Genomic DNA, 144,179 nt, shown 5'->3' with positions numbered 1-144,179 from the left:
TATTTGGCAGAGTTTTTCGCTGTTCGATTGCAAATTAACGTTTTCTGCTTTTTAGCGTCCCCAAGGGGCTGCTCAGACATGCGCGCATTGGTGGCCCTGGTCAGCAGATCAACAGCATTCAATAAGCTCAGGCATTACTGCAGAGCCGGCCGGGGTGGCCAAGCGGTTAAAGGCGCTACAGTCTGGAGCCGCGTGACCGCTACGTTCGCAGGTTCGAATCCTGCGTCGGGCATGGATGTGTGTGATGTCCTTAGGTTAGTTAGGTTTAAGTAGTTCTAAGTTCTAGGGGACTGATGACCTTAGAAGTTAAATCCCATAGTGCTCAGAGCCATTTGAACCATTACTGCAAAACGTTTAGCAGTGACTACGTTTTCATTTCCCACGCCTGCTGAAGTAGCTGCTGGACCATCTGGCTCTGCTGGTAGACTGTGGGGTGAGGCGCTGTGGCTGGGTGTGAGAACGGCAGTGACACCAGCTCACGAGGTGCAGGGAAACCACAGCCATTCTGGTGCGAGGCAAGTAATTTTGTTTAACAAATATTTACTAATAAAAGCCTCTTTTACCGCTACAGATATTACTAGAGGCCTAACGGTCACACACTGCGACAATTGCATTACAACGTAAGAAAGCTGTCATTTAAATTAACTTCATGACTGAGATAACGAAATTTACGAGCAGCTGCGATGTTCCACGATTATAAGTACATGATCTAGATTGCGCGCCATAGTCGCCTGATGCTGATAGGATGCTTTTCGATTTATTCTGACGTTAAGACCTTGGTCTCAAGAGATTGCTGGCTTTCAGTTCATATATAACATATTGTTTCATTTGTTATCAGACTACGGTGTTTCCGTAAGTAAAAACATTTTACTGGCATCGACGAGTAATACATCCACAAGAAATATAGCTTCCCACTTCATCACTTAGAAATTGCAGGACACTGACCTGCACTTCTCAGGGAATCCGATGGAACTGATACTGCAACTGCGAGGAATGTCAACTAGGAGAGCTTTGCGGCAAAACAAGTAGGAAGAAATCCTATACGAAGATTCAGTAAGATAATCCATGTAGGGGCTGTCTTAATCGCTGTAAGTCTCGGATGGAGAATTATGGTTAATCGTACTGTACGCCTCTTATGCCATCTTCCATGGACTTCCTAACTGAACTGAGGCACTTTCGGAGACTTTGTAAAAAAGAAAAAGGCGTAGGGAGGAATATTACAAATCACAGTCGTGCAATGTTCTTTCAAATACCCGTCTGGCCATGCAGAATTACGTTTCCTGGATATTATATAAATTTTATAAAGCAGAAATCAGGAGGGTTACTTTGAATAGGTCCCTATACCATCCAAGTCCATACTTCATGGCCTAGGTGTATTCGGGATGATTCTCAATCTTCTCTCCCGCCATCCTTCTCTCTCCCTCCCTCTCTCTCTCTCTCTCTCTCTCTGTGTGTGTGTTTGAGTGTGCGTGCGTTTAGGTAGTTGTCAATACTCGTATTGCACATCTAAATACTCCATATAAACAGCTACTTACACAGATGGACTAAACATTATGACCACTGGCCTCTGCGAGTCTCAATGCCACCTCGTACCTGGTTGCTAGGAAGGCACCTGAAGCGTTAAAAAAAATATACACAAGTGGAGCAGATACGAACGGGGAGTCATTCTAACCACTATACAGAATGCGAATGCGGTAATATATTGGTATAAGCGACGTCGACAAAGGGCAGATTACTGTGGCACGGCGCCTGCGATGAGACTTACGGAAACTGGGAAGCTGGTCGTCTGTTCGCGTGCCACTGTCCTAAACTTCTGTGGATGGTGGTTAAAGGAGGGTGAAAGCACGAGCGTTGTAGAAGGTATTCAACGCCCACACACCATCATACGAAACTAATAGCTCGCAGACTTGCCTGATCTGAAAAGCAGGGTAGGTGGCGATCTGTGGCATACCTGACGACAAACAGCAATGCTGAAACAGGTACTGTCAATTCAAAGTACATCCTTCATCGTACTTCGTTAAGCATGGGGCTTAGCAGCAAACGACCCCTACGTTTACCCACGATGATTCTAGGAACTCGTGGATTGGGACACTAGTGACACAGAACCGTCACGATTGGAGTGGATCAATGAAAACATGCCGGCCTGTGGGATCAATCACGTTTCTTGTTACACCAGGTCGATAGTCACGTCGAGTCACGGCGTTACCTGAGCGAACAGCTGCTCGACACCCGTTTACTATTTACGCTGTGGGGAGGTGGTGGCTACCGTCGCTTCTCTGTTAAAAGAAAGAGCTTGGTGATAGAAGTGGTAGAAACTGAAGTGGAAGCCTGACTTCTGATCCCAAATTGACAGGTACATTTGACCTTACCTGCTACTCTTCTGCTGTCATCACCGCGAGCAGCATTGGACCTGATCTCTTCTAACAAGGTTTTCTATATATTAATTTAAACAGTTGTCGTCGGAGGGATCTGATGAAATCTTGACCACACACACACACACACACACACACACACATACACACACACACACACCCACACACACACACACCCACACACACACACACACACACACACACACACACACACACACAGAGAGAGAGAGAGAGAGAGAGAGAGAGAGAGAGAGAGAGAGAGAGAAATGCAAGGCAGCCTGTAACAACAAACATCAGTTACTACGCACATAGGAAGATAACAAAGCTGACACAAGACACGTCTTGCTGCAGGTAAAGACAAAGGAACAAATTGCAGTATAAACGAGAGTTGTCATCTCGTAAAGCCCTTAATTAAATAGAGAGTGTTTGTATACACTAAGAGATAAATTGTAATAGTTGTTGTCGACGACAAATAGTAAACTGAACTCCAGGCAGGGGATGCACAAATGCTATTGCGCTGGCATGGTTAGCTTCGTCGCTGTTACCGATCGATATGCAGAGTGTTGCATTCCTGATGGTTCACGGCCGAAATGGTAGCGGTTGCAGTATCTTTAATGCGAAACATACTAACCGGAGTTTTAAGGTCCATGGCTGCTACCGACAGTACAGTCATATAAATGGCGACAGCCTCTGCGCTCCTGAACTCCACGGACCTGCTCCCACGAGCAACTGCAGGCAACTGAAGAGGAGAGGACCTCTCCCTACAGTTTTGTTACCGAGAGCATCGCAATCCTGAAACCGTCTGCCGCCCAGTTACCACCGTAACCATAGTGACGGTTATGCTTTTTGCTGGCCTGAAAAGCCTCGTTTCACGGTTCCGATATTGGATTCACTGTGTAACGTACCCTCTCTGTTATGTTATTGATGTTTTGTATTGTTGTAGTTGTAGAGATATGAAGTTATAGTAGCGGTTAGCTTAGTGAGCCGTACCTCGGAGTTTTTTACATTAAATGGAGCCTGAAACTTGCGTAATAAATACTTCGCGTGAAGTGCGATTTGCGGCATCAACGAAAATTAATTGCTGAGATGCAATCCACTGAACATTAACAGAAAAGCTTTAGAACAACGCGCACGACTGATTAGACACATTCTGAAGGTACGTACATTCGCGCGCGAGTGGTTGCGATCTGATGAGAAAGATCTATCTTAATTTTTTTGGGTAAAATAATTACCTCGTAACACACTCGGAGATTGCGAATGTACATTCCGGGTAGAGGCACGTACGTTCTATCATTCCCCATGGCCTGGGTAAAAGAATTGCAATTATTTATATTTAAGAATATTTCTTTATCTATGGGACTCCTATTTTTATACCAAAAGGAAGATTGCAGGTTTTGAATGTCTCGGCAAAAACACATCGGAGTTAATCTTAGCGGCCACCAAAGGGAGGCAGTGAGCACAATCACGTACCTCTATTGTTGAGCAGCACCGTCGTAAAGATCGTCGCCTCCATCTAAAATTCGCCTTCTCGATTTAACAGAATAATTTGTACTCCATTGGTATGGGATTTAGGCTTGATCTTGACAGAAATTATAAAACACATTTTTCATCATTTAACCCCTTCTTTTAACACACACATACACATGAAATTATACAGTACGTCTTTACGCCAGCACATCAAAACAAAAAGGTAGTAAATACTAAAAGTAATAAAAGAGTCTCGAAATGAGTCCTTTGTCTATCAAGGATAAAAAAGTTTTTCAGAGTATTCCTCTGGTATGACAGTCGAACAAATTTTCTTCTTGTATCTTTGAGATTAAATTACATTTCTTTGGTCCTTTTCAACTGGAGTAGCGGTAAGTCGTCGAAAGGGGAGAAGGGATAGACTGGAGAAGACGAAGAAGACGTGGTCTAGAATTCAAAATAACGACCCGAAAAGCATTAGCGGCTGTACGCACTATTGCCGGCCGGTGTGGCCGAGCGGTTCTAGGCGCTACAGTCTGGAGCCGCGCGACTTGTACGGTTGCAGGTTCGAATCCTGCCTCGGGCATGGATGTGTGTGATGTCCTTAGGTTAGTTAGGTTTAAGTAGTTCTACGTTCTAGGGAACTGATGACCACAGCAGTTAAGTCCTATAGTGCTCAGAGCCATTTGAACCATTTTTGTACGCACTATTGGAGATTATGGGGAATATTTGAATCAAGACTGGAAAATTACTCTGCTCCCACGAGACATCTTTCCTCTAGTTAAACAAGCCCACGGTGATATTAAAGTTTTAAACATGGTTGCGTGGTTAGTGACCATTTACTGACTAAAATTACGTCAATAACAGCCCTTGTTCGCAAAAATTAAGTCTTTTTACCTGGATTCGGCACTATTATGAATGCCTTCATCATAAGTAAAACATTCAAATTGGCCTATAACATAAGTACAAATATTATGGGAAATTGTTTTATACAAGTGTAAGTACTGACTAACAGTACAAGAAAGAAACAGCACTTACATGTCAAGCATAAAACAAATATCAAGCGATAAAGCTATAGTCACAAAATTATGAAGTAGAATACGTGGAAAGTGTGCCGCTATGGGTTCCACGCATTCTACTTCATGATTTTGTGACTAAACCCATATCGCTTGATATTTATATTACACGTGATATGTAAGTACTGATTCTTTCTTGTTCTGTTAGTCAGTTTCAGCCTTTAAACTGTACTTCTAAACTCTTAAGTAGACAAAAAGTTACCATGTCTGCCGCTGTAAAATAAAATATTGCCTTTTCTTTCATGTACTAAATAATGTTCATCATAGTATTCATCTGTCTATATTTTGAATGCTAAGTAGCCTGTTTGTATCTGCGGCTACTAGATGGCACTCTTGGTGTAATGTTCACCTGCTTGCAATTGCTAACGCGGGCGCCTCAGTCTGTTCAAAAAATGTTCAAATGTGTGTGAAATCTTATGGGACTTAAACTGCTAAGATCATCAGTCCCTAAGCTTACACACTACTTAACCTACATTATCCTAAGGACACCCATGTCCGAGGGAGGACTCGAACCTCCGCCGGGACCAGTCGCACAGTCCATGGCTGTAGCGCCTGAGACCGCTCGGCTAGTCCCGCGCGGAGCTCAGTATGTTTCTTTCTGTGGCTTGACATGTGTGAGCAGCCCATAGTGGCTTTCCGTCCACGTATTATTTTTTAAAATTTGTGACTCAAGTTTTATCGTTTCATATTTATTTTGTAAATGACATTTAAGTACTCTTTATTTCTTGTACTGTTAATCAGTACTTACACTTACATTAAAAAAATTTTCCATAATTTTTGTACTTATGTTATTGGCCAATTCGAATGTTTTACTTCTGATGAAGGAATTTTTGCGACCGAGGGTTGTTATTGGTTTAAGTCTACAGTTATGTCTCACTGCCGCACGCAGATGAACGACAATAACCGGTGTGCCAAGCAACCTGAGTGTGGCTTTTAGGTGTTTTCCCTCATCTGACTGGGTGAATACTGCGCTGATACCAACTTCAATCACTGACATTGCCCAATCCTGATTAACGTGCTGACACCTTGAAGAAACGCGATCAGGCCAGCAAAAAGGAGAAAAAAAGATACAGGTTGAACTAGAGTTCGCGCCCTCTGCCGCCACAGCACGTTTCCCTGTATAGCAAAAGAAAAAAGAAAAAATATTTGTGCAGAGCACATTCACAACAGAAAATCGATATCATGGAAAGTTAGTTTGGAAAAGTTGTATGCACCCACTCGACAAGTACGCTCATTTTGGCAGCGGTGTGCCAGTAGTAACGCGAGTAGAGTATTGCGCTAGAATACTCGAAATCGAGAGTACGATTCCTGGTCTAGGTGTAACACATTTGAGCCATTGTAAAATTTGTTGTTTTGAAGAGCGCGCCGCAGCGCATTGTGTGAAACAGTCGCCCTCCGTTTCTGGCGGTGGCGCCACTGTGGCAATTGCAGCTTAGGTGTCTCCCTCTGGTGGGGAATGGGAAAGGTTGCCTGTTCACGTGCATTTAAGGGGCGCTATGAGCTCACTACGCCCCCCCCCCCCTCACCAAATCAAATTCTATAAGTCCCACCAGATCCTTGAGCGTCAAGCACTCCGCCTCGCCTTCCATATACATCTCCCGTACCCCATGCGGATCCTCTACGACCTCATTCCTTTCCCCCATCTTCTCCTGTTCCTCGAACATATCCGCATACTCTACACCTCCAACTGCCTTGATCCCCCTCATCCCCTGGTTGCTCCTCTCCTCTCCCGTCCCCACCCCCTGTCATGCCTTCACTCTGTTGTGTACCCCCTACCCTCCATCTCTACACCCTTCATCTCCTTTCCCGAGGTGGCTTCCATCAACTCCCCCTCCCGGATGATGCCCTCTCTCCCTCCATCTATCCCTCCTATCAACTCTGATCCTCACTCCCCCCTCCTTCCCTCCGTCCTTTCCCTGAGCTCCCTCTTCCCCCCTTCCATACTGTTTTCTCCCCACCTAACCTCTCCCTACCTCACTTCTCCCCCCCCCCCCCAAGGCCTTTTGTATTCTCTTCATTCCCCACTCCCGGTTGCGTCTGCCCAGCACCCCCCACAACTCTTATGGGTCCTCATCCTCCATTGCAACCTTTAACCCATCCCCCACCCCCCTCGCTTTTCCTCTCCTTCCACCCCTTTTTTATTTTCCCATCATCTGTGCTGTTTCCCCCCACCTGCTCTCGGCAGTGATATGTCACATTTGCCAACTTTTTAGTGCAGTGTTCCAGTGAATGTTCAGTGTGTCCTTCTAGTGTTGTGAACAGAAACCATGCTGTCGCTGGGTGTGAATTTAATGTCTTTTGAGAACAGAAACCAGACTGTGGCCGTGTTTTTTAATTATCTATCTATTATTTTACCTGTCTGCTTCGTATGTATTTTATTAGCATCATCATCCCTTTGCTCTATGTTTTAAGTTCCACGGTGTTTTCGCCATGTTACTATTTAAGTCTCCGATTTTATCGCCTGTTTTATTATTTATTCTCTTCATCTTCTTAAAACAGTTTGTAGGCTGAACAGCGGCTGCCAGACCACCCGCTCCGGTGGGTATCGAAATTCAATAAAAAAAAAAACTCGCTAGGCGGCGAGTCTGGTCAATTGGTCTGCCGGGTCAGTGTGGGGCAGTCAGTGTCTGTCTGTCGTCCGGAGTGCCAGTATGAGTTAGGCCGCCAGTCTCCTCGAGTTCGTACAGGCAATGGTCAGTGTCGGTTGGATCGATCGGTTGGTCGGTCGCGCACTGAGACACAAGATGACTTGTCCATCTTGAGGGTCGGCGCATGAGAGGTCGCCACGTCAGTCCAGTGGGCCGCGCCGTATAGCGAGGGGTAGTGGCTTCGCGACCGACACGAGAGCAACATTGGTCTGGCCGGTCGAGCTGCGACGCCGTGAGACTGGAGACCGGCGCGACTTCCCGCGTCCGTTGAAGCGGTGAGCAGCGGACGGTTCGGGAGAGCGATTTGGGGGTGCTGCGCCAGGTCTTCTCGAGAAATCGCCATTTATTAGAAGTTAAGTGATTGGTGATATGTTGTTCCTTTTGTTTGGCAGAAGAGCCAACACCGTATTACGAGTGGAGGCCGAAATGCACGCGTTTTAGCTCACGCAGGCTGGCGTGAAGAGGGAAGAACTATACTGACGTGAGGTCTGGAACATGACAAGGAATGAGAATTCAGGAAGCGGACGTAATTAGTTTCATACTTAACTTTAATCCATTAATGATGAACGCCGCTCTTGACGGTACATGATTCAAAATATTATCTGTTCAGAATACATTCTTGAAGTAATTATAGTAACTGAATATGGCGCCTTGCTAGGTCGTAGCAAATGACGTAGCTGAAGGCTATGCTGAACTGTCGTCTCTGAAAATGAGAGCGTATGTAGACAGCAAAGTCGGCAGTACAACTGGGCGAGAGATAGGGAGTCTCTCTAGACTAGACCTGCCGTGCAGCGGCGCTCGGTCTGCAATCACTGATAGTGGCGATACACGGGTCCGACGTATACTAACGGACAGTGGCCGATTTAAAGACTACCACCTAGCAAGTGTGGCGTCCGGCGGTGACACCACAGATTCATTTACTTGTTAAATTCTACTTGTTTTCTTGGTCAGTCTCTCGTCCCCAGCTTGCTCGTCTGTCTCTCGTCCTCAATTATTAGGCAGTTAGTGTCTGTCTGTCTGTCTGTCTGTCGGTCTGCCGTACATTAATAGCTGCCTCTGTCATGTTTGTCGGATTCGGTGGTAACGAATTTATTGCTTGAAGTGTAACGGCCGAATTCCTGATATACGTTTTCATCTTCCCTATCATCTTGAGAGGCGGTGTATGTGTAATGAATGTAGAGCATGTTTGGCCAACCTTGTATATTTTATGTAAGACTGCATTTCACCGGTTTTTATTTAAATGGCCATTTAAGTATATACTGTTGCCACCCTGCCACCGTAAGACCTTTCTTTTAAAAATCAAGTTGCACCCTCAGTGGCAAGTTAATGTTTTAATGTTAGTGTTTTGTACCATATCCATCCCTCCTACGGGGTGCATAGTTTATGTGCTTGTGCGAGTTGTTAAAATTTTTAGTTTTAAGTAATCTGGTGAGTTGCAGACTGCACCAGCGTAGTCTATCAGAGGTTGTTGTGAGCGGTCGTGACTACGGTCGTGTCAAAAGGGAGTGGCTAGGTTCTCACCCCGAAAGCTCTTACTGTCAAGAATTTGTTCTTTCTGCCTCTGAATAAATTGTAACTTGATATTTAGAGGGTGCTTTCTGATTATAATTTTAAAACAGTTTCTAAAAAATAGAAAAAAAGGCCTTTTAGGAAAAAAATTTCCATTTCAAAATGTTCAAATGTGTGTGAAATCTTACGGGACTTAACTGCTAAGGTCATCAGTCCCTAAGCTTACACACTACTTAACCAAAATTATCCTAAGGACAAAGGCCGGCCGCGGTGGTCTCGCGGTTCTAGGCGCGCAGTCCGGAACCGTGCGACTGCTACGGTCGCACGTTCGAATCCTGCCTCGGGCATGGATGAGTGTGATGTCCTTAGGTTAGTTAGGTTTAAGTAGTTCTAAGTTCTAGGGGACTGATGACCACAGCAGTTGAGTCCCATAGTGCTCAGAGCCATTTGAACCATTTGAACCTAAGGACAAACACACAGACCCATGCCCGAGGGAGGACTCGAACCTCTGCCGGGGCCAACCACACAGTCCATGAATGCAGCGCCCTAGACCGATTGGCTAATCCCGCGCGGCAAAATTTCCATTTGTTGATAGATATTTGATTTGTTTTCATCAGTTACCCACTGGCAACTACTTCCACACTCACATAATGTTATTAAATGTGTTAATGTTCATGATGAATCGCTAGTAAATAAAGTAAAGTTCTGCACTATATGTTCGAGTATGGAATTTAACGCACATTTATCTCCCACTCCATATTAAATGTCTACATATTACCTAAGCTATGTACTGCAAAAATGTTATCAAACTTAAAATTGTATGCTAATCTTTGACTACACAGAAACTAATTTGAACTGAACTTTAACTGGTCTGAATACAGCTTGTCTTCACATTTAAATGTACAACTGAAGTAAAACAGTTATCCGGCCCTAAAAATATTTTCAACTTTCCTCGCGTCTTGATGACATTGAAGCAGACTACGAGAAAGTACAACAGCAAACAGAAAGCAAGCAGCGGCTAAGCTAGGTTTCTGTTGTTAAGTAAAATTTCCAAACAGTATTCAAACAATTGCATTACCACAACTTTACACTGGGTAATATGGTAAATGGAAATGCCTTGTGGCTAAGGCCTCCCATCGGGTAGACCGTTTGCCTGGTGCAAGTCTTTCGAGTTGACGCCACTTCCGCGACTTGGGTGTCGATGGGCTTGAAATGTTGATGATAAGGAAACGCAACACCTAGACTCTGAGCAGAAAAAAATCTCCGACCCAGCCGGGAACTGAAGCCGGGCCATTAGGTATGCATTCGGTCGCGCTGACCACTGAGCTAACAGGGGCGGACGGTAATAGGGCTATTTGCGTCGTATTCGTTATACAGCAGGTCTTATACAAACCACGTCCACAGGAATGACAGTAGAATGAAAGACGTGTTGTTACTGATGTTGTTGTTGTTGTGGTCTTCAGTCCTGAGATTGGTTTGATGCAGCTCTCCATGCTACCCTATCCTGTGCAAGCTTCTTCATCTCCCAGTACATACTGCAGCCTTCATCCTTCTGAATCTGCTTAGTGTATTCATCTCTTGGTCTCCCACTACGATTTTTACCCTCCACGCTGCCCTCCAGTGCTAAATTTGTGATCCCTTGATGCCTCAGAACATGTCCAACCAACCGATCCCCTCTCCCCAATTCTATTCAATACCTCCTCATTAGTTATGTGATCTACCCACCTAATCTTCAGCATTCTTCTGTAGCACTACATTTCGAATGCGTCTATTCTCTTCCTGTCCAAACTATTTATCGTCCATGTTTCACTTCCATACATGGCTACATACTCCATTCTACATACTGCATACTACATACTACATACTATACTCCATAATCCATACAAACATACATACAACATACAAAACACACATACAACATACAAACAAACATCAATACATACAACATACTCCATACAAATACTTTCAGAAACGACGTCCTGACACATATATCTATACTCGATGATAACAAATTTCTGTTCTTCAGAAACGCTTTCCTTGTCATTGCCAGTCTACATTTTATATCCTCTCTTCTTCGACCATCATCAGTTATTTTGCTACCCAAACAGCAAAACTACTTTACTACTTTAAGCGTCTCGTTTCTTAATCTAATTCCCTCAGCATTACCTGACTTAATTCGACTACATTCCATTATCCTCGTTTTGCTTTTGTTGATGTTCATCTTAGACCATCCTTTCAAGACACTGTCCATTCCGTTCAACTGTTCTTCCAAGTCCTTTGTTGTCTCTGACAGAATTACAATGTCATCGGCGAACCTCAAAGTTTTTATTTCTTCTCCATGGATTTTAATACCTACTCCAGATTTTTCATTTGTTTCCTTTACTGCTTGCTCAATATACAGATTGAACAACATCGGGGAGAGGCTACAACCCTGTCTCTCGCCCTTCCCAATGACTGCTTCCCTTTCATGTCCCTCGACTCTTATAACTGCCATTTGGTTTCTATACAAGTTGTAAATAGCCTTTCGCTCCTTGTATTTTACCCCTGCCACCTTCAGAATTTGAACGAGAGTATTCCGGTCAACATTGTCAAAAGCTTTCTCTAAGTCTACAAATGCTAGAAACGTAGGTTTGCCTTTCCTTAATCTTTCTTCTAAGATAAGTCGTAAGGTCAGTATTGTCTCACGTGTTCCAATATTTCTACGGAATCCAAACTGATCTTCCCCGAGGTCGGCTTCTACCAGGTTTTCCATTCGTCTGTAAAGAATTCGTGTTAGTATTTAGCAGCAGTGACTCATTAAACTGATAGTTCGGTAATTTTCACACCTGTCGACACCTGCTTTCTTTGGGATTGGAATTATTATATTCTTCTTGAAGTCTGAGGGTATTTCGCCTGTCTCATACATCTTGCTCACCAGATGGTAGAGTTTTGTCAGGCCTGGCTCTCCCACGGCCGTCAGTAGTTCCAATGGAATATTGTTTGCTCCGGGGGCCTTGTTTCGACTCAGGTCTTTCAGTGCTCTGTCAAACTCTTCACGCAGTATCGTATCTCCCGTTTCATCTTCATCTACATCCTCATTCATTTCCATAATATTGTCCTCAAGTACATCGCCCTTGTATAGACCCTCTATATACTCCTTCCACCTTTCTGCTTTCCCTTCTTTGGTTAGAACTGGGTTTCCATCTGAGCTCTTGATATTCATACAAGTCGTTCTCTTATCTCCAAAGGTCTCTTTAATTTTCCTGTAGGCAGTATCTATCTTACCCCTAGTGAGATAGGCCTCTACATCCTTACATTTGTCCTCTAGCCATCCCTGCTTAGCTATTTTGCACTTGCTGTCGATACCATTTTTGAGACGTTTGTATTCCTTTTTGCCTGTTTCACTTACTGCATTTTTATATTTTCTCCTTTCATCAATTAAATTGAATATTTCTTCTGTTACCCAAGGATTTCTACTAGCCCTCGTCTTTTTACCTACTTGATCCTCTGCTGCCTTCACTACTTCATCCCTCAAAGCTACCCATTCTTCTTCTACTGTATTTATTTCCCCGATTCCTGTCAATTGCTCCCTTATGCTCTCTCTGAATCTCTGTACAACCTCTGGTTCTTTTAGTTTATCCAGGTCCCATCTCCTTAAATTCCCACCTTTTTGCAGTTTCTTCAGTTTTAATCTACAGGTCATAACCAATAGATTGTGGTCAGATTCCACATCTGCCCCTGGAAATGTCTTACAATTTAAAACCTGGTTCCTAAATCTCTGTCTTACCATTATACACTCCTGGAAATGGAAAAAAGAACACATTGACACCGGTGTGTCAGACCCACCATACTTGCTCCGAACACTGCGAGAGGGCTGTACAAGCAATGATCACACGCACGGCACAGCGGACACACCAGGAACCGCGGTATTGGCCGTCGAATGGCGCTAGCTGCGCAGCATTTGTGCACCGCCGCCGTCAGTGTCAGCCAGTTTGTCGTGGCATACGGAGCTCCATCGCAGTCTTTAACACTGGTAGCATGCCGCGACAGCGTGGACGTGAACCGTATGTGCAGTTGACGGACTTTGAGCGAGGGCGTATAGTGGGCATGCGGGAGGCCGGGTGGACGTACCGCCGAATTGCTCAACACGTGGGGCGTCAGGTCTCCACAGTACAACGATGTTGTCGCCAGTGGTCGGCGGAAGGTGCACGTGCCCGTCGACCTGGGACCGGACCGCAGCGACGCACGGATGCACGCCAAGACCGTAGGATCCTACGCAGTGCCGTAGGGGACCGCACCGCCACTTCCCAGCAAATTAGGGACACTGTTGCTCCTGGGGTATCGGCGAGGACCATTCGCAACCGTCTCCATGAAGCTGGGCTACGGTCCCGCACACCGTTAGGCCGTCTTCCGCTCACGCCCCAACATCGTGCAGCCCGCCTCCAGTGGTGTCGCGACAGGCGTGAACGGAGGGACGAATGGAGACGTGTCGTCTTCAGCGATGAGAGTCGCTTCTGCCTTGGTGCCAATGATGGTCGTATGCGTGTTTGGCGCCGTGCAGGTGAGCGCCACAATCAGGACTGCATACGACCGAGGCACACAGGGCCAACACCTGGCATCATGGTGTGGGGAGCGATCTCCTACACCGGCCGTACACCACTGGTGATCGTCGAGGGGACACTGAATAGTGCATGGTACATCCAAACCGTCATCGAACCCATCGTTCTACCATTCCTAGACCAGCAAGGGAACTTGCTGTTCCAACAGGACAATGCACGTCCGCATGTATCCCGTGCCACCCAACGTGCTCTAGAAGGTGTAAGTCAACTACCCTGGCCAGCAAGATCTCCGGATCTGTCCCCCATTGAGCATGGGACTGGATGAAGCGTCGTCTCACGCGGTCTGCACGTCCAGCACGAACGCTGGTCCAACTGAGGCGCCAGGTGGAAATGGCATGGCAAGCCGTTCCACAGGACTACATCCAGCATCTCTACGATCGTCTCCATGGGAGAATAGCAGCCTGCATTGCTGCGAAAGGTGGATATACAATGTACTAGTGTTGACATTGTGCATGCTCTGTTGCCTGTGTCTATGTGCCTGTGGTTCTGTCAGTGTGATCATGTGATGTATCTGACCCCAGGAATGTGTCAAAAAAGTTTCCCCTTCCTGGGACAATGAATTCACGGTGTTCTTATTTCAATTTCCAGGAGTGTATAATCTATCTGATACCTTTTAGTATCCCCAGGGTTCTTCCATGTATACAACCTTCATTCATGACTCTTAAACCAAGTGTTAGTTATGATTATGTTGTGCTCTGTGCAAAATTCTACCAGGCGGCTTCCTCTTTCATTTCTGTCCCCCAATCCATATTCACCTACTATATTTCCTTCTCTCCCTTTTCCTACACTCGAATTCCAGTCGCCCATGACTATTAAATTTTCGTCTCCCTTCACAATCTGAATAATTTCTTTTATTTCATCATACATTTCTTCAATTTCTTCGTCATCTGGAGAGCTAGTGGGCATATAAACTTGTACTACTGTAGTAGGTGTGGGCTTCGTGTCTATCTTGGCCACAATAATGCGTTCACTATGCTGTTTGTAGTAGCTTACCCGCATTCCTATTTACCTATTCATTATTAAACCTACTCCTGCATTACCCCTATATGATTTTGTGTTTATAACCCTGTAGTCACCTGACCAGAAGTCTTGTTCCTCCTGCCACCGAACTTCACTAATTCCCACTATATCTAACTTCAACCTATCCATTTCCCTTTTTAAATTTTCTAACCTACCTGCCCGATTAGGGGATCTGACATTCCACGCTCCGATCCGTAGAACGCCAGTTTTCTTTCTCCTGATAACGACATCCTCTTGAGTAGTCCCCGCCCGGAGATCCGAATGGGGGACTATTTTACCTCCGGAATATTTTACCCAAGAGGACGCCATCATCATTTAATCATACAGTAAAGCTGCATGCCCTCGGGAAAAATTACGGCTGTAGTTTCTCCTTGCTTTCATCCGTTCGCAGTACCAGCACAGCAAGGCCGTTTTGGTTATTGTTACAAGGCCAGATCAGTCAATCTTCCAGACTGTTGCCCTTGCAACTACTGAAACGGCTGCTGCCCCTCTTCAGGAACCACACGTTTGTCTGGCCTCTCAACAGATACTCCTCCGTTGTGGTTGCACCTACGGTACGGCTATCTGTATCGCTGAGGCACGCAAGCGTCCCCACCAACGGCAAGGTCCATGGTTCATGGGGGGAGGCGCCCTTGTATAGACCCTTCATATACTCCTTCCACCTTTCCGCTTTCCCTTCTTTGCTTAGAACTGGGTCTCTGTCCGAGCTCTTGATATTCATACAAGTGGTTCTCCTTTCTCCAAAGGTCTCTTTAATTTTCCTGTAGGCAGTATCTATCTTACCTCTAGTGAGATAAGCATACACATCCTTACATTTGTTACCGATATTGTGCATATAAAATTACAAATAGCCGCTCTTAGTATGGTAAATATATTTGACTTTCACACATTGATAAGTTTAGTAGTTACTTCTCTCCTATTCGATTTCAGCTTATTATTGCCATGGGTATTTTTGACGTAGTTCGCCAAAAAATGCTATTTTCAAAGTTTAAAAAGCAATTACTGTAGTACATGCGGGCCCTAACATTTAACAAGCAGTGTACGTACGTCGGAGTATTATTCGGCATATAAAAATTAGAAAATTAAGAAGTTACTCCTATATCTTTCATCTAATTCTCGATCTCTCCTATTCTAACACAGAACTGTTCTGACTGTCCTAAGTGGCCAGAACAGCTATATATTACAGAACGAACGTACTTGTTTGATATGTGATCACCATGTTACCAAAATGTCTTTGTTTGACATCAGCCTATAGTGAAAATACGCAAAGAACTATTCATTTACTGACATTGCGCTCTTAGTATCCATGGAATCACGCTTTGCTGTTCGAACATGGCCTTTAGGTTTCATCATGCTGTAGAGGTTGCGTTATCGGCCGTTATCCAGTCGGCCGCACTCTCAAATACATGCGCAGCCAGTTAGGACGCCGCGTTTGCTACAGTGTGTGTGTGTGTGTGTGTGTGTGTGTGTGTGTGTGTGTATTGAATTGAAATACGAGGGTCACTCCAAATGAAATGCACACTATTTTTGTAAAAATACAGTTTTAATTCTGCATGTGTGAAAGTTTTACAGCGTGTACATACGTCCTTCCATTTTGTTTTCAAACTTAGTTCAACCAGTTCCCACGAGTGGCGCCGTCACAGCATGTCTTCGAGACGGCGGCTACACTTGACGTTCGTCAGAAGCAACGTGCTGTCATGGAATTCCTGCGCTGTGAAAACGAGACAGTGGGAAACACCAAGAGGTTGAAAAAGGTGTATGAAGATTCTGTTGTCGATCGCAGTAGTCAGTGGGCAAGCAGGTTACGTGATGAAAGCAGGCACGGCAATATTGAGGATTGTCGTCGCAGCTACAGGCCTCGTACTGCACACACTCGAGACAATATGCAGGGAGTAAAAGAATTGGTGACTGCTGAAAGAGGCATCACACTGAACGAATTGTCACACTACGTTGGCATAGGGGAAGGAAGTGTTTGCAGAATACCGAAAGTGCTGGCGTTGAGAAATGTTTGTGCCAGGTGGGTTCCCAGGATGTTGACAGTGGATCACAAAGAAACAAGAAAAACGGCATGCAGCGAACTTTTGGAACAGTACGAGAATGGTTGAGATGAATTTCTTGATAGAATTGTGGTAGGTGATGAAACATTGCCCCATCATTTCTCACCAGAGACGAAGAGGCAATCAATGGAGAGGCATCATGCAAATTCACCCGAGAAAAGAAAATTCAAAACCACACGTTCTGCTGGAAAACTTACGGCTACGATGTTTTTCGATTCCGAAGGAGTCTCGCTTGTGGACATCGCGCCAAGTAGAACCACCATAAATCCTGATGCATATGTGACGACACTGAAGAAACTTCAAGCTCGATTGAGTCGTGTTCGACCACATCGGCAAAAGCAGCACTTTTTGCTGTTGTACGACAATGAACGGCCACATATCACTCAAAAAACCATGGAAGCGATCACAAAACTCGGATGGACAACACTGAAACACCTGCCTTACAGTCCTGACCTGGCTCCATGTGATTATCATCCCTTTGGGAAACTGAAAGACTCTCTTCGTGGAACAAAGTTTGAAGATGACGACTCCCTTGTGCAACAGGTTGGTCCAGAATTTTACCTTGCGGGTATACAGGTGCTGGTTCCAAGATGGCGTAAGGCAGTTGAACGGGATGGAAATTATGTGGAGAAATGAAAATATTGTTCCTAAAGGATCTATCTACACACTGTAAAATTTTCAAACATGTAGAATAAAAGATGGATTTTAAAAAAATGGTGTGCATTTGATTTGGAGTAACCCTCGTACATTGAAATATTTAAGCGGAGACATTTAAGGAATCACGGCAAACCAGGGACAGCAACATCTGAGTGCAGAGCTGCACGTGACATATCTTGTTCTGCTACAGAACCAACAAATAACGGAACTGCTGTCAGGCATTAGTTGCCTCGCACAAGTGCAAGCGCCCCTGGGGAGAAAGCGCCAGAAGCTAAAGAAGGAATTCAGCTGTCCTCTCCGTCCTTTCGACAGTACAATGAGACGAAAGGAAACATGGAAAGAATACATAACACAGCAGCATCTACATTTCGACGTCTACAAAACAACAGGTGAATAACGTTATACATTTTTCATTTCATGTATAGAAGAGAATGTACACCTGCCGCCTCATAGAAAAACTGTTTCTCCTCAGCGAGCCCCAGACGAGGTCACAATTGCAAGATTAGACGAGTTTTTGGGAGTCAAATGCACATTCCTGCAGCACATTATGAATTTTTCCGCATGCAACGACGCTTTAAAGAATGGATTGCGGACTTGCAGTAGGTGACTATAGACTGTAAAATGGTGTCTGTGGCGCAACATATCAGAATGAAATGCTTCACGATGCAGTTATTCAGAATCTATCAGATTAGAGATTGAGGGTCAAAATTGGGAATATCACAACCCTAGCGTCAGTGAAGTGCTTGAAGTACTCGATGCACATGAAGCTCAAGATTTAGCAAACCAGGATTTTTGTCTACCAGCTACCGCTTCATCTGACGCAAACGACCTGTGCACCAACTATAACCACGGCCCCAGCACTCTTAAGTCAGCTCCACCTAAACTAGGCCGGACACATTACGTACAACGTTTCCCGCGATGGCGTAACGCTAATTACACTGTCAAAGCTCCGCGCAATGCGAAGCCATGTGTGTAATGCTATATCACCCATGATCGGAAGTATTGCTTCTTCAAACCAGCAGAATGCAATTTTTGTCATCGCGCGAGACATTCAAAATCGGTCTGCCGGCAAAAGACTAGACGGCCATCCTCTGCTTCACGCGGGAATAATACAAAGCAGGGACGGTTAAAAATCTGTGTCATTCCATGTTCCGAAACTGCACCTTCTTCTGCCCAAAAGTCAGACAAGTGGAGACGCAGAAAAGACACACACATGGATTTAATGTGAATACCACATACTTCAAAGAGGCTCTCCCAACCTCGAAATTCACGAAAGCGCTCTAGTGCTCACGTAAAAATAGAACCGTTTTTCACAACATGGAACGGACAGTAGTACTCAGAGAACATAAGACAAACGGTGGATTACGCTGCAAACTTATGCCTTTTCAACTAGATGCTGGAGCTACTGTCACATTGCTTAACCTAGATACATACGAAAATATTGGCTTCATCGCCTATAACGGTAACATCATTTCAGTGCTTGGAACGTGCCGCTTACTTGCAAAATACAGAAACATGACTGAGGAATTCCCTTTCACTCACTCATGAGCCCAAATATTTTCGTCATGGATGCGTTTGATCCCTTCGGATTAGACACACAGGACAGTGTCTGCATGCCATTGACGCAAAAGTTTCCCATGCCACAGTTCACCAACTCTGTGAAAGGTGTCAACATTTGTTCGATGATACTCTAGGCTGGGCAAAAGATTTTCACGCACACTTTACGTTGAAAGCTTAAGCGTAACTCAAATTTTGCCTCACAGGAGTGTGTCGCATGAGATACTTGTCGACGTGGCTACAGAAATTCGTGGACTGGAATCCTCTGGGATCTTAAAACCTATTTCAGTAGGTCAGTGGGAATCGCCTTTCGTCGTCATTCTTAAGCCAAATGGAAACATTCATCTTTGTGTGAATTTCAAACGCACGCTAAACTCACACAGTCCTGAGGGTATTTTCGTTCTCTCATTGTAACGAAATTACCATCAGGAAGTGTAAAGCAGCTACGTCTAATACGACCATACAAACGCAGAATTCACAGACTGTCATTGATGCCTACCCGCTCCCAAATACAGAGGAAATTTTGGATCGCCACCAGCGGGAAGGTTCTTCACAAAAATTTATCTTGTAAAAGCCTGTCTCCAACGAAAATTGGATGAAGAGACAAACAAAGTTTTAGTTATAAATACTCACGTCGGCTTGTCTGAATATCATCGCCTACCGTCCGGAAGTGCTTCCACGGCTGCGTTGTTTCAAAAATTTCTAGAACAAGTAACAATCAAAATGCTTATCTTTTTCGTATCCTTGACGACATAATCGTCTCCAGGTAAACACAGGAATTATCATCATCATCTCAGCCTTTTCCAACGTCCTGTGGTGTCGGCATTGCTTTGCTGGATCCTTCTCTTCCATAAATGCTGGATTAATAACACCTTCTAAATTTGGACTGCCTTTTTCACGTTTAACTGAGACGGGCCTCAGCGCTAACTTGCAGGAATGTTCTTTTCTCAGCATGACTGAATCCTTAGGACATATCATCAAGACCAATGGTGATCGTCCTTCGACGAAAAGCCGAAACATGGCAAAGGTTGACCGCGCTCTCAAAAATCTATTCTCGATCTCTTGGTGTGAAGATGCTTTGTGCACGCAACAGTTTATCTCTTCAAAATGATGTGATTCTACTTCACAAGCCTAGTGAACAGACGAGAGTATTAATACCCGCCTCGATGCAAGAGCGAGTGTTAAGTCATCAGAAACAGTTAGCACGAAGCAGCTGGCGTGCTAACATTGTACGTGGCTTGGTTAAGATAAGCAAAGACATTCAAGAGCCAAATAAACAGGTACACCTGCTTAATATCATGTAGTGCCTCCGCGAGCACGCAGAAGTGCCACTACTTGATGTGGCATGGACTCGACTAGTGTCTGACGTAGTGCTCTAGGGAATTGACACCATGAATCCAGCAGGGTTGTCCATAAATACGTAAGAGTACGAGGGGATGTACATCACTCCTGAACACCACATTGCGAGACATCCCACATATACTCAGTAAAGTGACAAAAAATAATAGCACCTACAGCCGTCCTTATGATTTTATTTTATTTTGTCGCTACCAGTTTCAACGCTTCAATCCGTAAAAATCGTAAGGACGGCTGTAGGTGTTAATCTGTGTCACGATAGTAAACGGCCGTCGTCCCAGAGACCTCCTGCTAAAAGCATGGGCATACAAAAAGATAAAAATACTCAGTAATGGTCATGTCTGGGGAGTTTGTTGGCCAGGGGAAGTGTTTAAACTCGGAAGAGTGTTCCTGGAGCCACTCTGTAGCAATTCTGGAAGCTTGGGGCGTCTCATTGACAAGGTGATATTGCCCAAGTCCGTCAGATTACACAATGGACATGAGTGGATGGACGTGGTCAGACAGGATGCTTACGTACGTGTCACGTGTTACAGTCGTATCTAGACGTATTAGGGGTTCCATATCACTCCAACTTCACACCTGCGACGGCATTACAGAGCGTCCACCACCTTGAACAATTCCCTGCTGACATATAGGGTCCATGGATTCATGAGGTCGTCTCCATACGCAAACACTTCCATCCGCTCGTTACAACTAGAAACCAGACTCGTCCGACAAGCCAGTGTCTTTCCTGTCATCAATAGTTCAGTGTCGGTGTTGACGGGCCTAAGTGCGATGTAAAGCTTTGCGTCATGCAGCCTTCGAAAGCCCTTATCTATGATGTTTCATTGGATGGTTCGCCCGCTGCCACTTGTTGATGGCCCAGAATAGAAATGTGCAACAATTTGCGGAAGGGTTGCACTTCTGTCACGCTGAACGATTCTCTACACTCGTCGTCGGTCTCGTTCTTGGAGGATCTCTTTCCGTCCACAACGATGTCGGAGATTTGATATTTTGCCGGATTCCCGATATTCACGGCACATTCTTGAAATGGCAGTACGGAAAAGTCTCTACTTCATAGCTACCTTGGAGATGCTGTGCCCCGTCGCTGGTGCGCCGACTATAACACGACGTTCAAGCTCACTTAAATCTTGATAACCTACCACTGTAGCAGCAGTAACCGAGTAACAATTGCGCCAGACACTTGTTGTCTTTTAGGGGCGTTGCCGAGAGCAGCGACTTTTTCTGTCTGTTTACATACCTCTGTGACTGAATACGCTCGCCTATATCAGTTTCTTTAGTGTTTCAGTGTGACGTAGCGAAGCATAAGAAATTTTACAACGTAACGGCCGACTCCCGCTGGCTTACCCTTCGGATTCTTTTGGGAAGAGTTTCTACCTCAAAAACAACAATCATTGTATCACTCTGCAAGCCTTTCAAACGCTTTCAAATGCCGTTAAAAATCTGTTTGAATAAATCATACTTGATTCGATATATGAGTTGAGCCACTGTATCTCACAGCAAACTACGTGACTTATGGAGTAGTACCATTTGCCAGAAACCTCATTTCGATACTTGGAAGCGTTTCCGGAAAGAAAGTGTTAGTCTTCTGTGCCTCCCTCCTAAGAATCATCAGGTGTATTTCCTCTGACGTTTCGGCAGATATTTACAAATCCGATTTTGCCATGTGCAGCTGTAATCAGTCGAAACAAATGCTGGTCATTGGCGGCCGCTGTGGTCGAGCGGTTGTATGCGCTTCAGTCCGGGACCACGCTGCTGCTACGGTAGCAGGTTCGACTCCTACCTCGATCATGGATTTGTGTGATGTCCTTATGTTAGTTAGGTTTAAGCAGTTCTAAGTTAGGTGCTGATAACCTCAGATGTTAGGTCCCATAGTGCTTAGAGCCATTTGAACCATTTTTTTTTGCTGGTCATTAAGTGCGTCTCGCGTATCCCAATGTCGTAATGGTAGTGTCAGTTTCTTCTCCTTACGAACAGAATGATATCTAAGGACGACCGAGCGGTTCCAAATTAGTTTTTAGGTGTATTTCATCAGGCGGTATGTATTAACGGAGAAGGTAAGACACCTTCAAACATTACCCCAGCAGCAACAGCACCGCCTTAACCTGTGCTGAGTGCTGTCACCGTGCAGCTGCGCTGCTCAGTTGCCACTGGAGTTCCGGTTACTCCGTGTGTTTCTGTCCCTGTCAATATACGAGTCTGGTCAAGAAATTCCGGAATATTCGTAATTTCGCGCCAATGGTGTTCTGGACCGAAATGCGGTTGGCATCATTACACACGTAAGTGATAATTTGTAAGTCCTTGAAGTTTCATTGTTGTATGTCTGTTCGTTATTGTTCAGTGCTGTATTGAGTAGAACCTTCTGCCCCACAGTTTGCGAATATCGAGATGGCAGAGTTAGAGGAGCAACGCGTCTGCATAAAATTTTGGGTGAAACTCAAGAAAACCTTTACAGAGACACACCAAATCAAGCAGGAAGCATTCGGTGACGAGTTCTTAAGCCGTACTCGGTGTTAGGTATGATTCACACTCTTTGCAAATTGGGCGGACGCAAGTTAAAGATGAGCAGTGTTCAGGACGCCCTTAGACGTCTACCACCGACTCTCATGTAAAGAACGTTAACGAAACTCTGCGTCCCAATCGAAGAATAACTGTCCTAGAGATTGCAGAGGAATGTAACATTTCAGTTGTATCAAGTCGTGAAAGCCTGACACAGCGTCTTGGAATACATTGTGTTACCGCCAAGATCATCCCACGGCTGATGAGTCGACACCAAAAAGACCTTCGCCTCGTAATTTGTGAAGAGCTTTTGGATCATACAAATGAGAACGAGATATTCTCTAAGAGAATCAATACTGATGATGAGACATGGGTCTACGTTTATGATGTTGAGGCCAAGTTTCAGTCTTCTCAATGGGTCAGGAAAGGATCTCCAAGACCAAAAAAAGCTCGTCAGGTCAGGTCATACGTCAAAGCCAACCTTATTTTTTTCTTTGGCTTTGAAGGGTTAGTTTATCACTAATTTGTGTCAGACGGACAAACTATTAATCGATTTTACCATTGGGAGAAGGAGATAGGCTAAAATGTGATGAGACAATTCATGGGACGTGCATCACGGTAACGTACGCGCACATTCATCCCTGTTGGTGCACGACTGTTGCACAAAAATTGAATCACTGTGTGCCTCATTCTCCATACTCTCCAGCCCTTGCCACTGTGGGACTTTTTTTTTATTTCAAGAGTTGAAGATTTGCAACGAAACATGAGATAAATAGTAGACGGCGGTTCACGCGATCTAGCAAGAAGCATACCAAGACTGCTTCCGGGGGTGGAAAGGGCTTTGTGAGCGGTTTATCAATTGTGCAGGTGAGTATTTCGAAGTAGACCATGCTCAACTAATAAGAGGTAAAGGTAGAAAAAAATTTTTGAACTGACCTCGTACAGTGATCACACGAATATCACACTACCAAAATTGTGGGCCTTTCTATACAATTTTCACGCAAAATTCCGCTTTAAAAATCATATTGTTCCTGACGGAAACAAACCGGTGCTTTTCTTCAACATAAGACGACCCGTGAAAGATGTGATGAACAGTATTTCTTTAGGATGACTGGAGCTACACACAGCAAAAGTGAAACTTCGGACATCTGCTGAATGCAAAATATGCGCTTGGCTATTCTTAGCTGGAACACCATATATGCAGGGCGTATCACCTAAAATTTGCACCGCAAATATTGCGTAAATGGAAAGTGCTATTGATGTGCGGTTTTCACAGAATGGTATGGTATTCAGGGACTCGTACCGTTAGCCAATAAACAGTTTGTAACTATATTTACAAAGCGTATTTTTTGTGTAAAACTACGCTTTAATAATTGGAACAATGCCTGTTGACATTGACGAACTAGAAGCAGGGTAAATTAGAATGTCATTGGTGTTAGTTGCAGGATTCTAGTGCGAGACGTTTATGGTATATTGTATTTTGAAAAGTTCCCACACTGACACTTGCACAATACCTAGGGTAGCACACATTAAAGAACAACACAAGCGCATGCACCAGTTTTGTGAATTCAGACCAGCAACGAGCCACAGGACCATTACAGTTTGTGTTCAAACTGGCCACAGGCGGAACCTACACACGCTTCCAGTCTGGTATGGAACGACTGCTGCACGCGTGCTATAATTTGGCGGAGATGTAAGAGGAGGCTGCAATGATACATCGTTGCGTATCATCGGGTGTAGTTGGTTTGTCCTTATGGTGGGGTCTTTCAGTTTTCCCCACGGAATAAAACGCTACGGGCGTCAAATCACGGGAACGGCCAGCCAAGGTGCAGGTCCTCTGCGTCCAATCCATCGACTTGGAAGCAATTCCTGAAGACGTGCTGCAGTACCTCGTGCACTACAGGCTAGACAACCATGGTGTTGGTACCACAGATTCCTCCTAGTCTGCTGGGGAACGTCTTCTAGCATCCGTGGAAGACGGGGTATTAGAAGGATGCAGTACTTGTGTGCGTCCAGTGTTCCGTCAATGAAAGACGGACCTATGCTGGTGGTTCACTAACGCCCCACCATACTCTTTCACTCTATGGACGCTGACGTTCCACCTGACGAAGCCAACAGGGATTGTAAATAGACCAATAGCGCGTGTTTCGACGATTTACTCGTTCATTATTGGTAAATGTGGTTTCATCACTAAACAACATATGTAATACATCTGGAGTATCCAGTCTGAATGCCTGCGTACTGAAGTTGACACGGTTCTCATAATCGTTTCCATGCAGCTCTTCAGCGAGAAAGATGTGATAGGAATGAAACCTATCTCGATCGAGAATGTGTTTCACACTTGCCTCCCGTAGCTGACATATGGATCAGCTGCAACATGAGCAAGAACATTAACTTCCCCGTCTTCTTTTGTCACTTGTTTCTGTGGTGTCACCGCCAGACACCACACTTGCTAGGTGGTAGCTTAAATCGGCCGCGGTCCATTTAGTACATGTCGGACCCGCGTGTCGCCACTGTGTGATCGCAGACCGAGCGCCACCACAAGGCAGGTCTCGAGATACGATAGAGCACTCGACCCCAGTTGTACGACGACTTTGCTAGCGACTACACTGACGAAGCTTTCCTCTCATTTGCCGAGAGACAGTTAGAATAGCCTCCAGCTGAGTCCATGGCTACGACCTAGCAAGGCGCCATTAGCCTTGCATAGTTTGATAGTTATCGTATGAAATGTCTCATCAAGAACGTTGTAAACCAACAAAGAATAAAAGTTAAGTATTCGAGGAGCTGCATACTTTTCTTATTAGAATTCACTACTTATCCTGTTCCAGAAATCACGCCAGTCGGCGTGTGTGTATGCGTGCCTTTCTTTCGGCTACCCATCACTGTGGACTGGCTGCCTTGTCAGTCCACAACAGTTTCCTACTGTAACGTTGTCTTCTTGTTACACTACCACTCTCACGTAGCTGGCTGAAGAGATTAATGACTACCGAGAGAGTCATTCGGGATATCTTGCCGCATACGCCGTACAAGAAAGAACTTCAATCTTCCCACAATCTCCATACACCATTACCATGTCAGCTTTTTGTGCATTGTTAAGTCCTATCATGCTTGGACTGGCGTACGCTATCTGACTACCAAGTCGCAGTGCACTCAAGGTAAACACAAGCACACTTCAAGCACACAAAAGAACATCGCACCTAGCAACTAAGCAGACTGAATGGCACAAGCAAGTGTCGGTGTGGATACGTTTCGAAATACTATATCTCGTAAATAATGCGCACTAGAATCCTGCGTCCGCAACTCGTGGTCGTGCGGTAGCGTTCTCGCTTCCCGCGCCCGGGTTCCCGGGTTCGATTCCCGGCGGGGTCAGGAATTTTCTCTGCCTCGTGATGACTGGGTGTTGTGTGATGTCCTTAGGTTAGTTAGGTTTAAGTATTTCTAAGTTCTAGGGGACTGTTGACCATAGATGTTAAGTCCCATAGTGCTCAGAGCCATTTGAACCATTTGAATCCTGCAAGAAGGATCACTGACATTCTCACTTACCCTAAATATACTCTGTTAATGGCGTTAGGCATTGCTCCATATAAGAAAGTGTATATTTGTACGAAAAGAACACTTTATAATCATTATTAGAGTCTGTTCATTGGCTAACAATACGAGCTCCTGATTACGTTCCTTACACGAGTATCAAGCATGTTTAGAAAAGATACAGAAACAGTTATTAAAGCCTTATGTGTGTTCTTCTTATATGAAAACTGAGAGTCAGCTGAATGTTCTGCAGAATAAAATACTAAATTTGCTAAAGAGAATATTTTTTCTGTGAAATAACGTGATTAGTAAGTAAGGCAGTTTACAGAACATTCTCTGATATTAAAAGGCAGTTTAAATTCTGAAGGTGCTAAGAAATTTTTTTTTTTTGCGTGCAATAATCACTGACAAAGGAAGTCTCATTAATTAAACCATTGCGTCACAACCTAAATGGATCAGTATGTAGAAGACAAAATTAATTCATCTCACGGCGAGGTATGAAGAACTGGGTGATTTATTCATATAGAAATGGGAAACGGCGTTTAATTAAAACCTTTGGTGGGACGTATGTGTACCATTTCTCGATCGCTCTCTGCCGTTAACAGCGTCGGTTCGCGGCGTGTCGATTCCACAGAAGGATATTGGAAACCAGTCTGCGGCGTATTCCAGTCAGCAGGGGGTAATTAATTCCTCCTGCCGTCTGCGTACGTACGATATTTCGCATTTTTTCGATAATATCTGTGGAAAATAAGAGGGAACCCAGTGCTAGCGGTTAGCAACGATAGCTCTAAAAATGGAGAACAATTTTCCTACCTTGTGTAGGAGTAAAGTCTCTTCAGTTGTGAAGACTGCCCTAAATTGTAAAATTATCGTTTCGTCTGTATGTTATTGTTGCCAAATTATGTAACGGTACCTGGAATATAACGGATACCACCTGAAAAGAAGTGAATTTCTCTCCCTTTTCAACGACTCTGACAAGAAAGTTACGCATTTCTCTGGCAGAGTCATTTAATGAGGAACGTATTTGCCTCTTTTTGTTATCCTACGGGAGCATTTTTCAGGTGGTTCCCTTCTTTTCCCTATTACACGACTTATATAATACAAATTCTGTGGATCAGTGCAGTTTTGACAATTTTTATATGTATTTCTACAATTTACATACTCTGACACATAAAGACTACAAATAAGTACAGAAAATACAAAGTTAATACAAACTCGTATCGCATCCAGCGGGAGTTCACTAGCTTACCTAAAAATGCGTATACAAAACCATTCGCTGTTTCATTTGAAAGTACAAAGAACGTCATATGACAACATAATTTTTGAAAGTGCTTACGAAGCCATGGGGCCCCGTGGAAAAATTTCCAAACCTAGACGGCCAGTAAAAGATTGAAGTGCCCAGATGTATAGAGACAGTGCCTCATACAGTTATACTGGTGAAAAAAATAGCAACTAGTTTTGTTACCTCAGAACAATTGTAGTGACCCAAGAACCATTGACACGTGTTCACTACGTCATTCAAAATACATTTATGCTTCAGACTATATACCAAGTGCGTAAGTGCGGTAATTTTGAACCTCTGGATCTCGGAAACTGATAAAATTCACATTGTTTAACGAGAACATCATCTTAATAACATATAAAAAAAAATTAGAAGTGACAATTGATGCTCTTGGTACTCAAAAATCATGGCTTTTCGGAGTTTCTTAGCAACAGGCCATGAACAAATGGTGCTTTTATGAGTGCTCTAAGGACCATCCTAGACCACACCTAATGCAAAAGAACGAACCAATTTGCTCAGCCGGCCGGAGTGGCCGTGCGGTTCTAGGCGCTCCAGTCTGGAACAGAGCGACCGCTACGATCGCAGGTTCGAATCCTGCCTCGGGCATGGATGTGTGTGATGTCCTTAGGTTAGTTGGATTTAATTAGTTCTAAGTTCAGGGCGACTGATGACCTCAGAAGTTAAGTCGCATAGTGCTCAGAGCCATTTGAATTTGCTCAATTTGCCTGGACTGCAAGAAGTGTGTAATGTCCTAATTTTGGCCCTTTACTGTAGGATAGGTATTCCATTGAATAGTCCGATTCAACATGTGAAATCACTTCTGCAATTGTTCACACAGCAACAGTGTTCTGTTAAAGTTCGGCAGCGGAGGAATGAACGTAAAGTTTGCAAGAGAGGTGGACCAGTCCAAGAGATCTGTGGCGAGTCCTGTGACTGGAGATTAGAGAGTAAATCAATAAACTTCGAGGCGTTGGCATGGAGTTTTACTTACTACCTCAAAAAACGTATTGTCAAACGATTAGTGACTTGGCGGACACCCTAGCTGAACAAGTATTAAGTTATGCTGCTCACAAAACGGCACAACTGAGGGTGCGTTTACACCTTTGCCATTTTCCGTGAGCACCCGGCGCAAGCTGCCTTTGCACGAAGAGGCATGGAGGCGCATGCACTGGTGTAAAGTCACGCGAGCCTCTGAACTGTGCGCACGTCCTATCATGCGCAGTCGCAGGAGTCCATTCACACCATAAGAGGAGAACGTGCCTTCACTTGCGTATGTGTCAAGCACAACCGCATGGCGACTAGCTAGCCACAAGGCGCACGTGTGTTAACGCACTTTAAGAATCGCTTTATCGCGATTTAGGAATTGTATCTCAGTTTGCCACCTGAAGGTTTCTTAAACCTAACAAAGGGATTTTTCTTTCGTAATTGGGTGGCTAAAGAATTCGTCATTGTTGTCCTGACAGCTGCCACCTTTTCGCTGCTATCACGGTCCAGCGACCTTTTTGAACATTTGTCAGCAATGGCGGTATCCAGCGGACGGCCGCTGTGGTGTTGTTCAGACTGTGGCACAAGATGCTGACAGCTGACCCTTGAATGAATATCGCAGATACTGTCACCTCACTAATGCCATGCCGGTCTTCCAGCAGCAGGGCACCCACTTTGTTTGTTATTTAAATGGCTATAGTTATGTTGATACTACTTTAAAAAAAAATCAGTTCGAATAAAACGGTTTGTTGTGAGAGATGAGGAGCCATATTTTGGGCAAGGAGATGTACCTCGAAAACTCTTCGGTACTTCGGGGTACGACATGTAGATACAAATATATCATTTTAACAGCATGTCAGTGAGTCAATGTATTAACCAGCAAACCAAGTTAACCAATGTAGTGTTACAATAAATTAAATAACGATATAGTTATTTGAGTTTGGAAAACAGAATAAAAAAGTGCTATTAATGCAATATTTTTAGTTTCTGTATTGAGTAAAATTTGTTTTAAATAAGATAAACTTTGTTTCTTATTCTCACAGATCCAAAACATGTTTTTACATATACTTATCCACAACAAAGCCATCGCTGTTTCTGTTAACTCCTGTCTGTGGGGTAAATAGAAATACTAAGGTATATTATACTATAAAAGCAAGAGAGATATTTAATTTTTCTTTTGAATTTGGAAACAGTATGTATTAACATCATTTTGTAGTAACATTATAAACCTTAATGTTCCGTAAGAAGCATTGCACAGAACAAATAAAAGGCCTTAGCAATGTTGACAGACGCCCAAGATTCATAACTCACTAAACACCTGATGAATTCTTAATAAACATACCATTCAATATGATTTATCTATTTATGTGCATGCGTCACAAGCCAGACGGCTTGTGTATCTGCTATTTATCCTGCACTCACTGAGGCGATGTCACTGACTGCTAATCACCATTTGCAGCTTTTCCACCCCCCTCCTTCATTCAGAAATACTATATGCTTACATGTTACTGTGAAGTTACATCCACACGGCAGCACGAGACCGCCTGAGTATACCTGCCTACATTAATCGAGTACAACTTTTGATGTTGGACACGCGGAACGTGACCGACAAACCTAAAGCAGTATAACCAGTAATTAGGTTAATACGTGAAAACTTTAGCGGGGAAGACAGTGGCGGAAATGTACTGCCTAGTAAGGTCGTAATAAAAACGAACATCTAAGACACGACTTACGAAACACCTTTGCTATGGTTGTTATAATGCACCTATAGCACCGCACTAATCTATCATAATTCCACAAGCACATCTTAATTTCTTTCCTTTGGTACCTGACAACACTGTTCACCTTTCTTTGGGAAGTGTAGCATGTTACCATTTGTGATCTTTCCATTTGCCTTCGATGTAAGGGGTAAAGCTTGATGTAAGAGGTAAATCTGTATTAATAACCATTGTTATCATTTTTCACAGACTTAATATTAGAAATTCTCCGTGTGGGCAAATTGTAAACCTCTGTTCTGTACAAGTTGCATATCAGTGTTCGTCATTAGCACTTAATCAATGAGGTGGTTTTAAAGGCACATTTTCATTATGGTCGTGGATATATAACAAAAACGTAGATTTTAGTTCACAATATAAATACAGAATTGCATGAGATATTAATTAGTATGAGCGGTTGTATCGATTGTGGCTTGCAACCGCTCAAACATTAAAATAATCACGCTGTTCAGTTGTCCCGCCGAGAAGACGGCACTTTTTCGTTCTGGAAGCCGTCCTGATCGGACGCATATCTGCCATCACTGCAGATAATTATTTGGCACACCGACATTATTATATACACGCAACCTCACTAGGCATACTCACAGTTGCACACAGAAACAGAATTTATCTCAGTGTCTATATGGTTAATTTAGTATAATTCACTCCTGGAAATGTAAAAAAGAACACATTGACACCGGTGTGTCAGACCCACCAAACTTGCTCCGGACACTGCGAGAGGGCTGTACAAGCAATGATCACACGCACGGCACAGCGGACACACCAGGAACCGCGGTGTTGGCCGTGGAATGGCGCTTGCTGCGCAGCATTTGTGCACCGCCGCCGTCAGTGTCAGCCAGTTTGCCGTGGCATACGGAGCTCCATCGCAGTCTTTAACACTGGTAGCATGCCGCGACAGCGTGGACGTGAACCGTATGTGCAGTTGACGGACTTTGAGCGAGGGCGTATAGTGGGCATGCGGGAGGCCGGGTGGACGTACCGCCGAATTGCTCAAAACGTGGGGCGTGAGGTCCCCACAGTACATCGATGTTGTCGCCAGTGGTCGGCGGAAGGTGCACGTGCCCGCCGACCTGGGCCCGGACCGCAGCGACGCACGGATGCACGCCAAGACCGTAGGATCCTACGCAGTGCCGTAGGGGACCGCACCGCCACCTCCCAGCAAATTAGGGGCACTGTTGCTCCTGGGGTATCGGCGAGGACCATTCGCAACCGTCTCCATGAAGCTGGGCTACGGTCCCGCACACCGTTAGGCCGTCTTCCGCTCACGCCCCAACATCGTGCAGCCCGCCTCTAGTGGTGTCGCGACAGGCGTGAATGGAGGGACGAATGGAGACGTGTCGTCTTCAGCGATGAGAGTCGCTTCTGCCTTGGTGCCAATGATGGTCGTACGCGTGTTTGGCGCCGTGCAGGTGAGCGCCACAATCAGGACTGCATACGACCGAGGCACACAGGGCCAACACCCGGCATCATGGTGTGGGGAGCGATCTCCTACACTGGCCGTACCCCACTGGTGATCGTCGAGGGGACACTGAATAGTGCATGGTACATCCAAACCGTCATCGAACCCATCGTTCTACCATTCCTAGACCGGCAAGGGAACTTGCTGTTCCAACAGGACAATGCACGTCCGCATGTATCCCGTGCCACTCAACGTGCTCTAGAAGGTGTAAGTCAACTACCCTGGCCAGCAAGATCTCCGGATCTGTCCCCCATTGAGCATGTTTGGGACTGGATGAAGCGTCGTCTCACGCGGTCTGCACGTCCAGCACGAACGCTGGTCCAACTGAGGCGCCAGGTGGAAATGGCATGGCAAGCCGTTCCACAGGACTACATCCAGCATCTCTACGATCGTCTCCATGGGAGAATAGCAGCCTGCATTGCTGCGAAAGGTGGATATGCACTTTACTAGTGCCGATATTGTGCATGCTCTGTTGCCTGTGTCTATGTGCCTGTGGTTCTGTCAGTGTGATCATGTGATGTATCTGACCCCAGGAATGTGTCAATTAAGTTTCCCCATCCTGGGACAATGAATTCACGGTGTTCTTATTTCAATTTCCAGGAGTGTAGTTTGTGAATACAGTGCTGTCACTTAATTTTGTGTTTTATTTATGTTGCAAGCTATTGTTCCAATTAAACGGCGTCTTGGCAAGGTTAAAGGTTCCGTGTTGAAAATTATATCGAACTACGAATATTTTCAACAAAGTCAAGATCAATTTATAATGAACGGACCATATGCAAAAAGCCATTGTCAAGCTCGCAAAGTTTGTATAAACTGATCGCATACTATTACCATTAATTATTTGTATTTTCTTTTTCTTCCATATACTCAATCCAGATAGGTAAAGCCACTGCGGTAGAAATCAAATGGTGAAGTGCTTACGGCGCCTGAAGGCTCTTTAGATCCCTGTCCAGGCATAGAGATTTAATTTATCTACAGTTTCATAAACCGCTGAACACAAAGCTGGGATGGCCTAAATCCTACCCCGTCCTTCTCTAATTCGAAATTTATTTTCTCTCTGACGCCGTCTTCGTCGATGCGACACTCAAATCTAATCTTCTTTCTTTTCTATCAAACTAGCTGAAGTTGAAATGAATAATGAGGTGGAAGCTAGGAACTACTAATACACTTTAACACTTATAATAGGGTTTAAATTAGTTGCTATTTCCCGGGATATTCAAAATAATCATAATTGTATTCGCTACAAATTTCTTAAAAGATCATAAGAAGTATGAAATCAGAATAATTTTTCCAAGATTCCAATCTTGGTGGCCGACCGTGATGGCCGCTGCGGTCGCAGGTTCGAATCCTGTCTCGGGCATGGATGTGTGTGATGTCCTTAGGTTAGATAGGTTTAAGTAGTGTTAAGTTCTAGGGGACTGATGACCTCAGAAATTAAGTCCCATGGCGCTCAGAGCCATTTGAACCATTTGGCCCAATCTTGGTCTGGCATAGCGTTTCAGTGTGCCATAATTTTTCAATTGAAAATAATTCCGTGGTGGTTTGCGAGGAAAATTGTGTAGATTTACAGCCTTAAGAAACGATACCTCTGTGTAGCACAGAATAGAGAGTAAAGAGGTGCTGGAAAGTAAACACCGGGGAAAAATCACTCAGGTATTCAGTTATCTTTATCAGAACGTGAAATGAGCAATCATAATGATAACTATGTGAAAGATGTGAACTGCGTTCAGCTGATTTGCGTGCAGTCAGCGTTACGAAGTTTTCTTTCAGATTCTGTGTAACTTTGCGCTGTAGTCGTTTGCTTATACGAAATTTATGGAAGTAACAGTACTCTACAGATTACAAATTTACCGACCTGATGCGTTACGAAATTCTAGATCTCGTGTACCTTGCAGTTACCGAATGTTACAATGTGAAGTCACACCTTTGCTTAAACATATACAAGAACTGGAAAAAATCGCTACACGATTGATATTTCATTTAGGTGGCATGAAAAGATAATAACCGGAATCATCTTCTGTACAATCGTGGAGGGAAAGAAATGTAAAATCGTAATGGAAGAAGCACCTCACAGTCGTTGAGCCTGTTCCTCGATGTTATACTTCAGTGCGGGGATCGCATCGGCTTCTGTTAATGTAAGAGAGAGTGATCTGTCGACGGACAGCGCTTTTCGTTACGGGGTCGTTCACTAATTGTAAGGCGTATTCTTACGTGAACAAACAACGAACGCGACGCGACTAAAGCGATCGAGCGAAATAAACAACCGCTAGCGGTGAAATTGTGCCACCTGACCGCACACGAACAGACAGCCGTGCGACTCGCTGTGCAGCGAAGCGGTCGAGGTCAGATTGTCTGGTATTTTCAAGCGATGTTGACGTGGTTTGGCGCTCGTCTTTTTAGTTACAATATCCGATATTTTGATCAGTGCTCTTCAGGAATGTTGGGTGTATCTACAGCTACACACTACAAACCACTTCGAAGTGCATGGCAGAGGCTACGTCACATTTTACCAATTATTAACGTTTTTTCCCGTTCCACTAACGTATTTTATGTACTGGAATATTTTCCGTTGGCTGTGAATGTCATGCAACCATATGCAGGCGATCAAAGAGGGTACTGATCGTCGTATCATTACAGTTGACGTGGGCACGTTAAAGCTAATTGTGGCTCTACAAAACTAATACTCACCTTCCGATCAGTGGAGACCCTCATACTGTACAGCTCATATGATGTACTGTTTTATAGGACGTCTAAATTCTGAAGCTACAGCCAGGCAATTGAACCTCGTATTTGGTATCACAAGATAAAAGAAACTGAAGTAATTAAAAGCCTCATAATAAATACTATTTCCGTAGCACTGGAGGAGAGATTAGTTGGCAAGCTGATGTCATTTGACTACATGTTGCTATAAAGCATGTAAAATTTGCAAATACACAGAAGTTCGTGTAACATAAAAACAAACAAATTTCGATTAAAGGCGAGTTACCCACATAAGGTATCATAAATATTAACGTAATAGGGTCCATTGGATTGTATGTTAACTGGGAGCCTAGAAACGACGGACAGCCTCCGTCCCCGAAGCAGCCGCAGTGGTCCACAACCCCACGACGGCCACCACAGTCCACTTCACCCCTCTGCCGCCCCATACCGAACTTCTCTTTCAGGGTTATTGTGCGGTTAGACCCCCGTAGAACCCTCCCCCCCCCCCCCCAGTGAATGTCTCAAACCAGACGAGTGTAACCCGTATGTTTGCGTGGTAGAGTAATGACGTTGTACGCATATATGAAGGACATGACATGCCATTCTCCGAAAGTACAACCCCGCCACAAGGAAGGCCACAGTTTGAGCCCACGAAGACTCGCTCAGCTGGCTGTAGGAAGCACGACTGCGCCCCCGTGGGATGGTTGCCTGCCTGATGCACGGGTTGGCACTACATTGAGCCTTCTAGCTGTGAGCATTACCTATTAAATGGTAGACACAGGTGGAGGTCTGGTAGCTGTACCAATACGCTATCTATTAGCGGACGATAATGAAGCCAATGCGTCCACTGTCCCTCAGGTGGCATAAGCCGTAATCGGATCAAAATCAACGTCGTCTCTCCAAGTGTACTATTTTAGTTCCGGGAGTGTAACTGTGGACATTGAGTGTAAGTCCTAGTCTGATGTGTGAAGAAAGTCACCTGAGAGCAGGCCACTGCAGGCAGCACGACCGACACACACCGACACACACCGACACATATCGTCAGGTCGTTTGTGGATCGTAGACGAACAGTAGCAGTGGGGTGTAACGTGTGAATTATTACACTACTGACCACTAAAATTGCTACACCAGGAAGGTGATTTGCTACAGACCCGAAATTTAACCGACAGGAAAAATATGCTGTGTTATGCAAATGAGTTGCTTTTCAGGTTATTCACACAATGTTGGCACCAGTGTCGACCCCTACAACGTGCTGACATGAAGAAAGTTTCCAATCGATTTCTCATACACAAACAGCAGTTGACCGACGTTGCCTGGTGAAACGTTGTTGTGATGCCTCGTGTAAGGTGGAGAAATGCGTACCATCACGTTTCCGTCTTTGATAAAGGTCGGATTGTAGCCTATCGCGATTGGGATTTATCGTATCGCGACACTGCTGATCGCGTTGGTCGAGATCCAATGACTGTTAGGTGCACATGCAATCGGTGGGTTCAGGAGGGTAATACTGAACGCCGTGCTGGATTCCAAAGGCCTCGTATCACTAGCAGTCGAGATGACAGGAATCTTATCCGCATGGCTGTAACGGACCGTGCAGCCACGTCTCGATCCCTGAGTCAACAGATGGGGACGTTTGCAAGACAACAACCATCTGCACGAACAGTTCGACGACGTTTGCAGCAGCATGGACTATCAACTCGGAGACCATGGTTGCGGTTACCCTTGACACTGCATCACAGACAACAGTGCCTGTGATGGTGTACTCAATGACGAACCTGGGTGAATCCAGGTTCTGTTTACAGCATCATGATGGTCGCATCCCTGTTGGCGACATCGCTGTGATCACATATTGGAAGTGTGTATTCGTCATCGCCATACTGGCGTATCACCCTGCGTGATGGTATGCTCTTGTTATCATTGACGGCACTTTGAACATAAGACATTACATGTCAGATGTGTTACGACCCGTGGTTCCACCCTTCATTCTATCCCTGCGAAACCCTACATTTCAGCAGGATAACGCACGACCGCATGTTGCAGGTTCTGTATTGGCCTTCCAGGACACGGAAAATGTTCGATGCTGCCCTGACCAGCATATTCTCCAGATCTCTCACCAATTGAAAACGTCTAGTCAATGGTGGCCGAGCAACTGTGGTGTAGTGTTGAAGGTGCAAGGACAGCTGTACCCGTACACGCCATCCAAGCTGTCTTTCACTCAATGCCCAGGCGTATCAAGGCCGATATTACGGCCAGAGGTGGTTGTTCTGGATACTGATTTCTCAGGATCTACACACCCAAATTGCGTTAAAATGTAGTCACATGTCAGTTCTAGTATAATATATTTATCCAGTGAATACCCGTTTGTCATCTGCATTTCTTCTGGTGTAGCAATTTTAATGGCCAGTAGTGTACATATTCTTTCATGCTACCAGAGTTCTGAATGTGCGAGCTCTGACACATTCAAAAACTTACTGTCTACTCTGTCACTCTGTTGCAGTTGGAAAGATTCAGTTGAATGAGGGATCATGTAAAACTTTACTTATTTAATTTCTTACTAAATTTTAATTTTTATGCAAGTTTTTCTTTTATTTGGTATCACTGTTACTGGTGTTCCACTAAGGTCACAAACTTCCAAATATAGTTAAAGTTTAAAGGGTTTCACCCAACTTCCATCTTCTGAACCTGGCGAGATGATGTACGTTGGGTCGCTTCTCTTAATGCGTATTAAGTATTTTATAATCGAGTCTTATTCTGCGCAATGCTACCGTTGTTCTGTTACGCAGACGGAGAGACGTGTTTGTAGTTTGCGTTATAGACACAACTGGGGACGAAGTGATGTACACTGGTAGCCTCAATAAATACGTGTCTGGCAGAACGGCAGTTTCACCATATCTTGCAGTTGGACCAGGTCTTCTTCGCAACCACTGAGACATGCTGAGGAGTCAGCGACTATGGGAAGGGCAGCAGGAGAGCGGAGAGATAGTGCCAGCGGGTGGTTCCTGTGGCTGCATCCGCAGCGGCGCCATCTGCGTCGTAAACGCTAACTGCCGCCACACCTCCAGCTGTGGGCACCAACGGAACTCCGCCGTTAACATAGACCGTGGGCCGTTCCCTTCCAAGTTACAGGCCAACGAAGAACATAGTTCCACAAACGCCTAATGCAGCCCAGAGGCCGCAGCCAACTGCATCCTGCTGGCCGCCAGCCACTTTACGGCGACGAGGAGTGCGTATGCGCTACGACATGCGGCACGGTTGTCAGTATTCATAGCAATGCACGATGGTTACCGATACGTCGATACTATCGACATTTTAATATCAATATCGGCAGTTTCGGAGTGGTGATCCGTTACGCTGTTTTAAGCTTTTCTTTAAGGCAAAGGTGTTGTTTACGATACACGCCGATATTAAAAAACTATACTACACTACAGGCCATTAAAATTGGTACACCAAGAAAAATGCAGATGATAACCGGGTATTCATTGGACAAATATATTATACTATAACTGACATGTGATCACATTTTCACGCAATGTGGGTGCATAGATCCTGAGAAATCAGTACCCACAACAACCACCCCTGGTCGTAATAACGGCCTTGATACGCCTAGGCATTTAGTCAAACAGAGTTTGGATGGCGTGTACAGGTACATCTGCCCATGCAGCTTCAACACGATACCACAGTTCATCAAGAGTAGTGACTGGCGTGTTGTGACGAGCCAGTTGCTCGGCCACCATTGACGTTTCCAGTTGGTGAGAGATCTGGAGAATGTGCCGGCCAGGGCAGCAGTCGAACATTTTCTGTACCTAGAAAGCCCCACACAGGTCATGCAACATGCGGTCGTGCGTTATCCTGCTGAAATGTAAGGTTTGGCAGGGATAGAATGAAGGGTAGAACCACGGGTTCAAAGTACAGTCAATGCGAACAAGAGGTGACCGAGACGTGTAACCAATGGCACCCCATACCATCACGCCGGGTGATACGCCAGTATGGCAATGACGAATACACGCTTCCAATGTGCGTTACCCGCGATGTCGCCAAACACGGATGCGGCCATCATGATGCTGTAAAAAGCACCTGGATTCATCAGAAAAAATTACGTTTTGCCAATCGTGCACCCATTTTCGTCGTTGAGTACGCCATCACAGGCGCTCCTGTCTGTGATGCATCGTCAAGGGTAACCGCAGCCATGGTCTCCGATTGATAATCCATGCAGCTGCAAACGTCGTCGAACTATTCGTGCAGATGGTTGTTGTCTTGCAAACGTCCCCATCTGTTGACTCAAGAATCGAGACGTGGCTGCACGATCCGTTACAGCCATGCGGATAAGATGCCTGTCATCGCGACTGCTAGTGATACGAGGCCGTTGGGATCCAGCACGGCGTTCCGTATTACCCTCCTGAACTCACCGATGCCATATTCTGCTAACAGTCATTGGATCTCGACCAACGCGTGCAGTAATGTCGGGATACGTTAAACCGCAATCGCGATAGGCTACTATCCGACCTTCATCAAAGTCGTAAACGTGATGGTACGCATTTCTCCTCCTTACACGAGGCATCACAACAACGTTTCACCAGGCAACGCTGATCAACTGCTGTATGTGTAGGAGAAATCGGTTGGAAACTTTCCTCATGTCAGCACGTTGTAGGGGTCGACACTGGCGCCAACCTTGTGTGAATGCTCTGAAATGCTAATCTTTTGCGTATCACAGTGTCATCTTCCTGTCAGTTAATTTTCGCGTCTGTCGCACGTCCTCTTCGTGGTGTAGCAATTTTAATGGCCAGTAGTGTATGCTCTCGGCATCATATTTGGTTTTAAAATAAAATATAAAGTGAACCGTATGCGAAAATCATTCCAACTGTAACCAAGTTGCGTGCTATACATATCAGCTATCGCGATTTTCTGTAGCGTTAGTTTGTTTGCTCTTAGGTGGTTATACAATGGATGAGCAGTTTGCTTTAGCTATTAATTATATGTTGACACCTCAGATTATGTTGCCAAAAAAACGAAATATGTGACATATTAAAGCTGCCTGAAACCGTATTTGTACGATTTCATTGTTAAGCGAAGTCAGATGTCATAGCGTTAATTATCTCTCCTGCGTTTTTTAAGACTAATATAAGTTGAATTGCCTAGAATAGTTAGTCTCACGCACATCATTTGTAGAGTGCTATTCCTCCGGTCGTACCAATTCCGTTAAAATTCAGCAGTGCAGTAACAGCGGAATAGTACTAGCGCTTTGTCTGTAATGGCAAGAAGCGACTTAATTCAATCAAAACTAAGAGCAAAAGAAGGTGAGAGAGAGTCTAGGGGCGGTAACACAATAGGTAATTAATTCTCATTTAGACATACCATCTAGAATTCATGCCATGTTTATAAGAACCAGCTTGAGTAGATGATCAATACTACAACAAATTTTACAAGATAGTTGGTATATGGTTCGTACTATTTGTTACTGCGCTTGTGTTTTACTACATGGATACTAGAAGATTATTAAAATTAGTGGTCCTTGCAGTGAAAAGTTATTAGTATCCTCAGTGACGTTCGATGTATTCGTTACCAATATTCTGATATTTCTTGCGATACTACGAAGAAAAGGAGTTCAGGTCTCCAACGCATGACTCCACAGTGGAGCTCTACTTTCAGGCACGTGGCTTGGACTATGGTGTTAAAGAAATTTTAACCGTTATGATTTGGCCTGTGGGGGTAGAACTGTTGATAGCATTCGGTTCCCACCAATGTCTTGGCTTAACCCTAGCAATACCACTGTGCTTTCCATAGCGTGAAATAAAAAAATGAAAAAAAAATTAAACAAAGTTTCTTAGTTTTGGTTGATATTCTTTTCAAAAATATTCTAACTTGCAAATAAGATCTACAACCTGAAATATCTTTTAGCACACTCATCTCATTACAAGTAACTTGTATTGCCGAAGAGGTGGGGGGATACTTCCTGCCCACCTTAAAAGAAGTTTAAGAAATGCAAAACTCGTTAACTTTTGTCGACTTTTACTCATAATATACCTTTTTAAGAGATTTATCTATTATTAATTTGTTCCACACCGTAGTCACATGACGGTGCTGAGATTTGGCTCACTTGTAATGAGTGTCTGCGTATCATCCATGGCCTGTTCACATAAGGTTCAAGAAAGTCCAAATTGTCCGAGGCTGGTCGAATTCAGGGGGATGCAAGGCAGCTTCAGACATTGTGGAGAATATTTTTGTTGCCAGCAGCATTGCCATTCATCGATGCTATTGAATTAAATTTTCCTGGGGGTGTTGGCTGTGATGAGAATTGGATGTCTTGATCTTACTTTTTTTCACTACGCAAGGAATACGTCTTCCGTTATTGGAAGGTCGGCGATACTAACGGTTCTCTGGTATTCACGCAGTAGCGTCTTCTTCCGTTTGATAACATTTCAAGATACGTAGCCAGTATGTGGGAGTAGATCATATTGACCCACTAACAATGCGCCTAGCCTCGTTAATTTGTGAATCTATCAATTTTACTTGTTGACTGTTAAGCCAGACAGGCGCACAGTACTCTGCTGCTGACTATACCAAACCGAGTGCTGATATCCGGAGAGTGTCCGCTGACGATCCCCAACGAGACACTCAGACTTTTTGTAAAATGTTATTTCCTGTTTTGAGCTTAGCAAATTCTCGCGTCAACTGCTCCTTAAAAGAAAGTGTCTTATCTAATGTGATTGCAATTTGCATGCATATTATGATGAAGCTCGTTTCCTTCAAAATAGACACTGAGAACTCTGTGTATCAATCTACGGTACAGATGAAAACATGGAACTCTTGTTTCATTTGTGTTTGGTTGCAACCTCCATTTACGGAAATAGTGGGTTTAGATGTCCAGAGCAGAAGTTAGGATTTATTCAGTTGGTTCAAAAGTTTTGTGTTGAGTAGCTATTGCCCAGTCATAGCCAAATTTACTGGGCTGTATTGGAGGGATATCAGATACATACAAATTTAAAAAGAAAGGGCCAAGTACAGATCCCTGTGGCAATCCACTATTCAATACTTTTTGGCAGCTAGGGTCTTTTTCTGTAGTTGCTGTAAATGTTCTCCCGGATAACGTATTATAAATTAGTATTGTTGTCCGTTTGCATGCGACAAGTAGCAACAATTTATTAAGCACTCCATGCTTCCAAACTGCGTAATATGTTGCCTTTTCTGCTTCATTTGGTATTCTGTTTCTGTAAATGTTGTTAAAGATTAGACTTAATCAGCGGAGGTCCATCCTGGTCGAAATCCAGCTTGCTCAATAGGAAGGTTCTAGAAGATTATTGGACTAATCACATGGTACAGAATTCTTTCAATGAACTTATAAAAAGTGCTCAATAGTGCGCCTGGGCGATAATTCTTACGCTGGTCTTGAGCCTTGCCGGGCTTGAGTATTTGCTGTGATTTTTGACTGCTTCAGTTTTTGTGGGACTTAATCAGATATCATAACGTCAGAGAAGAAATTCACCAGTCATTTTTTCGCGTAGTTCCGACTATGCAGAAGAAACTCTGGGCGTATTCCGTCACTTTCCGTTGCCTTTCCGGGGTATAAGAGTTTTAAAGGCAGCAGAGATTTCAGGTACAAATAAAGTTCTTGAGATGTCAGATTGTTCATTAGTATTCTTTGTGAGCAATGTGAGTTTGCCTCTGGTGCTCTTGATGTGGACAGTAAATGTGATGCAATCCTATTGGTTTATATCTGAGTGTCGATCCTTACGTTAACTTTGTTTCCATCCAACTTCCTTAGTAATGAGTACGCATTTCTACGTTATGTCTGACAGCTGAGTGACTCAACAGTCTTTGTCCAACTAATGCGTCTGGTTTTGTTGAGATTACAAAGTAGATTATCCGGTATTTCAGGATCCGGCTTTTTAGAAATTTATCACATTGTTTCTCAGTAGTTTCATTCCGAACAGGAATATATTTCTTTCGGTAACCCCTTGTGGTTGCCTTGTTTGCTGCACTTTTCACTGCTCCAACAAGCCTCTCTTTTGATTTTGTAGGAATCGAACCAAGGTACTTGCCCAGATTTTCAGCAAATATATCCCACTTTGCTTTTCTGAAGTTCCATCTAGCTCGAGGAAAACATTAAACGAGAGGGATATTTGTTCCTATTTGAGTTAAGATTGGACAGTGTTGGCAGTGTGGGAAGACTTCTAATACGAACCGAAAACATTGAAGAGGTAATTTTTTTTCATCAGTTGTTACAGAGTATAGATAGGGATTATACATCCGTTACCAAGCTACTGATAGGGACGTCCCTTTATCCTTTGCATCAAACACCAAATATAAGTTAGTGTCTTTTGCGAAATTTGCAACGGCTTCACCATTTTTTATCACTTTCCTTCTCTATTGAGTATGGAGACTGTTAAAATCACCGAGGTATATGGCGTGGTGTTGTCATGACAGGATGACCCATGAGGGTCAAGAGATAGCGTGGCGTCTGTATTCATTAATAACTGTTACTTCTCGTATTTTTACAGTAACTTCGTAAACGACACTGACATCAGGTACAGAACGCAGCATTCGGGACTGACGAACGTTCTTATGCTGCCACTCCGTAAGCACGGTGGAACGTTGCTACTTGTAATTTAAATCCGGCAATTTTTCCTGTCTAATTCATTTGCTCTTCATTTTTAGTATGTGTTTCCTGAATAGCAAGAACACCGATGTTATATTTTGATAAAATCATCCGTAAGTCTTGTCATTTTGATTTATTTATGCCTTCAATGTTAATTCGACATATCTTGATGACAGGTCCAAAGTTTTTAGCTGGAGGGTCCTGAGAAGACGCACGTGAGTCCTTGTCTTGGGACAAATTCATTTGAGTCAGGAGTTCTTTGAGAATATGTGGCTGCCTCTGGTTCTTGTCTTTCGATATTTGCCTTGAAGTGACCGTTCCTTAGCACCACCCAGAGGACACGTGTGACCTATGGTATGTCATTTTTTAATTGGTAACCTTAAAATATTTATAGAATCTGGCAGAATTTGTTAAAGCAATAAATATTTTTTTTGCAAATTTTGGAATGTAAAGACACTCAGTGGGTGAAAATAATTTCTAAAGGTGGGTACAAATTAAAAGAGGGTTATATCTAAAACCTCTTCACTGAGAGTTCAGGAGTGAGAACGTATGGCATTTGTGACGGTGAAACACCTGTCGGATTAGAATGTTAACCGCGGTGGTGGCCTTCATGCTGTTCGAGAGCAGCAGGCTACCTGCCTGCCTCACTCCGCCCATCATTCACAAAAACACGAACTTTGTACAGGCTCTCACCAAAGTCATGCACGCAGCACAGACACATATCCATCTGAAACACAACAACAAAGAGAAACCGATTTCACTAGAGCTTTCCCCAGAAAAGCAATGCCGGATCCACGATTCTGTGTCCAACGCTCATTTCCCATGGGACTGATATAGATTCTTTTCTCATCGCCCGTAGGACTGGTTTGAATCAGGCTGTCTCAAGTACCACTCCTCTGGCAATGTTTTTATCTCAGGGTACGACGTCTAATGTCCTCAATTACACTTTACCGCAAAGAAAACAAAGCCACACGAAGGAATTATCCGAATGGGACGGATGGCAGCAGATGTGATGTACAGGAACAAAGAAACAAAAGATTACAATTTGAGAAAAGTTGGATGGTTTATTCAATGGCCCTTATGCAAGCTTTATTAGATTTGGAATTGACTGATAGAGCTGTTGGATGTCATCTTGAGGGTTATAGTGACAAATTCTATCCAATTGGTGCGTTAGATCGTAAAAATTGCGAGATGTTGGTGGGACCTGCCCATAATCCTCCATACATTCTCTACTGGGGACAGATTCGACGGCATTGTGTCCATGGTAAGGTTTGGAAAGTTCGAAGACAGACAGTAGAGGACTTGCAGTATCTCGCTGAAATGTAAGCTCAGCATACATTGGCACACAGAGGAACGAAAAGGGGCGTAGAATATCGTCGACGTACCGGTGTGCTGCAAAGTGCCACGGACGAAAATGAGAGACGTCTTCTATGAAAAAGATATGATCTCAGACCACTCCAGCAACAAGCTAGCTTTCGTATCTTAAGGTGCATGAACTATTTTCCGGACCAGTTTCATTGCTGTTACTCTCTATAAACCGTAACTGTTCGTTAGAAAGGTGATGATGTGGTCCGATACTCCAAGGATTGTCGGGGACGATGCAGGATACCTTCACTGGCGACTAGGAAAGGTCCTCGCGGAGGTGGTTTGCCATTGCCTTCCTCCTACCGTAATGGGGATGAATGATGATGATGAAGACGATGCAACCCCGCCGTGAATCGAACCCAGACCCCCGTGCGCGGGAAGCGAGAACGCTACCGGAAGACCACGAGCTGCGGCCGATTAGAAAGGTAGCTGATGAAAAAGGTAACGCGCAGAAAAGTAATAATAGACAAGCGGTTAACTAAGCTCCATGTACAAACAGAATTTTTTGCTGCTACTGTTGCTCTCGCCTGCCTGACCGGGCTTCTACTAGAAGATCACAAAATCTGTTCTGGGACTTCGGGTAACTAAACGTGTAAGTCAGTGACATGGAAAATGGTATAGGAAGCTGCAAGCGCGTGATCCATTCGTGTTGTGTCCCCACGCTTTCAATTTGAGAGAGAAAACCTCGGAAAGGTTGGTGGATGTTGTCCGAGATGACACACGCTGCCTCTCTAAGTAACACTACTTAGTGAATCCTTGACCACAGCCTCGCTTATATTACATCCTTGCATTCACTTGCACGTAGGCTGAGAATCTGTAGTATGTACATGTGTGATGCGGTTCCCTCACCACCAGAAGTGAGCAAAAGTCTTTAAATTACGAATGAGGAGTCCAGATGAAATTATTCGCTATTCGTGAATAACAATTAAAAATACTTATTCGAAACATTATTAATTTACACGAATAAATCCATTTAGTCGACATCTGTCAGTGAAAAGCGTTATGAACAAGAAACAAACTTCTAACAGAGTGACATTTATTGCTCCACTTCGTTATTATCAAATTATTGTACGTTTGGCTGCTTTCAGAGAAGTTTTCAGAACATTTATTATTTCATCAGAAAGTTCGTCTCGTTTCAGATTACTCATAGTTACAAACTAAAGAAAACACCTTCTCCATCTCCAAAGAGGCTATCGGTGTTTTATATTTCCTGAAATCGTCTGTATTTCAGTGTTGCGATACAAGACTTTCACATCACAACCTTCATCAGCGAAAACTGAGATCCCATCATTTCCTCAATAGTATTCGCCAAAGAGCTTAATTGTGATCCTACTTTAGCTTCACGTCCAAAATCGCGTTAAAATTACTTTTCTTTTTGCTTCGTAATATAGTTTGAAATTCATAACCCAATGCATTCGACATTTCTTTGGCTGTTATACGAGGTCAAATCACATTAACGTGACCACAAGTTACGTTCGACGTCTGTGTGCAACAGACACTTGGAAATGGAAGGTGGCAGCATCAGCAATGGACGGTGCAGAAAGTGTGTTGGGTTGGTTGGTTCGTTGGTTGGTTCGTTGGTTGGTTGGTCGGGTGGAGAAGGGCCCAAACTACGCGGTCATCAGTCCCACCGACCACGGAGTAACTAAAACCAATAACATCCCACATTAGAAGAGGGAACTACAATGTCCATAAAATGATAAACTATTTAACTATTTACAGGGAAAGGAGGAAACAGGTGGAAGAAAAGGTGTGGGAAAGAAACTGACTAATGACAGGGGCGTGAATAAAGAAGCACAGGTGACAAGAGAGACGTTCAAGCCATAACAGACCCCAGAAGGGAAGGAGTGGAAAGGCAGAGGGCCGGGGTGAATTACCAAACCCAGTTGAAGCCAATCCATTCGGGACGAAGGGGGTGGGGGCGAGATGCCCCACCAACTCCTCCACTCACAGATAAGGAGATGCGGAAACAGTTAAACAGTTCAATTGTTGTCGTAATGCAGGACCGGAGCGATTGATCTGACGTCCAAAAGGGCATCATCAATGGTTTGCAAGCCAAGGGTAGATGTATTACCAAAACGTCGAAGTTCGTAAACCGCCGTGTGCTGCAGGGATTAAAGCTTACCGTGAGTGATAACTGTGGATACCATGGGCCATAGACTGCAGAGGTGAACTTCCAATATGGAAATGTGTAGGGGCAAATAGAAGTTCAACAGTGGAGCAGCTAGCTGCCCAGATGACCAAGGGCTGGCAGCAGTGTCTCCTCAACCCCCGTTCAACGAACCTCGTTGCCTGTGAGCCCCCGCGGCAGGTGCCTCGTAGATTCGCTCATGCTGACTCCTGTTCATCGGTGACGGTGGCCAGTACCGAAACTTGACGTCGAATGACTGGCCTTTCCAGACGAAAACGTTTTATGTTCCTTGGGACTGGTGGCCGTTGATGTGTGCAGCGTGAAACACCTAAAAGCGTACACCCTACAACACCTGTGGGAAGGTTCTAGGCCTGATAAGGGAAAGTTTTGGTCTGAAGAATGTTTTCGTGGCATTCCCTTGGTAATCGCGAGACCCTGGAAGGCACAGCGGTTCAACAAAAGTATCCCTCTATCCTTGGGGACCACGTACACCCCTGCACACAATTTATTTTATCTCGGCACCATGGCATCTATCAGGAGGACAAGGCAACGTGTCAGAGAGCTCGCAGTGTAGGCCTATGTACGAGGTTCAGAGAGCACCAGGAAGAGATTACTGTACTCCCTTGCCACCAGACTCAGTAAATTTAAACCCAGTCAAGAATCTGCAGGCCCACTCTCATCGGGTAGTTTGTGTCATGGCTCCTCAACCAAGAAACATAGCGTAGCAGCCCGTGGCACTGGACTCGACATGGATCCACATCCCCGATAGTACTTTACAGACCATCACCGACACTGGCAGCAGTGTCTCCTCAACCTCCGTTCAACGAACCTCGTTGCCTGTGAGCCCCCGCGGCAGGTGCCTCGTAGATTCGCCCATGCTGGCTCCTGTTCATCGGTGACGGTGGCCAGTACCGAAACTTGACGTCGAATGACTGGCCTTTCCAGACGAAAACGTTTTATGTTCCTTGGGACTGGTGGCCGTTGATGCGTGCAGCGTGAAACACCTAAAAGCGTACACCCTACAACATCTGTGGGAAGGTTCTAGGCCTGATAAGGGAAAATTTTGGTCTGAAGAATGTTTTCGTGGCATTCCCTTGGTAATCGCGAGACCCTGGAAGGCACAGCGGTTCAACAAAAGTATCCCTCTATCCTTGGGGACCACGTACACCCCTGTACGCAATTTATTTTATCTCGGCACCATGGCATCTATCAGGAGGACAAGGCAACGTGTCAGAGAGCTCGCAGTGTAGGCCTATGTACGAGGTTCAGAGAGCACCAGGAAGAGATTACTGTACTCCCTTGCCACCAGACTCAGTAAATTTAAACCCAGTCAAGAATCTGCTGGCCCACTCTCATCGGGTAGTTTGTGTCATGGCTCCTCAACCAAGAAACATAGCGTAGCAGCCCGTGGCACTGGACTCGACATGGATCCACATCCCCGATAGTACTTTACAGAACATCACCGACACTGGCAGCAGTGTCTCCTCAACCCCCGTTCAACGAACCTCGTTGCCTGTGAGCCCCCGCGGCAGGTGCCTCCTAGATTCGCTCATGCTGGCTCCCGTTCATCGGTGACGGTGGCCAGTACCGAAACTTGACGTCGAATGACTGGCCTTTCCAGACGAAAACGTTTTATGTTTTTCAGAAGTCCACGCTGCAAATGGTGGTTATTCAGGCTTTTGGCAGGTGGCGTAAATTAATGTGACTGGACTGTGTATGTCTATAGTTGTCCCTTGGTCATGGGCAGAAATGCAAGTCAACTAAGTTTTTAAATTGTGGGTAAGATATTTCTCCAATAATTCGAAATATTTCAGTCACAAGGCTCGGTCTAACCGCATAGGCACGTCTCTGGTCGAAAAAGTATTCAATCTTCCAGCAGAAAACTGACTCAGAGTTAGTACTGAAACACTTTAGGATTACGTCCAGCATTTCACACAGTTTTAAGGAGACTTTAGACTCAAAGTCTGTTGAGGTTAGTGGTTAGAAACCACAAGTTCCTTCTTCAGTCATTTGTAGCACTGCAAGCACGAACTAATTGCGTAATCAAATAGACGGGACATTGATAACCGACAGTGTTAGCTACCTTGGTGCAGTGAAGGCTTTATTCTCGTCTTTGGCTACTTATGTAGACTACGTGTGAATGTTAACAGGAAGAGGGGAAATACCAGCAAGTGTAGAGTCAGCTGAATTGGGTTGCGTCTGTAGTATAGCTGTGAAGGATGTCCGCCTACGAAATACTATTATGTAGCATTTGTGAGTCTGTGAAGCAAGCGGAACCGTGCTCAGGCGAGTGTAGACTGGAATGTTGGAGTGTTTTACAAGGCACGGTAGTGCGTCAATGACTACGTTCGACAACCGTGTACGTCCAGCTGAAAGGGGACCTACATTTCAACATGGTACGGCATGTTTTGGCTTATTTCTCACTGTTAGAAATGACAGATGCGGTAAGCAACAGGAAAAATTCCTGGTTACAATGGGCATCGAACCCCCTTCGTTTATCTCGGTACTGTGGAACTTAAACAAACTCTTTCCCCTATTTACTGCTCCGTGGTGTTTCTTCAGCAGGTCTGTGTAGATAGCTCATACAATTTCACGGACTACTTCGGTAAGAGCTTTACTCACAAGGGCATCGACGTTGCGATCACCGATTTACTTCAAACCTTTAGGGGACTGTTAAAAAAAAATAATATGAAAGCCGTAAGGTACACTATTCTGGCAGTTGCGAGCAAATCGCAAAGAGATTTATTCGCGTCTGTTATGTCGCTTTGTATCTGTGCGTAAGGGCCGCTCGTGACAGTTCAGGGTGATCAAGTGATTAGCGTTCGAGTTTCGTAAAACAAACATGAATAAGGGGACGGTTTGACTCCCACTCATATGTAATTATTAATATATTAATTTTCATCACTCGTCATATTATTTAATTTATAGGACTTTTGAGAGGTAATATAATAAAAAAACAGGTGTATTAGCATGAAGTTTCAATTTATGTTTTCCATTTCTGTATGAATAATAGCATCCTCCAACGTGTGATGTCGAAAGCACATCCGACGAGTAATTCTCCATAACTCTTGTGGTCTGGCTCACTGTGACTTACTACGAGGGTTGGAACTATAATAATGACAACTACTTATTTACGGCTCGTACAAAATAGAATCGTGTTTCAGAGGTTTACTGACCTCCAAAGTAGTCACCAGCATTGTGTATAACCCGTTGCCAGCGATGTGGAAGTCGTAGGATATTCTTAGCAGTGCCAGTTTGTTGACAGTTCGAGCGGTGCGGTTTATTGTCCGACGAAATAGTAGCAGTTCTGAAGCGAATGCCGTGAAGTGTTTCCTTCAGTATAGAAATCGCGTTGAACTCACGAGGGTCCATGACAGGGGAGTGCAGTAGGTGGTATAGCACTTAGCATCCTCAACAGACAAGCAAATCAGTAACGGCTTACACTGTACGTGCTTGAGAATGGTCCTGCAGAATGATGGTCAGGTCCTGCAGAGAGTGTCATCACTTCTGTATCTAATCTGGTCGTAGGTTTTGTTACTAAAGTTAACAGCACAACTTACATAGCCTTTACTTGCGTCAAAAGTGTAGTGTCACCGTCAGACACCACACTTGCTAGGTGGTAGCCTTTAAATCGGCCGCGGTCCGTTAGTATACGTCGGACCCGCGTGTCGCCACTGTCAGTGATTGCAGACCGAGCGCCACCACACGGCAGGTCTAGAGAGACGTCCTAGCACTCGCCCCAGTTGTACAGCAGACTTTGCTAGCGATGATATACTGACAAATACGCTCTCATTTGCCGAGACGATAGTTAGCATAGCCTTCAGCTACGTCATTTGCTACGACCTAACAAGTCGCCATTACCAGTTTGTATTGAGATTATAAAACATGTACCGTCAAGAGCAATGTACACCAATTATGGATTAAAGTTAAGTATTCCAGCAGCAACGTACCTTATTGGCTATATTAATGACATTGTCCTGTTCCAGACCTCCATGGGTCACGCGCCGCCGATCGCTTCCCGTGACCAGCTGTCCTCCGACATGGAACTCTTACCCGCTCCGGACCAGATGTCATCTTCGCCCGTCGGGTGCCCCGTTCTGATGGAGGTCGACTCTTCGGGACCTCCTGTCTCCTTCCGGGCGCGTACACCGCATGTTGGCGTGCATCCTGGACTAGGTTTTCAGGCGTTTCCTAGCTCCCCTCAGACCGAATGGCAGGGTGTGGGTGGCACAGCCTCGCCTGTTGTTAGGCTCACCACCTCGTCGCATACGTCAACATGGGGTCCTCCCCACGGCGGGCGGAAGCCTTATAACACAACCGTACGCCGATTTGCGGGGGAGGAATGTGGTGTCACCGCCAGACACCACACTTGCTAGGTGATAGCCTTTAAATCAGCCGCGGTCAATTAGTATACGTCGGACCCGCGTGTCGCCACTGTCAGTGACTGCAGACCGAGCGCCACCACACGGCAGGTTTAGAGAGAAGTCCTAGCACTCGCCCCAGTTGTACAGCAGACTTTGCTAGCGATGATATACTGACAAATACGCTCTCATTTGCCGAGACGATAGTTAGCATAGCCATCAGCTACGTCACTTGCTACGACCTAGCAAGGCGCCATTACCAGTTTATATTGAGATTGTAAAACATGTACCGTCAAGAGCGATGTACACCAAGTATGGATTAAAGTTAAGTATTCCAGCAGCAACGTACCTTATTGGCTATATTAATTACATTGTCCTGTTCCAGACCTCACGCCAGCCTGTGTGAGCTTAAACGCGTACCTTTCGGCTTCCTCCATACTCCGTGAATTGGCTCCTGCCAATTCACAACAAACAGCTTACAAGGTGTAGTGTAATGGTTAACAGGACAACAACACCGAAAGTATAACAATGTGGCATTTTTATCACAAAGAAATGACAACGCTGTGTGAGAGAGAATGATAAAAGAACCACTGAATATTGCCTGTAAAGTAAAGGATCAGCGCTTGGTACAAGAAATTTTGACTAAACTTATCTTCTGTGCGGGGGAAATTGTCTCCATTTTGTTGTGACAATGTATAAAACAAGAACTGCTATAATATCCAAAGGATATACAGTATAACCTCATTAGTCCACCCCCTTGGAGACGAGGAGCATGGTCAGAACGCAAAAAAGTTGAGTTACCAGAAAAACACTTTTATTGACCCGTAACATAACAACAAATTATCTATTAGCTTACTACAGAGAGCAATAGCAACTCTATTCTTTGGCAAGTTTTGTACCAGTTAAAGGCTCATTCTATGGAGAAAGACTTCTTGTATGGATCATATTGTAGTTTAAGCCAAATTCATCAGTGTTAAACACTTGACGTGGGCCACATTAAGCTCTTTAACTAAGTTACCAAATTTTGGAAGAAATTCATTGATCGCTGTTACATCAGCAGACAGATTCTTGCCAGAAATAATTACGTTTCGATTGTCATGCCACGATGACATCAACCTTCTCTCACTGTAAACATCTCATTTTCATTGTTTCAGTCTAATATTTTGTACAAAGTAAGTGCCTTTTCTTTAACGATTGGTCCAGAGAAGGGAGATCCATGTCTTCTTTCCTGCTAAAACCTGTCACACAAAGTGTTGCCTAGATTCTCACTTTCAGACTACTTCAAAGTCTTGCGGTTTTCAGTCCTCTCTCATCATAGGTCGTGACTCTATGACTTTCAGGAGTTTTCCTATTTTTTATCCATGCAATAGTTGTTAAGGCAATCGATACCTCACATGCAGTGGTATGAAGATAGTCGTCTTTATCTACCATTTCAATCAATTTCAGTTTCTCCGTTGCGTCACATATTTGCGTTTACTTGATGCCATAATTTAGTTTTGCACACATTAATGGAAGAATAACACTGCCACTAGTTTATAAGCCAAATACGTGCACATTAATATTTAGTAATCGAGTTACAAACATGTTTATTTCATACTAATACTGATCGAACTGTCAGACCAATCAACAGTCAACTGTGTATTGGTTCATATCGCAGACGATAAGTTACATAAACAATCACCGGAAGTGGGATGGTGGGACTGAGCGGCGAGCCGGATCATCCGAAGTCATATTAGCGAGATTCTACTGTAGATTTTTTAAGCAAACAGTCCTCACCCACCATTAAAAATATTTGCATTTATACCGCAAACTGTCAGTATTTTATTGTTCCTCTTTTAACTTACGGGATTCGCTCTGTAAGTATTGCAGTCCTTTTCTGAATTTACAGGAATTACTCCGGAAAATTCAGGTATTTCCTAACGCCGAAACCTGTTTAGAAGTGCAACGTGGTCACCTACTCAGAAATAAATATTCTGTTCTATTTTATAACTGCTGCAAACGAGAAAAACATTTTAGTACTGTATTTAGAATGGTAACTGTTACACTATTACCCTGATAAACACTAATAATCAGTATGTTGTTGTTGTAGTCTTCAGTCCTGAGACTGGTTTGATGCAGCTCTCCGTGCTACTCTACCCTGTGCAAGCTCCTTCATCTCCCAGTACCTACTGCAACCTACATCCATCTGAATCTGCTTAGTGTATACATCTCTTGGTCTCCCTCTACGATTTTTACCCTCCACGCTGCCCTCCAATGCTAAATTTGTGATCCCTTGATGCCTCAGAACATGTCCTACCAACCATCCCTTCTTCTAGTCAAGCTGTGCCACAAACTTCTGTTCTCCCCAATCCTATTCAATACCTCCTCATTCGTTACGTGATCTACCCACCTATTCTTCAACATTCTTCTGTAGCACCACATTTCGAAAGCTTCCATTCTCTTCTTGTCCAAACTACTTATCGTCCATGTTTCACTTCCATACATGGCTACACTCCATACAAATACTTTCGGAAACGACTTCCTGACACTTAAATCTGTACTCGACGTTAACAAATTTCTCTTCTTCAGAAACGCTTTCCTATCCGTTGCCAGACTACATTTTATATCCTCTCTACTTCGACCATCATCAGTTATTTTGCTCCGCAAATAGCAAAACTCCTTTACTACTTTAAGTGTCTCATTTCCGAATCTAATTCCCTCAGCATCACCCGACTTAATTCGACTACATTCCATTATCCTCGCTTTGCTTTTGTTGGTGTTCATCTTATATCCACATTTCAAGACACTCTCCACTCCGTTCAACTGCTCTTTTAAGTCCTTTGTTGTCTCATAATTACAATGTCATCGGCGAACCTCAAAGTTTTTATTTCTTCTCCTTGGATTTTAATACCTAATCCAAACTTTTCGTTTGTTTCCTTTACTGCTTGCTCAATATACAGATTGAATAACATCGGGGAGAGGCTACAACCCTGCCTCACTCCCTTCCCAACCACTGCTTCCCTTTCATGCCCCTCGAATCTTATAACTGCCATCTGGTTTCTGTACAAATTATAAATAGCCTTCCGCGTCCTGTATTTTACCCCTGCCACCTTTAGAATTTGAAAGACAGTATTCCAGTCAAAATTATCAAAATCTTTCTCTAAGTCTACAAATGCTAGAAACGTAGGTTTGCCTTTCCTTAATCTTTCTTCTAAGATAATAATCAGTAAGTGTGATCAAATTGTCTTAATAGTTAAAACATTTTTAAACTGAAGCTATTGGAAGCTAGCATAAATTTCCATCTTCAAGGCATTTAAGATCGTTAACACTTTAACGAAACATTGTTAATTTGCAAATATCTCATGTTTCTTGGTACGAGACATTGTACTGTTTCAATTTAATATGTTGTAGGCACTTGAAAATGTAGAATTTGTAACATTTAAATAGCCTGTACATAACACAACCACATTTCTCGCAGGAGGCGCTGCACGCATCTTCCAGCTTTTCCATCACGCTCCATCTCTCATCCCTCGGCCTCGACCTCTACGCGCAACAGCTGACATCTTAGTAAGTCGTCATCAATGCTAAAATAGACGTTATGATTGAACTCGCTTTGCTCGTTGAGGATTAAATCCGGATCTTTATTTTTGTGCGGGGCCCTCTTGCGGAGCGGATCGCGGCACAACACCGAAATGGCAGGAACCACGGAAGCAGACCGTAAAGGAAAACAAGTCTACACCAGCGCCATAGATATAGAAATCACCCTAAGTTGTTTGGATCGTCTAAAAATGATAATTTTACTGTTTTTTAATTTTGATAGTTACAGATTTTAACCTTAACATCTACAGATTTTAATTAAGTATTTTTGGAGTTAAATGTTAAACAAAAAAATCTACTGAATACAATATGTGCAAAGGGAATGTAACAAATGTACCAGGCGCCACCTGTCGGTAATAGTATTATAATTAATATAAATGACGTGCACTCTGTCAAACAATTTTATATGACGCAGCATGTAACGGCTGGATTTGGACGGTTTACATTCTGGTACATTTGATGTTGATTAGATAGGATGAAAAAGATTTGCTTTCGTGAAATAGTAAATTAGTATCATTATCGTTATAAATCTGAAGACGGTTGTGAATGAACCGAAACCGGTCATATGAATGAAAAATTAATTTTGCAATCAAGACGGATTATAAGTAACATTATACGATCACTGATTGCTGCTATCCCATCAGACGTTATATCAGTTTTTGCAAAGGAAACTTTGTTCTTTAGACGTCTACAATCGAAACATTTCGTTGCCTTCTCTGGCAGTTATGTGGTTGAAGCTAGTTTATTTTAAGTTCGGCGACATGGTGTAGGTCAGATATCTCTGAGGATGGTTTTTCGTTGAGTATTACCTGACTGCTCCTTTTCAGTTACCATTTCCTCATCCATAAACTAAAACAATTCCTGCTGATTCTGAATTTCTTGTACAAACTCCCTATCATATTATGTAGCTTTGCAACTGTTTAATGTTGTTATTGTTTTTGTGGTCTTTACTTTTTCATTTAATGCAGCTCTCCGAGCTATGTCTCTTCATCCGCGAGTGACTACTGCAACACACACCCTTTTGAACCTGCTTAGAGTATTCATCTCTTGGTCTTCCTCTACTATTTTTACCCACCACGCTTCTCTTCAATATTAAATTGATGATATCTTGATGCATCAGAACGTGTCCTACCAAACGATCCCTTCTTCCAGTCAAGTTGTGCCACAGATTCCTCTTCTTCCCAAATCTGTTCAGTATCTCCTCATTAGTTACGTGATGTTCAGCATTCTTCTGCAGCACCACATTTCAAATGCTTCTCTTCCTGTGTACACTGTTTATCGTCCATGTTTCACTTCCATACGTGGTACACACCATACAAATACTTTCAGAAAAGACTTCGTAAAACTTAAATCTACACACGATGTTAAGAAATGTCTCTTCTTTAGAAACGCTACTCTTGTCAACGCCACTCTACATTTTATATCCTCTCTACTTCACCCATCATAAGTTATTTTGGTTCCCAAATAGCAAAACTCATCTGCTACTTTTAGCGTCTCATTTCCTAACTTAATTTCCTCAGCATCACCTAATTTTATTCGACTACATTGCATTATCCTCGTTTTGATTTCTTTTTGCTTTTGTTTATATTCATCTTACATCCTCCATTCAAGACTGTCCATTCCTTTCGACTGTTCATCCAAATGATTTGCTTTCTCTGACAGAATTACAATGTTGTTGTCAAACATCAAGGTTTTTATTTCTTCTCCCTGGATTTTAGTTTATACTCCAAACTTTCCTTTTGTTTTCTTCACTACTTGCTCAACATACAGTCTGAATAACATCTAGGATAGGTACAACCCTGCCCCACTCCTTTCTCAACCACTGCTTCCCTATTGTGCCCATCGAGTATTGTAATAGCCATCTGGTTTTTGAAAAAATTCGAACTAGCCTTTCGCTCCCTGTATTTTATCCCTGCCACTTTCAGAATTTGAAAGAGAGTATCCCACTCATCAGTGTCAAAAGATCTCTCTAAGTCTAAAACGTAGGTTTGCCTTTCCTTAATTTACGCTTCTGAGATAAGTCGTAGGGTCAGTACTGCCTCACGTGTTCCTACATTTCTCCGGAATCCAAACTGATCTTCTACGACGTCGGTTTGTATCAGTTTTTCCATTCGTCCGTAAAGAATTCGTGTAAATTTTTTGCACCCGTCACTTTTCAGACTAATAGTTCGGTAATTCTCACACTTTTTAGCAAATGCCTTCTTTTGAATTGGGATTGTTATATTCTTTTGAAGACTGAGGGTATTTCACCTGTCTGGAACATATGGCTCGCAACATAGAGGGGGTCTGTCATGGCTGGCTCTCCCAAACTTATCAGTAGCTCTAACGGAATATTGTCTGCTCCTGGGGCCTTGTTCTGACTTGGGTCTTTCAGTGCTCTGTCAAATTCTTCTCGCAGTATCATATCTCCCATCTGATCTTCATCTACAGTCTCTTCCATTTCCATAATATTGCCCTCAGTTACATCTCCCTTATATGGATCCTCTGCATATTGGTTCCACATTTCTGCTTTCCCTTCTTTGCTTCTTGTATAATGTTAACTATTATTTATACAAAACAACCATTTACTAAATTCTCCAATAACAAATCGTTGAATACAGTATTTCACTGCTAGAGCTACATCGTTATGGCGTTTGATTTCGCACTTTCCATCTTCTCCGTATCTGAATGATTACCACGGCTGACTACCATGCGTGGGACCGGGGTTCGACTTCCCAGTACCGCCAGGAATTCTTACTTATTTGCAGCACTAGTACGGAGTGCCCTCAGCCGCGTTGGGACAACAGCAGCGGTCCAAAGTCAAGAAACTGAAAACGACAAGGAGAGATTACCACATGCCAGTCCATACCGCATCCAATGACTCCACTGGCAAAAGATGGCACGTCTTTCGGTCGGGCCTGATTCCCCTGTTCACGGCCAGCGCGCGGAAATGTACTTTTCGCAAGTTTCGGCTATATCGCTTCCGGACAATTAGTAACATATATTTTTCTAACTAGTAAGTAGTTCTATTATGCTGAGTACATTCAGTTAAAAACGGGTTCACTGGTTTAACAGTGTTTCTATATGGTTAGAAAAAGGCGTTAGGGTCATTTGGCTTGTTTCTCAACGTCATCTTATTCGGTTTTCGTACGTCCTGACTCGCAAGTTTTTGGTTTTGTATAACATACGCGGTGAATGTGAAACTTGGCCCTAAATGCTATGAAGGTCCTTACTAGACAACCTCCTGTCAGCACTTCTTGATTATTCAGCTTATTTTTCTGCACAGGAATCATCAATTAGGTGTCTATGCGCACAAATCTTACAGTAGTGGTGGGTTCAGTTTTACACTCATGTGTCGGTAATGAACAGTTGAGAGACCACACGAAGTGTCTTGAGATTCCCTCGACAAAGTTAGTATACGCATCGCCGTCAACGAATTCAAATTCGAATCTTTTGTCCTGAACGATACTTTTGCTATGAATGTATCTCATCCACAATTAATATAACAACCAGCAAACAACAATGCGTTTATCAGTCTGAAAGTTTCTTTTAAACTGTTGCACGTTCAATTAGTCACGACTCCTTAATTAGGGCACTCCCTTTCTCAAAGGTTGATCAGGCTACGCTCGTATCAATATCAGAGTTTCCTTCAATAAGAATGGATATATCGGAAACTGCAAACAACAGTTATTCCTTGTGTTCCTCACGTATAAATATAAAGCATCTCTCGACTCATATAGAAAATAATTTAGATTATTGCTAATAAAAATGTTTTCCGAGCTGTACATATTTTCCACTACTGTGAGTTCTCCTAGTATAATAACCGCTTGCAGCAAGCCAGCGTAACACAGGCGACGATATTAGCTCTTCATTCTTCTTCGCCTTAGTTTCTCGGGTATCGTTTCGCAATTCGCCAATAATAATTGTTTAAGTGATACAAAGTATAACTTAGGTCAATGATGATTTGCGACTTCCTGAGTATGGTGTTTTGACGTGCTCAAGAAATGCTCTGATTGACAACAAGTATTTTGTAATAAAAAAATTTAGATTTTATTGCGGCATCTTAACTTTCTAAAAAGTTTTGCAACTAAATTATTATTCAGAAAAATTTCACGATAAATTTCTGTTACAGGAAGTCCACGTAGAGCGTGAAGGCAAACGCAAATGATTAAACCAAACGTAATTGTGAGAAGGGTGCCTCATTATCTCCATATAACCCTTACATACACAAACACACACACACACACACACACACACATACACACACACACACACACACAGTCATCACCATTATCATCATCGCCTCTGCACATCATGAGCGCTTCTTACCACTGTAATAATCTCTGTGCGCACAGGCTTCGGGAGATACAATGGTACCGAACGACCGCCGCGTCATCCTCAGAGACAGATATTACTGGACGCGGATGCGGAGGATCAATGTGGTCAACACACCGCTCTCTCGGCCATTGACAGTTTTCTTGACTGGAGTCGCTAAATCTCAACCAAGTAACTCCTAAAATGACCTCAGATAGGCTGAGAGTACCCTGCTTGACAACAGCGCTCGGCTGACCCTGATGATCATCCATCCAATTCCAAGCCCCATTTCGGTGATATGACGTTAACCGGTGTCGTGGCCAAGATAAGAGTTTTGGTCGTTACCAACTGTGTCTGATTAAAATCTTACGTTCAGCGTACCTAGGGTAGACAACAACGATAATTTTTAATGCGCCGTTGGCAGGGTACGACTATCTTTTACGGCTGGATACAGCTTAACCAGTCAGTGGACGCGACGGTCGATACTCAATAGTTCGATACTCAACCTCACGAAAAATGATCGCTTAAGAAAAGTGCAGAACACATTCAGTAGCATATACGTGTGAGTGATTGAATCCGTCTACGAAGTGACCAGGTGGGCACTTCCCCAGCCGACGTCAGCGCCATAGGTCACCCTCGTGGTCGGCTGGCGTGCCTCGAATACACGAGCAAACTCCACCCTACTCTCTTCACCCCCCCCCCCTTCACCATCCCACTAACCACCTCGTCAACGCCCAACCCCTCCATTTGTGGACAGTGCCGACAGCCCTTAACGAGCCCAACAGGGGTGGCGCTAGCGGCTGATGAGGTCACAACCCCCGGCTGGGTATACCGGAGGCACTGAGGGCGGCCGCTCGTGTCCAGTTCGCTAAAGAGAGCCTAAAGCAATGGCCTACCTCCACTTCTATTTGTTGCGGTCACTACCATTAGGGTGGGGAAGATGTGAACGATGTGAGGTGAAAAAATGGTCGGAACGCACTATATCGATGTTGAATCCGTAGACATAGGTCAGTGGTACGCAGTCTGTACGGAGTTAATACTGGAGGGGTAAAATGAATTTTTCTGAGGTGTGAAAAAACTGCAGTCGGCAGTGTTTAGCTCACAAAACAAAATTATTTTTGAAAGAACATTACTCTTATCACCATTTTGCAAGCCTGTAATACTGATTACATAAGCTACCAACAGTTTCTTTTAAATGCTCGCTTCAATGCGTGACACAATAGCGTGGACGCTATGGCTTGCTAGAGGAAAATATAAAAACATGTTCCTCACACATTTTGTATCACAGTAAAACTGAGGCGCATATATCACATAGGCTTAAATATCTCATTGAAATGTCTTCTACGAGATGCACGTAGTTCCTTAAATGTGCCAGGAATTGCTTCATTACTCACCTTGAAACAAATAAAATGATTGACAGCTCAGTTCTGTAATGGCCGCTTTGTTGCTGTAGGACCTTCACAGTATTTTCTATTTTTATTTTTATTATAAATAAGTATTAGTTCAAATGGCCCTGAGCACCTTGGAACTTAACTTCTGAGGTCACCAGTCCCCTAGAACTTAGAACTACTTAAACCTAACCAACGTAAGGACATCACACACATCCATGCCCGAGGCAGGAATCGAACTTGCGACCGCAGCGGTCACGCGGTTCCATACTGTAGTGCCTAGAACCTCTCGACCACTCTGGCCGGCTAAGTATTAGTATTGTTAGTGCTAGTGTTAGTGGTTATACACAAGGCATTGATATCATGAAGTTTTCCAGGTTCTAGTCGCTTAAAGGAAGGAGTCGGGTAATGAAGTGATTTACGGACAGTAATTGCAGTACATATTTTAATTTGGTTGATTTTAATTTTGCGTAGAGGGTGTGAGTGGAATAAACGTCTCTAGGCAAAGGAATGGCGCAGAAGAGGCAAGTTTTGTAACAAGTGTCTGCCATAAAACCAACCATTCTTTCATATGGAATTGTAGACAGCATTCGAGGTACAATGGCAATTGCGTCATCATTGTATAAGAAAAGCTGTTAGAAGTAAGCAGTCCTAACTTATCACTGACTGATTAGTTCGTGCTTTAATGGAACACCTACAAAACGGTAACGCTATTTACTTTTATAACAGGTGTTCTAGAAACAGCTGCTCAAAGAAAGTTATTTTTCTTTCCAAAATTTACTTATACCGGAAAGTTTGTGACGGTGGTAGTGAAGAGGGAGGGAGGGGGGGGGGGGGGTTCTGGCTAATACTGATTACATTCGGTGGTAAGAATTTCAGAAAGGTGGTACACCCTCGACCCAGCCCGAATGGTGACATTGTCACGGTGGCTATCTCCTAGGTGTAGTGGTGGCTGTGACAGTTGGTGACTTATATTGCTTAACTCGATACCGCTTATAGCACTTCAGGTAGAATAGCAACTTCAGCTAGACGTAGCACATGTATCACTAATAAAGTAAAAAAAGATCTAGCCTCGTGGTCATCCATACGCTGACTCAACTGACTTGCATTGTATCACTCTTGAAGATCTCTCTCTCTCTCTCTCACTCTCTCTCTCTCTCTCTCTCTCTCCCCTTTCGTTCTCTCTTTCTCACGCGCTACCTCTGTATATGTAAGGCGCCCCAGCATCTTTGCGGGTAAGGTATAGCACTGTAGAGTGTTACGTGCAGGAATTATAGAAAATGGAGTAATTTTTGTGGCAAACTACTAGTTTTTGAGTTTCTTATGCTGACTGGTGACAGTGCTGTTGGTTTTTCATATTTGGGTGGGTGGTTAAGGGGGACTGGTAGGAAGAAATCACATGTGAACTTCACATTGTGAAGCACAACACACGAACGAGTTAACAAAGCATAATACAAATGAGAAAATTATACTTTCAAAAAACTTTATTGTTCTACAACAAATCTGGAGGATCTAGGGCAGCAGATGACCTGTAAGCGTAATTCAGAACCGTCAGTAGATATTTCAAGCAAATGTACAGGGCATATTGTTTACGATCCTGCTAAAATGATTGAGGAAGTCAGAATCCCCGGCACACTACATTATTTTCATATATTTTTCTCCCTACTACTCAGCTAATGATGCTACACTCTTAAGAGACTGTGATGCGGAATTTATAATGAATAATTGCACAATCAAGAGCGAAAAGTGATTAAAACTAGAAATTAATTAGGTGGTTTATTTACTAAATAATGTAACTGTGTATATTAATTTTGTGTATATCCCCGAGTAGTAGGACAGATAACGCTAGATTAATAACGTTCTTCTGGTATAGAAGTACTTTTCCTCCAATTATTTCCGTAAATAAGTAACGGAAGTAGTAAATTCACATTATTGCGATAATAGTGAACATGGGATAAATAGAGCATATTTATGTAAGTGACCACATTGTATACACACATACATCAGCGCCTAAGAACCTCATACTGAACAGAGATCCCCCTCAGAGCTTTCTGCAACACAAGTCAGTCAGGATCGTCACAAGAGTGGAGCCGTACTGGCCAGTCGATTGTTTTTCTCTTGACATGAGTTTCGAAGTGGAGCCAGGAGAGAAGAAGTGATTTCACATATCAGCTAGACTTCAAAATGACAAACACGCTTCTGCCATTGGAATAGTCAATCAATTCTTTTTTCGTTGCATTTGCTTTTGAATGTTTTGTGGAGAGGTCAGTGGACAACTGAGTGGAAAGGAGGTTATGAGGTATTTTATTTATTTATTTATTCATTTACATAGTTTACGCCCGCATCGGAGCACGAAAATCAAACATAATACAACAGAGTCTACAATGATTATGTTTAGGTCATCGCAGTCAGCAGTTCCTTCGGTTTCCAAAATTTCTTCATTCGCTGTGATCTGGCTGCTCGTTTTTCTGCAGCTATGACATAATTCTTCCCTTCTGATGGTTTGAATGTCAGCAGTGTGTATCTGTTCTTTAGAAGCAGTTTCTCTTCTCTGGGTTGAATTTGGTGTGTGGTGATGTTCAATTCACCCAGATAACTTTGTACTTCTTTAACCCAGATGCTTTTGGTTTTACTGTTCCAGAAGTAGTCAAAAAGTTGCTTCAGGATTCTAGTATTTGGTAGGTGAAACATGTGGTCTAAAAATCCAGTCCTTTTCCGCGTTGTATCAATAATGGATTGACTTTCTTTACACACTACTGAATTGGGCTAAAGTCTCCACTGCCCATCAGCTTGATGTTTTCACTGATAGTTGTTCGGAGTATTCTTCTGCCAACTTTCTGCAGTTTGTCAGTTGTTTCTTGAGTATTTAGTATGAATAGTGTTTCACTTGCTTATGTGGCTTCCGGCTTCACGACGGAGGAGTAATGTCGAAATTTAATGTGTATTGAGAGAGATCGTTTTTTGTAGGTAAGCCATGTGGTTCGCTGCCACGGGCTGTAGTTTTAATGTTCTACTCTCTATTGATGCTCTTTCATTAGCATTGCAGGTAATAATCTCACCAAGATATATAAACTTTCTTACTACTTAAATGTTTGATCATTGTGGAGTGTGATATGGGATGTATCAACTGGAAAGCTGGGGAGCATTTCTGTTTCCTCAAATGAAATTTGGAATCCAACACTTGCCACTAATCGTTCTTGTTGTTCTATCTCCTCCTTTCTTCATCTACAAACGCAAGGCAGTTAAGTCGAACCTCTCCTCCACTTTTAACAGATGGTAGGCATATCTTGTTCCATTCACGCATGATTTTCTCCAGTACACAATTGAACAATAATAGTGACAATCCATCGCCTCAAAACGTTCAGAGAATTCATTTCTGAACCTTACTCCAGATTTGGTATTTCGAAGGCTGACAAGTTTCAGATGTATACCAAATTCTTGAAGAATTGACAGTAGAGATTCACTATGGATACTATCACAGACTTTTTAAAATCGACAAAGATGATCACTAGCTTTTTGTTCCTGGCCCTTTGATGTTCCATTATCCATTTGAGACTAATAATTTGATCAGTGCAGCTTCGCCCTGGACGAAAGCCTCCTTGATATTCGCCTAGTTCACAATCAAGCTGTTCATGGATTCTGAAATACAGAACCTTGAAAATATTTTATGTCTAATATCCAGCAGGGATTTATCCCTAAATTATTTGGATCCGATCTATCTCCTTTTTTGTGTAGTGGATAGATTATTGCAACATTCATTTACTATGGTAACTTCTCATATTCCAAATGTCCGTAAGGTGTTTGTATAAGTTCGGAATAGTTTGTACATTTGCATATATCCAAAGTTCTGCCACTAGTTGGTTCTCACCTGATGGGAGGTATTATTATTATTATTATTTTTATTATAACAGTCCCCAGTTGTAGTGTTACTCTGTTATTTTGTCTATCAGTGGCAAGAACGAGTTGTTTGGTTTACGTACTTGATCATTCAACAGGGTTTATTTTCCTGCTCTGGTTTTCTTTATGTGGTAATTTTTTGCAGGGTTAGAAGGTGTTTCTTGTTGTTGATTTTAATTGTTTTCTCTGATGGTTAGCTTGGGATTCTGATCTGTTACATATTCTGCAAATGTGGAGTGGTTTGTCTCATACCTTCAGGCTCTCATAAGTTCTTTGTATCTGACATGAAATTTTCTTTCTGTATCTGCCATCACAAGTGTTACATTGTAATTGATGTATACCTGTTTTCGGGCATGAATTTGTTTTTTGTCATTTTTTGAGGCGTATAGTTCGATAGAATTGTGTGTTGTGTGTGCTATATTTATTCGCTGTCCTCGAAAATTGCTTCTTGCTTCTGGTTCGAGAATAACCGAACATTATCATCTCCCAATCACGGAACCACTCACCTTGACAGAAGCAAGCAGCACTTCAGTAAATGCTCCATAGTCCCAACACAGTGCCACTCAACAAAGAAAACTAGGAGAAAGAACTAGAGATAATAATGCAGCCCAAAGCAATTGGTGCAATAGTAACTTACTCACAAAGCTGAACAACAAAATTAAAAGTACAATAAAAGCAGAAAGCACAAAACCATTGACAACATCACAACAGAAACAATCACAATCGCAATCACTCAGTATGATAAGAAGCACACAAAATAAACAGGAAAACATAATTAAAAACATAAGATGGTACACAATGACATAGAAACACTAACTCACACATGAAGTTACCATCATTCTCAAAATATAGGGATTAATCATAGCATACAGAACAGACAATTCTACCAAAAATACACCCCAAAACTGACGAAGAAAAAAGATATAGACGAAAGCATGTATAAATCAATTAAAGTGTAACGCTTGTGACGGCAGACATAAAGGACTAAGAGGTAGAACGTTTGACGTAAGATACGAAGAACATATGAGAACCTGGATGTATGGGACAAACCCATCCACATTTGCAGAACACGTAAGAGAACAGAATCACAAAGCAACCTCTAGAGAAGAAGACATGAAAACATTTAGAATCAACAATAAAAAAAACTCCTAACCCTTCAAGAAAATTATCATATACTGAAAGCCAAAGCACAAAAGAATACCCTGTTGAATGATCAAATACATATATCAAACAACTCATTGTTTACATTGATAGATAAAACAGCAGTGTGCTGGCATAAGCTGTTTGTACTCGCAGAGCAGGTTTACTTCATCACAGTCTACGACAGTACATAGCGACCAAATCAGTGACAATAGCGGGACTAGTTACATCAACCACAATAGTACTCTTACTGGCAGTGAGAATTTAATATTTCTTCAGTCTGTAAGAGGACTACTACTGATCAGCTTGTATCACAACACACGGACTCTATTGAAGTTAAGTAAAACATCCAGTTCATTTAAATAAGGAACTGTATTAATCCACATATGCATTTTTCTTTTAGAAAATGGATAGCAGCCACCCATAACAATAACCCCGCCCTTGCTTTCTTGAGGTACAATAATGCACAGTGGCGAACGATGATCATTCAGTTGCGAACGAAGTCAGTCAACTTCGTCAAGGATTTTGCTTGTTACTCTTGTGTTTCAGACTGCATGTATTTCAGGAGGGAAGCCGCGGAACTAATCACATTTCTGTTTCCAGAGTCTTTACTGGCATTTTGGTATAACGTATTCACGTAAATCATGAACTCCCAACCCCCTTCATCCCCTGCTCTCACGCGCCAGCTGCAGACGGCCAGTGTGATCGATCTAACACAAGCTTTTCAGTTTCAGAGCTGACAAATCGCTGCCTTACTGATGACGGTACAACAAGTACTGCTGGCTGCACAAGCTGCGTCGAACACACAACCACAACCGACCACCCAACCCGCCCAACAAGTGTCGCCGACCAGTACACCACCGCTCCGGAATTTTAAAGAAACAGAGGATGAATGCACTGAACTTATCAGTTCCAAGAACGTTGTCAAGTGCATCGTGTTCAAGGAACGGTAAAGCTACAATAATTTCTTTCGATTGGGAGTCTCCAGGGTTCAGGTTAATGCAAAAACTATTCCCTAGTGCGACTTTCGACGAACTCAGCTATGACCCAGTAATCGCTGCATTAACTCAATACTATGACCATCAAGTCCACTTAATATAGCTGCAGCTACTTATCAGTTCTTTCGCTGGTAGAAAGGCTGCAACAGACGTACCATCAGAGGCACACAGAATTAAACGAGCGAGGTGGCGCAGTGGTTAGACACTGGACTCGCATTCGGGAGGACGACGGTTCAATCCCGCGTCCGGCCATCCTGATTTAAGTTTTCCGTGATTTCCCTAAATCGCTCCGGGCAAATGCCGGGATGGTTCCTTTCACAGGGCACGGCCGACTACCTTCCCCGTCCTTCCCTAATCCAATGCGATCGATGACCTCGCTGTCTCCTTCCCCAAACCAACCAACCAACACAGAATTAACGGGCATGACTACGAACTGTAAATTTAAGTGTAGTTGTGGCCACTTTTACAGAGATTTAATAATTAGGGATGCAATAACATTCAGTGTCCCAGATAGTAGAATACGGGAACATGTGTTAAAGTACTCTGATCCACCACTTCCCCAAGTACTGCCAACAGAGCAATATGATTCGGGTGCTATAGCAGCCGATAAATTTGACCAGACCCCGATTTGTCGGGTCGAGTCGCTCCTCTTTAGCGACCGCCCCAAGCAGCCACAACAACGATCGCGTACACATCCGCGTTGACAGCCACGTAGACGTATAAACAGGCCTGTGAATTTAGTGAAGCCTTCCCCTAGACGTTTTGCTCGCCATAAAAGACAGGATTGCCCACCACGTAACGCAATGTGTTACACGTGTGGAAAAAAGGGCCATGTCCATGCAGTTTGCTTGCAACGGCACAAATACGCCAATTTTTCCCGCTTCCAGAGAAAAACAGGCTCGTGCACATGCAGTGAACGCTGTGTATTCACCACGTACAACAGGTTCTGACAAAAGTAAGATTAAGGTTGTGTCTCATCTCGCCTTAGTACTGTGCAGGGACGTTCTAACAAACAATTTGTCTCATTACGAATTTCTGGCTGCAGTGCGAACTTCCAGTTAGACACAGGTGCCTCAGAAACTTTGCTTCATCGTTCCACGTACGAACAGGTGGCTCACGACGCCTTTCTAAATCTGCTTACAATTGACAGGATATTCCAGTACTTACAAAGTGTAGTCTACCTGTCACCTACAACTCTCACATTAGGACAGTGAATTTTACTGTGTTGAAATCGAGACAGTGAGAACATATTCGGTTTAGATCCCTTTGTTATGTTTCGACTTAGCACCGAAGACAAAGCACTTTCAGTGTCTACCTTTTAACCAAAAGACAGTGTAGCTGGCTTGCTTAAAGAAATTCCTCAATTATTTTCAGAAGAAACAGGAAACGCTGGTAGCATTGCAGCGCATGTTACACTGGAAGACAATGCACAGCCTAATTTCTTATCGGCCAGCCCCTTTCCAATTGGTTTAAGAGACAAAGTAGCCAGAGAATTGAGAGAATTGCAAGGTACTGATGTAATTGCTCCCATTCAAGCTAGTCAGTCCACCCACAGACAGTAGTTACCAATTATCCTTTACCTTGCTCTGAGGAACTCGTGGACTGACTTGGTGCAGGACGTTACTTTCCTAAGACAGATTTGCGTGATGCTTACTTGCAAATTCCAATGGATGAATAATCACAGAAAGTGGTTGTTATAAATACAAACTTTGGACTGTTCAAGTACACTCCTGTAAATGGAAAAAAGAACACATTGACACCGGTGTGTCAGACCCACCATACTTGCTCCGGACACTGCGAGAGGGCTGTACAAGCAATGATCACACGCACGGCACAGCGGACACACCAGGAACCGCGGTGTTGGCCGTCGAATGGCGCTAGCTGCGCAGCATTTGTGCACCGCCGCCGTCAGTGTCAGCCAGTTTGCCGTGGCATACGGAGCTCCATCGCAGTCTTTAACACTGGTAGCATGCCGCGGCAGCGTGGACGTGAACCGTATGTGCAGTTGACGGACTTTGAGCGAGGGCGTATAGTGGGCATGCGGGAGGCCGGGTGGACGTACCGCCGAATTGCTCAACACGTGGGGCGTGAGGTCTCCACAGTACATCGATGTTGTCGCCAGTGGTCGGCGGAAGGTGCATGTGCCCGTCGACCTGGGACCGGACCGCAGCGACGCACGGATGCACGCCAAGACCGTAGGATCCTACGCAGTGCCGTAGGGGACCGCACCGCCACTTCCCAGCAAATTAGGGACACTGTTGCTCCTGGGGTATCGGCGAGGACCATCCGCAACCGTATCCATGAAACTGGGCTACGGTCCCGCACACCGTTAGGCCGTCTTCCGCTCACGCCCCAACATCGTGCAGCCCGCCTCCAGTGGTGTCGCTACAGGCGTGAATGGAGGGACGAATGGAGACGTGTCGTCTTCAGCGATGAGAGTCGCTTCTGCCTTGGTGCCAATGATGGTCGTATGCGTGTTAGGCGCCGTGCAGGTGAGCGCCACAATCAGGACTGCATACGACCGAGGCACACAGGGCCAACACCCGGCATCATGGTATGGGGAGCGATCTCCTACACTGGCCGTACACCACTGGTGATCGTCGAGGGGACACTGAATAGTGCACGGTACATCCAAACCGTCATCGAACCCATCGTTCTACCATTCCTAGACCGGCAAGGGAACTTGCTGTTCCAACAGGACAATGCACGTCCGCATGTATCCCGTGCCACCCAACGTGCTCTAGAAGGAGTAAGTCAACTACCATGGCCAGCAAGATCTCCGGATCTGTCCCCCATTGAGCATGTTTGGGACTGGATGAAGCGTCGTCTCACGCGGTCTGCACGTCCAGCACGAACGCTGGTCCAACTGAGGCGCCAGGTGGAAATGGCATGGCAAGCCGTTCCACAGGACTACATCCAGCATCTCTACGATCGTCTCCATGGGAGAATAGCAGCCTGCATTGCTGCGAAAGGTGGATATACACTGTACTAGTGCCGACATTGTGCATGCTCTGTTGCCTGTGTCTATGTGCCTGTGGTTCTGTCAGTGTGATCATGTGATGTATCTGACCCCAGGAATGTGTCAATAAAGTTTCCCCTTCCTGGGACAATGAATTCACGGTGTTCTTATCTCAATTTCCAGGAGTGTATTTGCGTTTTTCATCTTTCAGCGTTACTTGGAACAGCTGGCTACAAAAGTGCCATTTTATTCCAGCTACCTTGAAGATATTGTCTTCTCAGGCCCTACGCTAGAGAAAAACACTGCCAATTTCCGTAACCCTTTTAGAGTGTTGTCAGAAGCAGGACACCAGTTTGGTCTCAAAAAGTGTAAAATTTTTCACAATGAACTGTGCCACGTAGCTCATATGATAAACAGTCTGGGTGTGCACCTCCTGCAGTCTCATTTGCTTGCAATCCTGGACCTGCCTGTACCTCGCAATGTGTCTGAACTGCAGCCAGTACTAGGAAACTTGACATACTATATTCGGTTCATACCGAATGCCGCTCAGATCGGGGCTCCATTTCACCGCTTGCGTTGCAAAAATTTCCTTTTGTGTGGACTAGAGCCTGTCAAGACGCAGTTCAGGAACTCAAAAATGCCTTGCTTCGTGACAGATGTTTACTGCATTTTGACCCTGCCAAGCCAGTAGTTTTGCATGTCGACGTTTCTTCCTACGGAATTAGTGTTGCGCTTTCGCACAGAACTGGTGCACAAAATGGACCTATTGCATTTGCCTCGAAAATGTTAACTCAAAGTCAGTGCAATTATTCTCAGACAGAAAAAGGAACTATAGCTATCGTGTATGATATGTCCAAATTCCTTTACTATTTGTATGATTACAAGTTATTTTTAGTGACAGACCACAAGCTTTTGCAGTTCTTGGTTCATCTGTCAAAGCCGAATCCTACACTCACTGCTCAAAATTTGCAACATTGGGCTTTGATGCTTTCGCAGTATCAGAATGGAATTGTGTACAGATGTGCGACAGAGAACGGCAATTCAGACGCCTTATCTCCCATAGTGATTGGCCCAGACTCTGATTTTGATGCATCTGCCCCATATTGTTGTCAAATCGATGCGCAGGACTCTGAATTATTGGAATCTTTTCCATTGCACGACAGAAAAATAGCACAGGCAGCGGAAGCAGACCCAGATCTCAAGATTTTGTTGCATTACGTTTCCACTGAACAGTATCCAGAACTCAGTTATGCGCCGATATTTTGCCCGTCGGCGCAATTTTTCAGTTCCACAAGGTATGATTCTAGTTTAAAATGACAGTTGACAATTGCATGCGCTTATTCCCAAAGTGTTGCAAAAGGATATGTTACAACTGCTTCACCAAGGGCAATGGGGAACTGTTCGCAATACACAGTTTGCGCGACGATACTGTACTTGTCTGTGCGTGGACGTCCACATTGAACAGGTAACATCACAATGTCACGCATGTGCGGGAAACCAATCCGTTTGGCCACAGACATTCTCAGCTTGGTCTAAGACTCAATCCCCATGGCAACGAGTGCACATAGACTTTGCACGACCATTTAGGAACACTCGTTGGCTTATTGTGGTAGACTCTTTTAACAAGTTTTCATTTGAGGTGCCTGTGGCTTCTACCAAATATCGTTATACCATTCAGGCGTTGTCCTACATATTTTACATAGAAGGCTTGCCAGAAGTACTTTTGTGCACCATGGACCACAATTCACTTCATGGGAGTTTTACAGTTTGGTGAACGAAATGGCATTCGTCATCCAGAAAGTGCTCCGTTTCACCCCCAGTCCAGCGGAGAAGCAGAACGGTTCGTGCACCCTTTTAAACAACATATGGCCAAGCTTCACACCAAATACATACAGGATAATGCACTGCAACTCTTCCTTGCCTCATTCGCTCCTACCCACGACAGTGGCCATCACCATTGGAACTTCTGCATGGCCGCCGACCTCGGACGCTGTTACACTTGCTACACCCACCGCAGCATCTGGCCAATGGTCCACAAGTATCGCTATGTGTTGGGTATTCTTTTCAGGGTTTATGGCATTGCTCATATATATACTTAATTGCAGGTCCCGATGGTTTGCAGCGCCGCCACCAGAACCAAATTCGCGCATGTCGTTTGCCCCATAGTTCTGCTGCTTTCCTTGCCCCAGATTCACGGCTTCACGGGACCACACGACCTTCGCATCCGCCTGCTGGTGCCACCAGGGCTGCCTAGGAAGAGCGCCGGCCTTGGTGGCCGAGCGGTTCTATGCGCATCAGTCGGGAACCGCACGACTGCTACTTCCGCAAGTTCGAATGCTGCCTCGGGCATGGGTGTGTGAGATGTCCTTCGGTTATTTAGGTTTAAGTAGATCTAAGTTCTAGGGGACAGATGACCTCAGATATTAGGTCCCATACTGGTCAGAGCCATTCGAACCATTTTCGAACCCAGAAAGAGCGCATGGACGATGCTTCCTGGCCCCGCAGTGCCCGCTGGGGCCGACCCGATGGACGTGTACCCATCGTCACCGTCGCCGTCGCCGGCATCGCCCCAGGACGCACCCCCAGGCCTGGACGTGTGCCCAGGTAGCAGTATTCCGGAGAATGTTCCTGTTGCCACGCAAGCCAGAAGCTGGTGTATGGTCGGGAGTACGCCATCATCCAGTCATGGCTCCCAGTTTATCTCTATGTCCAGTGTGCTGCCTCCTGCCCCATTGTCGTTCGCATCCTCCCTAAACGACAACAGTGCGGCAATCCAAGATGAGGGGAGGGAGAGGTAGGTGCTGGCGTAAGGTGTCGCCAGCACACTGACCGGCAAGGCGCGAAGATCGATTAGTAGGCGCTGGATCAAACGGGCCTACCACGAGAGACACATGAGACACATCCACAAGGAACATACCGCCAATGCCCTTGCGATAGTATGTTTTTAGGTGGCCGCCTCTTACCGGGGCGCCTAAGTGAATCACTTACCCAGCTGCTGTCTGTCAGTTTACTCGCAGAGCAAGTTTAGTTCATCACAGCCTACGACAGTACATAGCGAGCAAATTAGTGACCATAGTGGGACTTGTTACCTCAACGACAATTGTACGTTTACTATCAGTGGAAACTGACATTCCTTCAGTATACAGAAGGACTATTGCTGATGAGCTCGTATCATAACACTTGGACTCTATTGAAGTTAAGTAAAACTTTCAGATCATATAAATATAGAATCTACTTATACATGTGTGCATTTGTGTTGTAGAAAGTGGATACCAGCCACCGATAATAATAATGCCTCCTACCCCACTTCCAATCACTTGTCCGTGAACCTCTCCACAAAACATCTAAAACAAAATTCAGATCAAATGAAAAAAAAAATCCATACATGTATATTCTCTTTCTTTCTCTCCCTCTTTCTCGCTAATACACACACACACACACACACACACATACACACGCACGCACACACACACACACACACACACACACACACACACACACGCGTGCGCGCGCGCGCCCGCAGATAATAAAGTAACATAAATGAATACGCTTTAGTTTTCAGCATAGTCTTCGTTAGGTTCTCAACATGTACGTTTACGTAATCAAACCAAACAGGATAAGATACACATGGAACTCAATGTAGTTTATATTAGCCCTATGTCTGTATCAGTGACAGTAGACTAATTGTGCATTACAACAACAAATGTCAACATACGAAAAGTGGGAGAAAAATGTTCGAATCCTAAAAACCTGCTTAAGTTTCGTAAACGGAGCGGTAGTGTGACATCCATGTGACCAGACGAGAGGACACGTCGATGACAACTAATAACAGGAAGAGCCGTAAGTAATCACTTATCTTCATAAAAAGGGAGCAGTGAGCTGTATTATAATCTTGGAATAATGCATATCAAAATAAAAGTGCATCATTATAGATGCTACTGATGATGGCTTAAATTGAAGAAAGGTTTAACGCAGGAAGGTAAAACGCGTCTACGGAAATAAAATGCAGTGCAGCAAGGAAGGAATTTTTTTTTTAAATTTAGAAAACAAATATTTTTGTGCTTGCCTTGCACACGAACTCGTGATTTACAATACACTTAAAACAGTTTATCATACATTTACAATATGCACGTAATATTTCATTCGCTTGAGAACATCACTTCAGAATTTAACAATATAATATTTCGTTTGCTGTGGAACTGCTAAAAATATCTTCTGGGCTGTAATAGAAAGCGCTAGCAACCAGTAATAGACCAATAGCCAGGAGCTGGCTCCCCATGTATTTACAGCGTGTCAAAAATAAGACTGTTCCGGAACAAAATTGCATGTGCCTTCGGATAGGAAATGCAACTTATATCATCTGCCTCGAGTACGGTTGCCTTCCTTAATGTGGATGATAAATTTTCTGGGACAGTATTGTCATGCTCAGCTAGCGCATCTTGCAGTTGTAGCCAGTCCTGGTAAATACTCTTAAAGACTAGTCCTCCACTTTAAATACCATCATCAACTGCGCGGTGCTTTAAAATACAGCGATCTACTTGATCAACTGCATAGGATTTTTTCCTCTTACAGATCTTGAAACGATCTGTTTTTCTGGGTGGTAAAGACAATGCGCTTGAAGGCTCTGCGTTATTCACCACAAGAGAGAGAGAGAGAGAGAGAGAGAGAGAGAGAGAGAGAGAGAGAGGGAGGGAGGGAGGGAGAGAGAGAGAGAGGTAATACGAAGTTACACGAAACAGATGTGGGACTCATAGAGGCTTATGAAATATCGCGTGAATTATAACACAGGGGTAGGGGAAAATAGGAAACACCGCGATTATTAATGCATAAATGGCGATGCTAGCAGAGCCCACAGGCTGTGCCGTTGCATTTGACCACAAACGGCACCAGAGAAATATCTTCAGTACGTTGGAAGCGTCAGCCATGGTCAGACGGGTGTTGTGTTTAATTGAGAGTGTCGGAGCTAAGTGAATTTGAACGTGGGGAAGGATTGGGTGCTCGAATGGTGCGTGATTCCTTAATGAAGGAAGATGAGGTATTTGATGTTTGAAGAGTCAACGCATCGAAGATTCATACCACATGCAGGGAAGTTATAATGCGGGCGAAAGGATGTGTTGAGGGATCGTTACAGACGGTAACTGAAAACGATTTTGACGAAAAATAGTATGACGACAGCTGAATGTCTCACTCACGACACTGACATCGAAAAAACAACACGAAACCATCTCCATGAACAAAGAACTGCTGCCGAGCTGGAATTTCAAAACCACTCATCGGTGATTCAGAAGCCTGTAGTTGGGAAACGTGGTGCCAAAGCAACAAAATGTGGACTGTGGAGCAATGCAAAAAAATCATTTGGTCGGATGTGTCTTCTATCACACTGCTTCCAACTTCGGGGCCTGCTTAAATCATAAGAATTAAGGTGACCACAATTCGATGTTGGTTTGGGCAACTATACCGTGCTATCCAACGGGCCTCATGGTTAATCTGCTACGCCGTATTATTGCCAAGGCTTATTTGATTATTTAGGCTGATTAGGTCCATTTCTAAGGAAGAACAGTGTAATAGTCCCTTAAAACAATACGGAACTTGTATTTAACCACTACTAGACGAACCAAAAACTGTTTGGAGAACCAATGGGTTTCCTACACTGTTTTAGGCACGATAACGTGTTGCGTTTTTGGTGTTTCCAAATTTTTTATTCTACCCCTGTCCCTCTGTTTGGTTGTGACTCACAGCGCGCTAACCATACTAAAACGATTACGTTAATCATTGCACGGTTCACCTTCGTAGCATGTACAGACTGATCCCGTAGAGCTAAAAATTTCTTGCTTTTAATTTGGATCAGGCATATTGATATCATTGGAAGATGACCACAGGAATGTAGCATATTATATATGGAAGTAGTCACAACACTTTCACGTATGAATCAGGGTTCATGTTTTAATCTTTTTACCACTTATTAAGAAACACGTGTCTGTAAAGCATACACCATTAAGGCTATATAATTAAATAAGTCTGTTTTCTTCATATGATAATAAAACTGTGCATGAACAGAAGTAATTACATTCATATCACAGACACTACTGTAAAATTACATATTTCTTCAGCTTATTAAACCGAAGAAAATCTAAGTATACTGTATGTTCTCTTTCCACTTCTAACTCACCTATGCCCTCTTTAAATGGCTTAACGAAATTTATAATGTTTCCCAAAAGCTCATTGTCATATCCCTGCAAAATGTAAGTGTGGTTCTCACCTGCCGGTCGTCAAATAGAACGTGCCATGACCCTAGCGTAGTGTAGAAACATTTGCAGCTGAACTCTCGTTTCATAGATGAATTCAAAGATATTCAACGGCCACTTTTTTTCATGCTACACGAAATGTATTTTGCAGTAGACTTGTTGCAGCGATGTATGCGACATCATTTAACAAAAAGTAATTTTCATCACAAGTGTGACGATGTGCAATGTTGATACAATGATCAGCATAATCAAACCATGACCGATTTTCCATAGCTTTTAATATGTTGGTATTCAGACAGGTGGCAAAACCAAAATTATGCAATAAGTCGAGTGGATATTCCCCAATCAGCCAGCCTCTCTTAGATTAATTTCACAGCAGTCATTCCCTTGTTTTTAACGTCTGCGAATCTTGTCGTGAATAAAACGTACTTCACCAGGATCAATCTCTGCTTGTGTAACGTGCCTTAAGCATGAAATACTGCACGTTACCGTCTGAATCAGTCCATTCACCAAGTGTTGCAGCACATGCTTTATTAACAGTTTTCACACTCGTAATAATATAAATCATTGTGGCGTTTCATCATTATGGAATTGTTTCAGCAGATTTCTTGACATGGCTACTTATACTGAAATGGTTACGTTAAAATGGAGGATTATCTTTTGTTAGAGCAGTGGAGGATAGATATACTCATTTCCATTTGCTTCCTGTAAGCTTTAACTTTGCTTTCTCCTTAACTGTACTTTAATACTAACATTTTTGACCCTGTTCACTACTCATTTAAAGAAACGGACAGTGGGCCCTCGCAATTCTGTTTAATAAATTCACCCGATATATTTACAATGAGTCCGCTATCATACCGGTCTGGGAAACCAAGCTCCTTTTCTTCTACCTCATACGTGGAGGCCGGCTCAGTCATACACAAAGAATTTCTTGTTTCTGTTTTACCGAAACTCATGAGCGAAACAAAACTGCATACTGATTTTTTAATAGCTTATCTTATTTCAGTAACCCTGAATACAAAAAAATGGATTAAAACGATTAAATTCCTACCTTAAATATTTCTAACGCTACTCATTTGCACCCCAGCACATTCATACAAAGATTTTTCTTACCAAACCTCAAAAAATGATAGTGGAACTTCACAAGAAATTAATTTCCGCTCTAACTACTATGATTACCGCCGGTTCCGAATGAAACTGAAATGAAATGACATAAAATCCGCACCTTAAATACTTGAAACCCCATCATCCGTGGCTTACCTATAGATCACTCCATACTGACCAAGCCCCAGCACAACAGTTACACTTACAGCACCCAGCCAAACCATTTCCACTACATCTGTGCTGGGAGACCACCAAATATGCGTATGTTCTTACCTGTCAACCTATCTCTTCTGTGTACTATGCTACGAGTTCTAATGATAAAGCTATACCCCTGCCTTTATAATTTCTCTCGGGTTTTGGCAAAACTGTAGCAGCAGGCGAACCTGCAATAGCATTCAGCTTACGCCTGTCCTCACGAAAGCTCACATTCACAATCCTAAGTCACGTAAAACATGTCAAATGACAGAAAAAGGACCTGGAAGTGACACAGGAGCCCAGTTATTTGTAAAATAATTAGGAAAAGAAATGTATCAGTGTAAACGGTACACTGCCTTCTGGCAGGCTTGTGACACACAAGTGACTTATACCATAACATAAGCCGTAAAACATCTGCCAGTGCTCTGTCATCACGGTTTGGGAGAAACAATAAAACTGGATAGGAAAGTATTTCATTCACCTTAATTTAGATAAAGCGACAACATTACCTGCAGCTGCGCCAGCTTTATATTAACCACACTGTATGTTATACGTACTGGCAACAAGTGCATCGAGTGAACGGCGCTCCAGTATACTTGGACAGTTATAATAAATCGTCGCAACCAGTTAAGTCCAGACGGCGTTAGTGATCTACTGCTGACGATAAGTAAGTATAAAGTATTTTATCAGTGATTAACTACATACAGTATGAGATAAATAGTTTTTTTTTCTCAAACTGTATGTAGTTAATTGTTCCACGAAAGTGCTCTTCGAAACATTGATTTTGTGCCGAAACAAGAGAGTGAGAGAAAGAGAGAGTGAGAGAGAGAAATGGAGGCCTCTAATAATGCGATGGTTCGAGGCACACAGCCTCTGCAGGTATCTACAACATCATATCATAAGGAAGCTTCACAGTGAATTGAGGATGGCACTTACGTACAACACCCATATTTCCTATACTGACAGCTGACAAATTTCCATAGAAGCATCAATTTTTCCGGTTTTCCCATCACGCTTCTCCGGGCTGTAGTGGCAACTGATCATACAGATAGTGGTGTTTGATCTACAGTTATTCTTTCTGATCGTATGTTAATTGCGGTTGTAATAAAGTTTACTGCAGGCTCTTGTTGACTAAACGAATCTTTAGCGAAACGTCTACTGTTATTTGGACCTTCTGACAATACTAGTTATTATGCACCCTAGGTTGACGAACCGTACACAAGAGTCAGCCCAATGATTGGTGAGGTTAATACCCCTTCCGTGGAACAAATACATTTTCTTCGACTTTTTTCCAACGAAATAAGCTGATTGTATACCTTATCATGCAGAAAGCCAGAGTGTAAGAGAGGGTGACGAGCCGCACACTGTCCGAATCCACAGCGCGGATCAGTGGACAACGGTGTGATAGATTGGTCAGTCTGATTTTTCTTTTCATTTAAGCAATGCCTGAAAAATTAGGACGAACGAAGACGTAAAATACAATAACAAACACAAAATACTAATGTAGAGGAAATTCTGACGAACTTGCGCAATTAACATCGGATGGCGGCAACTGAAAGATCTAAAGTTACATTTACTGATATTTCATCTTTCTTTTAGTTCTTCCTCTTGCGTCAAGGCCGTCTAGGGGCGACGTCCCCATTTCAGTTCTTAATACTACTTTGCTGTTTTTTCCCTGCCAGTATTCTTTAATTATTACACGAGTTGCGTTTTCCTATCTTCAAATCTCTATGTGCCAGGTTCGTTTCTCCCCCCTGCCTTGGAATCCTTCCTGTTGTGGAGCATTAACCGTACGTATCCTTCTTTTATTTCTCCTTCTCTTACATTATTTCTTTCAGAAGCAATCATAACCCCTTTAACTATATAACACAGTCTGAAAGTGATAAACAAAATTTAAACTGTAGTATCCGCTTAGCAAAAAAAAAAAAAAAAATTAGGTGGAAATGCACAGGCTCACCCGCCCTTTGGGTGAAACCACTTTACTAGTGGTCTTTTTTTGTACGTTATCAACGAAAGGAAAAAAATAAGAGCTATTGAGTTCGTCTTCTATATTTTGTGTATACATTGGTGTACACCAGTCTTGTGTGTCAAATTGTAACTTACTCCAAACGCAAATTTTCAATCCGGAGGTTTGGCACCATGAGCGAGAGAAAAAAATCTTGCGAAAATATTCCAGTCAGAGAATGTGCTGTTTAACAAATGAGGTGTGAGGACCCTGAATAAGAAAGTATGTACGAAGCTCGCACAAAAATAGTAACAACAAGAGACCGGTAATATACAATATGTACGAGAAACTTGAGTTTACAGTAGCAATATAGTATCCGTGTCCCACAATTTAGACATGAAATCCAGTCATCTGTCGGTGTATTATTGTACATTTCGTTGGAGCTGGACAGTGAATTTTGTTTGCTCGAGCAGAATCAAGCATTATGTTCTTTGGTTTCCCTCTTTTCTTGTACTCTTAATTAGAATTAGAGTGTTTTTCCTTAATGCGCCACGACATACTGTTTCTGAGTTTTTCCGTTTCTTCTTTTTGTAACACACTGACTAAACCAGATTTTTAAAAATAAAAATCGAATTGAATATAACAGTCACGTTCATCAAATGAGTCAATCTAATTATACAAATATGAATACGAAATCGGATTTTGTATAGGTAACACATAGGAAATGTAATCCACAGTAGTTTTTGTCGACGCCTTAATTACTTCTTATCAACTAAAATGTGGTATTTTGTAAGACGGAGATGTCTGAGAGATATATTTTCCCTCTGGGGCTACTATAGTGGCATATAAGTTACACCGAAATATCTTAAAACACGTTCTAACATCCGCTCCCTCCATCTCGTTAGCAGTTTTCATTACTTACTCCTCTGCAGAGAGCCTTCTCATCCTCCTAAGTTTGGGCATAAATCCATCACCCAGTTTACAGCCGCTTCCACTCTTCCCTTTTTTCATGTTTCCTGAGTCCATAATTACCTTCCATAGAAATTTATTCCGCGAATGAGGGCCTGTATTTCATTCTACTAGGTATTTTCAGCTTTTGTTGATTCAGACAGTCTGCTCCAAATATCATCTATCCTTTGTCCATTTCGTATTATTTTGCTTCCAAGGTACCGCAGTTCCTCCACTTCGACTAATTGGTGGGTCCCAGTTAAGGTAAATTTATAGCTACTTTCATTTCTACTACTCCCCATTACTTTCGCATTTGATATTCTTCCCGTCGATACTATGTGTTTATTGTACTCTACATTCCATTTAACAGGCTTTCGCAGTTCATCCTAACTTCCACTGAGGTCTATCCTTTCACTCTTAATTTTAAATCCACTCTTGAATACCTCTTTTTTTTTCTCCGTCATTGCGTGTTTGTTGCACATGATGAGCAGTACGGCAGAAATTCTACATCCCCGTCTGACTCCCTTTTTCATCGAAGTATTTCGTTCTTGATCCTCCATTCTTACTGTCCTCTTTTATTGTTCTGAATTGTATGGTATTTTACGGAACTGAGGAGTTAGAAACGTCGGAGAGACTTCGTCCCCGCCGTAGCCCTCAGTGGTTCACAACCCCACGACAGGCTGCAGCAGTCCATTCACCCAGTGTTACTGTGCGGCTCGGCCCCCAGTGGGGGCAGCATCATCCAGCACGGAACTTGTCGCAGAAATCCACAACTGTAGTTTTCGATAGACATGTTGCTCGATACACAAACTTCAGTCTCCCATATGCGGCTACCGGTGTTTGTCCTCGGGCAGCAAACAAAAGAATAAGATCATGTTGGGCCTGTTTGAACGTATTGCGTAATAACATCGTCGTATTTCTCACTTCTGCATTTAACCGCACACACGTCGGGAAGTCACGAATGCGTCCCTAATCCTTTCCCTAGATGTCGGTGCTTATTTACTGGCACCGGAGTCGCGATACTTTGCATACTAGGTCTGTTTAAAAAATTCCAGAACATTCGTAATTTCGCGCCAATGATGTGGTGGAGTGAAATGTGTTCGACAAATGTCAAATGTCAAAGCGCCCGTTGGTGGCTTTCTTTGACGTTGAAGGATTAGCTGATCATAAATTGCTGTCACAGGGACAAACTGTTAGTCGATGGTACTATCGGGACGTGTTGCAACGCCTGTTTGGAACTCTGAGAAGTTAACGGCTTGAAATGTGGTGAAACAATTCGTGGCTCTTAGATTACGATAACGCTCCAGTACGTTCAACCCTGATGGTGCGTGTGCGTGACTATTGCGCAAGAAAAGAAATCACTCTGCTGCCTCACGCTCCGTACTCTCCTGACCTGGCCCTAGGGGACTCTTTTATACCTCCAGAGTAGAAAAAGTCGTTGAGAGCAAGAATATTTGCAAGGACAAACGAGATAAACAAAATTCGCAGAGGGCTTTTCGTGCGATCCAGCAACATGCGTTCCGAATATCGAAACGGCGTTGGGAGCGGTGAATCAATTCTGGAAGAGAGTATTTCTAAGGAAACCTACGAGTACATAGTAAGCAAAAGGTAAATTTTGTGAACAGACCTCGCATGCGCTGCTGCAACACCCTCAAATGGAAACTTTTAGATTGGCATTTGTATGTTACACCTATTTTTCTGAGAGTTTCGAAAATGTTGCTCCATTTTAGGTTGACGAAGGCTTTTCTACCGGAATAAAACTCATGAAAATGTCTTAATATTCCTTAAGTGTTTACGAATGCAATGGCAAATGTGGCTCTCTGTGCCTTTTTTGAGTTTTAAGGTCAAAAGATCATCTAACACATACTCAAATTTATTTTCAGTTCGTCAATGTGTTATCTTTTCAGTAACTTGGGTGCATGAGCTGTTTAGTTTATTGCTTATTGTAGGAGAGTAGTCATATTTATCTTTCGAATCTTCTTGATGGAGTGGATAACATGCATTCGAAAGTGGAATGCCATGTGTCCAGAATCAACGACACAACGTTATAACATAAATAAACGTTTCCTGCATGCCCCATGGGTTTTAGAATTTCGAAAGGAAGGTTTTGCTGTGCTGCCTCCCATGTTTTATAATACGTCTTCCAAACCATTATTGATGCTATTGATTCCTCAGCCTTTAAAGATAAGGGAAAATTTACTTTCACAAATCCTGCAGGCACAAGAAAAGCACTAAATTTCCAACAAAGAAACTGAATAAGAAGTACAAGTAAAAGTTACGGTAGTAATATTCCTCTCTTGGGGAAATACCTTCTCCTGCCTTCTTATCGTGGATCAAGTAAATGAAACAGACAATATAATAGCGTTGTCCGCTGGAGATAGCAAGGATTAATGGGACTGTTTCGTGCTCCGAGACAGTCCTTACCCTGTCACAGAAGTAATTGCGCTCATTACTTGTTGTAACTTTGTTCTTGCCTCTCTGCATTGTAGTAGTTCTGCTCCGCACTTCCACTTACTCCGTAATATACAGAAGGAAGATAAAAAGTCGTTCTGTGGAAGATAGTTTAGTGTCATAAATCTCTCGTTTGTTGCAGTTCTCTCGCGAATAATATTGCTACCGTATAATGATTTGAAACAATGCAATTAAACCGTTCTGAAAAATAATTGTAACCTCATGTTCCGGATGCCATCGTTAGCTGCTTTCTGGTCCTCTGGATATTTTTACTGAAAATTCATTTGAAATAAATTAAAATTCATAATGTATTTTCTCACCATATATACCAAAAACCGTTGCACTGTTTCTTACTTCTCCTTAGTTTATGTGTAACAATGCTTTCCGGTTCTTACTGAGTTATACAAATATGTTCAAGTAAAATACGTGAATGCAGCGGGGTGACCTTTCAGACTACAACTGATACTTCCACAGTAGCACATATTGTCCTTCCTAGGGACAAATACAACGAAAGAACGTTTTGATGTGAAATTTTAAGCCACCATACAACCAAAGATGAAAACGTCGGAAGATATAAATAGTGAATTTTAACTACCAACATGTAGGGTAGCATTAACGCTGTCGCTCTGTTGTTTGACTAGGAAGAGAGAAATCTTTTAAGCAGAATTTGAGGAAAAATCTCTACCTCAATTTATAAAATCACTAGGTAATTTAATCTCAACTGTTTTCTTATTAACAGTATCTCAGTACTGGAAATTATATGCCAGAATCTCCGTGTTGTATTCCATTGGATAACGGGCGTCGAGGTAATTTTCTGCAGTGAGAGATTTGCTCAGCAGTTGTAAGCGTGTATAACGCTTATGCTCAATATACCAGTTCCCCACGATCATGACGGTCTGACTAATGTATGCTGTGTCACAAAGGCATGGGAATTGGTTGGCACCTTACAGAAACAATGCTTCACAGACCCTAAAATACGCCATAATAATAGGTGGGTGTCGGCAAACACAAATCCCATCATGTTTCCGAAGAATAAGACCGATCCTATTCAAAATGCTGCCTGATTAAGACATAAAATTAGGTGTCAAATGGTTATTAAAATCCCTCAGCCGAATCATCGTTGGTTGATAGAGAAAAGCACATCTGATCTGTCATTCAATGCAGTCGTTGTAGTGATAGGTGACTTTCAATACAGATCACTGAGGCGGCACTCTTTCAGTGCCCGAGATGTCGTGTGCCCTCTGAACAAAGTTATGAAGTACCTATACGCTATAAGCAGTGTGATTACAACAGTTAGCTTTAAGATACAAATGATTGTGAGTTGGTAGCCGATAAATAGCACATGCCGACGTATCTTCAGCGTTTCTTCTGATCAATAGATCGATAAACGGAAACCAGCCATCCTTCTCCAACGTTGAGTGAATATTCGGGTGGACTGTATTCACATCTTATAAGAAGCCGTTTGAATCCTCATTTTCATGAGACGAAACAATACAAGTATCGTCTATATATACCCATTTTAGGATCTGTAAAACATGGCCTTGTTTTGCGTAAGGAGGCTGTCTACCGCACACCTTCCACTTGTGACATGTCATATAATTGTGAGACTATCAAGACAGTGGACGATCGCTGTATTTAGCGTAAGCGTCACATATGATTACAACAGCAGATTAAACCCAGTATTGTAGAACACTGCTTGGCATCGGAAACCATATGTAATATAACAACATGGAGATTCCACTATACACCTTCAGTTATTAGGATAGTGTTACCATGCAAGCAGATTAGATTACATTGTCATGTCCCCTTATAAATAGATAAGGATTTTTTGCTCTCTATTTGGTCAAACAACAGAGGGAAAGAGTTTATAACACTTGTCATGGGTATAAATTTACCACCCGTAACTTTTGACGTTGGCCATTTATGGAAGTGTGGCGGCACCAGTGTTCATAAATGTGTGAGTGTTACGTTTCGATATACGCTCTGCATAAATGGCAATGCAAAGCGTTTTGTCGTTGTATTTGTGCCTTGAAAAGGACATGCGTCGAAATATCAGCTGTTTTGAAAACGCCAACCGGTTGCATTCCTGTAAGTTGTTTAAGTCTTTTGAACGCCGAAAGAAACTGGGGTTTTACAGAAATACATATTCTTTTCATTGATTGTATAGTAAATGGAAAATCTAACGAAGATATTTGGTTATTACTTGCTGCTATTGTGTTTGAGTTGTTCGTGCCCTACTCATTTAAAAAAGGCAATTTATGTCACAGTAGAAACTTTGTAGATATGTTTCAGTGTACGGGACACCGAAATGTAAATAAGTTAGGAAATAAGGAACAATCAACAAATTACATCATTCGTACGTATCCTGTGTCAACGACCTCTAACAAAAGCAAGTTCATCAAACAGGGACATAGTAACATACTCTTCGCAGTCTTCAGTATCATACATTTTTTTCTTATGCTGCTATTAAAATATGACACATCTGTTGCTAATATGAAGTACTGAAATTGTAGTTTGAACATTATTTAGATTTTTTTGGTATCTGGTGAACATGTAACCTTGTAGTAATGAAAAGAGACAATGATAACATTTTATGATGTCGGGCAGCTGTTGTTTCTATTTATTGGGTGAGCAATGTGAAGAGGACAAAAATACATTAGTGTGTTTTGAAGCGATGTCCGCTTATACGGTAGCTTCCTAAACATTCACGAGTACCTTGTTGTGACACACAGTCGATGTCGGGTACAATTCAACTCCCTGGACATATACACTCAATTACATGTGCTGGCTATACAGTCACTTGAAAAGAACACAATGGTTTCATAAATTTTGGCGTTTCCTAGCGCAACGTCAGTAGACATATTTGACTACATTGTGTTCCACAGTCTTGCCCTGAGTTAACTGCTGATCGCTGTATCACTCACATTAAATTAGAACGTAATGGAAAAAATCTGTAAACAAGATAGAGGGGCTCTAACGGCTATACTCTGTAACTGAATAGGAATGATCTTCTGTTAGAATCACTTTTGATGCATGGCTAATCTAAGAACCACAATCCTTTGTTGGTGATAATGGAAGTGGATGTGCATCAACTACGTCTACGCATGTGTCTACATGGACACTTTGCTATTATTGTTAACTACACGGCGGAAGCCATACGCCATAGCACTACACTCTGCGGCGTTTTCCAGAACCATCTGAGTGTGGTGTGTGAAAAAAATGGCTGCACACATGTCTCTGCTCACGCTAATCTTATCTTCATGGCCCCTAAACCGATAGCTAGGAAGCTGTAAAGTAACCCTAGATTACGTGGCTACTACAAGCTCTTATCTAGCGTATATTTTCAAATATCTGCCTGTTAAGGTTCCTCCTTACATTGACCTAAATTTTTAGACTTATTATACGTGTTCTAGATTCCCATCGTCATCGATGTAATCTATCTAACCAATAATTAACGCTACTTCTACGGTTCCTGAGATTTATTGACAGTTGAAATGGTGGAATGGTTTGACACAAATGAAGGTTAAACATCATTAGTAAAATACATAAGACCATTTATTCAAAACTACATAACAATAATGAAATGCTGTCTTCAGAGAATATTTAAAACAGTTTTAGTAGTGACAGCAATATTGCGATTAATACAGAACAGCCTTCAGGCTTAGTTGGAGCTCTTAAATAAAAACTGAACAATTGTTCTGAGATGCTAATGCACAACCAAATTGAATGTAATTTCATTAGAATTATGAAGCATTGCTTCTATTTTACGGGAATGAAAACTTTAGTGAAGAGAAACCCGGAAAAGGGAGGTGTTCCAAGAGCTGCACCGAAGTTAGTTACAGAAAACAGCAGTATCAAATACAGCAACATCAGAATTAGTGAAAACCTTCTTAACTGCCCAGGTGGAAGTATATCATTATTTCCGGTCGCCGACAGGCCAACCAACACGCCGAACTGAACTTTAGGCAAAGCATGGGAGAAGTAAATGTCTATAATACACAAAATACTCTCTTAGAAATACATATAATATTTAAATACCAATTAAAGGCCCTAGCAGCAGCGGCGGGTGTGTGTGCAGCTTAGGACAGTCGATGAAACAAAATGTCCAGGAGAGCGACGTCACGTTAGACTAATGACAATATTTAACACCCTAGGAGAGAGTGCACAAAGACAACAGAAAGTGCCAGAAAATTTAAGTAGGGTCGTTCAGACTGCTTCCAGACTGAACAAGCACACAGCAGACGAATTTATTACTATAAACCGGCTAATTTTTCCCTTAATGTGAAACACCCTGCTAAACCCACAGGACAGGACAGGTAGTTGTAATTGTGGAAAGGGGCCTAATAAGAAGCTGTCAGCTACACTAGAACACACATAACTTTATTTATTTGACCAAACATTACCATACATATTGTTGAACTTAGTTATCGGGTGAATACGCCACACTATCTTGTGCCTGAAGGGCATAACCACTTTAATTAAAAAAACCGGCTAAAAGCCATTAACGCAAAATTCATACCCCAAAAAGAATATTTAGGGGGCAGAAGGTCTCACGTTAAGTAAGTTCTAAAATTTGGATGAAGGCCCAAAAATCTAACTCTTGAAAAGCAGCCCCCTTAATTTAAAGACGGCTAAGGGCCGATGATTTAAAACTCAACGTAAAATTAAATAAAAAAACACAAGGCAGAAGACCTTATCTCCAGTTACGTTGAAGGCCCCAAAAAGTCTGATGCTCAAAAGACAAAGATCCTTAATTTAAAAACGGCTGAAGGCCCCATGACACAACAAAAATAATTTTTACCTGGCAGAAGGCCCAAGGCTTTATCTTTAAATCACATATTAATCAGGCTGAAGGCCCAAACATTCTAACACTGGACAATCAACACCTTGTAAGTTTCTTAAACTAATTAAGGCCATTGAAGCACGTCATTTTACGAATGTGACTTCTGACCAAAGAGCGATTCTGATAGCTGCAGTCCAAATTTTTCGTTAATCTTGCCTTTCGATTTCTTGTGGAGATATTTCTACGTTAACTTTCTTCCCCTACCAAATATATCTTCATATATAACCGAGAAGTGAAATAACAACTTTCAGAAATGTAGCTTTAAAATTCTTTTAATATAACGAATTATTTTCTTAAAAATTTCCATCTCCTAATGCATTACCTTAAAACTTGAATTTCCAAATACACTGAAACATGTATTTTTTTGTTTTTCTGAGTGAGAAGACAAATACGAAATGTCATAGATATAGCCTTAAAAATCCTTTAGTAGTTCTTTAGTAATAACATTTTTCAAAAAACTTTCACCCACTATTTTACCTCCTTTAGTGGTATAATTTCCAAAAATGCTGAAACACGTATTTCTTATTTCCTGACCGAAAAACCAAATAAAAATTTTCGTAGTTATAGCTTCAAAATTGCCTTCATAGTAATATACTTTCAAAAAGCTTTAATCTCCTATTTCTAATTTCGAAAAATCGCTTTTTAAACGACGCTTAGAGTAAAAGATCCATACCTTCACAATCTTTCAAGTTTATATCCCTCGCGGTTTGGGCTCAGCCATGATCAGTCAGTCAAACAGTCAGGACATTGCCTTTTATATGTAGAGACTGGTTTTCGGGCTGTACCCATTCATTTACGTCAATTATGACTATACGAATGTAAGGACCAGACAACATCCAGTCCTTGAGTGGAGAAAATGGTCTACCTGCCCCATAATCGAACACCAGCCCCCTTGCTTAGCAATCAATCGCACTGACCGCACAACTACCGAGGTGGACACTGCTCGTCAATGCGTAGCAAGTGTCACTTGTTGTCGAAGTAGTGTTCTGTGTAATTGTGAGTGCATTATATAGGAGTTAAGCGAATTAGAACGTGGGAGAATTGTTGGTGGTCATGTGGTAGGTGCTCCTGTAAACAAGGCAGCCGAAGTATTTGGTGTTCCAAGATCGCACGGTATCGAAGATTTGTATTGGATACATGTAAAGCGGAAATATATCATCTGCTAAGTCACAACATGAAAGAAAACGTGTGCTGATGGATGGTGAGAGACCAGCACTGTGGAGAAAAATAAGGGAACGACGACTAAGCCACTGTAGAACCGAATGTTGCATTGATGGACCCTGTCAGCACTGAAACAAAACGAATTGTGTAACTGCAGGCGAGCGGGTATTCTAAAACCAGTCACCAGTCATTCAAATGCCCTTAACAGAAAATGCGATGCACAACCAGTACCATGGAGCAACGGAGGAAAGCTATTTCGCAGAGTAAGTCTTGTTTCACTCTGTTTCCAACTACTGTCTGCGTTTTCGTCCCAAGAGTGAAACATAGCGAGGGTTTTCTGACGATGTGGTCAGCCATATCGTCGTATTGTTTGGGCCCTATATTTGTTCTGCAAGGGTGGATTACTGACGTGGATTATGTGACCACTTTGGCTGAATGTTATAAGATTCCTTTGAAACCCATAAAAGACCTTATTTATTCATTCCGTGACGATAGGAAGCTGTTTTGAATGCCATCGGTTTTCCTACCCCGTATTAGGCATAGTAATCGGATGTGTTCCATATTTTTTGTCCAGTTTCCCACAACGCATCACTGACGGGGTCTGTGGCAGGAGGCCCATCTAACACCACCACCTGTTTTAGGCGTGAGCTGTACAGGGAACACAGGGTGGAATGTATGGTTTGTTCAGCTCCCGATCAGCTACTGACTTACCACATTATCATCCGCCAGAACATACCCAGATCGTGTACACCGGGTAATAAATCACCCATTTCTTATTTACTGGCAACGGGCCAGTCACATTCATCACACATGTGCTGAGCATGGGCACGACTTATGTTTTTGCAACAAATAAAACCAATCAGTTTTAAATAATTGTCACAATAACACGAAACCTCATCAACGAAAAGTATTGGGAGTAATCACTGCTTCGAAGCTCAGTTGCATTTAACAATCAGGTTAATATTATCATTATGCAAAAGTAGTGGAATATGGTATAGAGGCGCGCGGAGTGGCTGCTCGGTTAGAGGCGCCATGTTACTAATCGTGCGGCCCCTCCCGCCGGTGGTTCGAGTCCTCCCTCGAGCATGGGCGTGTGTGTGTTGTCCTAAGCTTTAAGTTAGTTTAAGTAGTGTGTAAGTCTAGGGACGATGACCTCAGCAGTTTGGTCCCTTAGGCATTCACACATATTTGAACATTTTATGGCATAGACTGTCACACACAAAATATAGAAATTATTGAATGAAGTCGTTCACTGATGTCAAGTGCTCACTTTAAAAGATAATGTTCGGATTTCATATTTAGTCTCAAGCATGAGGCAGGTCATAAAAAAAATTATAAAATTAAAGAAATCTCTACGAAAAGCATTAAGTAGTGTGTAAGTCTAGGGACGATGACCTCAGCAGTTTGGTCCCTTAGGCATTCACACATATTTGAACATTTTATGGCATAGACTGTCACACACAAAATATAGAATTTATTGAATGAAGTCGTTCACTGATGTCAAGTGCTCACTTGAAAAGATAATGTTCGGATTTCATATTTAGTCTCAAGCATGAGGCAGGTCATAAAAAAAATTATAAAATTAAAGAAATCTCTACGAAAAGCAATTATGTGCAGTAATAAGGGGAGCCGGCTTTGTACGGAAGGGGATGGGAACGTCTGGCAATGGATGTTAATTTAACAAATAAGTCAGTCTATTCCATCATGTGGGACTCTAAAATAGGATGCAATTTCGGCACACTTCTTACCGAGGGCATGTCTTAGAACTATCAAATCAGCTTGAAAATCATTCTCCATATTTCGTCTTCGTGTCGTCCTCTTCCAGTTCTGGTTTCCAATTAGTTCCAGAAATGTCTACATACTTAATGTTCATTCCTCGTCAACAGCTCCCTCATTCCCAATGGGCTTCTGCATAATGGAAATTTCTGACAGAATCTTCCTTCTCGACAGCCCGATAGAAACAACCACTCACGGTGACCGCCGTCTAGCGATTCTCTTCCTCCATGACTACCTGTATAATCTACGTTTTGAAAGGTTTGCCCGCATCTCGTGATAGTGCGGCAGCGTTCTCGCATCCCACGCCCGAGTTCCCGGGTTCGATTCTCGGCGGGGCCAGGGATTTTCTCTGCCTCGTGATGGCTGGGTGTTGTGTGATGTCCTTAGGTTAGTTAGGTTTAAGTAGTTCTAAGTTCTAGGGCACTGATGCCATAGATGTTAAGTCCCATAGTGCTCAGAGCCATTTTTTATAATCTACGGTCTTAGTTTGAGACGCTATTGCGGCCATTTTGCGTTATTCATATATATATCTCTATCCCTGTTTCAAATCACTGTACAGGTTAGATATAAATAAACTTTCGCTACTTAAGAGGGACCCCGTGAAAAACGAGTGATCATAGGACAATATGAAACTTTGTGGAGACATACGTAACGACCTGCAGGAGAGAAATTATGAATAAACCTCTGAATGCAACACATTTTAATTTTCACATGAGAGGATAGCATTAGTTAATTGTACATCATGTTTACGTTCCAAGCTACAAACGTCAGTTACTGTAGCGACCATCTGCATGTACGACAACATGGAACCGAAGTAGAGACTGCTTTACTGTGCCCGAAACGACGGTGGATTATCGAGCTCTCAGCTGTCGTGACAAAGACTGCTTGAAGATCGCGTAGAGCGTCCAGAATTCTCAGCTAAGGCAACAGTAAATTGTTCAACAACTTGAGGTGCAATTTTCCGTCGGCCTCTCTCTCGAGTAATTCCCAAATCGGCAGTCAATCCGAACTGCCGAGTCATGTTCTTCAATACCGGTGAGGAAAGAGGAACTCTCACTATTCCTTTAATGCATCCATTATCGCAAAGAGCAGCAGCTTGACGAGTAAAGCACTATTCACCTTTTCAAGACTCATGTTGACTGTCTCAACTGTAATCAACATTCATGCTTGTGTTTCATGCAACCCTACGTCGCTGTACTAGTAGCGGCCCCTAACAGTCATGACATCAACACTGCTAACGACGTAAATCCTGCAGCGCACAGTCTGAATATCATTCCTATGAAATTGGCTTCCCATTCAGTTAATAGTTTCCGTGTATGTTTGCTCAAATAGCGAAAGTTTAAGTGTATCCGCCCTCGTATTTTGGACACGAGATTCAGTCAAAAAGTAATGCCTCCAGTTCTATTCTTTTTTATTATTATTATTTGTCAAGAACTTCAAATACTGCTAAGTAGGTTGAAAACCACAACAATGACGCCTATTTATTACTTGTCAGCAAAATATATGTCCATTTCTACAGTTTCAGTCCACCTCTTAACAATGGCATATATTTCAGTGCGATAAAACGTACTCTGCTGCTTCCGGTGCTTCTGGCGCACTGACGTATTCACGGCCTCCTCATCTTCAAAATAAATCCGACGATGAGCCATTCCTAACGGGCTGAATGTATGGATGTCTCAGTATTCGACATCAAGGCTGTGTGTGGTATGGGACAACACTTCCCATCCAATTTTCACAATCTCTTTAGTGGTGTGACGACAGGTGTGTGGTTCCCAATTGTCATGCAAATGAAGAACATCTTCGTAGCTGTTCTGGGTCAACTCGCTTAAGAAGTACTTTAAGGTGCTTGAGGGTTCTGACGTAATGGACACTATTTATTGTGTATCACTTCTCCAAAAACTCAACCATAATCACACCCTCTGCATCAGTTGCTTGCCACTGCATGTTTGGTCAGCCAATGTTGATCTCCATTCAGCTACGTTACAGTGAAAAACCAGTGGTCTAACAGTGCTGATATCCACTGTTAAATTACCGTACGCATTTTCCAACTTTTCATGAATGCAAAAGGGCATCCCACCATTCAAAGACTCTATCATGGAATGCTGTCTATTATCAACATGGGTAACGGCCATTGTGCAAGTGACCGCAGCAGTGGCATCTGTTGGCACATAAACTTACTACTGCAGTGGACTGGAGAAGAAACGTTCCGAAATAGCGCCAAATTTAAATACATCTGATAAAAAACTTAGTTTGAATAACCCTCGTAAAGCTTCAGACCACGAAAAGAAAAATATTTCCTTCGAATTATACGTATGCAAAATTGAGCTACTGTTGTTACCAGCTGCACCTACTCACTAATGAGTATAAAAGTAAACAGAGTAATGAATCTGTGTGGCTTGCAGTTGCGCCATTTCGCAAAGTGCTGACGCATTTGTAGCAAACACAGCAGTAAGGAGATATATTACACTCATCGTAGCAGCGCCTGGCCATCGCCTGTTAACCTCAGAGGCGCTGGCGGGCCTCGGCCAACCGTCTCTGGCTGAAGAAGGCAGTAGCGCAACGCTGATGACTCTGCGCGTTTGTTTTACATTAGGAGTGGCAGGGCTCCGCGTGTGCTGCGGGCAGTTCGCCAGTTTGCACGACGGGTGAGCGCCTTGTAACGCTGCTCCCCGCAACACACACAGGCGCACGCACTTGCTCTCCTCTAATATCTTGCGTTGGAGAGTCTTGTAATCATACTACTCATGAAGATAAATAGTCAAGGCGAATTAGGAAAATTAGTGGAAAAATTATAAAGTTTTGAAACTTTGGGAAAACACTGTTAGGGAATGAAGAAGTAAAAACCAGAAAAGATCCCTTCCCCATCGGGGGAGCTTCGCATCCCATACCACTTAATATGCTTTATTTTCCTTTTTCCAAACTGCACGAGAAACGGTTCATTTAACGAAGTTATCTACAGGGCAGAAAATATTTCTTGTGAAATTCTACTTAGAGGAGGTGAAATGTATGTTCAGGCAAGATAATTAGTTTATGACTGTTAAAATTTGTAGGTAACAATAGGGAAATTTATTTTAATACAACGTTCTATTTATAAGGAACAATTTTGCTTTATAGTCTTTTACTTTAGAAATATGCTACCTAAATTATTGGAATTAAAATAATTTTTCATTAAAATTAAGAAGTACCATACATCTAATCAACAGCTACTTTTGTTGTAATATATTTACAATCATATTTACAGAACGTGGACAATGAAAATACCACAATACCTACCAAACAAATCAATTCTTGTAAATAATTTTTTTCACTGAACCATCATCGAAATCTTCTGTCAAGTCACTGCGAGGTACGTTAGTGCGCACTCTCTTCCGTAGCCATGAGTGCAGCCGCATGAAATCAGTACCAGTATCTGCTCTGGAGCAGGTGGTCGTTTCATGTGAATCAGGGAGAGGGATGAGGCTGATTCCTTCCAGCCCCATTTTCTGGGATCCAAGTTGTTCCCCAGCCATAGCTGCACTTGTAGGTAAACCCGGTAAGAGTGGAGGCGTCCTGCATCAGCGGTGGGTGACAAACGAGAAAGTATGACAACATTGTTTCCCGGACCTCCAAGTACATCAAAACATTTAAGTCGAAAGGCATTTTTGTTGTCAACAGCAATCTTTACTGTTTTTGTGAGCAGAGAGAGTACAAATTTCTCTCCTGCTTTAGCAATGGTATCAGGAGAGGAAGCAGAATCGTTGAATATTTGTGTAATTCTATGAATCTGGGATACCGGTTGAATAGTTGGAAACCTTGCAGCTTTCCTTTCCCACACAAGGCTTGTAACAACAACAACGCTGTACTATTGTACATATAATAATTTATTCTTCTGATTTGCGATAAATTAGTGTAATCGATGTTCTGATTTCGTATCTTTTTAGTTTCATGCCATTATGTTAAAGAAACTGTAAACAATTTTCGATGTGAATATTAATGTTTATATCAAATTACAAACAATATTATAACAGAATTGAAATGTAAAAAACGTTAAAACTATTGTAAGGTGTTAAAATTGTAGTTGTGCGTCTGGTCCATACGTAGGCTATGTATTAGGATATGTAGAACGCAAAACCTCTGGTAAATACCCTGTCTGTAGGGGAGCGGTAAAAGGTGGATGGCAGATGAGCGCGGGAAAATGTACACGGGCGCTGCACAGCATAATGGGCCCAGCAGTAGTAGTCGGAGGTGGGCACTGGTCTGAGCAACGCGTTGTGGAGCGAGGAGGTTCTCCTGGAAGACGTGGTTTCATTGAGCCTCGGATGTGCCGTTCCACCGCCTATACAGCATGCCAAAATTCCATAAGCACCAAATGGAAAAGTATTGCGACGCTATGAAGAAGTAAAGTGCCGATACATCAAGAGCCATTGCTGTGGTTGTATGTGTGCTCTGTGCCTCGCCATCTCGCCGCCAGCCAACCGCCACATCGATACAAACAGGTTGAAACTTTTAGTACTGTATTCGTGTGGACCAGTGTTACTTTTGTTCCATACTGTTAAAAAACAACTTAAATTTTACCAGAACTGTCCTATCATTTAATTATCCTCACAACTAACCGAGCCAGGTCCTTTACGAATGTTGTGCAATCCGAGTGTCCCGAAATGAAGAATTTAAGTTTATGTTAATAATAATTACCTGCAGACCTAGCAATGTTAGAATGATATTTATAGAACTTTTTTGTTAATGAAATAATAGACGAATAACAAAGGGCTGACAAAGTTGGAAGATAATTTTGATATCGATTTAGAAATGAAATTTAATTATTTTGAGGCAGATATAATGGTATTTAAATGAGCAGGAAATAAGATAAAATGAGTAGTAACTCAAATATTGGAAATTTTGAGTGCATAATGATTCCAGTAATTAATTGTTTTAATACAGTGATCGTATTAGTTTCAAGGTCCCCTCCCCCCACTTTTTCTTATTCATTTGAATTCTGAAGTGTACTGAACTGATTTGACCAGCAAAGTTAAAGTCAATATAAAAACCAAAATTTATCAGTGTTTTACCTTTATCAAAATTGACATTGTGTGTGTGTTTCGAAGTGCTATTTCTAGGGTAACGTATGCCCGATTTTAATCAGACCAATAGACAGTACCAAGTTGTGTAGTAAACATTATAGTGTAATGTTATGTATTTATGGTTTATCCATATTAGTACAGAAAGTAAAATTATCAGTTCAGTAGATTTTCAGGTTCTAAAATTTACCATATTATGCAGTGTTATTACGTGTGGCTTTCTATGAACGTACATCAACTTGTACAGGGAAGAAACTCAGTTAATGCCTAATGTGGCTGGCGACCGTATTATTAACAAATTGGTAGCATCTTCTGTGTTGTTCTTGTCCGTCCTTTATCAAAATTGACATTGTGTGTGTGTTTCGAAAGTGCTATTCCTAGGGTAACGTATGCCCGATTTTAATCAGACCAATAGACAGTACGAAGTTGTGTAGTAAACATTATAGTGTAGTGTTATGTATTTATGGTTTACCCATATTAGTACAGAAGGTAAAATTATCAGTTCAGTAGATTTTCTGGTTTAAAATTTACCATATTATGCAGTGTTATTACGTGTGGTTTTGTATGAACGTACATCAACTTGTACAGGGAAGAAACTCAGTTAATGCCTAATGTGGCAGGCGACCGTATTATTAACAAATTGGTAACATCTTCTGTGTTGTTCTTGTCCGTCCTGACGTGTAGTTCCATTTCGGACTTGCTCGACGTGTCATTGTTATTACAGAGTGGGTGTAAGTCTGATTTGCCTCCATTCAGGTACACACGGTAAATTTCAATACAAAAATCCTTTCTCATAAGGTGAAGCCCGTCAACCTACCATAGTACAGGCTTTAATGAGTATCGTGTGCACTAGCGCAGCATTACAAGTGGCTCCCGGTGACAGGACATCCAGGTGTTGTCGGTCACAAATTAATGTGAATACTGAACAGTGGATGTTCAGTGGCACGAATTGTAATAATATTCAGTAAAGTAAATAGCAGTGAACATGAAGTACGGTAGTGTGGTGTAATTTGCGTTCAGTATGGCCAAGAAAGTAGCCACAGTAGATGTGCCGAGCGTAATGGAAAATGCGGCTGGGAAAGACAGGAGTGTACGTGGCCAGATGGCGTTAGCGGAAGACAATTGGCGTACATACAATATCACGAACATGTTAACGAGCAGATTGAAATGTCGAGATTGCTTCGAACACAGCAAGGAATAAACAGGAAGTAGAGGATGACTTTGTAGATGATAGTGGGTATGTGAACGAATCCACTTAGACGTTTGATTCACCACAGATAAAGAAAGAACCGAAAGAAAATTTTAATGTAGGATCGGAACCCACCGATTTCGTAGAACAAAACAGCGTGAAAATTTTAAGCATGAACGATTTATTTGAACAATTAACCAAACAAATTGCAGAACAGAATGATCAGCTTAAAACACACGTTGATCAGCAGCTCAAAACACAAAGTAATCAGCTCAAAACACAGAATGATCAGCTTCAAAAACAAGTCAGTAATCAGGTTAGTCAGCTTAAAACACACTTTGATCTGCAGCTCAAAACACAAAGTAATCAGCTCAAAACACAGAATGATCAGCTTAAAGCACAGGTAGAAGAACAAGGAATTAAAATTAGTAAACAAATAGAACAGGTAGAACAAAAAGTCGGTAGTTTAAGCTTTGTAGTAAATACTATGAAATTTGAAATTGACACAGTTAACAAAAATATGGATACTATGCAGGGGGAAATATACAATATTAACAGTAGGTTTGATGTTGAAATTCTCAACATCCAAGAGAAAGTAAAGCCTCTAGTAGAAACAAAAGTAGACGAAAAAGATTTCAGTCTTAAAACTGAGATCGTAAACGAATGTCAACACGGAATATCACAGTTGAAAAAGGCAGTTTCAGACACTGAAAGAGATTTAGGCGGGAAAGTTACCGGAAGTGTACAAAAGTGTGAACAAAATACTTCGAAAATTCAAGGCAACATTTTCGATCTTGAGAGTAAAATGAAAGATAGGCCTGGTGTTGCCTATAATGGCACACCACTTACGAAGCTATTGGAAGGAGAGGAACGCTTCGATCCCGCCAAGAAACATAACGGATGTCATCCGTTAGATTTCATCAAAAATTGCGAGAGGATGTTTTCTGAACACTTGTCTGGTCAGGAAAAGATAAACGTAGTAATTAGCGCCTTAGCAGGTGACGCTAAGCGCTGGGGAATTAACTTGAATACCGAAAAAATGACGTTCCAAGAATTTAAACAAAAGTTTACGGAAGTATATTGGTCCGAACAAAAACAGGATCATTTGTGGCGCGAGTTTATCATGGCCAAGCTTCATGATAATAGGGGCAGGAATTCTTTGAAAGATTTCTGCGAATATTGGTACCGAAAGTTGACGCATTTATGAGGGAGAAGATCCGATTCAGAAGTCATATGGGAGCTATATAAAAAGCTTCCAGAAGAATCGAAGAGATACGTGGGAAGCAATCATCGTAGCTTCCAAGCATTTCTCGAAAGGGTCGAAGACGAAGACCACTGGCGCGAAAGTCGTGCCAATTATCAGAGTTTTGGTAACAGAAATAACCGCAATAATGACGAGAGAAATGACGGCGAAGGGTTTCGCGTCAATGTGATACAGAGAGGAAGAGGCAGAGGCAGAGGCAGAGGAAGAGAGGGTTATCCAGGTCGCGGTAGAGGGTACACCGCGCAAAATAATAACGACGCGGGAAACTGATTTCCGCGAACGTTGTGGGCCCAACAGAAGCGGACAGTATACACCGGCCACGATTTAAGAAAAGTTACCGGACCGACAGTAAAGTTATGAGACAGGTTAGAGACAGGCGTGGAACGACGCTACGTGTTGTTGCGAAACAAGCGTCAGGTGCAAGCGCGGATGAGTCATCTTCGCTGCGCAGAGTGCTACATGTTAACTGGCGAGTGGAGCATCAGAGGGCAGCGGCCCAGCCTAGCAGAACAGATGTTCAGAGAGAAGCCGCTAGCAAGGCGGCAGCATTAGGTACGAACATTGCCGTAAGAGCTGGTGAATACATTATGAGTGGTAATTCCGTGGCGAAGGAAATAGTAGATGACACAGTGGATACACAGAGAGGTGCGGTTAGCAGTGTTAGCAATAAAGTAAAAGGCGAGAATAAATTAGCAGAAGTAACTGATTGGCGTGTGCAGATCGACGATCTGTACAAGGGCCTCAAGCAATGTGAGTGGGAGGATTTCAAGAAGGAATATGAGGCAAGGAGGTTAATTAGTGGAAAATGAAATAGTTGGGACGTCGATAAGGTGACGTGGCCTAAATTTGAAGAGGAGAGAGTAAATAGTGCCGCGCAAAGTACGCGTGCTGCCGATAGGACGAAGGTTAGAGATAGGAAGGAATTGGAGGACGAAATCCTGAGCATTGACGAGGAAGTATCTTCTGTTAACGATCCGCCAACAGTACGCGCTGCTACCGAAAGGCACCGTGGGGAAGGGGCCGATAATTACCTAAAAGTAATTGAAGTCCACGAGGATTACACTAAATATGAAGTAACAGTGGAAGTGAGTAAAGCCGATAATGAGGCCGTTTTGCCAAAATAAGATACTGAGTTAAAATCAAAACCTGATGAAAAGGCAGCGGAAGAACTTAGTGCCTGTCTCAGAAAAGCTTTTATGTTAGAACCTGAGAGCGATCCAGAATGGTCGGATTCGGAAGATAGTTCAGATGAAGAGTATTTCGGTACTAGTGAAAGTAATGGGAATACAGCTAATTGCGATATTGTACCTACTGATGATGAAGTTTCAAAACAAAATCCAGATGTTGAGACTGAACAAAGCAAGAAAGAGCCACCCGATGACTCAGGGTCTATTTTACAAACAGTTCATGTAATTAAAGACTTTGAACTCCAGAAACCTAGGAAAACACCAGATATAAATTATTCACAGGTCAGGAACGTATCTTGGGACGATGTCACAGTCGACCAAGGTGCGTTGCGGAGAAAACAGGAAGGGGCATGATATAGAGTCTGGGGCAGATTTATATTGGACTTTGAGAATGTCATGAACGCCTTACATCATGAAACTACTGGGTTCCCACCGGAAGAAATTTTGTTAGGCAGCAGATGTAAAAGTTTAATTGAGGAAAAACCAGAGTTTCCACCTTGTACAAGCTTGGGGTTGAGTCAAAAGAAAGAATTAATCAGAAAAAGGGCAAAGCAAAAAGCTGAATCTAGATCTAAAAGACATGATAAAAACCTGAATGTTTCAATTTTAAAATTGGGGATTATGTTCTTTTAAAAATCCACGAAAAATCTAGTGAACTGAACTATGAAATTTCCAAATTTAAATATATTTGTAATGGACTGTATATAATACAGAACATTCCACACGATAATGCTTACTACCTGATCTACCCAAAATCCAAGAGACCTTTAGGTGTAAGAAACGTTGTCGACCTGAAACTGTATGTTCCTAGGAGTGAGTGAGCTAAGTACACTCAGAAAGCAGTCTGCAGTAAATGTGCTGCATCTAATGATGAAATTATTTTCTTCTAAATGTAAAAAGTATTTGTAAATATATGTATACCAATGTCAGTGTGCTAATGTACTTATGTGAGTTTCAGACTACCAAATGTACTAAAAATGTAAAGATGTATGGAGAAAAGGGCTGAAAAGAAAGGGTAAATGCGGCAAGCCAAATAAACGATGGGACTGCCAAAAACCAAAGATGGCTGATAAATAGTCAAAGGAGAATTGTAAGTGTGGTACAGGTGATGTGGTAAAATGATGCGAAATGGATTGCCCAAATATGAATAACAGGCAGCAAATAGATGTAGCAAATTTTCTATTAATTTGTGTATATTAGTAAATAAGGAAATGGACTGCCATTCAATGCAAGCAGAAACAAATTGTCTTATAGTGTATATAGGTATTTGTATATGCTTTGTAGTTAAGTGTTAGTGTTCCACAATTTGAAATTATTTCTTTGAGAAATTTAATAAAAAATGAGTCATTTGCTATTTAAATCATGTTGTGATAGGAGGTTGGACTGTGCCAAAGGTACTTAAGCAAACGATAGGTAAATGTTCTTGATATGTTAAAAAGTATATACCTAGATAATGTGAGTGAAAGGAAGTTTGTGGTATGAAGTTTTGTGATGGGACATTCACACAAAGATTCAGAACCCCTGTATAAAAATAAAGTTCAGTGTTCCCATCAAATCTGCTCTTAGTAAAATTTACTGGAAACAGGGGCATGTGTAACAATAACAACGCTGTACTATTGTACATATAATAATTTTTTCTTCTGATTTGCGATAAATTAGTGTAATCGATGTTCTGATTTCATTTCTTTTTAGTTTCTTGCCATTATGTTAAAGAAACTGTAAACAATTTTCGATGTGAATATTAATGTTTATATCAAATTACAAGCAATATTATAACAGAATTGAAATGTAAAAAACGTTGAAACTATTGTAAGGTGTTAAAATTGTAGTTGTGCGTCTGGTCCATACGTAGGCAATGTATTAGCATATGTAGAACGCAAAACCTCTGGTGAATACCCTGTCTGTAGGGGAGCGGTAAAAGGCGGATGGCAGGTGAGAGCGGGAAAATGCACACGGGCGCTGCACAGCATAATGGGCTCAGCAGTAGTAGTCGGAGGTGGGCACTGGTCTGAGCAACACGTTCTGGAGCGAGGAGGTTCTCCTGGAAGACGTGGTTTCATTGAGCCTCGGATGTGCCGTTCCACCGCCTATACAGCATGACAAAATTCCATAGGCACTAAATGGAAAAGTATTGCGACGCTATGAAGAAGTAAAGTGCCGATACATCAAGAGCCATTGCTGTGATTGTATGTGTGCTCTGTGCCTCGCCATCTCGCCGCCTGCCAACCGCCACATCGATACGAACAGGTTGAAACTTTTAGTACTGTATTCGTGTGGACCAGTCTTACTTTTGTTCCATACTGTTCAATAACAACTTAAATTTTACCAGAACTGTCCTATTATTTAATTATCCTCACAACTAACCTAGCCAGGGTCATTTACGAATGTTGTGCAATCCGAGTGTCCCGAAATGAAGAATTTAAGTTTATGTTAATAATAATTACCTGCAGACCTAGCTATGTTAGAATGATATTTAAAGAACGATTTTGTTAATGAAATAATAGACGAATAACAAAGGTCTGACAAAGTTGGAAGATAATTTTGATATCGATTTGGAAATGAAATTTAATTATTTTGAGGCAGATATAATGGTATTTAAATGAGCAGGAAATAAGATAAAAAGAGTAGTAACTCATATATTGGAAATCTTGAGTGCATAATGATTCCAGTAATTAATTGTTTTAATACAGTGATCATAACAGTTTCAAGGTCCCCCCCCCCCTCTCTCTTATTCTTTTGAATTCTGAAGTGTACTGAACTGATTTGACAAGCAAAGTTAAAGTCAATATAAAAACCAAAATTTATCAGTGTTTTACCTTTATCAAAATTGACATTGTGTGTGTGTTTCAAAAGTGCTATTTCTAGGTTAACGTATGCCCGATTTTAATCAGACCAATAGACAGTACCAAGTTGTGTAGTAAACATTATAATGTAATGTTATGTATTTATGGTTTATCCATATTAGTACAGAAAGTAAAATTATCAGTTCAGTAGAATTTCTGGTTCTAAATTTTACCATATTATGCAGTGTTATTACGTGTGGTTTTGTATGAATGTACATCAACTTGTACACGGAAGAAACTCAGTTAATGCCTAATGAGGCTGGCGACCGTATTATTAACAAATTGGTAGCATTTCTGTGTTGTTCTTGTCCGTCCTGACGTGTAGTTGCATTTCGGCCTTGCTCGACGTGTCATTGTTATTACAGAGTGGGTGTAAGTCTGATTTGCCTCCATTCAGGTACACGCGGTCAATTTCTATACAAAAATCCATTCTCATAAGGTGAAGCCCGTCAACTTACCATAGTACAGGCTGTAATGAGTATCGTGTGCACTAGCGCAGCGTTACAGGCTGTAGTGCTGCCGCAAACACTTACTGCGTGAAGAAACAGTATTGAATTACTGACTTTACGAGCGAGTGAGGAGTTACGTATATCTTTACAACTGTAACACTTTGCTCTGATGCTACTTTTACCCTTCTTTATCAGGGTTATATCTGTGTCGTCTGGAGCAAGGGCGATAAGTAGCAGAAGAAGATCTACGTCTTGACCCATCATATAAACTTGCTATTAAAATGTTTGAGCGTTTATTGCTTTTGCAGCAACTTCAACATGTGCATCGTCATCCTAAATCCTGGTTTCAATACCAAAACTATTTTTCGCACAAACAGAGTAATAAACGTTTGCTTGTTGCTGAGGTTATTGAGAAAGGCAGAATGTGACTCAGCGAATAACGTGTAGTCATTAAAGAAAATTTCTCGTGGGGTCCGCTTCATCGCTCGTCTTTGCATTCAATAGCTTTAATGTTCAGAGAACTACCTGAATATTCCTCAAATACAGAAGCAATTTCATCTTTACAATGTCTCTGAATATGGGTTACTAATGTTTTATATGTGTCTCCAAAAGTTCCATTTTCGAGCCACACAACGTGCTGTTTAAGAAACCCCACCATCTATAACAAAAAACTTGGACTCACTATGGTCAAAATTCCTTTCATATACTTGATTGAAAAGGTTGAACAGCGACGACTTTTTTGTTTTCCTCATCAGTCTACTGCTGGCAAACCGAGACATTGGTACATTCGATAAACCGTACGTAAATCAATCCTTTTAATCATCACATGAATGAAACGTGCACAGTATTCTTTGAAATAACTGAGTTGTATCAACTTCAGTTACGTTTTTTCCAAACCTAGCAGTTGACATGCACATTGTGTTAACCATGCGGGATCGCTAAAGCTTCTGAGAACCAAATTTTGGCGAGACGGTAACTGTTGTTCGAAGAGCTTCTACACCAACAGAGACAGCTTTGTAGCAGCGTACTTCCTGAGGAGCCACTAATCCAGATCCTAATGAATACAAATGCTCCTTATAAGCAAACAGAATGTGTTGTTGCAACCATAGCTGATATGTTCTGCGGATTTTCGCTTCAATTTCTGTCCTCCCGATCCTCAGTTTAACATGTTGATCACTCGAAACCGAATGTAAAATGCAGAACTGTTCCATAGCGTCACATGCGTGATGGGCTATTATATACCGCAAATCCATCGGCTCAACACACAATTTGTGAAACTTTTTCCGTGTGAAACACCTCCAACACTCTTCAGGTTCTATGGTAATGCCGGTCCATACTCCACACCAATATTTATCAGTGTGTCGAACCATGAAGAAGCTGTCCTTGGTGAATTTATCGAGCTACACGTGTTTCATGGTTTCTTTCAGTTTTCCCATATCTTGGAGGTACAAATGACACGCCTTAGCACCAGGAAAGAATCCACATGCATGGACTATTGATACCATAGCTGTCACACATTCTGTATGGAGCTCCCCATTCCCCATATGCTCTGTGTGGGTGAAATACGATGCTAAGGTGGATGTGTTGTATCCATAACTGGGAAGTTTTCACTCTTTGCCTAATATCGTCCATTGTGTTCACAGATTGATTTTTAAGTTTTTAAATCAGTTGACTTTTTTCCAAATTACCGAAAGATGCACCATTCCCACTCATATCAGAAATACTGTGTTTAATATGTTGCTTCTCCATCTCCATGACTGTCATTTCCTCCAGTATTATGATGGAAAGAGCACACGACTGCCGAGTAAGCTTGAATTGCCCTCGTGTATGCACGACCAGAAAGTATATGGGGAACAGAAACAGCAGCATAAACAGTCTCCATAAGGGAGTCCAATGTCTCTAATTGAGAATCCTATTGCTACTAGAAAAAGACATTATCAAATGAAAGCTTCCTAACTGAATAACTACATTAGTGAATAGGTCATTCCCTCAATTAGCCTCCACTGCAGCTGTATCTTTAGCTTTCATGTAGAGTGGTTGACCAAACGTAACGATACATGTTTGCTGTGTGGTCTTCTTAATCTCCATAATGACATAAGTTAAAGCAGTTAAAATAGTGCTATAATCTGTGGGCGAGTTGTTGATTATTGAGTGCTTATAAGGTTCTCCAGTTGTGATTTTCTCCATAAAACCTTGCCAAGTAGGAATAGCAAGCCGTAAAAACTATCCTGACATCCAAGTGATATGGTGATTGGTAGGTACTGTTGTTTTAGTGAATTATTGTTCTAATTAGACATTTTGCAGAACAATTGCTTCCGTTACAACTCTGTTCTGACTCCGGAATGTTATCAAACTAATTTTTTTGAACTTGCTGTTTCAGTAGAAAAAATGTTCAAATGAGTGTGAAATCTTATGGGACTTAAATGATAAGGTTATCAGTCCCTACGCTTACACACTACTTAACCTAAATTATCCTAAGGACAAACACACACACCCATGCCCGAAGGAGGACTCGAACCTCCGCCGGGACCAGCAGCACAGTCGGTGACTGCAGCGCCTGAGACTGCTCGGCTAATCCCGTGCGACGCTGTTTCAGTACAGCACGGCATGATAGAGAGTTTCGTTACATTCTGATGTTCCATCGCTCTCCCTTGAGTCACACACCGGATTCCAACCGTAGCATGGAATGTACTTTCTCCTATCATTGTTGTAATATTGAAGTCAGCACTGTGAGAGTAAATCATTTGAAATATTTGGTTTCCAGAACTGAACGGCAGAGGCCTCAAATAAAGCCACAGTGCTATATGAAGAGCAGAAACCCATATTCGAGACAATTTTGGTCCCACTTTACAAACCAAGTACACTACAAGACCAAGTTGAAGTGGGGGGATAAATGAACGAGGACTGGCAGCTGACACAATCGCATGGGATATTGCTGTACACTTTTTTTTTAAAAAGGGGCTGTTCACAACCTTCCTTTTTTAACAAAACCATAGCACTGAAATATTTGTGAAAAGTGTTAGGAACAATAATTTCAGTATTCTTTATCAAGTCATTGACATCTGGATAATCGGCAATACTGTAAGGAGTCATTCTTATACCTTCATGAATAGCAGGTGCTGCTACTTCTGCTATTCCATTTCTCTCATATTTTTCATTAACAGCCCGTTCATTGTACGATTGATTCAAAAGTTTGTGGCCCTGCCAGGGAAACTTACGATTGGGGAATTTTTTTGGCGTTGTGGCAAACAAGACCCCATCACCGAAGTGTTCAGTCAGTTTCCTTTTCAGATATTTTATGGTATTGTCTCTCTTTCTGGGAGACATTGATTGACTTTCTGCAACAAATCGAGTAGTGGACATTGACATTCCTCTAAACTAACTGTAAATTTGCATAATTCTTGAAAAGCAGCATCAAAGTTGGTATCTTGAGGGTGGCCTAATTCTCGAACAGAGCGGGGTTTCGACACTAATTTAGCACAACAATCTTGATGATAACGGGCTTCTGCAGCTAGTAAACACAAAACACTGTTGATGTGTTCAGCATCCTTTCTACCGAAACCATCATTGCGTTTCCCTGCTTTCTCAAGCAGCGTATGTCTCATAGTTAAAGAGCAAACTTCAAACACTCCACGGCGTTTGTGAGGGTTATTATTTTTTCCTCCTATATGTTACACTTTCAGCACATATGACAGTCTTTTCTGAAACTGAATAGATAAGAAGAAGAGGATCTCAAACTTTTATCATCTGTTTGTGCAACATTCTGATTAATTAGTTTCCTTATAGTACGTTCCTTGACATATTCACGTCGACATACCTTATGCACTTCTATCAGTCCAGCGTTCTGTAGAAGATTACAGGCCCCATCCTTCCGTTCCTTGTTGACGCGTATCAGAGTTTCCAAGCTCTTCATCACTATTGATGCCTCTCCTTCCGAAACAGATTTACCACAAATAAAACAGATAGTAGGGTCCAGCATTACTGTTTTCTCAGTCCAGACAAAAGAAATGAGACTAAGTTGAAGCATTTCATAATACCACAAACTGATGAATACTGTCACAGAAACAGAACTCTCTGGCACTACTCTGACAGTTCACAATACTAATTCAACTGAACTGGACACTGATTAGGAAGAAACGGCAGCGACAATAGTGGTAGGGTAGCGCTAGGGGAATATGAAGGGAAAGTTGACGCTATCACTGTTGGCACGTACTCCTGATTTCAACAATACTGATCGCAAAAGAAATAACATTAAATAGAATATATAGGCTATGAAAAATTCCCATACGCTTTTCATTTAAATACTTTGCTAAGCAACCAAAACTGCAAATTATTACCTTAACAGAATTCTATTCCAACTCTTACACCTCAAATAGTATTCGTATAAATGAAAAGATGCGCAAGGTCTTTTTCGAATACAATTTTGTGAAATTTATATTTGCTAACAAGATTTCTTCGAAAAATGAGACTTTTTGCGTATAAATAAAAGAAAATATGAAAAAATTGACTTTTGGAGGGGAAAAAAGGGGGAAGTGCTCCCTCTTCCTCTTTCCTGTTTCATATTACTTCACCCCATATGCGTATATTTCCAAGGTTTCAAAAAAAAAATTTCGTAATTTTCTGATTTTCATACTAATTTGCCTGGGGTACAAGTAAGATACCAATTTTTATTGGCAGTATTCCACTCAGAAGTACATCTGTTCTGAAAGGTAATTACCTCTTCAGCCTTCTAGTATTTCAGGATATTCTAATTAAGTTTCGTTGATGGGGCCATCAGCTTTCAGCCTTGTTTCCTCTGACTCGACACGACTTTTTATTTATTGCTTATTCAGCCTGACGAGATATACGTTTGACCAAGAGCAACACATGCAAATGATATTAGGAAACTAACTAACAATAACAATATTATGAATAATGATAATAATAAAAAATAACCATAAAGATAATAATAATAACTATAATAATAATTCTATTAACAATATTGATAATTCTAGTGATAATTATAATAAGAGACACCAATAATAATACTAATAATATTAGTAAAGGCATTTGGAATGGAATAGATTAGCTTAGCACAATTGAAGCCATATTTTGTATTATCAGTAGTGAAATTGATAAAAGTAGAGTAGCAGAATGAAATGACAGTGGCTGTGAGGAAAGAATGGAATAGAAATAGAGTACCCTGTCAACAAGCGGTAGGGGAATAGTTCAGTGAGAGGGGAATTGGCGGGAATGAGCTGCAACAGAATGAAGGAGATCTGGCTATTGTGATTGAAGGTTGACCATTAACTGCCTTTTGAAGTTTGGAAGGAATTTAATTCCCCTGATTTTTAAGGACTATTGATCCAACGTAGCTTTCCTGACACGGAGAATAATTTGGAGAATATGGCAGGTACAGAGACACATTTGTTTTGTTGGGAACGAGCATTTCTGCTGTGCTGTTCAGATAGTAGAGCAAGAGATGAAGACAAATAAGACGGAGTGCAGTGATTGAGAAGACGATAGACCAGACATAAAGTACGACAGCCTCTACGCTTTTCGTCACGTAGCCATGAACGTTGTTAGTAGGCTGGTGTGATATGGCCGAAAAAGGTTACGTCACAAATGTATCTTAAACAAGATTTCATCGTCAGTTCAAGGGTGCGTGAAGTTTCGTACTAAAGTCCTTGAAGAATGTTGTTACCACATCCAAGCATGTGGAGTAGTATTTTCTCTATGAGCTTTTTCAGCTCGAAAATACGTTTTTTCCTGTAGTGAGTGATGTGACGCTGACACTATTTTACAGACTGCAGTTATCCAGTCTAAGTCCAAACAATGGTCCAGAATCATCACTAAGTTCTTTGCAGAATAGGAAACGGTACTGACATTACATAGCTATTTTAGGCACAATGCTAGGTGCTGGCTCTGTGAGAAGAAGATGGAACATGCTTTATTGCATAGCCACGAGTATTGTTTATCTGCCGATTTCGATGCAATAATAAACCATGTTCTTGTCAGAGAGCCAGCACCCAGCAATACGCTCCTATGTAATTTCCTGTACGCCATCTAAAGATGGGTCCGCAGGGATTCGTAAACCGGTACATGGAATGAATAAATAGGTGTCTCAATAAAGTAACTAGTTGCATTTTTATGTATTCACAACACGTACTTTGCGAACTTTCTGGGCAGCATGTATCCTGGTCCCCCGAAGGGGCTAGGATATTCCACGCCAGCGGAGGGATGAGGATATCACTTCGGCCATATGTTTATATCTTTTCGTTTCGGATGTGCCTGGGAACTATTTCCGGAGGTCGCACATGCGTCCTTCGTGACGGACGATGTTTTATATCCATCGTTACTTTAAAAGAAAGGATATTCTTTGTTCTATGTAAAAAAAAATGAAATGGTGCTAACGCAATGGCGCTCGACCTGGGCATAAGCTGGTTCGGATACTGCTGGTGGATGAAGATTGCGTTCCCAGTATTTGACTGGCAGGGGAAGGAGAGGTGCTGGAATAATGTTCTCGATCACCAATCGTAGCGCCAACCACCGGCCGCTGTGGTCGAGCGGTTGTAGGCCCTACAGTCCGGAACCAAACGGCTGCTACGGTCGCAGGTTCGAATCCTTCGGGCATGGATGTCTGTGATAGGTTGGTTAGCTTTAAGTAGTTCTACGTCTCGGAGCCTGATGACCTCAGATGTTAAGTCCCATAGAGCTTCGAGCCATTTGAACCATTTTTGAAATAGCACCAACCTGATGGATTAAATTACAAAGATCTTTTGCGGCGTCACATCAAGCGAGGAAATATGACACTGTTGAAGGTGGCCTGTCCGTCAATTGAGGACGCTTATACTTGTGGCCTGCTAGGTGCTATTACTGAGGAGTAGGTGGCTGACGACACCTTGACACTCTTGACAACTAGTTACAGGACGGAGAAAGGTAATGGCAAACCATTTCCACTACGATCTTTCCCTGGACGGCGATGCAGGGTTCCTTCAAAAGCCCCCCAAGATTCATTCCCTGAGTATGCGACTCATATATTAAGAAGGCTCTGTTGTTTGTTGCACTGCATGTCAAAGTGACACAGGTAGAAGATTCTATATTTTAACTTAGTCATCTGTTCTCTATAAATAACGGCGGGAGCATTCTACCAGTCGTTCATCTCCTTAACGATAGATTTCGGCTTCGACATCCGGGCAGAAAGAGAAGTTCTTCCAAGTTACGGAAAGGATGGATTGATATCACGCGATACCAGGTCTGCTCTGCCCTATCACCATCACACACGTCTGTGACCCCAAATGAATTTGTCGCCACCATTTCACTACGGCTCGACGCTACTCTATGTGTGGTCATGTAACAGCAGAATTTCAGTGCGCATCAGCGTGAAAGTTAGATGTTGTGTCAGCAGGAATCGTAATGTCTCAAGCGCTTCAGCTTTCGAGTACGTTTCCAGTTGCCGTGACATTTCAGTCACATTCTGTGATGCACCTGTTACCGTAACACCGCGAGACTCTGTCTTCAGGAAACCAGGAATATGTACTCTCTTATGTTAATGCGCCATTCTTGTTGGACTGTGGTCTTACAAGGGGAGGCTTACGACGTTGGGATCATGATTTACTTCCAACTTTTAAACCTTCAGTAGGCCATTAAAACAAAATAAAGTGCAAGTTGTCAGGTGTACTACTCTGGCAGTTCCGAGAAAAGCGATAGAGAAGTTTTCCACGTCTATTACGTAACTGATGTATCAATATTAAGGAACTGGCTGAAGATATTGTAGCCACGTGGTTACCGTTCCCGCTCTGTAAGAGGGTCGTGGGAGAGAAGATGGCTCGAATCTTGCTGATACTTATTTTTAATGTATATTTTTTCATCACTGGTCACATTATTTCAATTATATATTTGAGAGGCAATACAACTGACAAAACCCACGCGCATTTTCATGAAGTTACACTGAATTCCGTAACGTATTCGACTGTTTACTACTCTTAATTAAATTTTCAAGGGCGAGTGAGAAGCTGGAAAATCCCGTCAAACTTCGGTAAATAATGGTGCGAATGACGTTATTCAGTAATATGGTAAGTCACCATTGCCGGACCACTAGAGAATTCTACAATTACTTGTTGGGTGTGCTCTCTAGATCGCGACCGTATTTGTCGAACAGGCATGGAAAACAAATTGAATCGGTATCTACTACATCGAATGAACGCAGTTGTCACGCATGTACAGGGCACGTTCAGAGTTTCTAAGGGAAAAAAAACACCTCGCTTATATTTTGAAAAACTTTTTTGCTGATAGTATAAATTAATAATTAAGCTTGAACAGGAGCCGACCCATCGCCTCATACACTTTCGTCTTACGAATTTTTTTTTTTTTGGGGCATTTAGTCATGGTGGACGTCACATGACACTCGTTGAACTTCATTGTTGACCCCTTCACTCACTTTTTTTTATTACAGAGAGCAGCCAGCTTGATGACCGACCACAATGAGGTACCGGGCAGGCTACGAAGCTAGGACGCTAGCTACTTGACTATTAGGAGCTCCAACGTCCGGCGTCTCCACACAGATACTTTAGACACATAACAGATGTGTAAAACTTCTGTTCCGATTTTCGTAAAATTGCCAGTCTAGTGCACCTTACTACTTGCCACATTATGTTGATTTAATGGCCTACTGAAGGTGTACAAAGTTTCAAGTAAATCCGTGATCCCAGCGTCGTGGCCTCCCTTGTTAGTAGAGTTGCACTCCACCAAAACTACCGTTCGATAACTTTGGTACACCATATAAGTGACTTAGTAAATGGTAGGGTTACCGCTAGTATTGGTAGGGAAAGATATGTAAATGAATGTGTAAGAGACGAACTGGGACACGACTATTCCACTTTGTTTTGATTGCTTCTTTATTTGACTGTTGCTTTGCACATAACTGGAACCGCATATCATTCAGTGTTATCCCTTTGTGCATTATATTTCCTTACAGAACTTGAACTGAATTTTATACATGTCAAACAAACACCGTAAGAAATGGCCTTGAAGGCCCAACGGCACCGACCGGCCGCCGTGTCATCCTCAACCTTAAGGCTGATACGGAGGGGAGTGTGGTGAGCTCACCGCTCTCCAGATATTGCGTTTTATAAGCAATAAAAATTATTTGATCGTGTGATTTCTGCACTTTTATGTAACCAAAGCAAGTCCTTCTCATGCAAGTTCAGTTTACATGCACAAACATCAAAATTGTCCATAGTTATTGTTATTTTGTACTCAAAAGAACATTCTTCATCATGATGATAGGTAAGAGTTTCCTACTATTACTGATAAATGGGAAATTTGTTTATGAATAACAGAAACATATTTTATATAAGCTCGGCAGAGTATTGAAGCAGGGTCTGTTATGTTTTTGCATTGCAATTTCTTTTATTTTATCTTGCAGTTGAGCAAATTTCGCTTTTTGGCCCTATATGATTAATCTGTGTTGTTTTTTTATCTTTTTAATACAACTTTATTCCGTTCCACGTTACGAATGAACATTTTTTGAATAAAATCTGAATTAATCATTGACAAGTACAATTATGCTATAAACACTGTTTGTTTATTAGTAACAGACGGAAGGATAACTAATCTCAAATGGTTCAAATGACTCTAAGCACTATGGGACTTAACATCTGAGGTCATCAGTCCCCTAGACTTAGAACTACTTAAACCTAACTAACCGAAGGACATCACACACATCAATGCCCGAGGCAGGATTCGAACCTGCGGCCAAAGCAGCTGCGGCCGCGGTGGCCGTGCGATTCTAGGCGCTTCAGTCCATAACCGCTCGACTGCTACGGTCGCAGTTTCGAATCTTGCTTCGGGCATGGATGTGTGTGATGTCTTTAGGTTAGTTAGGTTTAAGTAGTTCTAAATTCTATTATACTGATGAACCCCGATGTTAAGTCCCACAGTGCTTAGAGCCATTTGAACAATTTTTGAACCATTGGTCGCATATATAAACAAAGTGGCCGTTATCTGGTAAAGCCTGATTGGTACGCAACCCACGTAACTTATAGGTAATGTGAGAACAACCTTAACTGACCAAAGCTACTAAGAAAACCACCTTTGTTTATGTTCACTTAAGATAATCTACGGTAGCTTCTTGTAGTTTTACAACGGTAGGTTTCAGCGTGGGAGGACTCGTGTAACTAGCGGAGAACTGCAGCCAAATTCCCCGAGGCGCCTGACACATCGAAGTAGTATAAGAATTGAGAAGGCTTTGCAAGGTGCCGTTCTCTGGAGAAGTGCTCCCGTAGCGGCTGACGTGGTGGCTTGTCTCTTGTTCATAAACGGTAATACGCAGGCGAGCACATCGCCCATGTCCGGGCTTCCGCTGTGTAATTACAGCGGGCTTTCTGGGGCCCGGCCTGCTAGCAACGTATCGGCAGCGCTCCGGCCAGAGCGGATGGCAGGCCTGTGCTGTTGTAATTACTGGCTGTGGGGGGAATTTCCGCCGGAGCGCCGATAATTGCAGTTGCGGTTGCCAGGAAACGGAGCGACACCGGCCGGCCTGCGGACTTTTCAGCGCGTTGCCTTGGCAACAGCACATTGAAGAGAGGACGACGCATCGGTGCGGAGAAATCGGCGGTAGCTTCAGTATTTTCAGGTGACGAGAAAGGTTTGTTGAAGCCACTTTAACTCTCGTATGCGTAGAGTCCTCGCATGAATACACGTAATTTTCGAATAAGACCCCTCGTCCTTGAAAGCTGATACATCGCAAAAGCGCAGATAGCTTAAACGAGGAAAAATAAAAGTTTCAAGAATGTCTGCACAATGGCAGTGTAAGTTGTGAGATGGCCCTACCCATTATCTGTTGTGGTACTCTTCCAATGGGGCGTGTTTTCTGTTTAACACAGTCATAATAATTAATGGCGTATGTGCCTTCAGTAAATAATTCACAGAGCCAAGCCGGCGTATTCGGGTTACATACAACGTTGAACCGTGTCTTTAGAAGTACCAACACTTAATCAAATTTCTTAAAAACTCCTCCAGTAAAATAAATGACCGTATTTATCGGCGAGACCACATCACATAGGATAATGTCTTCGTTGATGATATTATATCTTATACAAGCGGAATTACGTTCATCTTTCTGTTTAAATGTTCATATCAGACTCTTTTACTCTGAGTACGGACTATCTTTGAAATTTACCATAACTCGTCTCCGACGTATAAGTATCATTGTTCCGCTTCGCTAAAACAACGGCGCATCAACATATAAACTTCGAACGAGCACAGATATTCTGTAACAGTTCTAGTGGGTAGCGTTGAAGTATATCATTGCCGATCACTTGATTCTTAAAAGACAAAGAATGTCCTTTACCTCACGTCTGTGGTCAAAATTTTTTGTCATCAGACTACCAGTTTCGGTCAATAATAATCATCTTGAGATCCGCGGCACAATATGGAAAAAACACAAATACACCAGCCAGTTGTCTACAGGTTCAAACAATAAAATAGACCATAATGAAGAGCATTACTGACATAAATGTGCATTTGTGCACTGTAAATATGAAGAAACTTACCTGTTTAATAAAGACATGTCCTAATATACTGGAGACTAGTGCCATTGTCAAATGCTAAACACAAAATCAGCGCCACGATCGTCAAATATGTAAGTGACCTTACTATTAGGAAAGTTGACAGCAAATTTTCAGTAAACCTATTTGTAATGATAGTATCATCAGTACAAGTTCATGCCATCCTCTCCGATACAAAAAGTCTGTCTTCACCTCCTTGGTTCACCGGCTTCTTCCTCTGCCTTTGACCGAAAGGGAAATACGTAAGGAGCGTTCTGAAGGATATCGCTGTAGCTAACGGCTGTCCAGTAGATGACTTCACGCGCCCTTACAGTAGACTAAAGAAACGTATGATAAACAGCGGGCACACTCACACAGAAAATAGAATCACTAAAGATAGAACGAAAGGCATTCCTGTGACATGTAACGGCAAAATGTGCGGACAAATAGAAAAATGTTTTAGAAAATCTGATGTTAGATGTGGCTTTCAGGTTAACAACATCCTAAAACTGCGAGTAAAACCTAAACTGGGAAGGACGTATGACAAGTTTGATGGCCGAGCGGTTCTAGGCGCTTCAGTCAGAAACCGCGCTGTTGATACGGACGCAGGTTCGAGTCCTGCCTCTGGCATGGATGTGTGTGATGTCCTTAGGTTAGTTAGGTTGAAGCTGTTCTAAGTCTAGGGGACTGATGACCTCAGATGTTAAGTCCCATAGTGCTCAGAGCCATTTGATCCATTTTGAACAAGTTTGATGGCTCTGGAGTGTACAGAATTCATTGCCGTAGCGGTGACAAATATTATATCGGTGAAACGCGCCGCTCTTTTAAAATAAGGCTTCAAGAACGTCGACAGTCTATGCAGTGCTGCCATCTTCTTGTCGTGGACTGAGTGGTATACCTTATCACATCGGCACTTATCAATACACGTGCTCTGACAATTCTCTCTTACATATCTTCAGGTGTAGTTAGGACATCTTAATAAACAATGTATTTTACGAATCCCCACAAGAAAGAATCCTGAGGTGTCAAGTCCATCTTCTCCACGTCCAATCCAACGATTTGGGAATTGTGTCTGCAACTCATTTCTAGCCATCAGAGAAAAATGTGCCGGACACCCACCGTGTTGATACCACATTCTGTTTCTTGTTCATAAAGGTATTTCTTCCACTAACAGACCTAATATTTCTTGCGGGAATGTTGTGTACTTCCTACCATTAAGATTTATTTCCATCAAATAGGAGCCTAGAATTCTGTCCTCCAGAATCCCATACCATACATTCACCAACCACGGTTTGGTGTACAATTTGCCGCACCCTACATGGATTTTCAGTTGCCCAGTAAGTCATGTTATGCAAATTAACATTTCCATGGTTCGTCAGTAAATAAAATATAATCAATAAATGCGTCATTCCTCTGAATCTGAAGTTGAGCCCATAGGCACAATTCAATGCGACGCGTACATTACGTACCGGTTAAATGTTGATGGAGACTGATATGGTAAGGATGATATTTATGGCGATGTAGAACACCAACAACAATAATCTGCCGTATGCCAGATTCCATTGCGATTTGACTTGAACTAACACAAGGATCACGAACCACAGTCGTGAGACTACCAATTTTCGTCTCCTCATTAGTAAATTTCGTTTAGCGGATATGTTTTCGATGCGTTGAAGATCCAGTTGTTCTCAACTTATCATACACATATTTAAATGTACGACGTTTGGGGTGAGTACGTTGAGGATATCTTTCTCCGTATAAGTCTCTAGCTCTCACGGAATTTCGTTAGCATTCTCCGCAAATGAGAAGTGTATCGACTTGTTCTTCGAAGGAATCGTCAATCACATTCGCTTGATTCGACGATACTAGTCTTACCGTTCCTATTAGTGTTGTATTGTGAAACCTTCGAATGGTGTTTAAATGTCAATGGCACGTTATATGGTCATGCCGTATTCTGCGAATATTTACTATTTGCACGATATACGAGAGATAATTGTCAGAGAATGTGCTTCGATAAGTGCAGAAGTGATAAGGAATACCACTCAGTCCATGATAAGAAGACTGCAGCACTGCGTTGATACCAATGTTCATCACTTCGAACACTTTCTCTAAATCGACGTTCGTGCCACAAATATTTGTCTTCGTTGACCTTCAAACACCTCACTGTTACACATCATTTGATTCGTCTCGATAGCCGCTATCAGAAAATAATTACCAAACTATAGCATCCCATTTAAAAAAATTAAGTTAACATACATATCTCTGAAGTAACCCCACCTAGCAACAGAAAACCAATGTCATATTATGGCCTCCGTTTTCCCATGCAACATTCGTCCCACAAACTTTTCAGTTTCAATCATAATTTCAGAGTTATTCTAGGTGGCAATAGTTAGTGACTCACCCTGTATAACATACTTCAATAAGTAGGTAACCTTGCTCATGCACTGGTGCGGGGTTTCATCATTCTTTTTTTGGAACAACGTGCCGCAGGGTACAAGGGGCCCTCTGGCGGTTACGTTCCTCTAACCAATTCTCCCCTATGCGGCGTTCTGGCGTTAGCGCTAACAGAGGGCGCTGATTATGTGCTGCAGTCTGTTTTCATTCATTGGGCCTCTTAAGCTATTTGTTTTGTAATTCTTATATTATTCTTTGTAGTCGAAAGCTGTTTATCGTTTATATCATTTTCACCTGCTGCGACTTAGTCGCGAATATGAACAGTGATCCAATACCGTCAAATGTTTCTTATTCCAATCTTTGATCACATTGTTTATGTGATTGTCTACAATATCGCCACTTGAGCGTATGTCAGTTACTGTATGTTAACTTTTCCTTTTTAACGCTCTAACTTCAGCGATGTTTTATTTAATTGTTTTTTACCACTGTAATGTCTTTTTGTAGACCTTATTGATTGTATACCCCCTTTATTTTACATCTTACAATTAACGATTGAAAAATATGAGTGCCGAACTTGCAACACAAACATTTTGTGGCTACTGTACGGCAGTTTCCTTTGAACAGTGGTGCTGCTGACTAGATGACTCTTGTGTACATCATTATTTATATGCATCTGACGATGCTGGCGCTTAGTTTGATTCTAGCATTTGTCAATGTCACTATGGCTCCAGAATATTAGGACATGCTTGAAACAGCTAAGTCCCATAGTATTTAAAGCACACAAATGCACATGTGTGTCAGAAATAGTTTTCACAACTGTCCACTTTATTGTTTTATGCTGTAGACAATCTGCTAATGTATTTGTGTTTTTACCATATTTTGCTGCAGATACGAAGAAGGTTCTTTTAGAACGAAACTGGTACCCTAATGAGAAAAAAAGATTTGTGACCATAGACGTGGAGTGAAGGAAATTTATGCTATACTCAGGTCACAGTTCAGTCCGCGACTATCTTGTCTTACAAGACAAAACTTAAAACAAACTGTATGAGCAATAACTCTTCTAAATTCCTGTGTTCTCTTTCCTGTCAAACTCTTTTTAATCTAAAATGACGACCCGTAAATCTCATGGATTTTAAATGCAGGGTGAAAGATCGCGTGAAGCTATCCATTACTTGAATGACCACTAAGTTCAAATTTGGAGTCAAGCAATCAAACGAAACTTTTTCGCTAACGGTTCAGAGTTCGAAGTTTTAAAGAAAGTTAATACATTCATTAGTTTCACACTTCCCAAATGATTTGCTGCGTCGATGAATCGCCTGCGGGGTTCTCCTCTGTGCAGCATAAGACAGAAAACACCAACAGTTCAGTACTAACATCACATAAATAAATTTACATAATTATGCATTTACTATTGTGGTTTACTTGTTGCCATTCGAGCAAAAAATAGGGCCGGTTCTGTTCACTAAATGTGGACCATCGCAGTTGACGCAAGGGGAAGCACAGCGGGTTGACTGTATTCTTCGATTAACCACGATGTCTTGCTGTGATAGTTTTACATTGATCTGTGGGAAAAGTAGGGCAGAGGGATGAACTTTGGTACGCTGTTTGGACTTTCGCCTGTTGAGACACCTGTAATAGAAGTTAAATATATTTAATTACTAGGAGAGTACCCAGCGTTGGTCGGCAATCTTCTTATTCTAATCTTCTATTAGCCCATCTCTTCATTCTCCCCTCTCTATTTATCATCGCCATCCCCTCTCTCTCTGTCCACCTCCTCTACACCCACTATCTGCCCACTTCCACCTGCCCCTACCTCTGTCCATCTCCACCTCCCACTCTCTCTGTCAATCTGCTTCTTCAATTTGTTTCTCCCCCCATCTATCTACCTGCTCCTTCCCCCTGTGTCCATCTCCTCTTCCCTCCTCTAATATCATGTTTTTCCATCCCTCACTGCGTCAGTCTCCTCTTACCCCTTTCTGTCCATCTCGACCTCCCCATCTCTCGGTTTTCATCATCTCCCCATCTCCCTGTTCATCTCCTCCTCTTTCCTTTCTGGTGTCCATTTGCTCCTTTCCCACCTCCTCCTCTTCTCTGTCAGTTTCCTCCTCCGCCCTCTCTGTGCCTGCCTCTTCATCCCCCTCCCTCAGTTTGCCTGCTCCTCTTTCCTTCCTCTGATCATCTCCTCCCCTCTTCTCTCTCTGTCTGTTACTCCCTACCCTGTCCCTCACCATCTTTTCCACCTCTTTCTTCTCACTCAGTGCCCGTGCATCCCCCGGGCCTCCTTCTTTCTCCAAGTTATCACACTTACTCCAATGGATAGACTTGTTGTTTTTAACCATACAGTATTCCTTTCCGGGTGGTAACTACTTCATACTACTTCTCTACCATTCCACTCTCGAATGGCGCGTTTGAGCTCTGATTTCTCTTATTTTGTTGTGATGACCATCTCTTCTAACATAGGTGGATGTCAAGAAAATATTTTCGCATTCAGAAGAGAAAGTTGGTGATTGAAATTTCGTAGACAGATCTCGCCGCAAAGAAAACCGCCTTTGTTTCAGACACAGGCTCCCCGACTCACGTATCATATCAGTGACACTCTCACCCTTATTGCACGATAACACGAAACGAGCTGCCCTTCTTTGCACTTTTTCGATGTCCTCCGTATATCCTATCTGATAAGGATCCCACACAGCGCAGCAGTATTCCAGCAGAGGACGGACAAGTGTAATGTACGCGGTCTCTGTAGTGGGTGTGTCACATCTTTTAAGTGTTCTGTCAACAAAGCCCAGTCTTTGATTCGCCTTCCCCACAATGTTATCTGTGTGGTATTTCCAAATTAAGTTGCTAGTAATTGTAACTCCTAGGTATTTAGTCGAATTGACAGCCCTTAGATTTGTGCGATTTATCGTATATTCCAAATTTATCGGGTTTCTTTTAGTACCCATGTGGATGACCTCGCACTTTTCTTTGTTTAGTACCAATTTCCACTTTTCGCACCATATAGAAATTCTCTCTAGATCATTTTGTAATGGGAATTGATCATCTGATAATTTTACTAGACGGTAAATTACAGCATCATCTGCAAACAATCTAAGGGGGCTGCTCAGATTATCACCTAGATCGTTTATGTAAAACAGGAACAGTAGAGGGCCTATGACACTAACTTTCGATGATTTAACGTCTATCACTACGAACTGTAACCTCTCTGAGAGTAAATCACGAATCCATCACACAACTGAGACGATGGTTCAAATGGCTCTGAGCACTATGGGACTCAACTGCTGTGGTCATCAGTCCCTTAGAACTTAAAACTACTTAAACCTAACTAACCTAAGGACATCACACACATCCATGCCCGAGGCAGGATTCGAACCTGCGACCGAAGCAGTCGCACGGTTCCGGACTGCGCGTCTAGAACCGCGAGACCACCGCGGCCGGCCCAACTGAGACGATACTCCATATGCACGCAATTTGATTAATAGTCGTTTGTGAGGAACGGTATCAAAAGCCTTCGGGAAATCTAGGAATATGGAATCGATCCGAGATCCCTTGTCGACAGCACTCATTACTTCATGGGAATAAAGAGCTAGCTGCGTTGCACAAGAACGATATTTTCAGAATCCGTGTTGATTATGTACCAATAAGTCATTTTCATCAAGGTGATTCATGATGTTCGAGTACAGTATATGCTGCAAAATCCTACTGCAAATTGAGGTCAGTGATATGGGTCAGTAATTCAATGGGTTACTCCTATTTCCTGTCCCAAATGTTGGTGTGACCTGTACTACTTTCCAATCTTTAGGAACAGACCTTACGTTAAGGGAGCGTTTGTATATGATTGCTAAGGAAGGCGCTCTTGTGTCTGCATACTCTGAAAGGAAACTGATTGATATATCATCTGGACCGGATGACTTGCATTTCTTAAGTGATTTGAGTGGCTTCGCAACATCCAAGATATTTACACTCCTGGAAATTGAAATAAGAACACCGTGAATTCATTGTCCCAGGAAGGGGAAACTTTATTGACACATTCCTGGGGTCAGATACATCACATGATCACACTGATAGAACCACAGGCACATAGACACAGGCAACAGAGCATGCACAATGTCGGCACTAGTACAGTGTATATTCACCTTTCGCAGCAATGCTGGCTGCTATTCTCCCATGGAGACGATCGTAGAGATGCTGGATGTAGTCCTGTGGAACGGCTTGCCATGCCATTTCCACCTGGCGCCTCAGTTGGACCAGCGTTCGCGCTGGACATGCAGACCGCGTGAGACGACCCTTGATCCAGTCCCAAACATGCTCAATGGGGGACAGATCCGGAGATCTTGCTGGCCAGGGTAGTTGACTTACACCTTCTAGAGCACGTTGGGTGGCACGGGATACATGCGGACGTGCATTGTCCTTTTGGAACAGCAAGTTCCCTTGCCGGTCTAGGAATGGTAGAACGATGGGTTCGATGACGGTTTGGATGTACCGTGCACTATTCAGTGTCCCCTCGACGATCACCAGTGGTGTACGGCCAGTGTAGGAGATCGCTCCCCACACCATGATGCCGGGTGTTGGCCCTGTGTGCCTCGGCCGTATGCAGTCCTGATTGTGGCGCTCACCTGCACGGCGCCAAACACGCATACGACCATCATTGGCAGCAAGGCAGAAGCGACTCTCATCGCTGAAGACGACACGTCTCCATTCGTCCCTCCATTCACGCCTGTCGCGACACCACTGGAGGCGGGCTGCACGATGTTGGGGCGTGAGCGGAAGACGGCCTAACGGTGTGCGGGACCGTAGCCCAGCTTCATGGAGACGGTTGCGAATGGTCCTCGCCGATACCCCAGGAGCAACAGTGTCCCTAATTTGCTGGGAAGTGGCGGTGCGGTCCCCTACGGCACTGCGTAGGATCCTACGGTCTTGGCGTGCATCCGTGCGTCGCTGCAGTCCGGTCCCAGGTCGACGGGCACGTGCACCTTCCGGTGACCACTGGCGACAACATCGATGTACCGTGGAGACCTCACGCCCCACGTGTTGAGCAATTCGGCGGTACGTCCACCCGGCCTCCCGCATGCCCACTATACGCCCTCGCTCAAAGTCCGTCAACTGCACTTACGGTTCACGTCCACGCTGTCGCGGCATGCTACCAGTGTTAAAGACTGCGATGGAGCTCCGTATGCCACGGCAAACTGGCTGACACTGACGGTGGCGGTGCACAAATGCTGCGCAGCTAGCGCCATTCGACGGCCAACACCGCGGTTCCTGGTGTGTCCGCTGTGCCGTGCGTGTGATCATTGCTTGTACAGCCCTCTCGCAGTGTCCGGAGCAAGTATGGTGGGTCTGACACACCGGTGTCAATGTGTTCTTTTTTCCATTTCCAGGAGTGTACTTTTATGTCACTCATGCTGTTCTGGTTTCTAGTTCTGGAATATTTACTTCGTCTTCTTTCGTGAGGGAATTACGGAAAACTGTATTTAGTAACTCCGCTTTAGTGGCACCATCATCGGTAACCTTTCCATCGATGTCTTGCAGTGACGGTATTGACTGTTTTTTGCCACTGATGTACTTTACATAAACCAGAATCTCTTTGTGGTTTCTGCCATATTCTGAAACAATGTTTTATTGTGGAAACTATTAAAAGCATCTCGAATTGACGTTAGCACTAAATTTCGAGCTTCCGTGACACTTAGCCAGTCTTGGGTATTTTGCGTTCATCTGAATTTGGCAGGTTTTTTTCGTTGCTTCTGCAACAGTGTCCTGACGTGTTTTGTGTACCATGGTGGATCAGTACTGTCTCTAATTACCTTATGGGGTATGAATCTATTTATTGCTGTCGATACTGTATCTTTGAATTTGAGCCATATCTGGTCTACACTTACACAATTAATTTGGAAGGGCTGGAGACTCTCTCTTAGGAAGGCATCAAGCGAATATATATCTGCTGTTTTAAATAGATATATTTTGCGTTTATTTTTAGTGGTTTTGGTTCATATGGTTTTGAGCCTCGCTACAGTTACCATGTGTTCACAAATCCCTGTATCCGTCATGACGCTCTCTATTAGATCAGGATTATTTGTGGCTAAGAGGTCAAGTGTATTTTTGCAAACATTTACAAATCGTGTGGGCTCATGAACTAATTGTTCGAAGTTATTCTCAGAGAGCGCATTAAGTACAATTTCGGAAGACGTTTCCTGTCTACCACCGGCTTTGAACATGAATTTTAGCCAACAAACTCACTAAATTCTCCACCAATTATTACGCTATGAGTGAGGCACTTATTTGTAATGATATTCAAGCTTTTTTTCAACCGTTCAGCTATTATACCATCTGAGTCGGTGGGTCGGTAGAGGGATCCCATTATTATTTTGGTACGGCTGTTGAGTATAACCTCTACCCATAGTAATTCGCAGGGAATATCTATTTCAACTTCACTACAAGATGAACTATTGCCAACAGACACAAACACTCCACCACCTACTTTGTCTAACCTACCATTTCTGAACAGGATTTCCGCCTCTGCAAAAATTTCAGCGGAATTGATATCCGGCTTTAGCCAGCTTTCTGTTACTATAACGATTTCAGCTTCATTGCTTTCTATCAGCGCTTGAAACTCTGGTACTTTGCCAACGCAGCTACAAAAATGTACAACTACAGTACTGACTGTTCCTTGGCCGATTCTCGTCGTTTCTTTGCCCTTTGCCCTTTGAGACTGGAGCTGTTTTAGATCTTTCCTGAGACATTTTAACCGAAAAACCGCCCAGTCTTCGCCACACAACCGCTGCTATCCGTGTAGCCACTCCTGTGTGTAATTACACCTGTCCTATTTAGCGGAACCCGAAACCCTACCACACCATGGCGAAAGTCGAGGAATCTGCAGCCTACACGGTCGCAGAACCGTCAGAGCCTCTGATTCAGAGCCTCCACTCGGCTCTGTACCAAAGGTCCGCAATCGGTCCTGTCGAGATGCTGCAGATGGAGAGCTCTGACTTCATCTCGCTAGCAAGACTGGCAATCTTCACCAACTCAATAGCGACACACGTCATTAGTGGCGATATGAGCCACCACCGGCTGTTGACTGCACAATGTACTCTTCACGGCATCCGCAAGAACCCTTTCCACATCTTGGATGACTCCCCCGGCATGCATACGGAGTGCAAATTGGCTTTCTTCCCGTCCTTATCTCCCATATCCCTAAGGGGCTCCAACACACTGGATCTCCCAACGACAAGCAATCCCACCCTCTGCGCTTGTCCAGAGCTCTCAGGAAGACCGGCCACTGCCGCATCAGGCGAGGCCACCCTTGCTATCTCAGAAGTACTTTCAGCAGTGTGCAATACCTCAAACCTGTTACGGAGGCGTAAGGGTACAGCCTTGTGGCTAGCACCAACTTCCGCCTTCCGCCCAGTGATTCGCGACACCGCCACAGTTCGCTAATCACCGTCAGGCAAGTGTCGACTGGCAGGGACGTTCAGATGTGAGGGCGCAGTGGCAATGGAGATCCCAGCCGATGCTCCAGGTTCCAGAGGCGCCAAAGCGCCCGCCTCCGGTGTCCCGATGTCACCGAGGCCCAGGGCAACAGCCTGGAGCCTATCGACCACGGCCAACACAGCTTCCAGCTGTTTGTGGACGGTGGCCAATTCCCCCTGAATCCGTACACAACAGGGGCCGTCCCTATCCATTCCTAACATTTTTTCCTCTTTTTTATGTCACAAGACGTTCGAAACAAACAGATGACTGACGACTACGCGAATTTACACTACGCGGGTATCAAAAGGCGATGCTACAACTCTGAAATAGTATAATACGCACGAAGTATGTGAATTTATCTATGAAAGTACTCAAAAACACGCAAAGAAATTAAGAATTGTACTATAAAACAAGTAAGTGAGCTAAGAGTGCGTTTTGCTGCTGGCTGCTGTTTATCCAGCGGCGGCAGGGAGTGCACTGGCTGTGACCAACCGATGGCTATACAATTATATAATTTTATAGATACATCCTATGGCATATGCGCCTATTTTCTGCGAAACGTGCTGTGATTAGATTTAGAAGTAGAGCTTTAATAAATTATAACGTTATGCATGCGGCAGTTTCCCATCCATCTCAGTATTTAACGTCGCATCTTCCGAAATACATGTTGCAAAAAAATGGTTCAAATGGCTCTGAGTACTATGGGACTTAACGTCTGAGGTCATCAGTCCCCTAGAACTTAGAACCAAATTAATTTAAGGACATCACACACATCCATGACTGAGGCAGGATTCGAACCCGCGAATACAGCGGTCGCGCGGTTCTAGACTGTAGCGCCTAGAACCGCTCGGCCACTCCGGCCGATATATATATGTTGCCAAATAATATATTTGTGTAGGTATATTCAGTGGAAAATGTGGATACTGTCAGCGAAAACTGTTGCGAAAGTAATTGGTAGCAACGAAGTAATAAATTAATCGCCTTGTGTGATGTGACAGTGTTTCACGAGTTCATGTGTTATGACGTTATATCTCTTGAACTAAATGGTTCACAACGATGTAATTTTTCTTGTACGTTGAGTGTTATATGTAAAAACTCTGTGCAAAACGTGGCACGAAAAACGTCGGGCTTTATGTTTTGCAGCATGAACAGCGAAAATGTAAAAAGCGATAAACTTTTTTCTTTTCACCATTCTGTGGAGTACGGCAGCGAAAACAATCTGTGAAGGTTAGAAATTGACTGTAAAGCTTGTTGTAAGTCTGTAAGTGCTCTCATTCTCAAATACTGCATGTCTGAATGATGGGTGTTTTCGCATCGTAGGCTACATAATTTTTCACCCGCATTTCCGACCCCTTCGATACGTGGTTGATTCTTACCTCATAGCGATTATTTCACAACAGTAGATAATATGTGCACCAAGTATGGTAGAAATCGGTGCAGTGTTTAGGAACAGACATATATAAGTGCGTCCATTTCTGTTATTTGCATGGAATCCATTTTTAAATTGTGTCATTCATTTCCTGTGTGTTGCAGTGTTCTTCTCATATTACAAACAGTACGCTGGATAGTTAGTTTCCCCTACTGTGAAAACGTGTTCCAGGTTACGACATAGTCATTTGCCAGGGAACAAATATTCTATTAAAATTTAAAAGCGTTCTAGACCGAAAATCTGCTGAGAAACATAATTAATCTTCTGTCTGTTTCAATGTTACTTTACTACACACCAATAACTATTAAGTGAAACCAATGAAACAAAAGATTTTTCATAAACCACTGACAAGTTAAATGAAATTTGAAATAGGATCTCACTGAAGCTGAAATCAATTTTTATTTTCTAATACTTTTAAGACATTAAAGGAACTGAATTCTTTTTGAAGTAACATCTGTACTATGGTAAAAGATCTTCGTCTGGTTGAGGTAACAATGTGGTGCCCAACTGATGAAATATTACCCAATCGTCCGGTCCTTGCGCATGCTTGACGTGTGGGTTACTCGCTATCCTACACTTGTGCGACATACGTACTTTACTCCCACGTCTAGCAGTCGCCTTGATCGCTTTTACCTTTCCGATACGTTGTGTGGGCAACTTCTGGATGTTGATGTGATACAAGCCTGTTTTACAGATCATTGCGCCGTAGCCGTCACGTTAAATTACGAGCGCTAACTGGTAAAATCGTTTCGTCCTCCTTGGATGTTGAATGTAGCCTGTTTGCAAGATACTATGGACCAGTACTCGGCTATAGTGGCATGGTGGACACTGAATGCTAAACCACATTTCCGTGGGGCTGTCATGCGTTTTGGAGCTGCGAAGGTGGCAGATAATCGACGAACACAAGAATTTTCCTACTCAGTGTTACGTCAACTGTACGATAGTGCTACGCATGCTCCCTTACGGGTCACTGATATACAGCGCATCGAAGCCAAATTGCTGCAGCTGAAACGGATTCAAGTGATGGGACTCTGACTAGATCTCAACCACGTCCCCTTTTACAAGACGAATTGACGTCATTATACCATCTGGTCCGTTTTTCAGGAAGGTAAACTGGTCCTCCTCCCGAAATCCACCGGTCGACCTACGATTGATTCCCTCCGTCCAATTACTCTCCTGAACTTCGATCACAAAATTGTCGCTCGAACAATCAATATCCGTCTCTCTAAGCTGCTCGATACTGTTATGTACGCACTATAACACAACAAATATTCCGTGATAACCAAATTCATTTGACCTTCTGTCACTCAAAACAAAACTTAAGTTCGACCACGCAACACTTCGCTGGCTGTAGCGCCAAGGAGAATCAGAGTCACTAGTAGAGAATACAAGTCCAAACCACTGCCAACCAGTCGATACCGACGCGTCGTAAGTTTCGAACCACGGAGGCCACAGTACGGTTCGGTCGTCGTGAATCCAGCAGCCGGGTATTAACACAGTCATCGGCGAAGATTGAACTGGTTAAACGTGCTCAGGGAGCTCGCTTAAATCCGCAGGTCCGGCCAATCAGAGTGTTAGTAGATGGCGCCCTTATACGGTTGCTCACTCTGGTGGCAAGGGCAGCGCCGCCAGGGTAATCCGTATCGATAGTGGTGTGTATGCTGCCGCTAACTCCGCGACGACGCGTTCACTGGCGCCAGTTGTTGACATCGTGTGCGGCGCCAGCGGTACTCGCTGTGTGCCGCGCGTGTTGTAGCACGCCGCGCCGAGTTGACGGCTGCTGTGCGGCGGCCGATACGACAGATACCATTATTGCCGCCCACCAAAGCTTTGTGCCTGGACACACGATACTGACTTCTGTTCTCCGAATGTCTCGATGTAATTTCGGTGGCGGCTACCGTTAATATCCCAGGGGCTTTGCTTTTGCCTGATTTCCAAAAAGCGTTTGATCGTGTCAGCCGTGATTTTTTAACGGCAGTGCTCAACGCTGTCGGCTTTAATAATGATACTCGACAGGTCTTATTTCGCCTTTTCATCGGTATCAGTGTCTCGGTGATTGTGAACGGTCTCACTACACCCGATATCGATCAGACGGGCTTCACCCCACATCCCTATTTGACTTGTTCTTAGAGCCTTTACTTCACCGCCTCGCCATTCAATTACGTGGCTGGACTACATTGGGGGAGCTTTTTTCGGTCCGTGTAAACGCCGATGACGTCATGGCTTTAGTACATACCGAGGCTTAAGGATTATGTCGTCATTCCTTGGACGATGGTCGTCAATCGCCATAAGACCTTAGGAATCTTAGGGGATCGCAATCCGATCAAAATGGCGACACTAAATTGGTGTGGGGTTACTAGTCGTGTTCACGGGGTGATCCTTGAACGCGAACGCCGTTGCCTTAGCCCCCTTCACAAGGTACGGGTTTCAGAAACCTATGTCTTCAGTAAAGTACATTACGTTGCGCAGGTCTTCCCGCTTCCCGCGATAATGGCCCGCAGACTGAAACAGCTGTCTGGTCGATTCCTGTAGCGCCGCCATATCTTTCGTGTCCGGTATGAAATAATGGCCAGCCCTGAAAAGCTTGGCGGATTGGTCCCTTCCGATATCACAATGAAGACATTTATCTGATTTGCCCGCCGCAATGTTTCAACCCGTACGCGGGCTCCGCATTCAGTTACTTCTCGTTTACTTTCTCCCCTCCGGCTTGTCTGTCTGACCCCTCCTATTGATGTTGGACAGATTAACCCTAAATTGAGGTACATTCGTAAATACTTTCTTATTATCGGTATCCTAGGTGCTGATATACTTTCTACGACACATGTCAATATCAACATGCTATCACCCCGTTGGGTTGCTCCTTGTCCTCTTTATTCTGTTGAACTTGCTTCCCGTCAACGTCTTGGAAAACGGTATGGTCTCATCTTAGTCTTCCTATACTGCCGATGGAGATTCTTCAGCGTGGTATGAGGCCATTCACCGTCTGATACCTACTTGTGATCGTCTTTTCCGTATTGACCTTCGTCCGACTGATCAGTGTGAGGAATGTTAGCAGACTGACGCCTTACTTCAAAGGCTTGTTGCTTGCGGACGGGATCATTGGCTCTGGGTCCGCCATCAATCAGCTTTCTTTACTCGAGGGACTGAAACCACCTTCCCAGGCGACATTCTCCTACATCCGGACATATCCTTTTTTCCTCAGACGAAAACGAACACGATTGTCAGGCTTTATGTTAACGATGGCGTTAAAGGCGGAAATGACCCGGATCCCCGCGTTTTTCACCATTATCTGACAACTGCGCAATGGAAATGCCACGATACCGAGCGCTCTTTGCGATTATGCCTTTTCTTGTGTTTAACTGTCAGAGTGTTGGTTAAGCTCGTATATCATCCCTGTTTCTTCCTTGAGCTTCAGTTCCCTCCCTTGTAGCTTTGTTTTGTCACTTTTTCTCTTCCACATGTATACAAAAAAAAAAAAGTTATAAGAAGAGTGGGATAGTGGATTAGTCTTCCCGTTCAGAATTTAATAATTGTTTGGGTTTGAACTAATTTGTTGATTTTCCTTTTGCAGCTGATATTAATTGATGATTCGATTATGGTTGTCTGATTTTCATAAAAATACTAAGTCAATCTGCTAGTAAAAAAATGATGGTAGAGCACTTCTGGCGAAAGGCAAAGGTCGCGATTTCGAGTCTTGGTCCAACATACAGTTTTAATCTGCCAGAAAGTTTGAAAGCTATCATTGGCCCAAAACATTAGGACGCAATTTACTAGTCTGTGTCGAGATAACAAAGCAGCAGTCGGGAACGGATGGCGGAGGTGAGTGGTTGCGTGTTGGGCGTAGATCCCGCTGATCACTTTAGAATGTGCCTCATCTGTTACATTGTGGCACTGTTTAGAGTTTGTTAAATGTAACTCTCCTTGTTTTGGCGCTATGCACCAGTGTAAGACCGTTATAATCCGCACGCGGCGCAGATGGATGACAAGTGATTGTGAAAACATGTTTTGTATACCACCACAAAGTAAACTGAATTGACAACGCCATGCCTTCAAAAAACGTGCGCGCTATTATTAGATCGCTAACTAATGAGAGACTTCACATTATTCCACACCGTTACAGGGATTCATCTAGACCAGCGCTTTCTACTGTGCACCTGGAAGACGCAAATCATTATATTTGAGCTACCCACAGCGAGACACGTGCGTGTCTCCAAAAGCAACCCCGCCACGGGAAATGTTGTAACTCAAAGTTTATCACTACCATGACAACGTCCCATCCTGTACGGACGAAATTATGTTGTCTACCTATTAAACGAAGTGTTCAAGACCACCCAGTATTAAGGCTATCTATATATTTACAAAATATTTTGTATTTTGTTGGATGAAGCACAAAAATGCTGGTATAAACAAATGTGGTATTCAGCAATTCCATTAGATATCACCCTGAAATCTACGAGGAACTGAATCAAGGTTATGAGAAGACTTACAGAGCAGGATTTTTCTTGAGATTTAATTGCGAATTTTCGGTCTGGCAGTTCAAAAAAGCTTGGAACACACAGTTAATACAGCCAGTGCTGTAGAAGGCAGTCGCTAGCAATCCACTGCTACGTTATTTAATCTGTCACTCTCATAGTGATGGATAAAATAGATAACTGACGACGTAAAAGACAATATTAGTTGCATTCCTTCCTTAGAACTAGATTCCTCGACTTAAAATCAGAAATTTGATAGCCCGATGTTCCATTTTATGTAAAAGTCCCTCAGATTATTTTATGGAAGTGGCAAGGCAATAGCAAGTGAATTAAGCAGTACATTTCTGTGCCACAACGGGAAGTAACTTGAGTTCGCATACATGTTATGCGATGCTGCCAATTATAATGGCATCAAGAATAATGCGTTTGCGCGGCTGATGGTTTCCCTGGGCGGGCTTGGATGCGAGGAAGCTTGTTCTCATCTCAAAGATGCATCACCGAGTTGGCCTACGACAGAAATACCAAAAGTATTCGCTTAGAAATTTTACTCTCGTTTCTGTAAGTAGAATGCGGGCTAGAACATAGGTACTAATAATACTCGAGTGCACCGTTTACAAACTGAAACTCACAAATCAGTAGCTGTCACAGTTATTGTTTATCTCTCTTTAGAGAACTGCAAAGTGAAAATCTTATTCATCTGACATGATTTCTTTCTTGAAGTTTCTAAGTTGGCCGTAACGTAAACATTATGCGTACTTAACATATATTACGATTTTTCTAAACTTAAGTATATTTCTTGAGAACACTGGCGTTGGAAATAACCCCAAGACGGAGAAAAGCAAATGAGAAGACGATAACACACCAGTAATTGCAAAACACGGACATCCACAGAGAAATTCTGTAAGCCGTAAGTGACAAGTAATATAAGGCCTCATATCAGTCTAGTGACCTGTCCAAAGAATCTAGGCACACTAGCGCAGATACCGAAAATTCACGCTCCAATGCATATAGAATTTAATGTAACGAGTTCAAAAATGTACGCAATAAGCTAACAGCACAGTCATTCACATGTAATTCTAAAGTAAGATTGGCATACAATATATAATAATCAGAAGAATGCAAAGTACTTCTATCCGTACTGATTCCAAATCAGTTATTGTTGATGAAAGCGAAAATGTCAATGTGGAGAAAACTTATGATGGAAAGAGACGAAACTAGCAATTAGATGTTTAGCTAATTGGACATGGGGAAATTTGTAAAGCAACGCCTCGTAGGCAATGCAGTTCTTTCGTACTTTAATACCTGAAAGGTTCATATTAGCGACTTCTTTAGGCCCTCGTAGTATTTATATAAAAATTAACAAGACGAAATTGCTACAACGGGCTGCTGCGCTATGTGGCCATTTCCTAAATAGGATAACGCTCATTGTTTGATCTCAGTCTTTGATGCGTTCACCATGTCCCAAAACCGTCATAAAGCATATACACCACTGTATGTGTTTAATAGTGCCCTCAATATATCTCTCGAGGTCATTTACTTGTCTGCAACTTATGTTGTGGCTCAGCAGTCCTTTTCTATCTCAGAAGTCAACTAGTGCAAAACCCAAACAACAAATACAGTTGAAAACCAGCGAACCCTCAGATTTAATCAACACTGAAAAACATGGAAAATTCATTAGTTACTCGAAGAATGCAGCAACATCATACATCCCCTAGCCCCCAACTACCATCATGCAATGCCATCATAACTTTCAACGAAACCAAAAAGGCAAGTCAAATAAAATCCTGCGGTTCATTCCCCATTTAACGGGCCTCTTAAGGACTGTTAACTCACATCGCTAGTTATTTGTTGACTTCGGTTGGTTAAATAGTCTTCGGTGTCCATTCACTATACTTTGAAGAGCAAAACAGCTGATGACTGATCAACGCAAGAAGCTCCTACCATCAAGTCGAACGCTAAAAATCAACACTCACCTTCAAATGTCGAATACTGGAGATGAAACCCAGCGCCCACACATAGAAACAGAACATTTTCTTGCTTTCTTTCCACACATGAAATAAATTTGTCCATTCCCTATGAATCCTACATGTCAGTTTTTATAAACTAATATACTACCGAAATTAATCTGCGCCTGGTTAGCATCTAGGGCCTCCCTTATGCCCCGGTGAGAGACACCAACAGACTCGTCGATTCCACGAGTTTTAAAATGCATGTATTTTTCTGTAATTGGCGCTGTAGTTACAGTTTATTTGGTAGCCGTTAGTACTGGAAGCTATTACCATTATCTCTATACACTTCAGTACTTAAGCACGGCTTCAGATGTCGGAAACCGCTGGCACAAGGACATAACGTGTAGTTGTTTCCGTCCTTCCATACTCGAAATGTACCTTGTGCCATACCCATACATCCCAAACAGTTGTCTGAGGACACATTTTTATAACGTTAGTCGCAGCGTGCAACGGACTCGTATGAGCAACCCGTGGCGGTCGGTCCATGACTTCAGCTCTCATGTTGGATACCTGCTGTTGAAGAAACGGTTAGGGAGGATGACGTTTCAAACCCGCGTCTGACCATCCTGATTTGGTTCAAATGGCTCTGAGCACTGTGGGACTTAACTTAAAAGGTCATCAGTCCCCTAGAACTTAGAACTATTCAAACATAACTAACCTAAGGACATTACACACATCCATGCCCGAAGCAGGATTCGAACCTGCGACCGTAGCGGTTGTGCGGTTCCAGACTGTAGCGCCTAGAACCGCTCGGCAACCTCTGCCGGCCATCCTGATTTATGTTTTCGGAGAGTACCAAACCACTTTAGGCAAATACCGGGTTGATTCCTTTGAAAAGCTACGGCCACTTTCCTTCTCATTCGTCCATAATCCGAGCTCCGTACTCCGTCTTTAATGACACTAATCTGCTCCTCCTTATGCAGAAGAAAATGTGACATTAGTTTTCCTTCAATGCATAGCGTTTGCACTGAAGGCCTTATCACAGTATTCACGACATAGGTGTATTGCCTGCTATCAACAGTCCTCTCAATTCTGTGAAGTAATCCATTCCTTCTCACAGAAATCCAACCCTATCGATAAACCGATAGCCGCTCACTTCTTGCCGCCGTCGCTAAATATTCTTCACGATGTGTTGTCCCTCGTGATCTGTGAAAGACTCTTGTACAATTGCTACACATACAAAATACGTTCGCGGAAGTGAGAACTATGATTTTCCCATTCCGCGTTCAGACTGAGGTCCGCGAATACCAGGCGACGTGAAACATTTTCCTCTCTGCATTCCTGTTTCACAGCGGACTTTCGTGCCTACAGTGCAACTTGTCTCAGCCTTCTGTGAAGTGTGTCACTGGAGCCGAAGAAGGTGGTCCCTCGCCGCAACTACTTCGTGTTTTGGAAGGTGAACTGACGGATCTACGCACAACTTCTGTGTACGCCTGGTAACTGCTCAGTCGCTTCCTGCATGACCTAGGAACCTTGCTGGTGGCGTTTCTTTCAACACAATTCTTCCACACTCTCTCTGATGTAGTAGGTAGCAAGCCATATATCTACATCAAACTCTGCAAGCCAGCCAATGGTGAATGACGGAAAGTACTTCTGTTACTCCGGTTGCAGACTCTGTATTAGATCTAATTTCTCGAATTTTCTCGTCGTGTTCATTTCGCAAGACGTAAATGGAGGGAAGCAATGTGTTGTCCGACTCTTCCCTGAGATTGCTCTCTTGAAATTTCAATAGTAGACCTCTCCGTACTCCACAACGCTTAGCTTTTACCCTCTGCCAGTGGACACCGTCGCGCCGACTAAACGAACTCGTGTCAAAACATGCCCGCTTTTCTTTGGCGCTTTGTAAGACACTTCATTCACTCATAAATTACACTTACTTAAGAGTCTTCCTATGACTCACAGTCTGGCATCTCGTTTTCCTACCGTTTATTTTCAGCAGTCATTCGACTTAAGGGCGCTCTGGGAAGTTACTCATAGATATTTTACGGTAGATACTCTTTGCAGTAGTTTTTAATCAGTAGTGTAATAGTACAGCAGTGGATTTCTATTTCTGTGTGTGCTCAGAGTCATCCCAGAAACTCTATGGAAGAGATGCCTACTGTCGCTCTGCAGCCTCTTATACTTCCCAAGATCACATCTGCGTTTCCGGAAAGATGAGAATCAGTGTGGGTGTAATCTGATTCATCACTCCCCTGAGGAAAACAAATTCCGTTTTCGGTCGCATGGAGTTATTACTCCTCTCCTTTGGGACGCCCATCGATCACTCGAGATATGAAGTCGCAATATCCCTGAGGAAAAGCAAAATTTGACGGGAAATTCTACGTCCTCCTATCTATTAAGTGACTATCCAGTGATGGGACCTGTGCCCTCAGTTACGCAGTAACCCCAAAATTGAATTGAATGCGTAGCGTATTCGTCATTCACCTAGTAAAAAGCTGGTTAACATTCTAATTATTCGCTGATTTTTCTTTCATGAACACGCCTAAAAGTTTCGCTTTATTTACTTATTGATTGTATTCTTTAATTTAGAGTTCTTTCTGATTTCTATTTTGCTGGTAATATTCAAGTATAATGTGCGTTGTTTTACTCTGAGAGAGTTCCTTCCTTTCTAATCAGTCCCGTAAATTCTTTTCCGACTACGCCTCTCACAGTACAGTTAGCATTGTTCCTTATTCAGTGTTATTCGGGCATTAATAGTAACCAGTCACAGTATATTGTGTCACATTTAAATACTATGGATAAACAGTTAATACACCATAGCGCACAAAGCCCGTATCGTATTTCCTACCTCCAAATAACACGTGAATCAGTCATAAAGGCACATTATATATCTGCACTCCTTATCGCAAACTGCAACTTTATGCTATAACTTGAAATCGTACAAACACAAGAAAAAATAGACTTCTATGGGAAAGTAGTTGTTGGGACTAGAGCAGGTGTGATAAATGAATTATTAAGAAGATTACAGTTACATGAAAAATCAGGAAATTTTCACTAACTAAGCAGCATTACTGAAACAATACCTGAACGTTCATTCTTAAGTGTACGGATACATCTGCTTTTTAAAGATGTTTACTTTGACGACTGAACTAGAAGCGGAACAACATATACATAAGCAAGTACGTAGCCCTACAATTCATGGCTACACAAGAAAAAATCTTTCGTAGAAATTCAGAAATGTGAACTTAATCGATAGAATATAAGAGGAGAATATGTAATTTTACCGTGTGCGTTCATACAATCATAGCGTAGATCGATTAATTACTGGAATAAATACATAAAATAATAATGAGCATGTAGGGAACGGTCATATTAATGCCGTTAACGTTTCTGTATCCGAATACCTATGGTACCATAGTGGATCCTACTGCCTAACTCTGTATACAATGTTGTAAAACTTATCGACCACCCGTGGTCAATACTACAATTCGCACAGATTAAGTGATTCGAAGCAAGTGTATATGAAGATAGGGTGAAATTCTCTTATAACTCTACCAAGGTGCATAGGTTTTAAAACGTACATCTGCTCAGTACCTACTACAGTTTGATTGTACACTGAAGAGCTAAAGAAACTGGTACACCTGCCGAATATCGCGTAGGGGCCCCCACGACCACGCAGAACTGCCGCAACACTACGCGGCATGGACTCGACTAATGACTGTAGTAGTGCTGGAGGGAATTGACACAATGTATCTTGCAGGGCTATCGATAAATTCTTAAGAGTGCGAGGGGGTGGAGGTCTCTTCTCAATAGCACGTTGCAAGGCATCCCATATGTGCTCAATAACGTTCATGTCTGGGGAGTCTGGTGGCCTGTGTAAGTGTTAAATCTCAGAAGGGAGTTCCAGGATACAACTCTGTAGCAATTACGGACGTGTGGTGTGTCGCATTGTCCTGCTGGAGTTGCCCAAGTCCATCGGAATGCACGATGGACATGAATGGATGCAGGTGATCATACAAGATGCTGACGTACGTGTCACCTGTCACAGTCCTATTTTGATGTATCAGGAATCCCATATCACGACAACTGCACACGCCCCAAACCACTAAAGAGCCTCCACCGGCTGGATTAGTCCCCTGCTGACATAAAGGGTCCATGGATTTAGGAGGTTGTCTCCATACCCGTACACGCCCACCCGCTCGATACAATTTCAAACAAGACTCATCCGACCAGGTAACATGTTTCCAGTGATCAGCAGTCCAGTGTCGTTGCTGACAGGTCGAGGTGAGGCGTAAAGCTTTGTGTCATACAATCATCAAGAGTTCACGTATTGGTCTTCACCTCCGAAAGCCCATATCGATGATGTTTCGTTGAATGGTTCGCAAGCTGAAACTTAGCGATAGGCCAGCATTGAAATCTGCAGCTATTTGCGAAAGGGTTGCACTTCCCTCACGTCGAACGATTCGTTATTGGTCCCGTTCTTGCAGAATAATTTTTCCGGCAGCAGCGATGTCGGAGATTTGATGTTTTTCCGGTTTCCTGATACTGAATCGCGTGCCGACTGTAACACCACGTTCAAACTCACTTAAATCTTGATAACCTGCGACTGTAGCAGCAGTTTCCGATCTAACAACGGCGACAGACACTTTCTGTCTTACATAGGCGTTACCGACCGCAACGCCGTGTACTGATTGTTTACATATCTCTGTATTTTGATACGCATGCTTATACCAGTTTATTTGGCGCTTCAGTGTATAATGATGCTGTATTAATAGAAGGAACAGTAACTGAACAAGAAGTGTATGCGTAAATACCAGCAATATGCAAGATGGACTCAGTGTTTAAATACACTCTAAAAAAAAAAAAAATTTAAAAAACGGAGGGGGAGGAGAACACCAGAAATTGTATATTTAAAATCCACAATTCGGAGCAGTTACATTCAGGTAGTGAAGGGAGACGAAAATTTAATAGTCATGGGTGATTGTCATTCGAGAGTAGGAAAAGAGAGAGAAGGAAACATAGTAGGTGAATATGGAATAGGAGCAAGGAATGAAAGAGGAAGCCGTCTGGTAGAATTTTGCACGGAGCATAAATTAATCATAGCTAACACTTGGTTCAAGAATCGTGAAAGAAGGTTGTATACATGGAAGAACCCTGGAGATACTAAATGGTATAAGATAGAATTTATAATGGTAAGACAGAGATTTAGGAACCAGGTTTTAAATTGTAAGACATTTCCAGGGGCAGATGTGGACTCTGACCACAAACTATTGGTTATGAACCGTAGATTAAAACTGAAGAAACTGCAAAAACGTGGGAATTTAAGGATATGGTACCTTGATAAACTGGCTAAACCGGAGGTTGTAGAGTGTTTCAGGGAGAGCATAAGGGAACAATTGACAAGAATGGGGGAAAGAAATACAGTAGAAGGAGAATAGGTAGGTCTGAGGGATGAAGTAGTGAAGCCAGCAGACGATCATGTAGGTAAAATGACGAGGGCTTGTAGAAATCCTTGGGTAACAGAAGATATATTGAATTCAATTGATGAAAGGAGAAAATATAAAAAGGCAGTAAATGAAGCAGACAAAAAGGAATACAAACGTCTCAAAAATGAGATCGACAGGAAGTGCAAAACTGCTAAGCAGGGATGGCTCGAGAAAAAATGTAAGGTTGTAGCGGCTTATCTCACTAAGGGTAGGATAGATACTGCCTACAGGAAAATTAGAGAGACCTTTGGAGAAAAGAGAATCACTTGTATGATTATCAAGAGCTCAGATGGAAACCTAGTTCTAAGCAAAGAAGGGAAAGCAGAAAGGTGGAAGCAGTATATGGAGGGTCTATACAAGAGCGATGTACTTGAAGACAATATTATGGAAATGGAAGAGGATGTAGATAAAGATGAAATCGGAGATATGATACTGCGTGAAGAATTTGACAAGCACTGAAACACCTGAGTCGAAACAACGCCCCGGTAGTAGACAACATTCCATTAGAACTACTGACGGCCTTGGGAGAACCAGTGCTGGCAAAACTCTACCATCTGGTGAGCAAGATGCATGAGACAGGCGAAATACCCTCAGACCACAAGAAGAATATAATAGTTCCAATCTCTAAGAAAGCAGGTGTCGACAGATGTGAAAATTACCGAACTATCAGTTTAATAAGTCACAGCTGCAAAACACTAACGCGAATTACACTCCTGGAAATGGAAAAAAGAACACATTGACACTGGTGTGTCAGACCCACCATACTTGCTCCGGACACTGCGAGAGGGCTGTACAAGCAATGATCACACGCACGGCACAGCGGACACACCAGGAACCGCGGTGTTGGCCGTCGAATGGCGCTAGCTGCGCAGCATTTGTGCACCGCCGCCGTCAGTATCAGCCAGTTTGCAGTGGCATACGGAGCTCCATCACAGTCTTTAACACTGGTAGCATGCCGCGACAGCGTGGACGTGAACCGTATGTGCAGCTGACGGACTTTGAGCGAGGGCGTATAGTGGGCATGCGGGAGGCCGGGTGGACGTACCGCGGAATTGCTCAACACGTAGGGCGTGAGGTCTCCACAGTACATCGATGTTGTCGCCAGTGGTCGGCGGAAGGTACACGTGCCCGTCGACGTGGGACCGGACCGCAACGACGCACGGATGCACGCCAAGACCGTAGGATCCTACGCAGTGCCGTAGGGGACCGCACCGCCACTTCCCAGCAAATTACGGACACTGTTGCTCCTGCGGTATCGGCGAGGACCATTCGCAACCGTTTCCATGAAGCTGGGCTACGATCCCGCACACCGTTAAGCCGTCTTCCGCTCACGCCCCAACATCGTGCAGCCCGCCTCCAGTGGTGTCGCGACAGGCGTGAATGGAGGGACGAATGGAGACGTGTCGTCTTTAGCTATGAGAGTCGCTTATGCCTTGGTGCCAATGATGGTCGTATGCGTGTTTGGCGCCGTGCAGGTGAGCGCCACAATCAGGACTGCATACGACCGAGGCACACAGGGCCAACACCCGGCATCATGGTGTGGGGAGCGATCTCCTACACTGGCCGTACACCACTGGTGATCGTCGAGGGGACACTGAATAGTGCACGGTACATCCAAACCGTCATCGAACCCATCCTTCTACCATTCCTAGACCGGCAAGGGAACTTGCTGTTCCAACAGGACAATGCACGTCCGAATGTATCCCGTGCCACCCAACGTGCTCTAGAAGGTGTAAGTCAACTACCCTGGCCAGCAAGATCTCCGGATCTGTCCCCCATTGAGCATGTTTGGCTGGATGAAGCGTCGTCTCACGCGGTCTGCACGTCCAGCACGAACGCTGGTCCAACTGAGGCGCCAGGTGGAAATGGCATGGCAAGCCGTTCCACAGGACTACATCCAGCATCTCTACGATCGTCTCCATGGGAGAATAGCAGCCTGCATTGCTGCGAAAGGTGGATATACACTGTACTAGTGCCGACATTGTGCATGCTCTGTTGCCTGTGTCTATGTGCCTGTGGTTCTGTCAGTATGATCATGTGATGTATCTGACCCCAGGAATGTGTCAATAAAGTTTCCCCTTCCTGGGACAATGAATTCACGGTGTTCTTATTTCAATTTCCAGGAGTGTATTTACAGACGAATGGAAAAACTGGTAGAAGCCGACCTCGGGGAAGATCAGTTTGGATTCCGCAGAAATGTTGGAACACGTGAGGCAATACTGACCCTACGACTTATCTTAGAAAATAGATTAAGGATAGGCAAACCTACGTTTGTAGCATTTGTAGACTTAGAGATAGCTTTTGACAATGATGACTGGAATACTCTCTTTCAAGTTCTAAAGGTGGTAGGGGAAAAATACAGGGAGAGAAAGACTGTTTACAATTTGTACAGAAACCAGATGGCAATTATAAGAGTCGAGATAAATGAAAGGGAAGCAGTGGTTGGGGAGGGAGTGAGACAGGGTTGTAACCTCTCCCCGATGTTATTCAATCTGTATATTGAGCAAGCAGTAAAGAAAATAAAATAAAAATTTGAGTAGGTATTAAAATCCATGGAGAAGAAGTAAAAACTTTGAAGTTCGCCGATGACGTAATTCTCTCACAGACAGCAAAGGACTTGGAAGAGCAGTTGAACGGAATGGACAGTGTCTTGAATAGAGGATATAATATGAACATCAACAAAATCAAAACGAGGATAATAAAATGTTGTCGAATTAAGTCGGGTGATGCTGAGGAAATTAGATTAGGAAATGAGACACTTAAAGTAGTAAAGGAGTTTTGCTATTTGGGAGCCAAATAACTGATGATGGTCGAAGTAGAGAGGATATAAAATGTAGACTGGCAATGGCAAGGAAAGCGTTTCTGAAGAAGAGGAATTTGTTAACATCGAGATTTGATTTAAGTGTCAGGAAGTCGTTTCTGAAAGTATTTGTATTTAGTGCAGCCATGTATGGAAGTGAAACATGGACGATAATTATTTCGGACAAAAAGCTTTCAAAATGTGGTGCTACAGAAGAATGCTGAGGTTTAGATGGTTAAATCACGTAACTAATGAGGAGGTATTGAATAGAATAGGGGAGAAGAGGAGTTTGTGGCACAACTTGACAAGAAGAAGGGACTGGTTCGCAGGACATGTTCTGAGGCAACAAGGGATCACGCATTTAGCATTGGAGGGCACTGTGGAGGGTAAAAATCGTAGAGGGAGACCAAGAGATGAATATACTAAGCAGATTCAGAAGGACGTAGGTTGCAGCAAGTACTGGGAGCTGTAGAAGCTTGCACATGATAGAGTAGCATGGAAGCTGCATCAAACCAGTCTCAGGACTGAAGACCACAACAACAACAAGAACAACAACAACAACAGCCACATTTTCTTATTGTTCTGTCCTGAGGCTTCCATGCCTCTCATAACATACTGCTCCTCCACACTCCCTTCATTAATATTTAGATGACGACCCTTTTCCTCTGTACTCAATATTTTTAATCACAACATTTGAACTGATGCCAGCTCGACAGATATTAAGTGCAGCTATTGTTCTCTTTTACCGTATCATGTGATCTCAGTACGATGCTGATAACCTTTCCGGTTGAATATAAGCTTTACTCTCCTAACTGCGTCTCTCTGTGTACACAAATGTAGCAAAAAAGGAACGTGTCAGCACTCGTTCTTGTATTTCTAATTAAAATTTAGACATTTCACACAGTATTTATTACAGTGCAAGTCTCACTGCATTTTACGAGTCTGAGCCCCTTTCATGAAAGTCAAACAAATGTAAATTATAAAGCTGTTTCAGCTTCAACTTATATGCACTTCCATTTATCTAGTTTCGCTTTATTGTATCGATTTTCTCGAATAGATTATCCTACAAAGCTGCTAAAAATATTAGTGTGTCTCATTGATCAGCCAATCAGCTTGTCATAATTAACTCCCTGTTGCATTACTTTAAGCACTGTGCAGTTAGTAACATATTCCATAGATCATTTCAACGATTCTTATACGCAGCTATACTTTAAGAACATGAATTTTGTTTCTAATTTGTTTCCTACTCGTTTTTAAGTAGAAATTCGTTATAGAAATAGATGGAGCTGCCCTGGAGGAATGATTTAAAGTTACATTGTAAAATTTCCTTCGCTGTTAGTCACGCATTTTATGTTACTGTGCAGATGATCCAAAATTTGTTGCTATATGACACACTGATAGTTTTAATAACGCGTAATAAAGGTCATCCTTTCCTCTGGTGTCATAGGTACACTTAAAGGACGTGCCTTATGTCTAGTTTGTTTCCTACTAATTTTGAAGTAGAAATTCATTACACAAATGTAAGGAATTGCCCAGGAGAATTGATTTAATGTTAGATTTTAAAATTTTCTTTGCTGTTTATCACACATTTTACGTTACTGCGCAAATGATCAAAAATTTGTTGCTACGTGTTGAACTCTGTTCTGAAACACTGATAGTTCTAATAATGTGTAATGAACGTCATCTTTTCCTTTAGTGTTGTAGGTGTGAACATCAGTGTTCTTCTCAAAATGTGATGGACTATGCACGTTAAATTTAATTAGGCAACATATGTATTGTGTCGGTACAGTTAAAATGTGAAGTACACTGCAGAGGTACCTGCATGACGTCTGTGGGTGACCACCACACATTATTCTTACTGAAAGCTTTTATGCAGTAAATACTTTCTTTGTAAATGATGAGTTATCCCACAAAATTATTCCATAAGACACTGAGTGAAAATATGCAAAATAGTTCACGTGATTGTTTCGTTTGTGAGTGAGAATGGAACAGGTGTTATATGTTGGTACAATAGTTTTATACAATTTAACCATGTTAATCTGAAAATAGTTTATTACTGCCGATCATTATCTCAATATTGAGCACTCTCTACATGTAACCCGCCTGCCAACTATCCTAATGTTGCTCCTCAAACGTCTTCTCTGCTTTATCGATATAAATTGCCAATATACCCAAGTCATATCTACGTATTGTAATGCTTTCATTGTTCACATATATTGTATATAAGCAGTTTAGCTGTAACTGCAGTTTATTCAATGAAGTATGCGTTTATTGAAACATATTTAAAATTATTTAGAAGCAGGAAGCATAATATTTTTCGTATTTACTTGTATGTATCGATGATTTCGACAATTTCTGAATGCGGTATAGTCCTGCATTATAATCTACCTTGAATACCTCATGTGCATTACGAGTTTTTCAAATCAAATCCAACATCCAATGTTAGTATTTCTTTTGATTATTCACGTTTTCAACCGTACGCACAACCTACCATCATTCAGCAGTCTTCCATGCCAACCAGTGGACAGCCCCTACTGTCCATTCTGTTAGACAAGCTCGAACCAACTTGCAACATGTCCCGCTGAAACACCCTACACAAAGTCAAAGATTCGCTTTTCAAACGAAAAGAAATGCAATGCAAACATTTATTTAATATAAAATAATTTGCGATGTTTTCCAGATATTTCTGTAATAGAGTAATCGCCAAGTACAAAAATTAATTTAGTAAAATGAAATAATTATGCTATAGTAGTTTAATATATTGTAGTTAGAAAACGTAAATGGAAAAAATTCTAATAACTAGGTTTTCTGATGCGACAGGATCATTTGAGTAACGATAATTTATGTATCATTTTCCCAAAATTAAATGTAATGTAAGTATTTTGAATTTGGCATACAAAAATCGTAAACTGAAATTGTTGATAATACGTCATAAGATAAAATGAAGAGACCGATATCCATTCAAACATACCGTCGTCGTTTTAACATGCTACCCTGGTCGCCTCTTCAGTACACTGAGGGTGCCGCTTTCCCAAACCTTTACATTATGCTGTAGAAGTCTAAGTAACGGCAATAAATCTACGACTTAATATTCGCAACTTCCTTCCCCACAAGGTCTGCCGAAACATATACGGTCCTCGCATTCTGTTTCACAACTGGCAACTAACGTACAACAATTGCACCTTTAATCGTCTAACAGAAAGCCTGTCACAGACATGTCAATTTCAACGCTCTGCTGTCATTCACACCAACGATTACTTGATCTGACCTCTTCTCTTCTGCGTCAAAGTTTCTTGGATATCCGACCCACCAAAGTAAATCAGTCGCTCTACATCCATGATCATCATTTACTCTGGTAAACCATTCATGTTTGTGTACCATCTCTGACTCCAATCCCTTACCATCTCATCAAATTCCCAAACGTCCTAGTTCACACTGATCATCGCCAGGTATCCTACACCATTTACAGTAACGATTGCAGCAACCAATTATCTGTTCACTGATATCCATTCCCAGTGTTTCGTGTGGTGTTCCGGGCCACCCTGGTGGTCAGAAACAGCTACCGAAGCGCTTGTTATCTGGTGTTATTCCTAGGTGCTGGAAATATCTGCCGAGTGATTACATACCTCGGTGCTCATTTTGTCAGATGTTAGGGTTTGATTGTGTGAAGTATTTCGAACTAAAATTGTGGGCGGTAGATATTTTAGTCCATTATTAAATTATATGGTATTTTTGGCAATAAAACACTGTTGAAATTTTACGAGCTACTTCTGACCTAAACGCTGTAATTCATTAGAAAAGTCTTGCAGAAACAAGTGATCCAAATGTCAAATTATATACAACTGTGATGAACAAGCAAATATATTAGAGGAACATTATTTTGGGTCTGGGCAAGAGATGATTCAGATGAGTAACGAAATAATCGAATTAGGCCAGACTTTTGTTACATTTAAACACGGGATAGATTTTTACTACAGTAAAATAGTGTAATGTAGGTCGGAATGTGAGAGAAAAAATCGTGGAAGCAACAAATTATGTTAAGCAACTAATTTCAGGGCTTTCCTTGGTATCTACTAAAGTTATACGATTTTGAGGTATCTATTTTATAAGATTTCATAGGAAATAAGGGAGATATTTCAGCAATAGTATGAGGTTAAATGAATAACAGAAATCAAAATGATCCGATGGCGTTCCCCTTTTAGACGATTAATTGTCAGATATTAAGGAGCATGAGAACGATCTATTACAAACAATGGTACAAGATAAAAATCAATTTATCTCTCGGTACGCCTCCTTCTTCAGGGGCTCAGGGGAAACTGAGGAAGAGTTTTGAAAAATATGCTACGAATCAACTAAGACTAACGAATAAGCTGACAGTGGCAATATTTATCCAGTCAGCATACGATATCGGTCGAGTGTTAACTGTACAGCGAGCCTACACAGTGGATGTCGAGCGAGACGAACGCACCGCAGGAAAGCAGTGGGGCTAAGCTGATTGTTGGCTGTAACCGCACGCAGGGAACACGGTATAAATTTAGAAGAATGTGATCAAACATAGCATCCCATTTGGTTATTACTAATCACGGATACACGTAATTGATAAGCAGCTTATTGTGAAACTACATTGTTGCTCCTCTAACAGAACGCAAGTCGATTTTGCCAATTTCTGTTATAATGAATGATATTATTCAGTTCAGTTGCCCTCTTTTATATGCATTAACTAGGGTTAATTAATTGCGCTCCATCTGTGAAGTACCTGCAACA

Source organism: Schistocerca piceifrons, chromosome 1 (genome assembly GCF_021461385.2).
Source record: "Schistocerca piceifrons isolate TAMUIC-IGC-003096 chromosome 1, iqSchPice1.1, whole genome shotgun sequence".
Classification (NCBI taxonomy): domain Eukaryota; kingdom Metazoa; phylum Arthropoda; class Insecta; order Orthoptera; family Acrididae; genus Schistocerca; species Schistocerca piceifrons.
Note: the sequence above shows the minus strand (reverse complement) of the source record.